The 113,740-nt window shown below is 40.9% G+C and overlaps 2 protein-coding genes across 2 annotated transcripts in view; one reads left to right on the top strand and one right to left on the bottom strand.

Moving 5' to 3' along the window:
* Positions 1–39,738, top strand: part of kif26ba (kinesin family member 26Ba) — a gene marked incomplete at both ends in the record, with an annotated part of 78,961 nt that extends 39,223 nt beyond the window's left edge. Inside the window, 24 exons of the mRNA XM_079166505.1 lie at positions 2,611–2,815; positions 17,010–17,225; positions 18,226–18,319; positions 21,428–21,573; positions 21,943–22,068; positions 23,052–23,238; positions 23,751–23,988; positions 26,592–26,763; positions 27,229–27,567; positions 27,656–27,829; positions 28,206–28,344; positions 28,475–28,721; positions 28,830–28,931; positions 29,152–29,279; positions 29,628–29,807; positions 29,982–30,295; positions 30,737–31,409; positions 31,923–32,845; positions 33,073–33,305; positions 33,719–33,889; positions 33,990–34,204; positions 37,167–37,435; positions 38,773–38,923; positions 39,590–39,738. Of these exons, the coding sequence (XP_079022631.1) occupies positions 2,611–2,815; positions 17,010–17,225; positions 18,226–18,319; positions 21,428–21,573; positions 21,943–22,068; positions 23,052–23,238; positions 23,751–23,988; positions 26,592–26,763; positions 27,229–27,567; positions 27,656–27,829; positions 28,206–28,344; positions 28,475–28,721; positions 28,830–28,931; positions 29,152–29,279; positions 29,628–29,807; positions 29,982–30,295; positions 30,737–31,409; positions 31,923–32,845; positions 33,073–33,305; positions 33,719–33,889; positions 33,990–34,204; positions 37,167–37,435; positions 38,773–38,923; positions 39,590–39,738 (5,791 nt within the window). The remainder of the gene's footprint in view (positions 1–2,610; positions 2,816–17,009; positions 17,226–18,225; positions 18,320–21,427; positions 21,574–21,942; positions 22,069–23,051; positions 23,239–23,750; positions 23,989–26,591; positions 26,764–27,228; positions 27,568–27,655; positions 27,830–28,205; positions 28,345–28,474; positions 28,722–28,829; positions 28,932–29,151; positions 29,280–29,627; positions 29,808–29,981; positions 30,296–30,736; positions 31,410–31,922; positions 32,846–33,072; positions 33,306–33,718; positions 33,890–33,989; positions 34,205–37,166; positions 37,436–38,772; positions 38,924–39,589) is intronic.
* Positions 39,739–46,926: 7,188 nt separating this feature from the next.
* smyd3 (SET and MYND domain containing 3) lies at positions 46,927–112,816 on the bottom strand. Its single transcript, XM_079163462.1, has 12 exons — positions 112,634–112,816; positions 96,839–96,902; positions 96,634–96,741; positions 96,201–96,258; positions 95,739–95,893; positions 62,633–62,700; positions 57,622–57,724; positions 56,938–57,048; positions 54,731–54,818; positions 54,377–54,551; positions 47,999–48,107; positions 46,927–47,778 (listed from the first exon to the last, which is right to left on the bottom strand). The coding sequence occupies exons 1-12, from the start codon at positions 112,792–112,794 to the stop codon at positions 47,662–47,664; spliced, it is 1,317 nt and encodes a 438-aa protein (XP_079019588.1). The 5' UTR covers positions 112,795–112,816; the 3' UTR covers positions 46,927–47,661.
* Positions 112,817–113,740: the final 924 nt, after the last annotated feature.

The raw sequence follows: 113,740 nt of genomic DNA on the forward strand, positions 1-113,740 counted from the left end.
CACAAATCTCCTGGGAGAGCTAGTCAAATGGTGAAGCGCTTCGTCGTTCCCCGGGTCACTGAATCCACATCTCCTCCCTTCTCCTCCTCCCTCCTCTTGCACCGTCCCTCCCTCACTCTCTCTCTCACTCTCTCTCCCCCTCTCGCTGACTCCCCCCTCCCCCACCCCCTCACTTTCATTTCTGTAACCTGGTGCAGTTAATTGAAAGCCAATGGTGTGAGAATATGGCTCTTTGACAGAAAGTGTTTCAGGGCGCAAGGTCTTCTCTCTATCTCACTCTCTTTATAATCAAAGAAATATATGTGAGGATAGATTAAAGCAGAACGGAGCAGAAAATTCCCGCCAGAGCAGTTTTAGAGGTCTTCTATTTCATCATATCGTCAATACTGCTCCTGCGTGTAACTCAGTTTGTCAGCAAATCTGCTTGTTTGAATTGTGGCTTCATAAATAGTAGGAAAGGAATTACATCGACACATACGAATATTTTTGACTAATGACAATAAATCATGCTGAATTACTGCCTGCAGATTTACTGTAACTGGGTTTCCTGCACGATCATTCCCACTTAACCTTTCTTCATCTCTCTGCACAGTCATGGTCAATGTGGACAATGCCTTTGTCAAAAGGAAAATAATGTATTGTTAGCTATGCATCCATAGACCTTATTATCTATATATCATTAACTGCTCAGCCTGTTCTAATCCTTCAAGACTAATGGTCACACTACTAACGTTAAACTTCAAGAGGTTTATCTTTTAAAATGGCTGCCTTTTTTAAACGGTTTGAACAAAACAATCAAGTTCTCCGAAGAAGGTTAAGTGACAGACTCGACCAATTGAGTTTAATGATGCTGCTGAATTTCTTTCATTCCTGAAGTTCTTTCACTTCAGTTGATCCTGTAAAACTGTCTGCCAGGTGTTGCACATGTCCTAACTGTCGTACTTTTGTTTCTTTTATTATTTGGCCCTATTGCTTCATTATTTGGCCAGCAAATCTTTCTCAACGGTGGAGAAATCTGAGTTTCTCTGCCATCATGACTTTTTAGCTAGCGAACAATGTAAACAATAAACTTGATTTACTAAACAGAACATTTTTATTTATGCAACAGAGCTCTGCTTAATTTTAAATCTTTAGTAATGTAAGACCTACTTTTGCAAAATTCTGATTAGAACTAATCTTAGGATAAATGAATCATTGCTGCAGCAACCCAGTCTAAGTTAAAGTAGAGAAGATAATCAATGAAATGTGTTTAAAGTATCAAAAGTAAAAGAACTTGTGAATACTGATGCATCAACTTATAAGTAGCATTTGACTCCAAACTATCAGTTTGAGGTGAAGCTAGTTTAAACTACTTCATATGAAGTTAGTTTAGTCCAGTGGGTCCCAACCCGTGTCAGGCCCTTCAAAGGGTCACATTTTAAGTCTGAGGAGTAGTGAGATGATACACGGGAGACAACAAAAAAAAAAAAAATTATTTTATTACTTTTGTCTAAGCTTTGCTTTTTTGGGGGGAGATATTGGAGTTTTACCATGCTGGGCCTCCACCAATAATTAAAAACAAATATAAAGTTTAGAGAGGAAATGTCTCTTTTGCAGATCTGAAATATAACAGAGGGCTTTGACTAGACGCTGCTTTGCAACAGGTCACAAACCTTAAACATTGTAAACCCCTAATCCTAAACAATCATTGTATTTTGTATTCTATTTTTTTAAATTTTAAATCTTAAACTCAAAGTAACGTAGTAATGTAGAGGAGTAAAACACACAATATTTCCCTCTGAATTGTGTTGAAATAGAAGTATTAAGCAGCATTAAATTGAAATACTCAAGTAAAATACTTGAGTGAATGTACTTAGTTTTTTCCTTCGGTGTTTGGCAATACCTGTCTCATGTTGACTATTTCTTTCATGTAGGTTGAAGCAGAAATTCATTCTGTTATATGGATATGAAGTGTTTCTGCAGGGGAATAAAGAAAGAGAGATAAAAAGAAATTGAGGAGAAAAAGTTATACACTAGAGATGATGTGAAGTACCGTGGTGCGGAGGGAGAAAGGCAGGAGGAAATTGCTGTTGAAGTAGGAAATGAGGAAGGAGACGGAAGCGAGATTTAGAAGTTGAAGTTAAAAGGAAACAGCGAATAAGGAGAATCTGAGGGCAGAATAGATGGAGTATAAATATAATTTCTGGTGGCTCCTTTTGAGCTGAATGCTGCAGGGAATTGAGCAGCAAGAAAGCAAATGAACCACTCCCCATCCAGATGTTGCTACATATGTAAACAGCAGTGTGTGCATGAGTGTGCGTGTGTGTGTATGTGCATCTGTGTGTTAAAGGGTGTGTAATCGAGCTCTATTCTGCAATTAGCATATTTGCATCCAATGGTGGTACTGTGGCAAACTATGGGAGGATGTAATTATAGACCCATGTGTGCATGCAAATGCACCACCATCCACCCTGTCCTTCCTCATCTCCTTTTATTTCTTTATTTAAACTACTGAGTGTGTGCAGTATTTTTTTTTACAGTTATAAAGTGTAGTGTATTGTTTTAACAAATCAATTTGATTGATGGACTGGCTTCTCTCCTTTCCTCTTCCTCTCTGCTTTCCTCTCTCAGAGCTGCACAAAAGTTGAACTTAGCATCCAAGAAGAAGAAGAAGACCGCGGCAGTCATGGCCCCAGTGACATCATCCTCACCGTCATGTGAGCCCCCTCTGTTCCCCACCAACTTTAGCTCCGCCCTGTTGATGGCCCCTCCCCCGGCTCCACCCTGCCTTCTCCGTGCAGCCAACAAAATCAAAGATACCCCTGGGCTTGGAAAGGTAAAGGAAATATACTTCCTCAAAGTCTTCCATAAAAGATTATTAGACTGTCCAAAACATGGTTATTTTACATGGTACTTTTTTCAGAATGACTGGTTTGGAATCGTGTGTTCATAATGGGGAATGAATATTAATTTACTTAATTTTTAAATCTTTGGTAGGTGACATAATGCAGTTTATTTCATATCACAAGATGACAGTTTAATGTTTGCGTATGAATACATTACATACACATTTTTTTTTACTTTTCAGCTAATGTCTCGTCTCAATCAAGTCTGTGTCAAACACATTTAGTTTGTTATAAATAGACTCTTATTCATCTTCCTTGGCTTTTGAAGATGACCCTGTGTCATAGCACCTGAATCCACAAGAAGTCAAGCTAAGAAGAGATCTATTTCGTGGGGTATGGAGGTATTGGTACTATCACAAAAAAGTGTTGATTTAGATTATTCCTTTTATTCAAACTATTTGTAAGTAGCCCGGGTTTCAGTGTCAGTGACCTGTAGTATTTCATCATGACCTTGACTGGTTTGTCTAAATCAGGGGTATTCAATTAAGATTCAGCGAGGTCCATTTAGAGAGAATTTGCTCACGCAAAGGTCCGGAACATCACAATAACGTTTCATTTGCGCTATGACTTAGTCCCATAGATATTGAAGTAGCCAACAGTTGTAATAACATCTGTATGTAGTCAACAACTGACTATCAAATCAAATAAAGAAAGTTGAATTGAATAATATCTAAACAGTATTTATAATTACAGATTTCAAATTGAACTGTATTAATTATAAATAACACATACTATAATAATAAATAAATGTTATAATCGTTTCAAGTCAAATAAGGGCTGCATAAAAAAACAATACACAATAGAAAGCTTTTCAAAAATGCGGTTCTTAAATTAAAGTACTTCATTTTAGAAAAATGAATTGAACTGAATTGTCTTTGCCCTGCAGCTTTAAATTCAGTTTATTCAGGTGTGAAGTGATATTATATTGTTATCTTCTAAAAAGAGAAAATTGTGTGCAGGGACTTTATCTGTGGTTATTAAAACCACTTGTTTCAGCTCTATTCCGTCTCTGTTAACATCAGCGTTGGACAGTGGATTAACATATTGGGATTCTGATCATATTGGGCTCTTAGGTTTATTTTTGTGTCCCTAAATTTGGCTTTGAGTGGGTACGTTTGCTCAAAAGATTTGTGATTTGTCTCGTAGTGGAGCTTTACATCGGCGCTTTTAATAATCGTCACGGTCTCTGAACATATGAGAAATACTGTTTTTGAACTGGTTGTGGGAATAATACACATATAAGAGTCAGTCCATTCTTGGCCAAAGGCTCATGGTTAAACTGTCCACATTTCTCTTTTCTGGGCATGTCAATAGCTTCTCTGACGGTGTAGTCGATGTGTTTCCTGGACCTCTGAACGAGTGCCGTAAAGGCTAGAAAAGCTGCGCCAGTTAAGATAGAAGCGCTTCGTGACAATTTCGGTTTCAACTATCGGTTATAAGTCCAGGGTCCAGATACAACGATGTCTGGGTCCGGACTCGGACCGTGGTCCACCTATTAGTGACCCCTGGTCTAAATGTATGTACTGGTACGTACGTGTGTGTGTGTGTGTGTGTGTGTGTGTGTGTGTGTGTGTCTCACCCCCTCTGTACCATACTGGAATGCAGGCTAATGGTTACCACGGTAACACATCTCAGGCTGACAAAAGTCATCTGTCACCATTGCCAACGGTTGATGGAACGCGCTTGTGTGTGGATGTTGTGGATGTGAGGGGGTTTCATGCTTCTCAAGTGTGTGCAATATTGATCGTCCATGTAATGAGTTTTTAGTGCCCCCTCCTCCACGGTTTGAGTGAGAGGCTCACTGATTCTGTGTTTGTGTGTGTCACTGCTAGGAAAAGAATGACTATGGAGGACAAAATCAAACAGAAATCAAACAGCCATGTGTCCATTACAGCACACAGAGAGGGAAAGGGATTCCACACGTCCTGTTGTGATTACGAGTGTGAGCAAGAAAGAGAAGAGTGCATCACAGCTAGTTGTGCATGTTGTGTCTGTGCGCTCTGGTGTGTCTGTTTGTCTGTACTTACATGCATGTGTGACGATGTTGGACTGTTGACAGAAAGAGAGAGGGGGCATGACATGCAACAAAGGCTTAAAACAACAAGGGAAGTTGCAGTTATTTGGCATGTGCTGTAACCATTCGGTCACCAGGGTCAAAACGAGTACCTTTACTTAAGTAATGTACTTAAGTAAAATGTTGAGGTACTTGTACTAGCCTTCCATTTACTGCTTCTTTATACTTCCACACTTCTACAAGTCAGAGGCAAATATTAGGCTTAATTTATTTGATCATTTAGCTACTACTTTCCAGATTCTGATAAATAGTAGAAAATACAATGAACAAATACATTTTGACATTATTATATCAGTGAGCCTTTATTGATCCCCAGGGGGAAATTCACAAGCTACCCAAAAGTATATCAAGTAGTTTATACAATGAAAGTATTTGAATACTTTGAAATTAACCCCACATGCATCACCTAGTGGACTAACTTTTGATCTAAATCCCACACAGTCACAATGTTGTGGTTTAGGTCTGCCCATAGACTGTATATAAGAAGTGGACGTAGTCACCGTGTCTACACGCATTGTTTTTTTTGACTGCAATTTTAAAACCTTGAGTTCAGCATTTTGCCCGTTGCCATCTTCGCTTTTTGTCCGTCACCAACTTGGCTTTTTGCAACCAGAAGTTACACGAGAAGGTGGAGCTAGGTACAATCGAACGCTGAATAAGACATTTTTAAGCAACTAAAGATGTTACAATTAACTTTCAAGAACAGAAAACACACTTTGAAAGGGTTAAAGTTGTAAGAAGAAAACAAGTTCAACTCCAAAGCAACACCATGGTAGCGACCTGTCAACCACAAGGTATTCTCGCTAAAAGCATATCCTGCTTTATTGTCTATTTTACTCTAAGTGGGACCAACATTTTGGAAATGAACATCATGCTGTACTGAATAAGACTTGAAACTAGCGATTGAGAGCATTAACTCATGTTTACTGAGGTAATCCATCAAGTGAGAAGTAGGGTCATTTTCTCATAGAATTCCATACAATCAGACTTATTTTTGCAACCAGAGGAGTCGCCCCCTGCTGGCCGAAAGAGAGAATGCACGTTTAAGGCACTTCCACATAGGTTTTCACTTTTTCCCTTTTCAGACCCGGAGGTTTCGCATATTTTCTGTCACTCGCCCGTGCCTGTTATCATACAAACCATATTTTAGTTATTAACAAATATTCAAAATGTGTTATTTCTAACAATTGACTTTTGACATTGACAGTCAAATCAATTGTTAAAGTTGCAAAGATAAAGCAGTCATTACTTATAGACATGTGATTATAGCCATGTAGGTAGAAACACGATCTAGTTCTCGTCTAGAAATCTCAGTCATATTTAGTTGAGGCCTTTCATATTTTATTTGTCTTTTTTATGCAACTGATTATTTCATGTGTTGTGTTTTTTTTTGCTGGAGTCTTTATCCCCGTTTCTGTCCATATGGAGGTGACAGATGTCCCCTCAGTTGTCAGGGAGACAGATTCACACTCTCATATTTACAAGCGCACTCACACACACAGCAGCCAAATTATACTGACATTATAGACCCCTACACTACAAGCCCATATACAATATACATTATAAACCACACACACACAAACCGTCTTCACCGTCTGTCTGTCTCTCATTCTGGCTTCTGTTTCATCCCACTATGATCGTCTCGGATCTTGTGATAGCGGTGATTAGCTTGTCTGGCCGGCCGTGCTGTGTACAAATGCCTGCTGCTACTACTGTTTAATTTCAGCTGCCAAACAGCCCCCTTTTCACAGTCATGTGGACATCTCACAGTAATCATTCTGGTGTGATCTGTGTTATGGTGGAGCTTTGATAAAGTCCAGTTGTTTTAGCTACGTACCCACTTTGTCTTCCTGTCTTCCTGCTGGCAGACGGCTCCTTTCTGAAATCAACTGCGACAAATGGAGAATAAAAAAACCTAAAACAACCAGTATCTGAAAAGCAAATCAATAGAAATTGAAATCGCGTGAGCCTCCACAAGAAGTCAAGTATTAAATGCACAACAAAAAAGTGAAATTTGAATACCCTGTAAACAATTAAATGTTAATTTTTAAGAATAGGTTGTCTTTGTAAAATAGTAAGAGTGGTTTTATCAGTGAATTATTTGTTACAGTCATGTCTGAAAAGCTTAAAGCACATGCGCAGAACGCGCCTAATGACACAAATTCATAGGTGCTGGACCAAGCTCCCCAACAATGTGCGGAGACTTTGCGCACAACACGCAAGCCGTGGTGAGGTGATGATGACTTTCTTGCATGTGCACCATATAAACCAAGCTTTAGTTGGGTCTCACTGCTGTGGTTTGGAAAGAAATGGGGAATCAAATAAGGACAGGACATGTACCAAGGCATGAAATTATTCTGGTATTTGGAACATAACAAGCCTCTCCTGTGAAATCAATTGTAGCTTGCCAAGACCTAATCACACACATGCACACACACACACACACACACACACACACACACACACACACACACACACACACACACACACACACACACACACACACGTGCATATGAGAAGAAAATGGCTGTGGTGACATTTCTCAAGCAAAAATGTCACCTGCAGTGGGGGTCGGCTCCCTGCTGAAATGGCATTTGCACACATTCACACTCATACACACATGCACACAGGCACACAGGCACACAGGCCTGCATGCCCACCAATTTATAGGATTATAGTGTACAATGAAAGATGTCAAGGAAGCGGCAAAGCCCCTGGTGGAAGTGTGTACGATACATCCTGCAGAATACATGGGCTTGTCTGCCAGTGTGATGGGGGTTTAGTGTTCTCCCCGATGTTAATATGGCAGAAAACAGATTGAGACATCACATTTAAAGCCAGGGGAAATCAACCTGCACAGGTCAGATGTACTGGCTGTGTGTGTGTGTGTGTGTGTGTGTTAGAGAGAGAGAGAGAAAGAGAGAGATAGAGAATCAGCCTAGGATGTATCCCTCATTGGACCTCTGACTGGCGTCTGTATCTCAAACTCCCCTCCGTTATTTCTATACACAGTGCTTCTCTACATGTGTTGTTGGTAAGCTCTGTTTCACTTTAATGAAATCAGCCAGCTGGGAGCCTTCCATTCAGACTCCTGACTGCTGTGGGAGATTTGTATCAGTCGAGGAAGTTAAGCTGTGTATATATTATCACTTGGAAAACCAAATGCAGAGTTACACACAGCAGAGACTGCAAATGACACATTTTTGAAGCTGTCAGATGAAAACTGAAGAGATGAAAAAATACTGAGGATGTCAACGATTGAATAAAAGCAATCCTTATCTGTAATGACCAAATACATCTTATTTTCTGATTGCTTTCTATGCATCTTTATCAGCTATAGGCTTCAGCAAAGTTTGCAAACCAAATCAGTGAGTGTCATTCAGCAGCAGTTGAGAGAGACTAATGCGTTATTGCATACACGTATATGACTGCTGAACTATGTTGTTATTATTCTTTCTCCCTGTCTGAACTGGATTCACTGTCATTTAACTTTACAGAGAATATGCCTCTATGTCAGTCTGCCTGTCGGTCGGTCCAGACAACTGGTCCAGAATGATTCTCAATCTCAAATTCAATACTGTATCTCTACAAGTTTTCAATTTGTCAAATACTTGGTTTATGACCAAATACCTGCAAAAAGAGTGTCATGGCTCTATGGCAAAGTTGCTGTCAGTCAGTGTGACTAAAATATCTCAACAGCTATTGAATGGATTGCTATTTGATCGCCGATCAGAGATGAAATTTACCGAAGTATCTTTCTCAATGTTAGTCTATGGAGAGAATTATTTTTGGGCCCAATGACATCACATGCACATCCCGTAACCGTAATTCCACAGTTTGGCCACTTTGTATAATTTGCTTCAAAGCCTGGGGCTCTTCCAGGGGGTTGAGTACAGCCTCACAGAGGCGCTAGCATGTCTTGTTCAAAGCTGTATCACAAATACACGAGCCATGTCACAGTTGCCCCGGGGCTTTCAAACTCTTCTGCAAGCCGTCTGCTGCACTTCACCCACAGTTCTGTATCATAACTGATTTACATACAGTTTAATATATCTGAAGAGGGATGAGAAATGGTATCAAAATGTTATAAAAGCTAATATGGCCTCTTCTCTTTTCTCCCCTCTCTAACCTATCTTCACCTCATCTCTGTCTTATCTATGGATAAGTCTTATCTTTTTCCTTGCCAACCCTTTATCTCCACCCGCATGCTCTTCTCCATATCTGAATGACTGTGGGACTTTTTTTCCAGCTCTTTCATTCCTGCAGCTAACATTTTGCACACACACACACACACACACACACACACACACACACACCCTCACAAATTGCGACTTGACCTTGGGGGAAAATGATGCCATGACAGCTAATCAATTTTTAATAGCAGCAACGATCCCTCTCAGGCCACAAGCTGTGTGCGTCTCTGTCATGAGTGAGCATGTGCAAGTGGTTTTTCCACAGGCATGTGTGTGTCTTCATGCCTATCTGGGTGTCTGTGTGTCTTGTATCTAAATGAGGGAGTAAGTCTGTTATGGGTATCCAGTAGCCACTTTGTCCCACCTTGTAGCTGAAATATTAATGCTGTCAGCATTACACACACACACACACACACACACACACACACACACACACACACACACACACACACACACACACACACACACACACACACACACACACACTTCACTCTTTCCTACTATATTCTGAGATTTTTTCATATTAGGCTATACAGGACTGTCTCAGAAAATTAGAATATTGTGATAATCCCCATACGTGTGATTTAGTTTACTGAACCAAGCTGAGTGTTTTTCAAGGCTCAGGAAACCCTTGCAGGTGTTTCGAGTTAATTAGACGATTCAAGTGATTAGTTGAATACCCTACTAGTATACTTTTTCATGATATTCTCTTCTTTAGAGATAGGATATTTGAGTTTTCTTAAGCTGTAAGCCATAATCAGCAATATTAAAAGAATAAAAGGCTTGCAATATTTCAGTTGATTTGTAATGAATCCAGAATGCATGACATTTTTGTTTTTTTAATTGCATTACACAAAATAAAGAACTTTATCACAATATTCTAATTTTCTGAGACAGTCCTGTATACTGTATATTAAATGGGCGTGACATAGATGTGATAGTCATGTGAGCCACGCAATTCCTTTCTTCAATCAAAACAATAATTTGCTATGAAATGCTTTTGCCATTCATCATATTAAATGATTGCAAAGGCTTAAAGTAGGTTTGGTTTCACAATTGGGGGGGGGGGGGGGGGGGGCACAATGTAAAAAAAAACGAGAAAAATAATAGCATATACGGTATAGGATGTAGTTTGTGGTGGTGTTGAACTGTATTGTATTATACAGAGAGATGTTTCTGTTAATTAGCCTACCCTCATTGATACAAATCCAATATGAGAAAAATGTTCATAGAGACTTTATAGTCCAATAATGAGCCTCAGCTTCCTATTAAGTGACTGTAATGTACCACATCGTGTACAATAATTTAAACTATTCAACTATCAGCCCTGGTTATGGTTCTCCCGTGCCCTCCTTCCCTCTGCGGGCCCAGCAATAAGACCTGGCTCTCCAGCAATGTGGTGTCCGTGTTGGCTCCCATGATAAGCGTTAGGAATAACTATATAGAAATAGCCGATCTTCTGGCTGATGGTCTCGTTTACTGATGAAGGTCATATAGAGGCATCAGTATTTCATTTAGACCAGTTAAATGTTCCTCAAAGTAATTTAACATGGACTGGACAAAATAACAAGGCTTTGTTATTTCACCATTTCCGTATAAAAGAGATCTTTTAGGTAATATAGTGGCTCATCTTTGTTGAACTACACACAAATTCAAACCTCAGAGCAGTAAGATATATGCAGTGATTCCATCTGATGATACTGTTTTCTGAGCTGGAAAGAAGACATTGCTTAAAATTAGAATTGATCTGAAGCCTAAACTTGCATTTCCCATATGGTATTTGTACCTATCTCTCTGTACATGTGTTTTCACAAATGTGTGTTTCTGCAGTCTTTTGGAACCAATTAGAGCTCAGTCTCAGTCTCTTATCGATTTTCCAGCCAATAGTAATGAAGCACTGCTGTGAGGGACTATCGAACAATCTTCTCTCAGCTCGGGCTTGTTTGTTGCTGTTTAGCAGAATTCCTTTACTTGAATTGTCTCAAAGACTTCTTGTGACATTGTGTCCGAGGAAGGAAGCTCTCTATCCAAGAGAGTGTATTAAGGGACAAGTTAGTTTCTCAGGGGAAAAAAAGACTCCTTGCCTCAACATCTGTCATAGCATGTAACCTTAGCATAGAAATGAACCCCAAAGCTGTTCCAGGGTGGTTTAGCAGACCTTTATGTTAGACACAGTGGTATTTTAAAACACACACAGCCTCCTTTAATATGTTGAACACATCATACATGCTTAGACACACAGAACACAGATATCAATCGTTTCCCAAAGCAAATGGAAGTTCAATATTTACACAGAGACATGTGGAAAAAGTCAAAGAAGCACTCACTGCTCGAGCATCTCTTCCTCAGTCCTTTAGTTCTGCAGCTCGAGAGGAAAACAGAAGGAGACTGTGATTTGTCTTGTCATTTGTTCTGAAGGGCCGGGCGGAAAAGTGAGAGAAGGAGAGCAGGGAGATGAGACAAAGAGAGAACGGAGGGAGCAGTGGGAATGGAGTTGGTGGACAGTGCTATCGAGCGACACATTGTTTCTCATACATAAAGAGAGGCTGAAGAAGGGAAAGGTGTATAGGTGTTGTGGAAGTGGGAGTCAGGGAGAGCAGAGGGCAGAGACAACAAGAGGGATGAAGGTATCAGGGATCACACACTGCTAGTGTTTTGTTAGTATCTGGAGAGTTATAAGTGACCTGTTTCACATTTTAGTGTCATCTTTAGCTGTGTCCATGTAGCTGTTATTATTGTACTTCATTGTATTTTAATGCAGGCAGGTGCTGTTAGCACCCAGATAGATGTCCAAAGCCAGCAATGCTATTACAGCCAACCCAGGCACACATTAGGTGCTATATGTGTACATGTAGCATACTGAAGGCTATGTATATTTTTCTTAAACCTAACCAAGTAGTTTTGTTGCCTAAACTACAGAAACTGAAAATAATAATAATAATACTGAAAAAAACCCAGAAAATAATAAGTCAACAAAATGTAATAAATAGGGTTCTCACAGGATTCGAACCCCAGTCAGGTGACAGACTCATTTTGACTCATTCATCCACCACAACCTACTCCCTTCAGATTTGTTGTCACTCTTTAAACTGCTACTACTATTACAATACTACTCCTAAATCCTTCTGTCAGAAAGGGATTTCTGTCAGAAAGCTTTTTGGCTATCTATTGTTAGATTAAGTAGCACATTCAACTTGGCCGGGTGCAAATAGACGTTTCGTGTAAGGTATCTGGCTGGAATGAAGATTCAGTCATCTATCCCTCAATGTTGTCCTTTATCTTGCTTTTCTGAAAAAACCCACCACTAACTCCTTCTCTCTCTTCCATCTTTTTCATCAGAAGAACAAAGAGTCCATTAGCTCTGTGTTCTTCCTGCGTAAGTGTGCCCGTACGTCATACTGGCTGCAGCACTTTGCCACATGTATTGATTCACCATTGGATCGAGGCCAAGGATCCTCTAAAAATTACGTAAATGTGGATTTGATCACACTTGCAGACACACAACTGCACCATTGGGCTGAACTCAGGTTTAAACTTCCAGTGTGAATGTCCCAATCAAAAGCTGATTTTTTTTTTGGCTTCTGGAGATCAAAGGAGGTTTTCATAGCCAGAAAAATCTCTTAAAATGGTGGCATAACTGTGTTGATGCATCAGTTTCCCAGATGTTGTTTGGTTGGTCATCACCGCAGAGCTTTGATAGTTTAAAAAACAGAAGAATATAAGTTAACGTACCCTTGACTGACACCTTCAATACTTTGAGAAGTGGACATGTAATCACTATGTAGGCCATAATGTGATTCCATGTCCACATTTATACCTCAAACACATACACACACACACACACACACACACACACACACACACACACACACACACACACACACACACACACACACACACACACACACACACACACACACACACTCTTATCTTTCACACTCTTAGACATGAGGAGGAAATGGGCTCTCAGGGGGGGAAGACTTTATGAGTTACGCCTTGTAAAGTGTGCAACGGTAAAATCCTTCCCCCCAGGCTTATACTGATGTGAAGGGTTCTTTTATTGGGGTCAAGAGAAGGCGTAGCACTGAATCTAAGTGTGAGTGTGTGTGTGGGAGAGAGAGAGAGACAGGGAGTGTTTGTGTGTTATTCATGTGTGTGTTTTGGGGGAAATGCTATAGAACTGTTGACCTGACATTAATACTTAGTATCGTAGGTTTCCCAGGTCACCAAGATTACACATTTATTGTATTCGGGTGGCATCTCAGTTTATCTTACAACTCATACATGGACACACTTTTAAATGTATAATTACATTCATCTTAGAAAGACACAAACACTCTTCCATACACACTCACACAATTTATTGAACCAACTCTCTAAAATGGCCTATGGTCATTTAATGATGCAACCAAAGGAAATCCTGTTAATGTGCCTTATTAGGTGTGTGTGTGTGTGTGTGTGTGTTGCAGAAAGAGAGAGAGAGAAATGTGCATAAAAATCGCAACATAGTCAGAGCTCTTAGAATGTAATTTGCTTTTGTGCTTTACACGGCAGTATATTAGTTACCAGCAGGCTTTTATGCTGACATTTTTTATAAAACACTTATCCTTCTAGGTGACTTTGTTCAGTATAACATGACCTTGTTCTGGTTGCCTTTGTCTCATTGCTCCAGTGCTATTAAATGAATTATAGCAAATCATCATAACAATTTGTAATCTCTTTTGGAGACAATTGCTTTATTTTAGTGATGTTATCTATCATAGTAATGCAGTAGAGGTTAATTAATGAACAGTCCAATTTATTTCAGAAATAAAGTCAAGCACAAACATGAAGATGTACATTTTCCAGCATTTGACAGACATTATATGATCAAAAGACTCAGCTAATGGGTCTGTAAGTAAAATGTATAGTTTAACTCGCTGACAGTCTGTGAATGCTCTAACTCTGAGTGCGGTGGGGTTTGGAGTGTTTTGGGATTACTGTGTGATTCGTATACCCATAGTGGTGTTTAACTGGAAACGCAGTGTAGAGTCACACTTCAGACGATGATTCATCTGTGCTAACAAGCACAAACAGACGAAAGATCTCTCCTCCTCTCTTTCCTGCCCTCTTAGGAGCCACATAAACACAGTAGTCTCTTTTCATCTGCCCTGCACCGCTGAGCCCTGTCGAGAAAACCCTACCTAGTTTAGAAAACACATGGTAAAATAAGATCTGAACTAAATCTCATTTATTTCTTTATTTGTCACAGTGTGCTATTAGATAAGGTTGAGTTAGCACACATTTAGTCATGTAACAATATAATAGAACTGAGAGTATCCTCCTGTGTATTCTTAATCTATGATTAATGTCAGGACTTGCAGACCCTGCAGAGATATTTGAATACTGTTATCCATCCATCCTTTGATTCTCTAAATCCCTTTATCCTTGTCGGGTCTTGAGTCTACCCCACTCTGCACTGAGAAGCAGGTACACACAGATGCTGAATCCTCATTCATAGTTTGGATCTTTGGGATGTAGTCCACAAATGTATGTTCTTTTGTGGTTTCTAGGGGCCAAACTGAACCTGCAATGCTTCAGAAATTTAGGCACTCTGGCCGAAACTAATGATGCATTCATTCAGTTTCACCACATTAAGAGTGTAAGGATGAGAAATTGCATATCTTCTGGCTGTCAGTCTGTGTATATTGTGTACTGTCAGCTGCTTTACTGTTTACAGAATATTCAGCTCTTTGCATCTGTCATGCCTTAAACTGTAAACAATCTTTGTATTTTGTGCCATCATTATTCAAAGCTGGAGCCAATTTAATGTGAACTAACACTGATTCTGATTTCAGTCTGGTCACCGTTCATTTAACACACAGCAAACTGTATAGCTCAGCTTTTTCCACGTTTTTACATTTTTACTTTGCAGATCCTCGTGTCCACAAATTAAGAAAGTTAAAAAAACATTGTACTTAGCTCAACCCTCTCTTATCACTGATGGTTGCATAAAGCTAAATTGGCGATAGTCAAAATTTAGAACCTTGAGGCTTTAAAATGGCAGTCCACAAACCAATGGGTGACGTCACGGTGACCACGTCCACTTCTAACCACAAGGGCTCCCTCAGCACTTACAATGTGAGGAGAGTACAGTGCTGTACAACTGAGCCAGTGGTTGGCACGCCACAATATGCTGTGACATAATCCAATATGCACCCATAAGTCATTTAATTTAGCACAACAGGACAGTTTAAAGGGAGTCATATTATGGCAAGTTGTTCGTTGTTTCACTAACTGTAACTAGCTCTCCCTTTATTTTAGCGAGCTGCCCATATTATTCAGCTTGTTAACAGCGAGAGCGTTACTAAGGAATGTGTCACTGCCCAACACTGGACAGGTGATGACAGAAAGCAATACATTTGTCAAAAAAGTAGAAAGTATAACTCTTAAAAGGTAAACAGACTGACAGACCTTTTCACTTCCCCCCCCACACGCTTCATAATCCATCCACTGTCAGTGTAAATATAACATTTGATGATCATTCTCTGAGACAGTTGGTGTGGTTAAGACTTAATCCATAAAGCTTTCATTGCATCTGGCATCCTGCTCTATTCATCTTCTTTAACCAAGCCTCTCTCCCAATTGTCAGAAGGGAAAATCTGAGGTAAATCTCATGGCTAATCATCAAGTGACAAAAATGTAGTGACAAACATAGAGGGGAAAAAACAGCCGTACTAAATCAAATAGTGATACAGACTGTGAGAGATCAAGAGAGTGAGAGAGAGAGAGACAAAGTATAATTCACCCAGATGAGCCAGAGGAGGATCAAGAGAGCAAAAATAAACTGTTGGAAAGTACCTCAAACTTTTGAAACGTCTTTAACTAACAGAGAAAAGGTTGTTTATATGTTAAAATGTTCCGGAGCTCACTCAGATTCGATGACGCAGCATTTCGCTTCCTCTGATATCAAAGAAAACAACAGCAGCTGTCAGGCGGTAAATTGTGGCTGCTAACAGTTTATGACAGCAGTGGGAGTGAGAGGAGGAGAGAAAGCTAAAATCGGAATCCTGCACTTCAGGCTTTTGATATGTGGCAGCGAGCTGAAGCTAGACAGGAGGGGTGAGGATAAAAAAAGGACAGGAGTTAGGAGAGAGGAAAAAAGTGATAATGGAAGAGTGACAGGTAAAGGAGGGGTAGGAAGAAGAAGAGAGAACATGTACTTACATGAATGTGTACATAAGAAAAAGAAATAAAAAGCTGAATGTTGTGACTTTTTGGGAGTCTTTTGTCGAGGCACAGATGAGTTCTGATGCCTTCTAGCAACAATCCCTCAGTATGATCAAATCTGTTCATAGTTTCCAGTTGCGTAGTTTTTTTTTCTGAAAATCTTTCAGCGCCCTGAAAGTGTTAGTGGGGAAGCACTGCAGTGACGCCAGCGTGGCTGAAGTGACAGACAAAACCATCAGAAACCAAATCTTTATTAACAGAGGAGCTCCAAACACTGAACACATTGATAGATGACTTTTATCTAAAGGCATCACCAAAGTTTTAAAAAGGAAACATTTTGCTTGCAACAACTTTTAGCACTCACTTTTACTTAACTCTTAGTATTTTTTTTATTTTTTATTGATTACAGTCTCATTTCACTGCTTTGTAAATAATCAGACCAGAAATAATTTCATTTTTTTGAGAAAAAAGACAAAACCTACCAGTGCTACAGTGAAGGTTGTGAGAATCCTTTTATTGGGAGGACTTTCTCTTTAAATTCTGCATCCTGGTGTTTGTGAGGGATAACGTTGCGGTTGTCTTTGTCCATTTTTTTTATCTATAATACTCTGTTGTTTCACTCGTATGTTTTCTGTGTCTTACCCTCAGGTGAAAGTGATGGTTCGTGTGTGCCCAGTGTCTCAGTCGGACGCAGCTGAGTCCAGTTCCTTCCTTAAAGTGGATCCCCGGAAGAAACAAATCACCATCATGGACCCCTCAGCCAATCAGACACCAAGCGCTGCCTCCCAGAAAAAGGCGGGAGCCAATCAGGTCCCTCCAAAGATGTTCACCTTTGATGCTGCTTTCCCTCCTGATGCATCACAGGTAAGAGAAAAGATTATGAGTTTTGAAAGCAAAGGATTTTTATATAAAACCTGCCAAAGATAACTTTTTATAAAAATAATTACAAATATACACAAAACGCTGCCACATCAATGCCATAGTGGGTAGCTGAGTGGATTAGCCTTCAGGATGTAGTTCCAAGCAGGAGATAGTTGACATGTCTCATTTTCTGCTAAAAATAGTTACTTGGCTAAAACAATCTACAGAAGTGTCAACAGACTGGTGACAAACTGGCTGCAAAGCCCCCATCGGTGGCACTTCCATCTAAATAAAATCCAATATTAACGGAGCAGTTTGACATTTTGGAGGATAAACTTATTGACTCTCTTGTCGAGAGTTAGATGAGAAGATCGATAGGCTCTCTCAATTCTGTGAGCTAAGTATGAAGTCACAGCCTGCAGCTGATTTGCTTGGCTTTGTAGTTTCAAAGCAGGGGCAAACAGGTAGCCTGGCTCTGTCCAAAGTTTAAAAAAAAATCCAGTTCCCAGCACCAGGAAGTCTCTGCGGCCGGCCAACAAATGTTTCCAGCATGCAACAAAACATTCTATTTGTTTAAAGATTAAACAAACAAGATGTGTATGCTTTACTTGTGCTGGTAGGTGTTTTTTGTTGGATAGAGCCAGGCTAGTGGATGTTTCTCCCTGCTTCCAGTTTTATGTTAAGCTAAGCTAACTGTCAAATAAACATATTTACTACAATGTCAAACTATTCCTTAAAGAGCTGAACACCGTTTGTTTTATTTGGTTTCACTAGTCAACCAAACGCTACAAATGTCAAATGAAAATAGACATTTTAGGATTAATAGTAATGCATGTGGTGGGACTAAAATGCTATCAGTAGGAGTAACGTGTATCTTGGAAAAATGCACAAATGCTCACAAATTGGAATGACAGAATTCTTCCCTTCCACGTCTTCTATACATTCAGGTCTTTATGCTTTTCTTGACCCTCTCCCTTCATCTCTTCTGTCTGCCTGTTGCTAGGCGGAGGTGTGCGCGGGAACGGTTGCAGAGGTGATTCAGTCGGTGGTGAACGGAGCAGATGGCTGTGTCTTCTGCTTTGGACACTCCAAACTTGGTAACTGTCACACACATGCACGCAGACTACAAAATCAGAGCATGTGTGGCTCGTGAGTCATCTTTAGTGTGTGCGTCTGACCGTCAGTGTGTCAGTCTTTCATTTGGCTGTCTCTCCACTGGCTCTCATCTATCAGAGAGAGAAAGAAGAGGATTAGTGTCTGCTGAAGCTGAAAGCATTCTCAGTCTGCTCTGTCTGTGTTTCTGTCTTCTTTTCTCTCTCTCTGTAATCCTTCCGAAGCTGTTTTTTAGAGAAGTTGTCTTAAAAAGGGTCAGGACCCCTCACTGCGTTCTGCAACACGCCTGAACCCACACACATGCCCTGGCACACACACAAACACACACACACACAGATGTTCTTCAACCCTGGGTCCACCCCTTGTTGTGTTTATCCCTGTACATGCAAGCAGCATTACCCTTCTTGGCTTGTGATCTTCATACAGCCAGTTGGAGTCCCTGAGTCCCCTTGAGCTGCTGGCAGTGGACGAAAGCAGAGAATTTAAATTTGGCAGTTCAGCAGGGAACACTTCTGTGTTAACGACCAGCTATTTCCTGAAACAAACAGTAATGCATTTCTACATAAAAACCAACATGCAAGCCGCTGTTTCTCCTAATTGTGCTGCAGGGATTTTATCCATTGTCAGATCAGTTGTAAAAGTAAACTTGTTTGTAAATTAGTCCGGAAGAAGTATTTTGATTGTAAGTTGTAGATATTTACATCGTTAGAGTAATTGCTGAGAAAGGGACCATGCAAACGAGCCCATTGGGGCAAGAAGCATGAGCAGTCAGGCAGGTTGTGAAAAAAAACAGCCAGCAGTTTAGACAGATTAACTAGGGATTAGATAACACCTCAGCTTTGCCTCCAAATACATTATTATTTGAAGCACTTAATCAGGAGTGTCACGAGGTACTGCAATACCAGCAGCAGCCACTATGCCAAAATCACCTCATGGCCCTGCGCTGTTCATTGGAGCATGGTTCACTGTAAAATACATACAAAGACAATAAAAAGGCTTTAACACATTTGTAGTGTGGCCAGCAATGTAAATCAAAGCTTAGCTAGGAATAATAAAGATGGCCACATATGAAAATAAGACCTACATTATAATAAATAGGTGTCCTTTAAATCAGGCTTTTTGTATGTTCAGGTCCTCATACATTTTCATTCAAGAATGCTAAAGAGTGGGCTGAGAGGAGAGCCTGCCCACTTCTCCCTCAAAGAGGAAAGATCAAACAAACAGATGCACACATAACCTCCAGGGTTCTCCCAAGATACCAACCCAACATGGTGTCCACATCACACAGCCTGCCTCGGCCAGTCTTTTGTATCTCACCATTTTTACATGTTGTCATTCAGCTTTCAAATATTGACACATGGAAATGCCTGTCACGATTCACGATGATGACTCATAGTGTGTAATGTGACTGGAACCAATATGCCAAGCACGCCCCCAAAACAGACCTCTTATTGTCAGTGTTTGATCGTGTTGGATGACAGGCATAACTGAATTTCTTGGCTTTAGTACTGGAAGTGCTTTTATATGATCCATCATAGACAGTTTGCTCTTTCAATCAATTTTACTGTTATATTAATGATGCAGAGAGGCTCTGACATTGCTGGTCTCGGATTAAACGGCTGCTGCAGGCTGGTAGCAGCAGAGGAGATCATTCTTGCCATAGATCTTAATGAGGCTGGATTATAATGGCACTACCTTTTTCCTAATTAAAATGGGGAAAGTAACACAACGAGCATTTATCTTCGGCCCTGTGGCCCTTGGCTGTAGACGCATATGGGTACTCAGACGCACGCAAGTGGACTCATCTACACACATGCACACTTTCACAAAGAGTAACCAGGTTTTCATTGAATTGGGAAAATGATGCTGAAATAAATGGATGAACTTCAGGAATGTAATTGAATCCTCTGATGGATTATGGTATTGGTTATGTGATTATTGGCTTTGGATGGATCATCCTTTAGTAATGAAGAGTGTGAGAGTGTGTGTGTGTGTGTGTGTGTGTGTGTGTGAGCTCAAGTGTGCGAGTCTTTGAACTGATGATACAGTGCTGCCTTCTTCTCTCACACGTTCTCACCCTGTTCACTTTCTCTCTGACAGCCTCAGCAGCTCTGTTTGATGATACCAATTGCCACGAATATACATCATCTTCACAGACATGGACACACACACTGCTTCATCCCCCTGTAGCGAAGAGTCACTATGTTGCAGCGTTAGTCAGTGAAACAGTCAGCCAGCTGACCGTGTATTGATAGCCTGTGGTACACAGAACAGAAGGAAACACATATACTCACGTCGATGTGTAATTCATGGCTCTCTCACTTATACACAGTCCTGAAAGGCAAACACGAGAAAGGAGGTGCTTTGTGGTTATGTAGTGGTACTACATTCAGCTGATAGCTGAATTGAATGCATTCTTTAACATTTCATTAACATCATTTTGAGGTTTTATCTAGAGGAGTCTGACATTGTGCTTTAGTGAACTTAAAAAGGATTTCATTCAACACCGTATAAACAATACGATGGTACAAACCTTTTTGTTGATCATGTTTTCTACTTTCTTCACTAGTTCTCCAAACATTTTTGTGACAAATCATGAAATGCATCTTTGTTTTGACAGTAAGTTTAATTGCTCCAGGAGACATTTAGGGTGAACAATGTCAAATTACAATGTAGCGGACAACCGACCCACCACGCTGTCTCTGAACAAATCTGAGCACATTTGTTTCTCTACCCTGCATCACACGATTCAGGCTGTTGATGTCCTCTGTTATGTGTAAATGGTTGTGTCGGTTTGATTGTTAGGTGGGACATATGGCTTTGTTTACGTGTGTGTTTGATCTCCAAATCCTGAGAGTCAGAGCAGGTGTGTGTGTGTGTGTGTGTGGGGGGGGGGGGGGGGTTGCTGCTCAAAGGGACAGATCTGGAGGCCCCGTGTGCACATGCATGTTCAGGCACTCAAACAGACACACATCTATTCGTACAAAGCACCTTTCTCCCTGGAAGTCTCTTTTGATGATGTTCTTTTTGATAAATCCATCTTTTTTCCATTCATCCTTCCCCTATTTCGTTTTTCTGTCCGTCTCTTCCAGGTAAATCCTACACCATGATTGGCCGTGATGACTCTCTCCAGACTCTGGGTATAATCCCCTGTGCCATCTCCTGGTTGTTTAAACTCATCAATGAGAGGAAGGAGAAAACAGGAGCACGCTTCTCTGTCCGTGTCTCTGCAGTCGAGGTCAGTGTTACTGGCGAGACCTCAATTTCCGACATTGCTTGCAGAGTTTCACAGGTGCCATTACTGATACAGACATTTGGGAAAGGAGGTTACTAACAGTTTTTTTTCTAAGTTGTAGTGGCAGTAGCTGGGGTGCTGGCAGTGTCATATCAGACAACAGTTGCCTAAATGTTATATTTATAACTCTTGACTTGCAGTAATGACTTCTCTCTGACAAGGTTTTAATAAAGACTGGACTCTCACTATAAAAATGCTTTGACCACAATTAGTCAAAATCAATTTGGGAAAGGATTTTGTCAGAATATAAAAGACAAAGTGATGTCTTCTTCTAGTCAACTAGTGTGTGTGTGTGTGTGTGTGTGCGTGTAGGTTTGGGGGAAAGAGGAGAACCTTAAAGACTTGCTGTCTGAAGTCGCCACCGGCAGCTTACAGGATGGACAGGATGGACAGTCACCTGGAGTCTACCTTTTTGAGGACCCCATCTGTGGCATGCAGGTAATTTACAGACACACACGCAAAAAAACATGCACGCATTTAAACATACTGCAGCTGACGGTAGCATTCATTTATGCAACGTGTACTCTGTACATTTAATCCTGACACTCACCTTAGAGCAGCAGATACAATATGAGAGCTTTAGTATGCTATTGGTGTCTAAATAAACCAGGCATCTTTTAAAACACCAGGTCCAGAAATAGCTGCGTTACTAAAAATACACTCTGACGGAATCAAAGAAGAACAAGTGCAAAAGACTCAAAAATGGAAAAACTACAAAAGATTTATATCGTTCGATATATTCAAGCTTTTTCTTAAATCAGTTATGCTTTAGGTGACATTTTTGAATTTACTGATTGCGATCAGTAAATTCACTCATCCACTTTGATGAGCGTGACTCAGACAACAAAGGGCTACTTACATGGCACTAAATCTAATTACCATTATGACTAATGTCATTGTCATTCATTTTAGGTTAGTAACTACATAGCAGTCTGAATGTGTGTATGTAGAAGAGCGCCAAAAACAACTGAGTGACAGAAGCTGAACTGTGTGTGTGTGTGTTGAGCTGCAGTTTTATGTTTTATAGGATTATAGGGTCTGATACAAGAACAGCTGTGTAATCCTTAACTAATCTGACATAATCTCATCGGTAATGATATCCGCAGTACCACACACACACACACACACACACACACACACACACACACACACACACACACACACACACACCTACACACACACACACACACACACACACACGTCCGTCTCTCATTCTCACCTCTGCATTCTCTCTATCTCTGTCCCCAATACCTGCAGACAAATTAGAAAATGTTTTATTTGAATATGCCAATCAATCAGTGTATCAGTATTATCTGTGTTTCTTGGAAGGTAAATCGAGCTTTAGCTAAGATTGAATTGTACCTCTTGTCTGGCTCCTTTTATATATTCACACAACCTTCCTCCTCCCACACATCTTCCAGCTCCAGAACCAGTCTGAACTGCGTGCTCCGACCCCAGAGAAGGCAGCCTGGTTTCTGGATGCAGCCATAGCAGCTCGCCACAGTAGCCAACGCCCCAACACCACCGAAGAAGAACACAGAAACTCACACATGCTGTTTACGTTACACATATACCAGTACCGCATGGAAAAGACAGGCAAAGGAGGAAGTAAGTATAATTTGGTGTGTGTACACAACAATGATTGACAGATCAATGTATTTATTTATAGTCACTATAAATAATGCGCATACCTGTCACAGGCTGTATGATCCTGAAATAGATTATTTCTTCAGATTGATTCACATCACACATGTGTATATATCACATGCAGACAATGAGGATATTTGAGGATGACGTAAACCACTAATGTGGGAACACAACATGTCTTCAGTTATGTTTACATACGTTCTTTTAATTAATTTGTCACTGTATCAATTATATAACTACATAATTCAGGAAACAAACACAAGCTACAACCATTGGTCATGTTAGTACACATTCCTGTGATATATTGAGGGGTACATTCAATAGTTGTACACTTTCAAACTGGTCTACACTCCTAAAAATACCACCACAGACTTTTTTTTTTAATGGTATATATACTTTAGTTTTGTATCCGTACCCCTTACCCTCCTCCGTCTTTCCTCCCCCATTTTTGACACATTTTCTCACTTTGCAAGTGTCAGGAGGACGCAGTCGCCTCCACCTGCTGGACCTGGGCAGTTGTGATCTCAAAGTACTTGGAGGAGGAGGAGGAGGAGGAGGAGGAGGAGGAGGAGGAGCAGGAGGAGGAGCAGGAGGAGGTGTGAAAAGCAGGGAGAATTCTTTGCCCAGTTCGGCCCCTCTGTGCCTTTCTCTATCTGCCCTCGGCAACGTGATCCTGGCCCTGGTCAACGGGAGCAAGCACATCCCATACAAGTAAGGTGGTGTGTGCACGTGTATGTGTGAGGAAAGGAGAGGAGAGGAGCGGAGAGGAGAGGAGAGAGGAAATGAGCAAAGTTGCTTTTAATAAAGTAAGGAGAAGAAATTGAGGTAGAAAACAATTTGGAGAAAGAAGTGTGAAGAGGTGAAATGAGGAGGAAAGCAGGATGTTTTGGTGAGGAGAGTAAGAGAGGAAAGTAAACGAGAGATCTCCTAAGTTGCTTCAGGATTTGGGGACTTAATGCTATAAACAACAACAGCTGCTGTTACATATTCATCAAATTCATTTTGCTGGTTAACTGACTGCCAATGAGAGCAGAGGAGAGAGAGCGAGGAAAAATGGAGAGATAGCCCAGTCAGAGACTTTAGCCAGACTAAAACAGTAATAGAATACAAATACATGTAACAGGGAAAAAATATGAATTGCTGTAGCAACATTTGGCATGCTCAGGCAGTGTACAGGTGATGGACCAAACTGTAAATGTCCTCATCTTACCTTTTCTTCCCACCTTCCCTCTTGCTATTCCACTCTCCTTAAGGGCTTCGTAGCTCTGTGCGTCTTGCTGGGTTAATTAAATCACAAGCTTTCGCATTTACATTGCAAAACAACCTGCTACCTAACACTGAAGCTGCAAGCAAAGCTGTGCTGAGTCTGGTTTGGCTCTGATGACTCAGAGTGTTGTCGGATTGTCAGGAGATTTGGACTGGTTTAGCAAATGTATGCAGTGTTACTGCCACTTCTCTAGAACCAAGGATCCTCAACATAACGGTCACCACAGAATCACAAATGACTGAGCAAAGGCTTTGGAGCACAAGCTGACGTGGATGTCAGTGGTGATCGTGGATAACTTCCACTTCAACCATCCAGTAGTCGTTGCTGAGATATTTCAGTCTGGACTAAAGAAATGAGCTAAACAACTGACAAACTGAGCCTCAGTTAAAAACAGTCTTCCTTGTGATGTGAACATATTGGAAGAAATGACAAAACTAAAAATGTGCATAAATCTAGTTTGAGCCCAGGAAATCTGCTCCAATCCTTTCATCACAGTTAAAGGCCGTGACAGTCTCCCAGAGCTTCAAAACCTTTGGGAAAGTGTCCCATCCTGGTCTTATAATCCCAGTCCTGTTCCAGTGCTGTTGCTAGGTAACCGGTGATTCCATCCCAGTTGATTAGTAGACATTGTCATGTGTATATAGCTTCCCAGTTCAATTAAAAAGGGCAGACAGTTGTCTGTGACCACAAAATCAAGATTGTGGCTCTTGTCCAGACATGAATCGAAGCATCTCAGCGTGACAGGCAGACGGACAGCGGTTCCTGCTCATGTAGATTTAAAGGCTCTGCTCACGTTCACTAAACTTAAACCTTCCTCATCAGGGACTGTCTGAAGCTCCTTGTCCAAAATCTAACCACTTCCATCTGATTTGCTGTGTCTCTCTCTGTCTGGAGTCTGTGAGCGTGTTTGCAATGTGGCTTCTTTATTTGTGCTGCTCAATATTAGTGTCTAATAATGGTGAACAATGAATTTAGAAGCTGCTTTCATTATAGGCTAGTTTTAATCAAAGAGAGCATCATGCTACATACAGTAGCCTTCCCTGGTAAAAAATAAAATAAAAGGGTAATGCATTTAGCACAGACTGAGAGGTTAGATCTCATTCAACATCCCCAGCACTTGCATTAACATGCAAATGGTTACTTCATGAGTCATGAATATACTTACATTAATCTCGGGGAGCGATATCGAGGTAGAGAAAGATCTAGGTGGGAGAGAGACGAGGGTTTGTTGAAGCCTGAGGCAGCAAACTGAGAAAGGAGAAAAGAGAGGAGAGAAGCATGAACGAGAAAGAGGAGGTCAAGATAGGAGTGTATACATACGTGTGTGTGTGTGTCTGTGAGGATGTGAGGTTGTGCACATACGTGTGTGAGACATGCCTGCAGGCTGTGTTTTTAGAGAAGGGGGACAGCAGCGTGAGGTATTGGGCCACAGTGGAGCTTTACTCACCATCAGCCTGCAGGCCTCCCTACACACACACACACAGACACACAGACACACAGACACACACACACACACACACACACACACACACACACACACACACACACACACACACACACACACACACACACACACACACACACACACACACAAAAGGCAATGAATGATTGCAGTAGCCCACCCAGGAGAAAGTCGTTTCTTTAACACACAGCCTACTTTTACTTTCCCATCTGCTAGGATAATCTCTCTGGGAGATAGATCATCTCCCAATATTGGGCTACATAATATCCAGAGTGCTTCTTTTAAGACTGTGTTAGCTTTGGCCTTGGATAGCAAACTGTCATGTGTTTAAGCAGCGTTGATCAATAGACATAATCAATAATTACCTTTGCCTTTTGAATCTTCATTTCGCTGATATGAATATGCTAGCCTAGTGTCATTATGACATAGACTGTAACAAAGCCCAGCTATTAATAATCCTTTGTCAAATGTCATACGTGTGTGGTTGTCTGTTAGAAAATCGACCATTTTTGTCACATGTTTGAGAAATGTGTGCATTTCCAAAGTGCATTTAGAGCTCACATCTCGGCGTGTGTCTGTTACTAGGGACAGCAAACTGACCATGTTGCTAAGGGAGTCGCTAGGCAACATGAACTGCCGGACCACCATGATTGCTCACATCTCTGCCTCACCCAGAGATTTCTCAGAAACCCTTTCAACCATCCAGATTGCTTCCCGTGTCCTCCGCATGAAAAAGAAGAAAACTAAAGTCACAGTGGTGAGTTTTAGTCAAACCTTAATGCTTCACAAAACTGAAACTTTCGGTATATTGAGTTCAAGATAAAGTCACTGCATGCACCACATGTGCTGCTGTCACCCTCTCTCATCTTTCACCTTTCATGCTCACTTATTTCAAAATTGTTAGGCTGAAGAAAAAGCGGTGAGGGCTTCAGAGCTCTAAAAATATAAATAAAGTCAGTAGATACATGAAAGTGCCAGTTTGTGATAGAAATAGGAATAAGTAAATTAAATTGAAGTTCTTATCTTACATCTGATACTTGGCTAAGCTGCATGTCCAGGATTCGAGTGAATGTCATCTTTTTCTCTCTCTATTCCATCTCCCTCTGGTGTGAACTGTCAATTAAATGAAAAAAAAAAATCATGCTCTGCAAATCTAAAAAGGGAATAATTCTCTCTCACCACCACCTCTGCCTCTTGCTTGCTTGTCTCTATCCCTCCTCAGCAATACACTTCCAGCTCCTCTGGAGGAGAGAGCTCCTGCGAGGAGGGTCGCATGCGTCGGCCGACCCATCTGCGACCCTTCCATCACCGAGGTGACACTGACTCTGACCTTCCGTTGCTGCGACTGTCCAGCGACCCTGACGAATATTCCAGCAGCGAGCAGTCATGTGACACGGTGATCTACGTGGGTCCGAATGGGGCTGCAGTGTCGGATAAAGAGCTTACGGACAACGAGGGACCACCGGAATTTGTACCAATTATTCCTGCTTTGCTTCGAGGTAAAACGTCAGAACAGCATCAAACACAAAGTCAAAGTCAGGCGGCTGGAGCCCAGAACAAGGTAATTTAAATATTTTGTTGAGACAATCTGCAGTAATCTGAATAATATTTGATGCAAAGCAACTCACTCATGATTTCTGTCCCAACAGGTGCAGTCTGCAGAAGACCAACCCAGTGTCCTCTCTCAGCCTCTGTCTCTGCCCTCTCAGTCACTGCTTGGGCAGCCGTTGGCCCCTGTCCCAGAGGAAAGAGCCGAGTGCCTGAAATGCAACACCTTTGCTGAGCTGCAGGAGAGACTGGACTGCATTGATGGCAGCGAGGAGGTGATTTGAGTTTTCTGTCATTTCTTTTTTTTATTATTATTAAAAGAAAAACAACTAAATATAGCAGAGAAGAGAAGGAGATGCTGTATTTAAATGTGATGGGTTGTTTCACAGGTTAAACATTATCTATTCAAATGGGAAAAGGGTTTTGTTTGTATCTGTTTAGTATTGTCTGCATGTACAGTATCTGCATAACCTTTTTCTTGCTGTCACAGCTTGCGTTAGTGGGGTCCATTTTCTGTGCCTTTCAATAAGCATGTGCTTCCAACTGTGTTTCAAAAACGCATTTGAAAAGGCATTACCTTTTCATTGTTAAAGTATTTTGTACAGGACTCTGTTCTATTTCTCGTTTTCATCCATTCTGTCCTTTGTTCAGGTGGCAAAGTTCCCCTTTGAAGAAGTTCCAGCAAGCAAACAAGGTGCCAAACAAGAGCCATGTCCATCTTCAGCCGTCCCAACCTCAGCTCCTTCTGCTCCTGGCTCTGCTGCTGTGCTGGATACAGAAAGTAAAACAGGTTAATTCATTGAATAAATATGCTGTATATAAGTGTTTTACAATTGTAGTTCTGTAACTCCGCATCAAGTCAAGTCCCATTTTATAGTGTCTGGGATTTAAAAAACATTGTTCTGTCCAACATCCCACAGGCTCTGAATGTGCTGTAGGAGGTGCAGTGCAGTCCTCCTCCTCAGCAGCAGCAACCTCCAGGAGGAGAACCAATGACCAGCAGCTACAGGAGATCAAGGAGGTGGTGGAAGAGGCAGAGCTGGCTCAGACAATGATCCACAACCTGGCTCAGAGTTCTGGTTCCCCCATAGTTACCAGGAGTGTTACAGGAAGCAGCAGCATCACCTCCAACGCCCTGCACAGGGCTAGGAGCTGCCTGCATGACAGGTGAGGACAGGAGGAGTTATGTATGATTGGTGTGATTTTTTTTTTTAGCCATTTGAAAGGATCTGACTGTAATTGAGAATATGTCTCCTTCACTGTCTCTCTAAACAGCCGTGAGAGTCTGAATGTGGGCAGTAACACTGAGGGAAAGGCCCGCACTTTAGGATCACCACGCCTCGGCATCGCCAGCCTGACCAAAACCTCAGACTACAGGTAAGGTGTAAGGTGTTGTGTGTGGACAATAATGTTGACTTTGGACTTCAGTTTGAATGAAAACAACATTTGGAAGATGTCTAAAAAACACCAAGACAAAAATAATTTGTATTTTTACTATATTAACCGTAATCAGCAAGGAAGGACAGTCTAAATGTGTAAGAAGGCAGCAGCGCCAAAGACCGGCTCCATAATGTTTGATCCTTGTATTCCTCTGCAGGCCTCCGTCGTCCCCCTCCCAGCGGTGTAAAGTGTACACCCAGAAGTGCGTGATGCTGGCAACGCCCCCCATGTCGTCACACACTCTGGCTCAAGACGGACAGGCCACAGACGCGTTGACCTCAGACAGTATGCTTCTTTCTACATGTTTATGCTTTAGAATGGAGTACTGTATTGCTGCTGCTTAGTATGTCTTAATGTTGTATGAACAACCTGTTATTGGGAGTCCTTACACGCATCTCCCTCTGGCAGATAATGTTGCTGTTGTATGCCAAAAGTCGATAACAGAGTCTACATGAATGTCTTCAGGCATTTAAAATATAGCCACATACTGAGTCACTACAGCGCAGCACAGTTTATCAGTAAAATAGCCAGTGGTTCCAAATTGGCATCATAGTGTGAAGCCAATTTCCTTCTATTATGCACTTGGAAAACAAAATGAGATACGACGCCAAATGTGTCTTTCTGATTCTGCAGACAGTTTGGCTGCAGACAGCGGTCGATCCTCCACAGATTCCGTGCTGTCCAGGACTCCTCCGGTGGGCATGAGCCCACAAGTCCGAGAGCCAGCACAGTCTCTGTCTGCCAGCCTGGGATCAGCAGAGACACTCTGTGACGATGACGTCCCACCGATTCCTCTGGACACGCACAGGGATGGTGAGTTGAACTAAAACATTGATATTTTTATACAAGGAAAGGAGGTTGAGATGCAAAAATAGGTCATATGAGTCATACACAAAGAAAGAGAATTATGAGGATGAATATGAACAGCTAGGAAACTAACAACATTTCCACAAATGTTGTAACCTGGTTCTTACACTCCACTTGCAGCCTCAGGACCAGCAGCTTCTGTAGGAGCAGTTGGACCTATCTCACTTGGGGAGGATGAACCGGTGTACACTGTAGCTTCTGGAGGGGAGGAGACCCTTGATGTTACAGCTCTTATGGAGAGTCAGGGCCTCACCTGTCGTCCAACGAGCATCGTCAGCTTCAAAAGTCATTGTTGCTCCGTCACTGCCCTTGCTTCAGGCTCTCAAGCATCCTGCTTCATTAGTACTGCCGAGGATGGAGCTGTGGAGGATTATCACATGCCTGCAGGTCCTGCAACAACCTCAGGCGTTACAGATGTTGCTGCCATGGCAGAGGTTAGTGTGACTGACTCGCGTTGCATTTACGGTGACTAAGATCATTTGGCATGTGCAAATGTGTCCCAAACTAAAGCAAATGTTCACACATATGGCTGATATGATCATATTCGAGCCAGAACCAAATACAGAACAACACGGCTTGTCACCTGCGAGAAATTCTGTCTCATCTGATTGGATGATGGACTCAGTGAGTCCATCAACCAATCACATGTATACCTTCGATTAAAAGTTTGGATTAAAATCACCATATGATTTACAGTATTTAATATCTTCAATAATACTTAATTTGACAAAATAATCTTTAGCTGTCATAATTTGAATACAGTCTTTTACTACTTGACCAGTGCCTAGATCTTATGTAATTCAATGTTCATTGTGTAAATCATTGTTTTTTTAATTTTAAGATGTCATACCCAATTGAATTGTGTCCTGTTATAGGTTGCCATGGCCAAGCTGCGGATAGAAGGTGAAGCCTTTTCCACAGTGATGTCTAACTGTGGTTCACCCATCTCCTCCTGGATGAGTGATCTGAGCATGGGCAGTGAAGCTGACCAGTCTCTCCACAGCTTCAGTCAGTCCCAGAGCCAGCAAGGGGAGGCCCTGGCTGAACCTGAACCCAACCAGAGCCTTTCGTTCGGATTGGAGGGTCTGGGTGCTTATGAGAACGGTGGCAGCCCGAGAAGGGGGAGTCTAGAAGGAGAGGTGGTGCTGTCAGAAAACGGGGGTAATAAGGCGACTGCAACCAAAGACAAGCTGAGGAAACTGCCTCCATCCATGGCTAAAACTAACATCCAAATTCTGGCAAGACCTGGTAACCTCTCTCCCTTCAAGACCACCATCAGTGTCAAACCCATGGTTATACAGGAACCAACCATCCTCTCTTCACCTACCAAGACCAGCTTGATGAAAGACCCAGGCAAATATAATGCACCGGTTCTAGCTTCTATTTCAAGTGAGATGAGTTTTGAAGACCCATGGTTGAAGCGCGTTGTGGAGGAGGGGAGGTCCAGGGAGCTTGTGTGTGAAGTGAAGCCAGAGAAGAGGGACGTGGAGCATTCAAAAAGTCCGGTGGGAGCTGCGACCGGAGACCATCGGAGCTTCTGCAGGGATTGTAAGTGGGGTTGGACTGGGATAATAAATCAGACTGTGAATCTTACCACCAGGCCAGGCCATGCCAATCTCCACGCAGTCACAACAGACCAAGTATACTGTAACCGCTTTGTTGAAATATTTTTAATGTTTACCGTTTCTGCCAGTAATATATCTTTTACCACCCAACAATGGTGCCTTAAAAAACATTCTAATGTCTGCGGTTTCAAGAGGTAGGTTTTCTGACTGGACTTCTGTTGATCATCATGACACTCTGGTAGCTCTGAGTAAGAGGGGGTATATCCACCTGACAGAACAGAGCAGGTCTTTATTTTCAATATCTAAAAACATAAGACTCAACCTCGGAAAGCTACAGCTGCTTTTAAAACACTGACACTTCAGGTCAATCAGCTGGCCAGTAGACAGTCCGGGCCTGATGGTAAGAAACAGGGAAATGTTGTTTAAAAGTAAAAGATAGTCAGGATTCTTAAAATGAGTCAATGTTCTTTATCATTTGCTATTCTTCCATCACCAGGTGGGGATCATGGCAGCTCTAGTTCGGGTGGTGAGATTGTGTCGTCTCCAGATTCCTTTAAGAAAGTGGTGGATGGCTGTGAGATGGTGGCCATTGTTGCCCAGGGAGAATATCTGACGAGTATCTACAGCCCAGATATCCACCGTACTGCCAGTCTTCCCCGCGGCTGGCACCGTCTCAACCGCCACGATGGCTTAGACAATGGAAACGAGTATCGCAATCTCGGTGTCACCACTTCAACTCCCTGCAGTCCTCGAGCCACACTTGACCGCCGAGGATCAACTGTAAAACTAGGCTTTTTCTCCCACAAGAAGGGGGGAATCCCACCTCTGCCACCGATACGGAAGTCCAGCCTTGACCAGCGGAACAGGGCAGCCAGCCTTCTCCACCAACCCAGCCACGGAGTGTCATTGCTGGGCATCTCGGCAGATGATGCAGAGATCACCAGACAACGAGGCTCGAGCATAGACAGCAGCAGACTCTTCAGCGCCAAGTTGGAACAGCTTGCAAACAGGACCAATTCTCTGGGTCGGGTCCACAGCTCCCACAGTGGTTCCCACCATTACGACTGCTTCTCTCTGGAGAGAGGGGGTAGCCTGAGAGGGGGAGGAGGAGGAGAAGTGAGGGGGGACAGCACCATGCCTCGTACTGGGCGCAGCCTCACCCGTGCTGGATCAGTATCTTCTCCAACTGGAAACATCAGCAGCCCCAGTTTCAGTGCCAGTCCCGGTCCAAGCAGCGCTCCACAGTCACCTGCCAAAACCAGCACCCAGTCAAAGATCTCAGCAGTCAGTAAGCTGCTGATGACCAGCAGTCCCAAGGCCAGGAGTCTGTCTGCATCCAGCACCAAGACTCTGAGCTTCTCCACCAAGTCTTTGAGCCAAGCTTCCAGCCGCAGCTCCAGCCTTCCTCCTAATGGAAAGGTAGGAACAAATATTTCTTTACTGTAAATGAACACACTTTTAACAGCAATAAACTACATGATTCAGCTCATCAGACTAAACTAGATGAACCACACAGTTTAAACAATGACTGCGTCCTCCGTTTTACACAAGAAACACATTGGTCAATGACTTAATGCAAGTAATTCAAGTCATCATGGCCTCCGTTTCTCCTTACATCCACCTAAGCAATTGATCTGTTTCCTCAGCCCCAGAGCTCAGTCCAGGGCCCTCTGCAGCAGCAGGGACCTTCCCCTGGATCCTGGTCTACCCAGTCTTTGAGCCGCAGTCGAGGGGGAAGCCTGGCTGCCAAGCTGCCTCTCCGGGCTGTCAACGGTCGAATCTCAGAGCTCCTCCAGGGAAGTGCAGGCCCCCGTTCCAGGAGTCATTCCCAGGGAGGAGGCACAGATCCAGCTGAGGAAAGAGGAGTTGGAGGGGCAAGGTTAGTCAGTTTTACTTTATTTCATTTTACATTTCAAGCATTTAGTAGGACATACTAAACAAAGAAAATTCAGAAAATACATATGATATATGAATTGAGTTCATTATATGGCAATAAATATGACGCACCAGTGGCAGTAGTAGTGCAGAGACCATTCATGTGTAAGAATATCATCAATAACAGCATGCATAACTAAATCCTGAAGGTTCATGGTGCATGTCGCGAAATTTGCCTCCATCGGGGTCTTCATTCCCTCTGCTTAATTGTGCATTATTAACTAACACAGACAAAGTGGCATTAAAACTAATTCCAAAATGAATCTGTAATAATTTATCCTATTTTCCTGTTCTCAGTGGAGGAGGAACTGGAGCAGGAACTGGAGCAGGAACCGGATCAGGAAGTGGTGGTGGTAGTGGTGGTGGTAATGGTGGTGGTAATGGAGGTGGTAGTGGTGGTGGTGGTAGTGGAGGTGGTCCGGGTGAGGAGAAGACAGCAGTGGTCCAAACGCTGCCCTCACCCTACAGCAAGATCACAGCTCCCAGAAAATCACACCGCTGCAGCAGCGGCCATGCTAGTGACAACAGGTATGATCTCACTTTCCCTCAGAAATGTCAAAATCTAAATTTGTGCTGGTTAAAACATTTGATTTTACCTTCAACTGTGATCTCATTCTGCGTCAAACAGCAGCGTACTGAGTGGCGAGCTCCCCCCAGCCATGGGGAAAACAGCCCTGTTTTACCACAGTGGAGGCAGCAGTGGCTATGAGAGCATGCTGAGAGACAGCAGCGAGAACACAGGAAGTACCTCCTCCGCCCAGGACTCCCTCAGTGAGCACAGCTCAGCCACCACCTCCTCCAGACGGAGCTCCAAGAGCAGCAAGAAGAGCAGGAGCAACACAGGTCACAATCAAACCTATTTTCTAACTATTGCCGATATGACGTTGTCATTTAATTGGATTTTAGAGTATCATGGAAGATGACAAGACAGGCATTTATCATTTTGGGGATCAGCTTACTTTTTAATTAACTTCTCAATCAGTGAACACATTCCCAATGCCACATGCAAAGAGGACCACTCTTATTGAGTTTATTCTGTTCTCAATATGTATTAATTTCTTGCCCACTTTCAGCATGCACACGTACTGTAGCTTTTAGAGCTGAAAAGCAGCATACATAATTTTTGTATTATGAAATCTATAGAGGTGAAAGCTTTGATAAAATGTGATCATAAGACTGCCAAGGCTTTTTAAAACCAAAATAAAATGCGAAGAAATTAAGAATTGACAGAAACAACAAGAACTACCTTTATAAGGAGAATCCATCTGTAAAAAAGCAAAATGAGAACGGGTCAGGGAAAAGTGAACGAAGCTGTGGCTGCAGAAGGAGTTAGCAGGTAGGAAAGGTGACCCTGACCACCCATCTGTGAAATGGTAAAGGGAATCTGCTGGTGTGGGCTGTAATGAATATATATTCACCAGAACAGCACACAGAGAGGCTGCTAATGTGCCCGCCACATTACACTCTACTGGTTAACCACGAGGATGGATATGTGCATAAAATCAGATTGGACAGAGGCAGCTCTTCCTGGTGTGTCTCTGATTAATAATTGAAATTGGAGTAACCCTTTCCATACATGCGCATGCAGTCTCGCCTTCTGCCATGCAGCATAAAGTCTGGATTTAATCTAATTTTGCTTAAAACCACAAACTTTTAAGCATTCACTGTCAAACCATCACAAGAAGACAGAGAGGATTATCTGTGTTTGTTGCACATGTTCAAGATGGATACAACAATTCAGTCCAAATTCAGGCAAACAGAAAACAAATAGTAACAACAGACAGATGTGCAACAGACTGAAGCAATGTGTGAAGATGTTAGTGCGATCGAAATTGTAATCACATCTCCAGTTGACTCTCCCTTCATGTTTGATTTCCATTAGATTGGATTCAATAATGATCTAAAAAAATAATATTCCATGTCTCTACCTCTCCTCATCTTTTTTCATCTATTCCTCTCCCACATTTGTCCAACTCTCTCCCCCTGCACCTTCACCCCCCTGCGGACCCTTATTCTGTCTCTGTCCTCTGATAATCCGTTGCCTACTACGTAATGAAAAGCTAATGTCTCTGCTTGACCTTCATGTGCCACAATGAGATCAAAAGACAGCTGCAACCTTATTAAAATCACCACTCTCTCCCTCCTCCGTCACACTTTATCTCTCAGTTCCTAGTGAATCAGATAACTCTCATTCCTACATGGCTGGCAATTTCTATGCAAAGCATGTGTGCATGTATGAAAGTGTGTGTTCATTCTAGCGTTGTGGGCAGATTAGAGTGACCTGCTGCGCTTATCTGTGAGATTCATGAACAGAGACTAAACTTTTTATCTGGCTTCACACTTCATTATCCGTTTCTAGTTCCCTTTCTGCTTTTTCAATCAGTCAATACTTTTCCTTTGTCCTTTCCTTTCTGCCTCTCTCCAGTTGTTCATCCATATCCCTCTCTTTCCTCTACCACCCATGATCTCTTTCCTCAGCTTACACTATTATGCTTTTATATCGATGCCCTATCTTCCCGTTTTCCTCTGTGAGTGACTCACTCTGATGCAAAGCAAATGGTAAAGAGTGAACAAATAGGGGTTCCCTGTTGAGCGCAAGGACACTTAAGTTGTGCTCTATCTACTGTATGGCTGTAGATAGATATATTAACACATACACGGCTTGTCTGTTTACGTGTTCATCTTGAAAGGTCCTCTGTAACCCCATAAACCATGTAATCCTCATGTTAAATTAAAGGCATAGTTTGATATTTTGCAAAATGCGCTTCCTTGCAGAGTTAGATGTCAATGTCAAAATCCACGAGCACCAATGAGATCAACGCGCACATGTATGTAGAGGTCCCGTGCGTGCAACTCAAACAGTGCTTTCACATCACTCTGCGCAGAATATCTCTGCTCGCGCGAGCAAAATTGAAAGAAGAAAACCATGCTTTGAGGGCGAGGAGCGTCTGCTGGTGCACGACTTCTATCACTGCTCTTCTGCTCGTAAAGCTTTCACCGTGTTTTTTCTTTTTGACAGTAAGTGGGCGGACCCACTCACCATTGTGTCACTAAATTGAATTGGTTACAATCCTCGTCTTTGGATTGGCCGGACATCCTTCCCGACATGGTCGTTAGGTGGCAGTATAAAGATGGTTTTCAATCTGCCACTAAAAAAACACCGTTTGAGTTGCAGGCGCGGGACCTTCACACACACACAAACACACACGTATGTGCGTGCGTGTGTGTCGATCTCATTTGTGTTTGCGGATTTTGACATTGATTTGCCGTCATATAAATAAGAGGATCAATACCTCTCTTATATCTGTCCGTTCAATATATATATAGCCGTTAGCTTAGCTTAGCATAAAGACTGGAAACAGGTAGCCTGGCTCTGTCCAAAGACTACAGCCTACCAACAGTTTCAAAGGTTATTGATTAAGACGTTATATCCCATTTGTTTAATTAGAACTGAAAAGTAAAAATGTCAATTTGTTGATTTACGGTAGGCTAGTTGACTATTTTTTGGTTGGGCGCAGTAAATTCAGTGTGGTTCAGTATCAAGCTAAGCCATGCTAAAGCAGTGTGAGTGGTGTAGCGCACTGGTTTATGGTTGAAATGGCTATCAGGTCCGTTGAAGGATAGAGTTTCCCTTTAAATTTGATGAAATCCACCACTTTTTCCAATGCATCACTTATAGAAACATTTAAGAAAGACAGATTTACAATAAGCATTGAACAATACTCAATAAATGGATAAGGAACTTTATAATAAACTGGCGGTGTGTAACACTCTTTTTTTGTCCTGATCTTATTTTTTCTCTCAGGCCTGCAGAGACGTCGTCTGATCCCAGCACTGACCTTGGACTCTTCCTCCTCCTCCTCACCTTCTCACCGCTCCTCCAAACAGGCCATCACCTCCTCTTCCTCCTCCTCCTCCAGCCCAGGTGCATGCTGGGTAGATGGTCCACTGGGTCCCCCAACGCCCTCAAACCTCCGTGGCGCGACTGCAACGACAGAAACCTTTGAGATCAAGGTGTATGAGATAGATGATGTCGAGCGACTGCAGAAGAGGAGAGACAAAGGAGGGGGCAAGGTGAGCGAGAGAAGGGAGGCGGCTGAGTCACGGCTGAAGGAAAAGGAAGGAGAAACAAACCTGATCCACATGATGCTTCATTGATAATGATGCAATTTAACAAGTTCCAACTGGAACACAATTAGGATTTTAATCTTCAGTTGGTAAAGTGCTTCAAGTGCATTCATCCTAAATAAAATACAGGTAGAATGTGAACATTCTTAAAATATATTTTACACCACAGCTTTCCCCACAATATTGTGGATGTCAATATTCAGATGGGTCTAGATTAACCTCAGGTTGTTTTCACCGGCTGCACAGGTAAAGGAGGATTTGATATGAGAATTACAAATATGGCAGCTACAGAAAAAAAGGAAAAAGAAAAATTCCCCAATCTCCACGGGTAAAAGAATCTCATTCACATACAGTGGGGAAAGAGGGAGAAAGAGAGGGTGACAGTGTGGAAGTGTATTTGGAAACAAAAAAGGATCAAACAAAGCATGTAATGGTTAAAGAAAGAGAAAGTGTGTGAGGAGAATGTACTGTATGGTGGTAGGCTGAAGGAGAATGAGGGATGGATGTGTGGAGATAATTAAAGAACGTGGAGAGCCAAAGAGCAGAGAAAGAGGCCCAGAGGGCAGGAGCCATATTGCCCTTGATGTCAAAGAAATTGATTTGATGAATAATACTTGTGGGACACACTAAAAAGCAAAAAGTGTTCTTCTGTTGGATACTGCTGCTGGAGGAGAACGAGAGGAAATAGACATGAGTTACTGTACGTGTGTGGAAAGAGACTAGAAAAAACAAGTAAGGATTTTCACAAAATGAATGAATCAACATTAGCACTACGTTCTGTATGAATAGTGAGCTTTTCTTTTAAATAAATCTACCGTTTCTCTCTGTGTTACTTAATTTAAGAATTTATTAAAAATTACCCAGATTTAGCAGAATACAGAGTTTTTCTGTGAAACTCATGAACTCGTTAATAATTAATGCATGGCGCAGGTTTTTAGGTTTCCACTCTTCAACCTTTATGCATTCAGAGGAAGGAGCAATGTGAGCTTTGGGAGCGAGGGTGGGAGAGAAAACCATGAAATATAGATTTCCCCTACAGCAGGCCTTAAGAAAGCCACTTAACCCCCGACTGCTCCAGTGAAGCAGCTCAGTGTCCGAAAGCACTCGGCTGTGTTCACACTGAAGGGTCGATGAGGTGTAAATGTATGCAACTGTGTGAATGTTAAGCAGGCTGCTGCTGAAAGAGAGCCACATGTGTTTCACAACAGAGTCCTCCAGATAAATAAAAGGTGAATAAAATCCATATCTGCCTCTCTCTCTCTCTCTCTCTCTCCGTGTGTCAGGAGGTGGTGTATGTCAGCGGTAAGCTCCGTCTGTTGGAACACCGTCAGCAGAGAATCAGTGAAGTCAGAGCCAAGTACCAGTGTCTGAAGAAGGAGCTGGAACAAACCAAACAGCACCTGATGCTGGAGCCGCACAAATGGACGACCGAGTGTAAGTAGGAGTCTGACACATCAGGGAGTGTGTATTTGTTTGTGTGTGTGTGCCTGATCATGTAATCTACACTAAATGTTCTCAACAAGTTAGACAATTATTTTTACGAGAGTATTGACTGGATATGCTATATCATAAGTTATCAAGCATATTAGCTGTAAGGTTTCTTGCCTGTTGTAATTCAAGAGCACTAACATATTCAGATTGTGTAGGTAATACTCATCCAAAGGCTTTGTTTTTGTTTGTTAAGAGAACAATTGTGCACATCCATTCCTTAAATATATGATTTGCTGTCTAAAAGAAGGTATTTAAAGGTGGAGTGTGTAGGATTTGCCAAATGTGTACAGGAGAACTACGGTGGCCGAAGCTAAAACATGAAAACGCAAATGGCCCTATCTAGAGCCAGTGTTTAGTTTGACTGTTCTGGGCTACTGCAGAAACATGGCGGCCGGCTCATTCTAATTCTTATTTTTAAATTGATTATACACTAAAGAAGACTTCAATGAATCACTGTTTTTTTGTCTTTTCATGTCATTTGTTGATAATAAGAAAAAGATAGAATACCATCAGACTTTAAAATGGGTTTTATACTCAAAAACAAATTACGTAGAGCATTGTTAGAGCAAAGTGTGTCATCTCTATATCTGCTCGTATGTCCATTTTCAGTTGAGCTACAACAGGCCTACGAAGTAGACTCACTGGAGTATCTGGAGGCTCTGGAGACAGTGACGGACAAACTGGAGAACCGAGTGAACTTCTGCAAATCCCACCTCATGATGATCACCTGCTTCGACGTGTCCTCGAGACATCGGTAGACAGATGGAGAGCTGGAGGACGGAGAGGCCGACGCACAGCTGGACTCAATTAGATGACGCCCTTTGGACCATATGCCCACCGATTAATCAAACACTTTTACAAAATATCTCCTACACAGATACATCTCATCAGATGACTGGATAATTGCAAGGAGGGATGACTGACCACTCGCTCCTGCATGTCATCCTCCAGATGAAAGTAGGCAGAAGGACAGGTGGACGAAAAGCTGGAGGGATGAAATAGAGATAGATATTTAACAGGCCAACAGACAGATGAGTCCTTGTTTTTTTTCTCGGGGCTTGGAAACAACCTCAGACACAGATATTGAACAGCATCTAATGAACGGGCCACTTTGAATCAGATGAATATGGCTGCTCAAAGAGGCAGACAGATGATTCTGAGAAGAAACATCAAACATAACCAAGAGAATGTGGGTTTCCAGAGATTCAGAATAATTACACTCTTTTAGATATTTAGGAATGTCGAGAGGAAAGGAGCGGAAAGCAAAAACTGCCCATTTTTTAAACAAAGAAGGATAAAGAAGAGGTGCAGGAGAGGAGATGAACAATTTCTCATCTCCCATCATTTTAGAAGAGCACCTTTTAGAGTTCAAACACAGAGTGCTGACTACAGAATGGCCTGGTATTGTTGTGCAGTTATTAAAAGAGACTGACCAAGAGAAAGGCAGGTCTACAAAAGAAAAATGATTTAGATAAGTGCCTTGTGAACATTTCAACAATACCAAGACCAATTCTCTTTCTCTCTGAATTTGTGTACATGCAGTAAGTATGGTGCTAGCATAGAAAAACCCCACAAAAGATCCGTGTCCTTGGGAAATCTTTCAATTTATAGCCATTTCTGACTGTGATGTTTTACTGTCGGTCAATGTTTCACTATATCATAAACAAACTAATACTGTATGTTTGAATGGTCTTTGGTACAATGATGAGAGATGAGACTAGATTTAAACGAAATAAAAAGAGTTAAAGAAGACCAACAAAACATAGAACAAGTCCTCGGTAAGGACCAAATATCCAATTTGAAAAACGTACATGATTTTTCAAGAACACAAGAGTAACGTGTGTTTAAACAAAGAAAAAAAAAAAAACGCCATTTTTTTGTGACGATGTTTTAGACTTTACCTACAAACAGAGCACCTGAATCTGAGCCTCTGAATTCTGACCCTCTGGGGCACATACGGCATGTTTCTCCTGATACAGATGTGATGGCTTTTTCATGTTCACAAAGCAATGAAGCGTCTGAGTCACATAGGAGTGGAAATGAAAACGTGTTTTCTCTGATCCATCGATTGACTTGACAGCCAGACTGTCTGTTATTTGTATCCGTGTTGTTCTGCTTTATTCTAAAAGAAACTGAATGATTTGTCAATGTGTGCGTTTTATATTAAGGTATCCTTTTTTTATTTGAGTGCAATGGGACCATGTAGAGACTATGTATGATCGTAAGAGAATGGAAGTAGGTTAAAGAGATGTTTCAGAGTAAATTGTAAGGAACACACAATACACAAGCACGAGACAAGCCCATTGATATACAGTGTTAAAGGCCTGTGTTATTGGAACAAAGTAGTGAATTTAGACTGGAAATACTTACATGGGACTACAATTATAGTTATTTTATTAAAAGGACACGTACATGATAAAGGAACAATTAAAAAAAAGATATATAAAGGAATGAAGGAGAACTAAAGAAAGAAAAGGATAATGGCCAAATTAAGAGGCATAGATCTCTGCCTGGTTCCATTTTTGTTTTGGACGGATAACAACTCTTAAGATTTGTTAATATTATCATCTATGGTTCTTGAGATGTTTATGATCTAAATGTTTGTACAAATATAAATATATGAAAGAGCCCGTTTCCTTCTGAAATACAGAACAATACCCTTTGAATGCTTCTTCTACATCGCTGTCATCACGTCTGTTGTTCCCCCCCCCCCCCCTCCCCTCTGAATGTCTTCTGCCCAGCAAGCAGAGAGCATGATGGGAGATTCTGTTTGTTGTTTGAGAGTTAAAAGGAGGAATAGACACCGACTGTAATGATAGTGGTATGATTTGTCAAAGTGATAAATGTATCTTTATCCTAATAGAGCAAACTCAGTTTTGATCCTTTCCACTGGACTGACACAGAAACAGCAAATTACTTTTAGTGTTTGGATCTTCTCATGGCTGTGTAAAGAGGTAACACTCATTAATTCCATGTGGTGTACACTTGCAGTGACAGTAACAAGATAATCTAGAGGGAAATTAGCCCAGAAACTGAGATGCTTTTGACAGACTGGACCTAAGAAGTGTTTTCAAAGCAGCCCTGCGACACCTCTGAACGCTTCCTGTTCTTATCTCCCAGTTCACCGTGCCAGTCACGAATGAAGGTTTATTTATTTGAGCTCAGGAGAGCAGAGTCAATTATTAACGTTCTTATTTATTTACAACTTATGATATTAAAAGGTTACTATGCATTTAAGGAAAAGAAAAAAAATAACTGTACATACTTTGCTGAGCCCATGTCATATATAAATATATATACTGTACACATATCATATATACGCTCATTTTTATTTTATATATTTTCTGTTGGTTTGGTTTGCACCTGTTGTTCCTGTTGGAGATTTTAATGGGCTTTGGGTTTCCTAAAGCATTCACTTTCAGGGTAGTTATGTGGCTCCAGATCAAAACTTAAAAATAATGGCAAATGTTTTACACGTGAGGAAGAAAACTGTTTTAAGTGAAATGTCCTTTTATTCTACAGTACTAACTACAGCCTAGTGTCATTAGCAGTGGATGTTTTGGGAACCCCAACCTCTGGATGAGCTAAATGGCCTGTACTTTTTTCCAGATGTAAGATGCTATGTGTGAGATTTTGTCCTTAATGTGTCACTGCCAAATCTACCGTGGTAGCGCTTTATAATTCTAGCAATAATTATGACAAACACGTGAGGTTTTGATGGCCCCTATTGTTTATAACTAACATCATAGTCCATGTAAGCTTAATAAAGGTGCCTTTTTCATCAGAGGCAGCTATGCTGAAAGAGATGCACTCATTGTCAGGTGCTTTAAATAAAATGACTCACAAAAGGTTGGAGGGCAACGGAACAAACAGTCTAACAAACAAATTGACGAATGTGCTGTGTGTTTTAGTGGAGCGTTCAAGAATTATAACGTGTTATCTGGAAATCTGACGCATAGCATCTTTAGGTTCTTAAGCAGTATTGTGTGTTAAAAGTCTGTCTCAGACCACATTTTCCAGAAACTGATTTTATCTGTAGCAGTAAGACAATTTGAATTCTTATCAGTTTTAAGACAGCGGGGAAAATCTCTACACAACTGATTAAAACCAGTTTGTGTGTCAGTTTAAAGTGCCAATAATTTCCTATTAGAATAACCCGTTAAGAGACATGCTCAGTGTTGTTTCCACGATTCAAAACTGAGATCATAATGTCTTCTGCAGATTAACTGTTTTTGAGAAATGTGATCTGACACATTGTGTTAATGGAAGAGCAAGATGGAGGGATGTAAATAAAGAAATGTATCGAAAGATTTTCACATCTGAGTCTTCATTCTTTGAACATATAGTCAATGGCCAAACCCATGACATGCCCACATTTTGCATTATGACTCTAACACATTGTGCATTTAAAAGAGGCAGCTAATGGGCGATGTTACATTGCTCCTAATAAACAAAGATGAACCAGGTAACTGCAGAATATGGAGGCTCTTTGCTCAGTGAAATTATTGCCAATTTAACAACTTCTGCTGGAATATACATCATGAGGTTTTACTACACATTTTAGTAATCTCATCAAAATGTGTTTGATGTATGATGTTTTCTACATCATATATTTGTTTTCGGTTCCTCTGTGCATGTGCGGCATTTAAATAGGTATGAGACTGTCAAGTAGCTTTGTGTTGATTACAAGAACTTTAATGGTTCATTGTTGAATCAGGGATTTTCTTTTAAATTTGTGATGATCTCGTTATTTCTGCTAGATCAAGCTGAACCCTGTTGCTTCTGTGTTTTCGACAGAATTGTAAAAAAGACTGATCAGCTCAGAGAAACTATTTCCACTGCAGCCTGTCAGCTGACTTTGATTGGTAACTATAATCCTGTGATGCAGGCTAACAAGTGTGTGTGTGTGTGTGTGGTGTGTGTGAGAGTGAGAGAGAGAGTGTGTGCGTTCCTTCACTAGCCTGTAGGCAGCTTCCTAGGCGACATATTGCCCCGTTGCGCCTGCTTTGATCACCCACGCACAGCAGGGAACAGGAAGGAGGTGAAGGAAGGAATGGGGGAGAGCGGGAGAGAATAGAAGAGAAGAAAGGAGAAGAAAGGTAGCAAAAGGAAATGCAGTGTAAGAGGGAGACGTGAGAAAGATTTGGAGTAAAGGATTACATTTTAGAAGAGTGGGAGAGGAGAGAGATGGTGAAGAAGAGCTGACACGGTGCAGGGGAATTAAGATGGGTGAGGTTGGGGAGGACAAAGTGGATTCATTTCAGGAAAAAACAACAACAGACAACTTAGAAAATAGTAAGAGACTGATTTCATGGGTAAATTTGGACAAATACTATTACAATCATCGATCACCAAATGGTCTATTACTCTCTTTTCTGGCAAGAGTTAAAAGTATAACTTCCTGCCCAAGATAGCGAGACAAATTTTCATGCTAAATTGTTCAATGTTGTTGTTGCTGAGATTGGTGATAATTGTTAGGCCCACTTAGCCTTTGTCTCTAGGTAATCTTGTTTTGTACAAGTGAATCTTCTTGGTATGGATTTAGACCACTTCAATGTGCTCGGACAAGAAAAATGACTTGACTTTCAGTACGGATACAGACTGAAAGCAGGGCCTCGTGATCCTTCTGACTTTTGGGGTTTTAAGCAGGACGTGTCAGAAAAGTTACCCAACTCTATTTAATGAAAAAAGTCTCATCCAATAGTTGATGAGACATTTTACTCAAAACCACAAATGTCAACCACATTGTGGCACTAGATTTAAAGTTTGGTAGTCATCAAAGTCAGTAGGAGTCATTATCTGAGAACCAGGAATGTCTGCACCATTTCATGGTAATCATCCAGTCTGGAGAAAAGTGGTGGACCGACTGACCGACCAACATCCCTCGAGACATGCCGCTGTCATGGCTAAAATCACTACAAAAGAAACGAGCGACTTTCAGTCCAACAAGGACACATAGTAAACTTTAAATGTGTCCAGGAAGCTGCAATAGAGGCCCTTCAGCTCAACGGTCCTCTGGTTTTAAGAGCCTGCTCTGATTATGAAGAAGCCCAATCAAAGATGAAAGAAAGATGGAGAGGTGATGAGGACATGGTGAAGATGTGGGGGTTTACGTGGAGCTTTTTCATGTCATTCTAAGGTGAGATTACTCGTGAATATATGGCAATATCCTTCAACTCCTTATCACAGAACGCTGAAACATAGGAAGGCAATCGAGAAGTGATACCGGGGATAAAATCTACCGTCTCTGGCTGTTAATATAACTTGAAACAGCGGCATCTCTTTGGAACAGGCAGCTGAGAGGGGAGAGGAAAAAGTCGACTGTCAAACAGAGATTTTGACCTATTAATGGCTCAATGTATTATTTTATGACGTTTTCATACGTAAAGTGATACAATTTGACATGCAGACATTTTACAAAACCGCAAACAGAATTAGACAGATTTCGCTGTCATCCAATGTAGATCCTTTATGAGACCTGACAATCAATTTGGGAGTGACGGCAGGTTCCAATCACGTGTCCTGAATTTAGCTGGTTGGTTTACATTTGGATTTAAGATTGTGGAAAATAAGAATGGACAGAGAAGTCTTGAAGATACAGAAAGAGTGGGAGAGTTAAGAGAGTGCAAAGGTGAGGTGGCGCAGGGGGAGACACAGTGAGAGGGGGGGTCTCCAAAATGAGAATGGAAATAGAAAATGGGGGCGAGCAAATGGCAGGAGGGTGAGTGACTGAAGATGGGTTAAAACCACTAGGTGTCCTTTTTGTGATTGGCTCCGGCTGCCTGCAGAGATGTGCAGCAAAAGAGAGAGAAAGATGCCAATGAATAGTGAATTTCATTTGAAAGCCTTTGGGGAGTGAGAGAGAGAGAGAGAAAAACGGGGGAGAGAGACAGTGAGGGACAGAGAGGGAGAGACAGAGGGTTATGGTTAAGCAATAGTAAATCTAATTTAATGGCTGTTAAGATGTGCAGGAGGAGAAAGGGAGAGGGTGAGAGACAGAAAGCAACAGAGCCAGTGAAGTGAGTAATGGAGGTAGGAACAGCAGTATTGTACAGCAGGACTGACTCTTCCACAGACTATTCAGTCCACTAGTTTCATTACGACTCCATTCAATCTTCACATTCATTTCATTTAGTCTCTTCAAGATACCGTTGATGAAAGCCTTTCCTCTTTTCTTCCACACATATCAGCAGGGGGAAATTAAAAGAACATGTTACTGCCATAACTTTTGTAATTCTGTAATTATTGTCAATAATTAAAAAAACATAAATACAATATTGTTTTATGCTGAATACTAATGACCAGAGAATAGTTTACTGCTGACTTGAAGGATGAAGGATTTGGGGTTTGTTACGTCTCGGCTATTCTAGTGCTGAGAGAGCAAGTTTCAGAAAACCAAAACCTTTTTAGAAACCTAAATATCAAACGAATTTCTAGTCCCCCATAACCCATGGAAACACACACACACACACACACACACACACACACACACACACACACACACACACACACACACACACACACACACACACACACACACACACACACACACACACACACACACACACACACACACAGGGTTTCCCTCTCAGCGGAAATACGGTCATCAGTTAGCGAACGGTAGACTTTTGGGATTAACATGGGAAGTGTATGAGTGTGTGTATGTGTGTGTGTGTGTGTGAGAGAGAGAGAGAAACCCATCACCACATTCCATCACAGACACACAGGGCTTAACGTTTAACACACAAAAACAGGGATTAACATGGGAAGTGTGTGCGATGGCTATATATATATATATATATATATATATATAGAGGAAATGTTTATAAAACTTGACAAAAACCACACAAACACACACACACACACACTGTATGTGAAGATTAAATGCAGGAGACAGAGGCCTACAGGACTCCATGTTTTTTTATGCATCTTTAGGTGCAGAATAATTCATTAGTGAGTGCTAGCCGCAGTTTTCAACCTTGAACAGAGATGTTTCCCCCTACTGCCAGCTGTTACAGCATGCTAAGCTTGGCTAATCACCTTCCAAGTATAACTCTGTATTTACTCATCTCACTCCTCAAAAGAAAACAAATTAAAATCATTCAGAAAATGTTGAACTATTCCTTTAAAAGGAATTCATATTGGATGACAAATACAATTCTCTCTGTTAATGTGATCATAATAGTTCAATCCATGGAACTGAAGACATTCCCGTCAGCCTCAGCTTTCCTCTGTTTAGTGCTAATCACCACATATTAGCATGCTAAACTAGCTTATAGTTCAAAGCACCGCTGTGCTCGAGTACAGCCTCACTTCGCTGCATTGCTGCAGACATTTGTGTTTTTAATCTGGGTATAACAAATCTTAACTATTTTCCTTCAGTTTCGACAAAATGAGGGGTCAAAGTATTTTAACAAGACAACTTCTGATAAACAATATAAGATAATAAAAGATCTGACTGTAAACACACCGATTTCAATGTATGACAGATATAATTTACAGAAGGCAAAATGTATATTTCTCTACTTTCTGTTTATCTCGTAACTCTGATGATTGGGATTGTTTGATACACTAAGAACATTGAGACTTTAAGAAATTAAGACAGAAAGTGCAGTTAGTCCACTAAATGAAATGAACATGAGTCCAGTCCTCTTTATTTTTCTTTATTTTGTAGCTGCGTCTCAGTGACTGCTTGACGATCGTTGAACCATCTCAGTGCGACATTCCTCCATCTTCATCAGTAGATCGGTGGTCATTGGGTGTTCGTCCCCGTGGGTGAGCTTTATGATCCGATAGGCCTGGGAAAGGAGAATTAAACACTCTTAATGAGCGTCTTAGCTGTCATTTCTGCTCTTGCTAGAACGATGTGGGATAGTAATGTGCTGTCGTTGGAAGTTGAACCGTGATGCTATTCTCTGCAAAATCTAATAGATGTTTATTAACTCAGTGAGGAAAATCAAAAGAGCACTCTGCTTTCACTTTGGCAATTGGTGTTTGTCAGTATTTCATCCCTCGCACCTGTTTGAATGTGTCCAAAGCGTCCTCAATATGTTCCAGGTAATGTTGCAGCTTTCCGACTCTCATCAGCTGGACCCCGTGGACCGGATGAGGATCGGGGTAGTATTGGCTTCAGAGAGAAGAGAGAAAGGGAAGACGGTGAGACATCGGTGAAAGAGGTTTTCTGTTGGCTTGGTGCAACTTTTGCACAGATCTCTCAATTTAAGGGGAGACACCCGAGGCAAAAACGTTGTTTTTCACTCAGACTATTTTGATTCCATAACACGTCTTCTTTCAGAAACATCCAAAATACACATTTAAGTGTTTATTTTACTTCTGTTATGTCTATTTGCATCTAAACTTCTTCTAAATTCACCAAAAATTAGCATTAGATAATGCCTCATTTGCATACTTAAACATACATTTTCAGAAAAATAATTGTCTGAATGTGAGTCATCAAATGGGGAAGCGTCATGGCAATATCTATTAGTTACATTACATAAACTCTATTCATATGTGGTGACATCCCTTCATTTGAATAAATAATACTGTATTTACTCCTTTTGTTCTTCTGGCATCCGCTTTGTTATTGCAATTCTAATTCCCCTTTGCTTTTTGCCTCAACATTCTACATACTGTTAAGAAAATCATACTTTTTTTTTTTAGCTCATTCAAGAGCTGTTAATTCTACTTGTAAAAAATAGAATTATGAATAACAAACTATTACATTACATCTTATTTTAGGGGCTGTACTGTATTATCCATCAATTGTGCCATTCATTGTCTGACACTTATCCAGGCCCAGGTCATGGGCTGTCAGCAGGCATCCTTTCCTCGAGCCCCATCGTCCAGCTCTTCCTGGAAGATCCATCATGATTTACTGCCAAAATGCAGAAACAGCCTCTGGTTCTACGCCGCTGGAAGGCTTCTCCACACAAGACACCCAGAGGGACATGATTAAAAAACATGTGGGCTTGATGGCGAAACTCCCGTGACCCCTCAAGTATCCTCACAAGAGTAAAGAGCCGGCTCGATGTCGCATGACCAGGACATGAATTCCACAATACTCCAACCGTCCTCAATCTCGTATCCAACACCTCGGCATAAGCTTTCCAGAGGAAGCTGAGCAGTGCGATGCCCCAATAATTGGAGCACACTCTCTGGTCCTATTTTTAAAAATCGGGAATCACCACAGGCACCGTCCTTGAACTCCACATGCCGTGGAAATATGGAGATCTTTAAACCTTTCTAGGCAGCGATAGAAAGCCAGTAAAAGCAAGGTACAGCATGCCTTATATGATGGAGTTTGATCAAGTCCACTTTTAAATGAAAGTGTGTCGGCTACGCTCGAGGTGGCACGACTTTAAAACATACGCTCTTCAACATTCGCTCTGTCAGTGCCAGTCAGTGTCTGTAGACAGGTGTGGTGTGTGACAAGGAAATGGTCTTAATAACAACAAGGGAAAAAAAAAGCGAAGTGTTGCTTTTGGGATGCGTCTCCATTGTGATCAGCCTGATCAATGACTTTGACACCAAGACACTCCCACAACCATCATAGACGACACCCACACACACACACACACACACACACACACACACACACACACACACACACACACACACACACACACACACACACACACACACACACACAGACAAAGACATTTCTATCTTCCAGTCTTTAATATATTTAGCCAGTTTGAAATGAGTTAATTAAAAATGATAATAAATATGAGATAACTGAATTTGTAACCATTTGTATGCACACATGAATGCAAATGGAGACGCATTGAGGCTTAGTGATACAGACTGATGCTTAATGACCTTTGTTACGCACAGTGCACCCCACATGAATGTAGAAACACACATGTTTTTCAGACAGTTCACACACTAAGAGCTGGGCCCGTCTTAGTCCGACAGAGATAAATACATAGCGGGGACTTTTAGGAAGCAGCTTTGTTGTTGGTAAACACTGGAGTTCTCAAAACACTCATTTACCTGACTCCACTTGTCATTTATCCTCTTTTCTTCCCCCATCCTTCTGCCTTAATCTCTCCTTCCTTTTCCTATTTCACATCTCCTTTGCTCTGCTCCTACTTGTTTATATTTGTGCTTTGTGCTCCGCTAGCTGCAGGGATAAAAGTTGGTGTCATCGCTTGCTCGGTTGCTTGCTTCCTTCTCTCCTCTGCTGCGCTCCAGTCATTGCTCTCCCCCACTCTACCTCTGCTGCCCCCTTAAGTCGTCCCTCTGTTTCCTGTTCCCTCTCTCTCTGTTTTCTCTTGATTGCACAAACAAAATGTTTTTTTTAATCTTATATAACCGCTGTAAGGTGGCATTTAAAAGCTCGCTGACAAAGCACATTGAAACAAATTTACATTTCTTGTCTGGCTCATTCTCTGACGTTCACTCTCACACACACACAAGCAAACAAATAAGACAAAGAGACCTGTAAGTAAACACAGACACATGAGTACACACACACAAGCCCAGCATTAATGTATGAGCATGCATGCACACTAAGACTGGGTCAATTTGAATCCGTTTCACTGTGTATAACCTGGTGTATTTCCCAGATTTCACTTCTCTCCAGAGTAAACACACCACAACAGGGATCAGTACGCTTTCAATTAATCTACATTTAAATACAAATAGCACTGCATCGGTTTTTAAAAGAGCATTAATCTTAATTATTTCGTTATGAACTTAAAAGAGCAACTTTCTGACACTTAAAGTTTTTTAACTCTTTGATTTAAAAAGAAAAAAATCTGTTTTCTGAAGCGGGCGAAATCAAAGTGAATTAACATGTAGTGGCCACAGCCAGAATCATTTAAAACTCTATGGCTTCTTTGATAATGTTCCAGCAGAGTTTTTACTCGCAATGCTAATTGCCCGTTTGTTCATACCTTCAAGCCTAACGTAACTACTAACTGGCAAGCCAACCAATTACAAAGATGGTTCCCGTTTCTGTGGTTAGAATTGAATCATTAAATAAGAAGTTCAAACACTAAACCAACAACATTAGTCCTCCATGAATAACAGCAAGTTACAATATTGATTTAATTACAAAGCCAGTGATTCAAACTGCCATGACATGCAAACACACACATCAACACCAAACTCCAATTATATTTCCTCTTTGCATATAGAACCACACAGCAATTAAAATAATTTCATTAACTTGCTGTATCTTGAATTTTCCCCTCCTTTTTTCCTCCCGGGAGGGTAAATTGAAGGGAAAAACGGTCTTGCCGTATGCAGCTAGTTAGAAAGCCATAGCTCTCGGCTATGAGTAAGAGAAAGGGCAAGAAGGAGAAATTAATAGTTGTGGAAAAGTGTAGCATTTCCATGCAAATGCAGTGGAACTAATGAGGCTCTCGTTTGGAACAAAAGATCCACGGCCTGCTGTTCGTGAGAGGGAAACATGGATTATCTTACTAAGTAGAAAACTGAAGGAGAACGAAAACAGGGAGGAAAGATTAGCTGTGAGTATTCTCCTTAATTGTATTTTGTTTTCTGTCCAATGCAACAGTAATTTCAGTCCTACATTTCCACAGTTTAGCAAACTTGCATCTGCTGCTAAAACAAAGAGCACTTACATAAGCTTTAAATCACAGTTGATGCAGTAATTAGCCGACCTTTCTTTCTAGAGACATGCAGTCACATTAACTGTTCCTGAAATCCAGATAAAACCTTTATGCTGCAGGAAAGTCTCTCGAGGCACTGGGCAACCGTAACACAGTAATCTACAACAGTGGCTCTTAAACCTTCTGGCTCATGCAAGGTTGCATATGTCTGTGAGCTGTGAGCACTTCAACCATTCAAAGGATTTAAGAGTAAATCTATCAAGATTTGAGAAAAGTAAGATTTACATTTTCAATGCCGATTTTGAAATCCAGACATAAACAGATCATACATCTCGGGGGCATTCTGCTACCAGACCCCTGACATTTACATGAGTGAACAAAAAAACTGCCATTACTTAAACGCTTACATTATCAGTCTGTGCTTTTCAAAGTAAGTAGCAGATCGACTTCAGGCAGTAATTTGCCCAAAATACTTTGGTCTTCCCCAGAGGATGGTGTATGGGGCTTAATTATGGGCAATTACTCAAAGAAATAAAAATAAAAACACTCAAACAACAAAATGCTTCCAGAGAGACAAGATCAATCAAAATATCGGTTTTAGAGCTCAACTTTATGTGTGTAAGCGGCCCCAGAATACACGTATTGATGTGCAGACATGAACACATGAACGTTCATGCATTCACGTATGTGTGTGTATCAGTAAAACATGTGCCGCATGGAGACATTCAACAAGCTGTCGTGTACAGCCTGCAGCAGGAGGTGTGCATTATACGCACACAGGCGCAGAGAAAACCCCTCTCTATACATCACAAACTGAATAGAGAAACTGAAAAAAAGACCTGCAGAGAGAGAGAGAGAAATACAGAATGAGGGGAAGGACAGCAGCAGCAGCAGCAGCAGCAAGCGAGCGAGCGAGAGAGAGAGAGAGCTCCTGCAGCTATCTTTCTTCTCTGCCATCTGAAGAGCCCAGAGGTAGATAGGAGATGAATATGGACGATCTTCCTCCTACTGTCTCTCTCTCTCTCTAACTATTTTCTTCTGAATGCTTTTCTCTCCTTCCCTTTCATTCTCTCTCTTTCATTGTTGTCTCCCTTCCTTGCCAAGTTAATGCTCACTGCATTCCTCTACTCCTCTTTTGTACCACTTTCTTCATTTTATACATCACGGTTTCCAGTTTTTTCTATTTCACACCACTTTTTTCTCCCTCTCCCTTGTGATTCTGTCCCCTGTTTCACTTCCCCCCACACCCCTCTCCCCCTCTCTCATTTGTCATTTATCACCTGCTTACATCCCCTCTCTCACTTCCATCCTCAGTAACATGTCACCACTCTCTCATCCCCTTCTCCTCATCACCATCTCTCTCTTTGTGCAGCTCTGTGTTTGGTTATTTATTGATAGACTGTATTACTGGTTTTCTCCTGCAGGTATTTTGTTTTGTGTGTGTGTGTGTGTGTGAGCGAGAGAGAGAGACAGAGCACGGCTATGCCACTAGAGCTCTGCCCTTCACACAAGATCAATTAGTCTTACGCAAACACACACACAAAAGTTGACGGGAAAAATGTTGAGTTTGAGAGAGATAGAAAAACAAACTGCAGAGAAGAGGAGGTAAGGATGTGTGAGGGCTGCAGGACCTCATCCAGATGACAATTAAAACAGTTGATGCAATTCATTGTAATCTGACAAGTAGATCAAACTAAAACTTTGCATTTAGGTCTAGATTAATCTGCTTTCAGTAATTTCCCCTTTTATTAGGGCAAGAGATTTTTCACGTCTGCTAATTACAAGAGCAGACTGTTTGCAGCACATTTTCTTCTCTCTATCAATACGTCTGCTCCCTGTGTAACGTCACCACTTTGAACACTTTCTCGCCATGTCTTCATCAAGTTCTTTTACCTTTAAATATAAAATATTCAGGTCCTGACTTAATTAAGGCAAACCAAATGATGTTGGCATTCAAGCCCAGATATCACATTGCATCTGGAGATTTGAAGCTTAAGAACAAAGCTCAATTTAAAGATTGTGTTTTCCAAATACCACTCTATGGATTCTATTTCGTAATTTTGTTTCCAGGATATACAACATGATTCCATAAAAAACTATGTTAAACACATCACTCTGATGCTTGTCCACAAAACACAATGATCATGTATTTCCCCTCCCAAGGGATAACAGAAGGACATTTCTGCCTCCTTCATCAAGTCAAAGAGCCAAATCCAGCACACGAGTCTTTCAACACTCAGTCGCTGCTTTCAGTTCTTAATCTCCAGTTCAAACTCAAAAACAAGCAAAGGATACATTTATCTTAACAGATCGGTATTTTCACATTATACTCTACCCTTGCAGTGCATCTCTCCAATGCATCGGTCTGAGTGGTAAGAACGATGGAGCTTGGTCTAAAAAAACATAAAAGGCTGTGTGGAAGCCTTGTGATGGCTATGAAGGCGTCAGGATTGAGAAGCAGCCCAAATCTTTGAAGTAATCATTTTGAAGTAATCTACATTAGTTGTGCAGGTGAGCCTTTACTAAGGGAGTTGTTCATCAGATGCACATGAGTCACTCTTGTCCTTTTCCTCACATTGCTGTTCATACTGGAATCAGGAAGGAAAAGACCCTCAATCCATGGAGTGGATATCCAGAATTAAAAGCAGAGGAAGTTGTTTTTTTTTCCCCTTTAAATCTTTAGAATAATAAAGCGATCAGTGACGAACACACACACACACACACACACACACACACACACACACACACACACACACACACACACACACACACACACACACACACACACACACACACACACTATATTCCGACTCACCTGTATACTGGAAGTGTTTTTTCTCCGTATCCTGCAGCCTCCTCCCAGTGTCCCAGGTGAATGGAAGCATATACAGCCATGTCTGTCATTCTGAGTTTATACAGATTCTCATCGGGCACGTCACCGCCAACAGTCGATAAGAGATGACTACAGCCCTCCAGTAACGCTTGCCAATCTGGAGGGTCATTTAAGGAAAAGCAACACTTGTTTCTCCTAAGAAAACTAATGTATTTATAAAGACAACTTTATAAGGCCTCGAGTTATCTAATCATAATCCCACGTTACAGTAGATGATGGATTCTGTTCAGTGTTCAGTGTGCATTGGCTGTAGTGGATCTTGAAGGTAAAGGATACCCGACTCTGCTTTCAGTCCTTCCAGTCTGGGTAGATCCTCCTTCAGCAGGCGCCATGTTGATTCCTGCCCTGGCAGCATGAGTCTGTCCTGGGAAAGAGAGGAGGGGGACCACCTGAACATCCGCACTGACAAAGTACACATTAATGTTTAAAAAAAAAAAAAACACACACACACACACACACACACAGCACCATTATGAAGAGTGGATGGAGTAAGCATCAAAAACAGATAGAATGGAGTGACTTTATTAAAATGAATACTTGAGTGTTGAAGTTACACATTTCCTGCCTGTTCTTTGTATATCTCACCCCAGCGGACTGACAGCTGATGGCAAGAAGACACTGATTATGGCACAGTCTGCTGCATGTGTGAGAGCATTTGTGTGACAGATTCACAGAGTATCGCTGCGTAGCTGTTGCTTAAGTTTGATTTAAAAAAACTCCTATCACGCAATGTGTTTTAAGTGTCCATCATTGTGAGAAAAAGGTTTAAAATAGAGATAAAGAGGTAGAGACAAATGAAATGTGTGCAGTGATGCACAAAAAGAAAAACTGCACCAGATCAATATATTTTTTGTTCATGAAAACCTTGTTTTATGTACATCTTAACACATGCACAACCCACACGTATGCACAGGGGGAGAAAAACAACACACAATTTCCTGTGTTTGATGTCAACAGTCATTTGCCAGCAGCCTGCCATCACCATCTGAAGATTAAAAAGAAAGTGTGTGTGCGTGTTGCTTGCAGAACAAAGGTGGATTGAATAAAATGAATGCAATTGTCCCAGAGAATCAACTGAGTGCTCTCTCTTACCTTATCTCAAACACACACACACACACTTATGAGAGCTGCTGTGTTGTGGTAGAGTACGAGCAAAGTGTCATATATGGAAAACAAAGCTATAGAGGCAGAAGTGACGGTAGAAAAAAAGAGAAGGAGAGAGAGAGAGAAATGAAAACGTATGGAGCGAGACAGTGAGATACTGGAAAAGAGCGATCGAGAGAATTAAGATGGATGGAAAAGAAAACTGCAGCTGAAAGACAAGATAATATTTCTCATTTTTCAGTAGGTGGTCAGTGAGAGGGAGAGAGGCAGTGAAAGAGACAGAGACAGAGAGACAGAGAGAGACAGAGAGGGTGAAAGACAGAGAGAGAGAGAGGGAGAGAGAGAGGGAGAGAGAGATGTGTGAAGAGGTGAAGCGTAACAGAGTGATGGAGAGGAAGAGGAGATAAGAGAGAGAGAGAGAGAGAAGGAGAGAAAAGGAGGAGAGGACATGGAAGGGTACACTGAAACACGTTATGCACGGACATACAGCCTACAGCGGCATGGCGGAGTATGTGTGTGGGCGTGCTTTACCTGTCTTGTGGGGACATAAATGTGATTACACAGTGTGGGGACTCGCCTTCTTTTTGGGGACAAAAGGCTCGTCACCATAACATAAATCCTTACATTTTAGGGTGAAGACTTGGTTTAAGGTTATGTAAGGTTAGGGGTTGAAGTTAAAGTTACGGTTTTGGGTAAGTCTCCAGAACATTAATGAAAGTCAATGTAATGTCCCTAAAAGTCATGAAAACAACACTGTGTGTGTGTATTTATATATATATATATATATATATATATATATATATATATATATATATATATAAATAAGAGAGAGAGAGAGAGAGAGAGAGAGAGAGAGAGAGAGAGAGAGAGAGAGAGACTGTGTTTGAACTTAAACATTTCAAGAACCGCTTTAACAGTTGATAAGTAAAAATATTGAGAAATTTGGGTACGGTTTGGATTAGGGAAGAACTAAATGTGCATGAGTGTGTGTGAGTATTTGTGTTTTTGTGTAACCTGAGAATTGCCTTAAAGGCAACAATGGCTACGTTAACTTGAACACAAACAATCCAATCCCAGGTCCAGGCAGTAATGCAGGAGAATCAGTTTAGATACTCTCCTTCCTAAGTCTTTTACTGATGGACATTTCAGTGTATTCAGACATTCCTGGACCGTGCTCCACAACAGTAAGAAGATTAAGCAACATTTATGGGGTGCTTTAAAATCGGATAAATGCCTTACTCTGAATATAGGATTATTAGTTTGAAGTAAATGTAGAGATTGGCATAGTTTGTGTTTGGAAATGAATGACAATTATGTAAATATTTGAAACCCAGAAAAATCAGCAGTGAATGCGACGATGTAATTTGTGTTCACGTTACTTTGTCTTGAGAGTCACAATGCTGGCAGCTGCATGTAAAATGGTATTGGTCCTCCAGCTGTCTCTGTCGATCTTCAGTCAACGACAACGTCTCAATGTAACTTATAGTCAGCTGAAAACAGAGAGAACAGTTTAGTTGGCCTTTTTGCTGTACTATAGATCATAGTTAAATGCAGTTCAGTGCAGGAGGATAAATCATTTTAAATCTAAATTGTGTCGATTGCTTTTGGTGGAAAGAGATACTGGAGTAAAGTGTGCGTGTATATCTTCCAGATGGCATGGACGCATCTCATTACATAGTCAGGAAGGATGGTGAAGGATGGAAAATGAGGGGAGACACTGCCAAGTCCCAGTGATATTTCACTTGGCTACAAATTTTAGGAATACTCTAATAACATTAGGTTTATTGTTCTTCCCTCAATACGTATTATTACTTCGACAATAAAAATTCACACAATAACAATAGAGTGATTTTATGTCAATGTAAAATATGGTTCCCATTATGTACCATTGAAAACAGCCTTAGGCATCGTCTCCCCCATCAATAACAGCAGCAAATAAAAACATTCAATAAACATTGCTCAGGAAGAACATGAACATAAAAGCAGAGGCAACATCACAGTCGCTAAAATCAGAGTCATATTCCATGTTGTTAATGTTTTGAGCAGTTTCTTTAATGCAGTACCTCCTCTTCAGGGTTGATATCCCGAACAGCTCTGAGCTGCAGTTTTGTTCCCACAAACACCATCACACAGTTTGGCCTACAGTCGTGGTTCAGCAGAGATAAACTGGGAGAGAGCAAACAAGATGATGAGGGAGAGAGAGAGAGAGAATGGGAGGAAGAAAAGAGAGAGAGAATTATATCTGTGATTCAATTCTTAACTTTCAAAACCCTTCCTGGCAGATAAAAAGAGAACATGATAAAGGTTGAGATGCAACCTACAGCCCCATCCTGCTGAGCCACCAACTGCCACATGTCCAACTGTTTAGGGGTTTCTCAAATCATTGAGACCGATGTGGACTGAAATGCTAATTTGTTCCAACATATTCATGAGCGAAAACACACATGCTGAGTGACATCTCCCTCAACATCACCATCCATCCATCGACAGTATCAGCCAGTCAGTTTAGTGTGACAGCTGCAGGATACCATATGTCTTTCATCCCTGTATCCAAGGTGCTGTTAGGGGGTTAAATATCATCTGGCAGCTTCTCATAATGGGAATCCTGCGCATAGAAGTAAAGACTGAGTTGCACAAATGAACCTCAGACAGAAAAGTTACAAACACGTGGACACACACAGACACAGATAATTCCCTGCACAGTGTGAGAAAATGAGTACTCTGCTTCTGTCATAACAAATGTCACTCTTCATTTCTTTCTGCCGCTCTATCGGCCTCAGACACATATCCACAAATAAATCAGGAAACGATGGGTACTCCACTTCTGTCACAACAAAGACTCATTTCCTAATTTTCAAAATAGATACAGCCAATCCTCCGACTCACCCACACGCACACTAACCGACAGTGTCGGCATCCTAATACTGATGCCACATATTATTGTTTTTATTTACACTTTGATTTAAGGCATGAAGAGCTTTTCCCTTGCACTTAATATTACCAGGAATATCTTCCTGGATTTTTTATTACAATCCACATGAAACAGCGTTTTAGACAATATTAGGAAACATGTGTACGCAGTGGTTAAACTGGGATTTGTTATAAACAAGCTGTATTTTGATACTTTTTCATGCATCTTATTTACATTGAAATGTCTCAATCATGAATTCTGATGTATTATTATAGATGAAACTACCCAACAGCATATAAAGTAATGAACATTAGTTCCACCATTACCAGCTGCAACATTAAAGTGATGAATACATTAATGCATCAATAATTATAATCCCATCACATCATTTATATTATTCTGAATCTTTAAGTAAATGTTGATGCTAATACTTACTTTTGTACTTTTACTTGAGTAATATTTTGAATACAGGATTTTTATATATAGAGTATTTTACACTGTAGTACTGCTACTTGTACTTAAGTAGAGGTACTTCTTCCCCCACTAAATGTCAACATTAGTTTATTGAAATGTTAAAAGGCTTTTAGAAGAATGGTGTAAGCATGATTCCCAAATAATAATGACACATTAACATTGTTGGGGCAGGATGTACTGCAACACACGGAGGAATTATGTGTCTGTAAAGGAGATTTAATGGGAGAGAGGTTGGATTCATCCAAAACTGATTTTGTTGACCTAACAAGTAATACACATTAATCATGTGATATTCAACGAATGATGTCTTTGACTTATAGTACTGTAAAAACACATGTAGTTCCCATGTATTAGACTAAATATTAGAAACACTTCTTAGCTTAACAGCACCACAAACCACAGCCTCCATGAATTGAATCAACACCCCTGAGCATTATAACCTCCATGAAAGTAATATTTATGCAAACTGTTGTATTAGACTGCATTAGCTTTAGCGAGGTGTACCTAATAGATGGGTGAGTAATTGTCATAAAATTGTCGTATATCTGCTCTTCACTTCATCAATTGAAAAAAACGAACAAGGCTTAAAAACTAAAATAATGTAACTCTATTGAATAGTGGTGATTTGACTTGATTGTAAAGTATGTGCTTGATGTCCATCTTTCCCATGCTGAGACTGTAATTGTTATGAATGTTGATGATTCTTTATTTAAATTAAGTACTTCAAAACCTCCCTGACCCATAAAAAGACATTAACTGTCACTGCGCACATGGCCGGGAAAAAATACTGAAGAGGTTTGTCTGTTTTTATGAGACCCTCCATTACTGCTGTTCCTGTTTATCATATTCATAGAAGAAAACAATGGATGCAAGAGATAAAGAGAGAGTGTGTGTGTGTGTGTGTGTGTGTGTGTGTGTGTGTGTGTGTGTGTGCGTGCGCGCGTGTGTGTGTTGAGCCTTTGTAAAACAGTAGACCCCTGGCTTTGTTCTACAGTAGAGAAGTTACGGGTTGAATATCAACTAGAAATCAAGCCCTCCAAACGATGCTTTTATCTGATGGAGAGCAGCTCATTAGCATACTAATTAGATGAATTAACTAAACCATATCTCACATTGACAATACCTGCTCCCACTAACAGAAACTGTAGCTGAGTGCAGCAGGATAGATGGTAGAGACAGTAGAGGAGCAATCATTGATTATATTTAATAAAAGAAAGGGTTAAATACTCTCTTCTCTTTGTTACCGTTTCCTGAATATTCATTTTTCAGTCCTTGTTGAGATGAAGTGGTTCAGTACTTTACTACATTAAATGGCACTAAAAATAAGAAATGAATGTAGTGCAAAGCCTTTACATGATAATTACAGAAATGTCAGGACTTAAATAACAAGTTGAGGCCCAACTGTGTGCAATTAACAACTGATATTCTGTATAACACCAGTAACACCAGACTTTAGACAAGGTAGGCAACTGCCTGGGGCACCCAAATAAAAGGGCCCCAAACAGCTCTACATTTATTATTATGTCTAGATATGAAAAGTATTACATTTTGTTACTAATGTAAGTCATTGTACCCCGAAATAAATTACAAAAGGCCCCGAAACACTGCAACTCAACTGTACTTACTTTGTACTTCTACATCAGAGGAAGACAACATTTTACAGATTCAGATTTGACTCACAATATATAACAATTTCAAATATGATGCATTATTATTCATTAAACTATCCAGGATCATACTGGAATTGAAAGCTCCAGTTTAAACCGACCGTAAGTACATTTAAGTAACGTCACATAGTGCTGATGATGCTTCTCGTTCACTCTTCAATGGAAGTAAACATTTGAATGCGGGACTTTTACTCTGCTGTATTAATAGTTTTATTATTAATAGTCAATAGTTTTACTTTTGAAATAAAGTTTCAAGTAAGCTTAGTTCTTCTTCAACTGCCAATATCAACATTCAACATATTAGCAGGAGGGTGAAGAGTAAAGCTAGACGACGTTTCACTGGGGCTCCCAAAGCTGCCCCTGAAAAACACAACCACGTCACAACCATCAGTGAAATACACTAATCGGAGGTAAAGTAATTTCCAAATAGGTGTATTAATCGCTTGCTTTAAAATAACCACCATGAAAGTAGAGCATGGAGGTATTTTGCTGGTGGTAACGTCATTAGTGCCACCCAAGTCGTGGCTTCTCGCGGTATTAATATTGAACGTGTTTACATGTCATAATTGCACCAAATTCTACATGGGACTCCCTTGGTTCCTATAAAACACCTACCAAGTGTGAAGTAGCCTGGATGAGCAGTTCTCAAGATAATGCAGGGAACACACAGAGACAGAGACACAGACAGAGATTACTGGCTTTAGAGTAAGATACTGTCAGCTCATCTCTTCTTCCTGTTGTCATCTCAGTGCACATCTGTGAGGATTCGGCTGTGGCTACACATGGGTTTGAGCTACTCTGAGTTGATATGAAGTGTGGCTGTCATCAATCCCACTGTGAATCAGTTTGCTCCCGATAGAGGATGGGATTTGACATCATATTTTCAACAGGCTGATTAGCAGAGAGGGAGACAGACAGAGAGAAAGATGAGCTTAGAAGAGAGGGACGAAAAAGTCACCAAATGAGGAAAAAAAACAGTGACATACAGTAGAGAGAGAAAATTAACAAAGGTGAACAGAGGTGTAGCCTCAGCAGAGCAAGCCCCCTCTCCTCAGCAAACCCAAGTTGTTGCTAGGCAACCCAAAATATGAATAGGCAGGGGACCATCCTGCGAACGGGGCCCATCATTTATGGATGAGTTACGGAACAAATCGCAGACACACACTGATACAGGCACACGCTGTTTGGCTGAGCTTTGGTAAAGCCACTGTGACCATCTGACATTTCAACACCAGCCAGATAAACCGGCTGAGATACCTGGTGTGTGTGTGTGTGTGTGTGTGTGTGTGTGTGTGTGTGTGTGTGTGTGTGTGTGTGTGTGTGTGTGTGTGTGTGTGCGTGTGTGTGCGTGTAGCTCTAACTCTAACAACATGTGCAACGACAGGCCAAATCCCACCCTATTCACCCAGGACTCAATACAGTGATTACAGTGCATACCGCCTAGCTCTGTGTCTGTATTTGTGTGTGTGTGTGTGTGTGTGTGTGTGTGTGTGTGTGTGTGTGTGTGTGTGTGTGTGTGTGTGTGTGTGTGTGTGTGTGTTTCACTCCCACATGCCAGACAAGAATCACAACATCCCTCCCCCCTTTCATCGAACAGCTTTATAATATTCTGTCAGCATTCATTTTCAAGTTTTCGGCCTCACAACAAAAAAATGACTTCCCTTCCTCCTTTCCTCCTCGTACTTCAAAGAACTGTCGTGAAAATAGCGATGAGGGTGGGGAGGGCTTTGGAAGTGAGCGGTTCAAGGGCGGGTGGGGTCGGTTGGGGCGCGGTGAGCTGGCAGGTAACTCAAGAGCTACATTTAAATGTTCTGGCATTTATAGTGTACAAGTGAGAGAGATAGAGGAACTATCTAACAATGATTATGAGCTAGATTGAGATTAATGACGCTTTTTAGAGGTGTATGCTTAACACACTGCCCTTTGTGTGTGTGTGTGTGTGTGTGTGTGTGTGTGTGTGTGTGTGTGTGTGTGTGTGTGTGTGTGTGTGTGTGTGTGTGTGTGTGTGTGTGTGTGTGTTACCTAGGATACAGCCCAACTCCAATCTCTTGCAGCTCTCCGTCACTGATGGTGAAACAATTACATGTCACCTAAAGGAGAGGAAGAGGATAAAAAAAGTGGAGACGAGAGAGATGATTTGTTAAATTGCCTCAGGGAACCAACAACACCTTTCATCATATGCTCTGAACTTTTTTTCATATCTTTGGCACCTGCAAAACCCCACCGGCACTGCAACTGAAACACGACATACAAGGCTTATGCTTTGAGATGCAAAGGATTTGAATGTGTTAAATTACCACCTGGTTATGTTAGAGCCAGGGGAATTATTTCTTTCAAAGGATAATAAAAGATTTTTTTAAATAAAATACATATCTGTAATATCTTTCATCAACCGAGTCAACAGAATGTTGTATCGTGTCTCTATTTGAAATAGAGAACAAGTGGAATATTTTTGTTTCCTTCAGGGCCTGTGAAAATGAGAAAGTGAAAACATTTAAGAGTAAACGTTTAAAGACGGTATTCCTGGAAAGCTACACTGAAGAGACAGATAAAAGAACAAAAAACAACTAGCAGTTCCTATGGAATAGAGCTGATGGAACACTGTAGACTGTAAAGCTAGTGACTGTTTAGATAAACTATTATATATATACTGTTAGCGTGATTTAAAGACTTTTAAGAGGCCTTCTACAAACTGCAACACTGTATGTATGTACGTATTATGTATGAGTGAGTGTATCTTGTGTGCACTGTCCACTTTGCTGCTGTGATCCTGTGAATTTACTGCGGGACTAAGAAAGGATTATCTTATCTTATGTATTTATGAGTGAATGAATGAACGAATGTAGTTGAATGTCATTACATCTTATATACAGGTATCACGTATTCCCGCTTATACTTCTTTTTAGCTGTAGAATGATGATGATGATGATGATATATTGGAAAATAATGGTACACCAAATGGTACAAATGGTGCCAAAATTATCACAACGTGCCCAATCAAACACTGAATTTAACTTTATCCTAAATCTAAATACTGATCATCCTTTAACGCGTATGTGTATGAACCTCCCACAATGCACCTGGGTGGTCTGCAGGATTTAAAGGACACATTTCAGAAACAAATGAATGAAAGAGTCCCAGCTTTCAGGAGACAAAGGAGAGAATTCAAGTGAGCGATGGTTTGTTTTAACTAACAGATTTGGCGCAGAGAAGGTTTGAATAACAAAATGCTTGAAGAAGTTGTTTCAAAGTTAGAGACAGAGAGTGATGATGAAAGGGAAAAGCAATAAACACTAAAACATAAAATAAGTGAAAGATAATAGAAAAAAAAAGAATAGAAAAAAGGTCTTTGATGTGTCAATTACTGAGCTAGTGCTGGTAAACAAGTGTGTTTTAGTGTGCATGTCTGCATGGGGTCGAAGAAAGTAGATGAATAATTGTAGTAACATTAGTATTCAGAATAAAGATAAAGAGGCAGGCAGAGGTACGCAGAGACGGAGCGTGAGATTTAAAGTGAGCCACAAACAGATGTTCTCCATCCTGCTGAAATTCACACGGATCAGAACTCAGCAAGATAGATTTAAATATGCAGTTTTATTAAACAAGATATGAGTCGGGTCTCATGAGAAATGAGGCTTTTTACTCAACCTATTAATTATAAAGCCGACAGGAGAAAACATGATTACGTAGAAAAACACTGAAACACACAAATCGTTCTTTATCGTTATTCAGTTGTTCTCACAATCATCCATCATCTGTACCATAAAGCATGTATTAAAGTGGGAGAGAAAGACACATCATACAATATGGCAATATGTTATATATGAATTACTATACATTAAGGTATAAAAGCACTTAAAGTGTAACTTCTGCATTCTTCAACCAGGACCCTATTTTCCCATGTTTATGTGTCTTAACTAATGAGGACAACATTTCTTGAAGTTGGTCCAATATTTGGAGGCTGCAACGTAATCGCTCGGGGCAACTCCTCACCGTCGATGCAAGTCCACTAAAAGTGGTATGTTTATTTTTTTGTCATTTCTTAATTCATTTTGCCCACGTCATACACCGATCTCCTGTCAAGGAGTCCCCCACAGTTTTCACCTCATTAGGAAAAGGCAGCATTGGTTAGTGACAGCGGGGATGAAGGGACGGCCGTGCAGAGAGAACAGAAAGGACGGTTTTGAGAAGAGGGAGGGGGTGATGAGGTGTAGAGGAAATTTAAACAAACAGTGGTAGGGCACTCAGCTGGGCATAGATCTCTCTCTCTCTCTCTCTCTCTCTCTCTCTCTCTCTCTCTCTCTCTCAGAATCTGTGCAGAACATCCACATCTGAATCTCATTCCTGTATGTTTCTATTTGTCTCGTACAGCTTCCTCTCCTCCCTCACTGACTCCTAAGCTCTCTTCCTGTCTTCTTTCTCTGCCTCTTCCCGTCTGCACGAAAGTAAAATTAAATTAAAAAAATTCTACAGACGCAGGACGGATCACATCATCGGACTTAAAACGTGATCCATTGCAGCTGGTGTCCCCCACATTGTCAACAGACACATTAAACTGGTCTTTAATCTCATCAACCACGGCTTTACTGTTTGTTGACAACTGATGTCACATGAAGCTAAACTGTGACAAACATGGGGTCAATCTGACTCCATTCACTAGAGAGCTTTTTCGAGATGACTGGAAATGGTGGACCACCAAGTTCTTCAACAGAAAATGTGGAAAATGTGACAGATGCTCCATTACAGAGAAGCATTGCTGCTGCACAAATGAGAGTCACATGTCGGTCTTGTTGCTTCTTCAATCCTGAAGCGTTGCTACTTTTAACCTCCACATTGCTTTTTACGGTGGCTTTAAACTAGAAATAAACTGATGAGTCGATCAATCGATCAACAGAAAATGAATACATGCCACGTGCAATCCTTCGCAGTACTAGTCTATATGGCTGGTGTGCTCGAGAGGCACATGCACCAGGCTGCAGAATTATAAATCAAGCATTACTGTGCTACAAACCAGTCCCCCCAACACTCTATACAAACAATCATTCAGTATTATTGTTAACTTTTGATATTTGTTTCCATTTCACAGAAATGTGCCTGATGTATAAAATAACTCATGGTCTTGTGCCACCACCACTTCAACAATGTTAGGGAGACCAGGGGATCAGCCAGAGGTGACTGCTTTTTTTTTTTTTTTAACCCTATATGCAAATTAGCTATAACACTGAATCTGGCCTATAAACATGTGCAAAAAGTATTTTTGGAAGTATTTTTTTGCAAAACATATCTGGTTCCAGATTCTCAAATGTGTTCAATATGTCACCTTCAGATCTGGGAAATTACAAACGGGCATTTTTCACTCTTCTATGATATCGTAAAGATTGATAGAGAACATTTTTGGCAGATTATTTGTAAACATAATCAAAAATCACTTATTTTCCCTATAGATTAAGCTCACAGGTTTCGAGGTGTTATATGCATTTGAGAAGCGTATTATAACAGTAATAGTAATAGCAGTATAACACCATATCTGGGCGACACCGACCATGTCATCCATCAGTAACCATGGTGACGGCTGTTCTCTACTTTGATGAGAGATGTTGAGAGTCTCCCACAGTTGACCTGTTTATTTATAACCTCCCCATTAATAAAGAGAGCCCTCCACAGCAGCGAGTTTGGGTTCAGATGAGGCGGTGAAGTGCCAGAAAGGAGGGAGCAGTTTGAGAGAAAGCCAGAGAGTTGCAGTGTCTGGAGGGCTACTTTCTATCCATCTTCAGTGAATGAGCTCCAGCAAATAAAGCAGATATTCTTAACAGCAGGCTCTTAATGGGGATTACAGGCCTGATATGATTCAGCTACTGCCGTTCCCACTGTGGAGAATTAAACAATTACTGCATCTGTACAAAAGATATCAAAGCGTGCAGTTTGTCCCGAAGGCTTTTCTTCAAGATGGTGCAGAAAATGTCAGTCCACAGAGCCATTCATTTGTTTGCTCATTTATTTTTCTGCCTGTCACACACAATATTTCTGCTGATTAGATTTGGATGAAATGTGTAGAAATGATGAATGTGAGATAGAGGAGCAGAGGCTAAGACAGGCGAATGAGTGAAGGGTGTGGAGAGCCTGTGATGTGGAAAATAAAAAATAAAAAGATCAAAAACACTCACACAAAATGTCATCTTCTGAGGGGGAATAAAAAACGAAAAATGTAACTTTTTCACACTCATGATATATTTTGGACGTCATACTGTCAGTTCTGAAAACACGATTGTAAAAAACAAATAGATGTTATTACAAAGATACAGACATACACAAGTACTTGTACTTCAATACTTGGTGGTTAATTCAATACTTCAATTCTACCAAAAAGATAAATATTTAACTTGTAGTTTTTAGTTAAATGGACAACGTGTACACTGTAATGAATCTGTAAATTCCATAACTTCAACATCAAACCCCCAAAAGCAAATCTCAAAATATTCAAAGTGAGTCTGACATATCCCCCCCCCCCCCCCGTATTTAAACAGATGACCGTCCTCCCAAGAAGAACGACAGCCGCAAAAACGACATGTGTTTATATTCAACTAACGAAGCGCTCTAGTGACCGTAGTAATTGGTTTTCCGTAGCAACTTGGTGTTCTGTGTCGTTTAACCTTCATGCTACAAGCACGCACAAAGGCGCCTCTGCTCAATGGCCTGTTTGTTTTATTATTCTCATAAACGGCAGAGGGCGGACAAACAACATGTACAGTGAAGAAGCAAGAAGTCAACGAGTGTTACCGGCAAAATGTCAAGAACAGGATGTCGTGGACGAATCGTAATTAAGTGTAAACTTGTTGTTTTTGCTCACTGATGATGTCAAAGTTCATATATTATATTGATATATATATACACACTTTATCTTCTGTGATCTCATTGCACTAATGGGGATATTTCTTTTTTAACTTCCCCGGGAAGTGGCACATTCGCCAAAGCGCCAAAGCGGTCGTGATGCTTAATCATGCACCTCTGGATTTTTGTAACTATGAGTGAACAGCGCGCATGATTACAGCTTTTCAGATATGACTGCCATAAATAGTTACACTCCTGGTGTTTTAGCTTCCTCACAGTACATTTAGTTTGTTTGCCCTGTGGTGTTTCAGAGAATAATGCAATAAACGCTCTTGTATGCGCTCAGAGCGCGCACGCCGTCTGTGAAGGCGTGTGTATAAACAAAGCCGACGCGGTGATGTCATTCATGGCCCGTGCAGCTTGCACCGGCTTCACCACGGCGAGTATAAACCTAAAAGTATACAGTATGTACATTGTTGCCTTTGTGCCAAGAACACAGTAGGCAGAACAATGGCAGAGAGAAATAGAACATTACATTTGTTTGACCGTGAGCTACGTACAGGTCCTGACTGACGAGGTCCAGATTTGGGATTTAATATCCCAATCGGTCAGTATCATGCGCTTCAGTTACAGTACCACCAACTCTAACTACAGTAATAATTTCACTGTATGCGTGTGGCTATAAGCGCTGATCTTTGTGGATGGACTGTTTTTGCATTGAGGTTAATTTGCGTAGAAAAGACCAAATTTTGCACCAAATGTACACATACAACCTATTTTAAATATGTACACATAGGACGACCGAGACGCTCGGCAGTGCAGTCAGGATGCATTTCACCCTTCGTGGGTGCTATGAGAATTACATGGTTTCTTTTTGTCTTATTTGTGCCGGTTTAGCGGCAATAAAATCTTCGCAATCCTTTTGTGAATTCACCCCTGAGACGGGTAAACTAACCTTCTAAGTATTCAGCGAGGGTTGGGGCAGATCAAAATGATTTCAGGGACATTTTGGAAACATATACGGGTGGCACGTCTCTAAGTGGATGGATGGGGGTTTGGGACGGTGGGGAGCTGGAGGTCCTGTCATCTCATATCGGAGGAATTGGTTTGCTTTGTCCTGTCAGGTCATGTCAGTTCAAAAAACTTGTGACTGGATGGTTTATGTCTTTAATGTTGCTGGAATTGGTTCAATTACTGCCAATCTGGAAAACACTACAAAGGCCATCAGACACAATCAAAGGATGCATCTGTCTGTGGCGTGTGTGCACTATTAATGCTTTGATAAAGTATTTATGACCGAACCGAGGTTCTTTCATCTCTCTAAGACAAGCAGACAAACAGACAGAATTACTGAGGAAATATAAGGAAAAAAAACAAGGTTAAACGTACAGACACACACACTTTTCTTTCTAGCTTTAATCACTATTACTAATATCGCTCTCTACCATTTTTGTTTACATTACTGTTACTCTAATTGGGCCATATTTACAAAAAGTGCACATGATCACATTTCAGACAAAAGGGAATATTGGACATACATTCATCAACTAGCATTTTATTTGGAGTCATGTTTTCTGGCCAGTGTTGCTCCATATTTCCGGATGGGCAATTGTTTTTGCCAAATACAAAAAAAGAAAATTGGTTCTTGCATGTGTGTATTTTAACTGATTTGTACAAAGATCTCTATATTTTTACCACCATGTTTCCTCAAAATCAATGCATATAAGAGTATAAGAGCGAGCGCAATAAAGAGGACTACAGAGAGATGTATTATACATGAGTCAGCACTGTCTTAAACACACTCTCTGTAATTAAGATGCACACACTGACACTTCATAAATATGACATTTATCTGTAATGTGACTTTAAAAACTACCATACATGTGGTAAACAGGGAGCCATGACCTGCTGGCGCTGTTCTCTTCTCCATTAACTGAGTGGAGCCTAAATAAAAGGCTGCCTCACTTCAGTGCTGAAAACTGGTTCGCCTGTCGGTGACAGAGGTTATTGTCCTAATGAGGTGACCCCTCAGGAGCAGTCAGCTGCCTGTCCTGTGTGCACCTGCTGCCACAGAGTGCACCATGCGTTTGCTGAAAGGCTGTTGGATGTGTGACACTGCAGGCAACAGCGGCAGTAAAAATCCACAACATTATTTCATAGCCGAAAGGTCTGAGCTTGAGCCACAGTACCATCTGAAGGACATACTCAAACTAAATCGGTGTCCAACTGCACTTCTAACTGGACCGCTGACAGTGCAGTTTACCTTACAATCATCCCAGAGCTCCACTATACATCTGTAGCTACTAGCTACATGCACCCATTCAAGATTAGGTCAATGTATTTATTGTTAATGTCATCCAATTTGTGCATTTCTGTTGTCACAGAATTGGCAGCTTCAATATTTCCCTGCCAGGCTTTCCCTTTGCCTAGTAGCTGTCACTGTGGGGTGGGTACCTTTGTTGCATTTCATTGCTCATCTCTCTCTCTCCCCTCATTTGCTGTCGCCTCTCAACTGTTAACTCACTAATAAAGACTCAAAATCCGGCAAAAAATAATTTAAAAGTTAACAAAACTACATTTTTTTGTTTCTTCTGCGTGGACACACTCTTTTCATATTCCAGCTTTCAGGCTCATTTCAACCTTGTCCAACCTTCCCACCTCGAGACTTTGATATACATGTATGAAGTTATTGCTCTTCAAATTAAATGACCTGAAAATAAGCAAATGTCACATGAAAATGACATTCCAAAACCCATGAATGCCAATCTAAGAACTGAAAAAAGAGGGGCAGAAAAGAGCAGAGGGAAGGGACTCCCTGCGATACTGAAGTGTTTTTTATGGTCTATTTGATAAAAAGAACACAAGATACTGTTTTTTTATTTTGTATTTACTCCCTCCCTTCTTTTTCATTGCTCGCCACAGACCCCAAGAGTCCGTCTGTGTTTAAACAAGCGTGAAACAGCCAAACCGTCTCAGGAGGGGTTAAGAGAGAGAGTGTGAGAGATAGACATGATCGGGGGAGGGAAAGGGAAGGAAAAGGTGGGAGAGGTAAGGAAGGGATAAGATGGGAAGACACGGCAAAAGACAAAACAATGAGTGAGGAAAGGCTTGATACAGGAGAGGGAGGGAAGGAGGGAGGAGGGGAGTGGAGCAGAAATGTGTTTAAACTCGTGAGTAAACTTGTTCGTGAAGTTGCTGAGCGTGAACGAGAGCAGGCGGGGCTGAATTAGAGAGGTGCATCCTGGGAAAACATCGAGCAGAATATTGAGTGGAAGGCTACAGCTACAAGCAACCGCTTTGAAAAGTGCTGCCCCGAAGCCAAGAGCTTTTAGACAGAAATCTTTCAGGGATTACACCAAGACCTCGCCATGATGGGCAACCAATCAGTGACGAGAACACGGATATCCAAATCTGTGTCCGTAGAGGACTGTTGGTACGATGCTCCATGCTGACATGTTTCTCATTTCTTTGGTTTTACATGAATCTATGAGGATGACAGACAATACATTCAGAACAGTAGTGTGGTTTACCGGTGTGGTCAAACACACCTCCAAACCTTTCTCACACACACACACACGTACGTATGCAGTGTTTGTGTCTATCCATACCAACACATAGGGGTGTGTGTGTGTGAGAGAGAGCGTGTGTGAGTGTGTACACAATCACAAGCTAATATGTGGTGCATGCACACAGACAGACACACACACACACCATTAGCCCTGGGGTGTGTGTGTGTGTGTGTGTGTGTGTGTGTAATCGAACACAAGATTGCCTCTTACTCGCTAATGACTCATTTCCATGCTGATAACCAACCATCTCAGAGAAATATGAAAAGAAAGTCCACATGTGGTTTTGTCAAGTTGGCACATTTTCAGCTCATGAGCTGCTACACCCATATGTTCTCACACACACACACACACACACACACACACACACACACACACACACACACACACACACACACACACACACACACACACACACACACACACACACACAGTATACTCCTCCCACACAAACTGTACACAAGCAAGCATATATGGAGGCAGATTTATGGAACATACTGTACATCGTTTACTTACACACACACACACACACACACACACACTAGGATGTTTAGTTCTGGTTTTGTTACACTGTATATTAACAGCTGGTGGAGACACTACGTGTGTGTGTGTGTTTTAAATGTGTTTAAATCATGTCTGTCTTGACATTCCCACAGTAAATTGCCTGGTTCAGTAAAGGTTGTATTTTGAATATCATGTGAAGCAGGTCTTTGATCAGTGAGTGGTAAAGGTTACACCCAACATTGATTTGCAACACAACATGCAGGCTTCACATGCAAACTCAAACACATGCAGAGATAGTGGTGTTTATGCAGTAAATCGTAGCGGAGTATGGCCTACAGCTGCAGCACATTCAGTATCACTGCTGCTTACATATACAGACATGACCGGAGAGGTCGATTTAGTTTCTCATCTCTTACTTACTCCGTTTCGCTCACTACTGAGTTTTTGCATATCAACAAGAAACGAAATAAATACAGTTCGATAAAAGACTTAAGCAAGAAATGGGAAAACACGAAAAGAAGAGCAAAGTTTAGCCGAGTGTGGGTGCAGGTTAAACCAGAAGAATAAGGGTGGGTAAAGATAAAAAAGCAGGTTATTGTTTTCAGAACAGTATTCTTTATAGGAAATCGTTTTTTACTGCTTGACTGCTCTGCCGTAGTCTGATTCAAAGGGTCGTTCCCAGGAGAAAAGCTTTTCCTCCGTCCACTCTGAAGGCAGCAGCTCTGAATGTTTTCTTTTTCTTTGTGCATTTTCAGCATCCATAACTTTCATCTCACAACTAAAACATCCGTTTTTGCACGATTCTTTGTAGAGAAACTCAATTTTACAGATGTCGATTAGATCAACTAATCGATTAATCGACAAAATCGTATGAGTGTTAGTCGACTACGGATTTCTTTGGTCGAGGACACACAATGCAAAAAGTATGCGAAAGTGGGAAGAGAGTCCAAAGATCTCTAAAGAACACACATGTCTCTGTTTGATAAATACGACTGTGTATGTAGGTATAAGTATTTTTGCGCTAAAAAGAAAATCTGTATTATATCATATTTCTAAAAACTATTATTTTAATGGCAACACTAAACATAATATCTGGCAGCAAATATTGAAAATCACCATTTTTGTTCAAAGGAACAGGAAAAACAATCCCTGTATTTATGTTGTTTTTGGAAAAATAAGGAGAAGAGACACTAAATCTCTAAGTGATTTATGTTTCATTTAACTCTCGCTCTGTTGAAGCCGGTACATGGAGAGCTACCAGTGCTGTTAGGATGTTTGATGGACATGTGTGGCCCCAGGAGACTCTGACACTCATGACGGGGATGTCAGCAGCGTACTCGGATTCAGATGTTCTACAGAGCAAGCCCCAAGGCATACAAATAGTGAGTTTGGACACGTTTTTGGGGGCAAACGCTCACTCCGGTACTGTGACGGTTGCCAAGTAACTGATGCTCTCCTCTCATACATTTTCAGTACCGCTTATCATTCAAGGTCGCGGGGCACTTAAACAACAGCTGATCTCATCCCAATTAAGTTTAAACTTCTGGCATTTCATCATGACATGGTACGCTGACACACCTGTCTGACTTTACATTCTTTACTTTCTGCACACCGTCACTGTATTGTTGTTGAAAGGTTGTTTGTCGAGGCCTGCTGTTCAATTGTCTCAGCACAGTCGGGTGCCACGGGGCTCATGCTTGTTTTTAACGTGAGAAAATAACAACATGCATCACGTTAATGTTCAGAGCAGACCTTATTTGCATTGTCACAGAGAGCATTACCATGGCAACTCAGCATTCTGGCCTGTGTATATGATGTGTTACCACACAGATTAATGTATGTATTAACATTAATGATTTATAATCTGTTTCCGAATATCTGGGATACAAGATACAAGATACATTTTTACTACAAATTGTACTATTATTGCAATGAATGCATCTTCCTTCCTTCATAAAAGATATAACATACAGGACAGTCTTCTCTCTAGATACCGCTGTATCATTACAGGCACACACCCTGATGAATGTTTGTACACACACACAATCCTCTTCTATCAATGGGTTTTATTCTCTCACACACACACACACACACACACACACACGCACACATAATCCCTGAGGTTGTAAAACTACAATTATCTCCCACTCCAGGAAGACCGTTCGGTTATAGGTCAAATGCTTCATCCAATTCTCTGTGTGCATATACCTGTGTGTGTGTGTGTGTGTGTGTGTGTGTGTGTGTGTGTGTGTATGTATACGAGTGTGTGTTTGTGTGTTCAGGCATGTCTAAATGCTTACACATTACAACCATACCCATAAAAGCTTGTGCATTTATAGGCTACACGTGTGCTCCTGAATGTTTTGAGCGGACCATGTTGTAATGATAATGGTGTTTTTATGGCACAGATACTGTTTAATCAATACTCATACTCCTAATAATGACAACATACCCATTACAGCTGTGTTTAAGAGAGCGAGAGAGAGAGACTTCCAGTTTTCTGAGCGTAGGCAAGGACAACTAGAACCAAAAAACATCAACAAACAACCCGTCTCCTTAGTTTTATTTCTTCTCTGTAGACACTGTTTTGGGCTTCACCTATGAATGAATAAATAAAAGGAAATGGGCTTTCATGCTTTACCTGTGCTTACCACCTCTTTAGATACAGTAAGTCTTTTCAATCTTTGCATTTCATCTGAAAATATCTTTAATCTAGAATCAAATTTCAGTTCACACTATACTTATGCTGAATAAATATGCCATCAACACAGAAATATATTCTGTTTCAACCAAAAGTGAAACGACTTGCACACTGCAGTTGAAAACCTATCATAATTAGTTTACCATTATTTACTTTTACTGCAGAGGCCAAAGCAAAGAGGTAACTCCATACATCATGCAAACAACATGTGAATGCGGTTTAATGGAACAATGTGTAACAATTAGGGGGATTAATTGGCAGCAATGTAATATAATATTCATAACTGTTTTAATCAGTGTATAATCACCCGAAATTAAGTTTTCCTTTGCTTATAAAAAGCCATTTGTATCTACATAGGGAGCGGAGCGCGAGCAGATAGGCTGCTGTGGTGAAGTGAACCAGGTAACGTGAAGGTTACTCGAGTTGACGGCAACTATGCTTGTTACTGTACGTGCTTGTAACACGTTGTTTCCAGTGAGATATTAATGACTTTATATGTTGTAAACATAGCTGTTGCTGCTTTAGAAACAAGATTTAGTTATGTCTAAATTATAAATAACTTCAAATTCTGTTCTGAATGTATTTGTCTATCTATATGTTTTTAAAAACAATGTAGTCATGTAGAAAAGCAGAGTATTGATAAGAGTAGCTCCTAGTTGTACTCAATCCAAACCTGAAGGCCACCGTAGTTCTCCAACAAGCTCGGGAAGGGAGGGGTGAGCTGAGGGGTATTTAGTAACCTGCCACAAACCACTAGATGCCACTAAAACTTACACACTGTTCCTTTAAATTGTACATTTACTGGTTAGTGAGACAGGTTACTTAAATGCAACCATCAGAAGTTGGACACAGAAGCTACTTATATTAACTTTTCAACCATCAATCAATAACTAAAATGAGTTTAAGATACAAGTTCAGCATTCGTTTGGATTACTGTAACTGGAGTTACAGCATTACCTTGACCTTTGTCCTGATTCCTGTGAGCCAGGACTGTGTATACTATGGCTTTTCAATAAATCATATGGCAAACAACAACACAGGTAAGGCTACCCTGTCATCTACAGCTCATTGTGTTGGTATATACTTAAATGCTTCCTACACTCACACATCCATCTGTGTGTCCTTCACAGAACAGAGACTCCTAATGTAGCTCGTGTCATTAGCATAAAGACATGCAATCAGGGAATTAGCATAATAGGGAATAGTGTGGATATGAGAAGGCTTGTCCTAAAGAAAGGACAACAAAATCTCAAAAGTATCATTTAACCACGAATACTCAACTTTTGTACAATACAGTTTTGCTTCAGCTCGGTAATTATTTAAATATAAACTGTGACTTTTTTTATAAAAAAAAGACAATGAGACTGCACTTAAAACATAGCTGGAGAAAAAGAAGTTAAAAGAAAATCGACTGAAACTGGTTTCATCCCTCTCCCCTCTGATGGAGCGTGTGCTCCTGTTTGTTTGTGTGTCCACAAACAGTTGTCTTCACACTGACCTTGTACCCTTGTGTAGGCATCCATAAGTGTCCATGCACCTTTCACATGTAAGAGTGAGCACCTATGTGTACTTGTGCACCAGAGTACGTATTTCTGCATGTGCGTGTGTGTGACATGTCTTGAGGTATAATGCAATCTGCTTTTGATTTAAAACCAAATGTTTGTTTCTTATAGTGATACGATAGTGCCTTGGGCTATATACGTACGTATGTACAGTTTGTGTGTGTGTGTGTGTGTGTGTGTACACTATTGTGATAAAGTAGTGCCTGGGCCAATGGAAATTACTCTCATCCATCTCCTACAGTGAACATGTAATTGCGCGCACACACACACCAAACAACACAGACACACATACATACATACATACACACACACACACACACACACACACACACACAGACAAAAGAATGAGGAGACGATGAGACACTGATATTTCGGGATTCACTGAGCAGAGAAAAGCACTTTGACAGATTACTGGTGGATGAAAAAGCCTCTAAAACAACATTTACAGCATGAATTTAAAGCTATCAACTGAAACACTAATGAAGCTCATCGAGAAAACATTTAACACACATGTCACAGAAGCTCTGCTGTTAAACCAGTGCAGACAAAACTATTGTAAATGTCAAAGCCTGTGTTTGTATTAATTAAGATAGAACAAAAAAACAAAGGATATTCTGTCTGTCTGTCTAGGTGTTCTTCGCATATCTCGAGAACCGCTCCTCTGATTTACTTCATCCTTATGTATTGCAATGATTTTTATTATCAATATGTATATATATTGATTATTTCATCAATTAATCACGTCCAGAAAATAAATATTACTTTTCTTTACTCCTTAGATGAACCACAGGCCTGTTTGTTTGCTATTTTTCAACAAACAACCTTTATGATTGTGTAACTATGGAGCTAAGCAACAGTTCATTATTCATTCACTGTGTGTTTTGTCTATAGAAACACTGTCCCATTTATAATTCATATTATTCAATAATTCATTTATTTATTCCCACTTATTTATTAAACTCCACAGAACAAATACAACAAATAGAACTAACCTCTTACTGATTGCTACTCTGGGAGAGAGCGAGAGAGTCACTTCAGCACAACACGCACACGCACACTTGAAATAGTTCATTAGTGAAACTCCATGGATGATATTTCTGTCTCAGGAACAAACCATGAGCCCCAAAGGCAGAGAAGAAAGTTGGGGTAGACAAAGAATAATAAAAAAGAAAGATGAGGGGAGAGAAGGAAAAACAGGGATTGATGAGAGAGCAGAGAGAGTATGGGAAACTGCATGGGACAATTTATTCATGAAACAAAGTTCTCAACTTTCTGTACCGTTTTCTGAACATTGAAGAGCTCTGCTCACACACACACTGCCCAGAAACCACCAATCTGCACACAGGGCTGGTCACTGTAACCACATTGTAAATCAACATGAACACTAAACTAACCACACATATACGAAACCTTCGTTACATAAATGCACACCCAAAACATGAATCGATCATTATCAGAATACACTGACGGGCACACGCTATAAAACAGTCCCATGAACCTATGCGGTCCTTCAGCCCGATACGGTCTACAATAGAGTTGCCCAGAAAGGAAAGTTGCACGGGGAACAGGAAAGACAAAAAACGCAATCCAAATGAAATACCCCACCTCGTCCTACTTGTTCACTCTACAGGTAGGTATACCATGCTGTCTAAAAGCATCTGATTAAAGAATATCCAACCCATCAACTACACCATAAAGAAATACAGTGTAATCCTTAAAAGGGTCACCAATGCTGGCAAACTTTATCAACTCAAAATACATTCCTGCTCGAGACACGGCCTTGCTATCTCGAACATTGGTTTTATGAGGCCCATCACTCAACAAATGGCTACAGAAACGTGGGCATCGCCAGAGGGAGAGATGAAGGAGACACACAGAAAGAGAAGATAGAGGGACTAGAGAGGGAAACAGGAAGTGAAAGCGGATGAACTGAATGAACACACACACACACACACACACACACACACACACACACACACACACACACACACACACACACACACACACACACACACACACACACACACACACACACACACACACACACACACACACACACACACACACACACACACACACGCCTGGGGTAGAAGTCAACAACAGCAGGTGACTGTCTAGAGGCTAGCTTCTACCAGCAGCTTCAAACAGCATGATGGAAATATGACAAACACACACACACACACACACACACAAAGTCATTCCTGCAGGGTTGGGTCTGCACCTTTCACTCACAGTGGTCAGACATATAACCCTTCAGTCTGCATCACAGAGTCCCAGCTTCCATCCTCTTTTAGAAAATAAGTCCCCCCCCCCCCCCCCCCCCCCCCACAAAGTGCTCATATGATTCTAGCATGGAGAGAGCGGTTTAGAAGTCAATTAAGTCAGAAATTATAGTCAATTGATGATTTATTTATAATTATTAGCCTTCCCACCCCCAACCACTCAACAGCAAAGCCATTAAATGCAGAGCACACACACTATAGCACAAGACTGTCTTCACACTGCTTCCATCTGGTCCTCGATACAGATCCCTGGACTGGAGACCGGCACACTATGGCACGGGTTTTATCCACTCTGCCATGGCATGTAAGATACCATGTGAATGCAACATATCTATGTGTGTCGGTGCTATGTGCATCGGTATACGAGCACAAATGTGGAGGCAAGCTATTGGATGTCTTTCTGGTAGTTATGTTGTGGTCGGTCTGTCTTTAATATGTATATCTATAATGCACTGTTTGCTGTGTTGTTGGTTAAGTTTCACAGTACAGAGTTCCTAGAAATAGAAAACACAGGGGAGCCTGTCGACATTGGAGCAACCAGTGTGTGCGTTAGTGTGTGTGTGTGTGGTGCAATGTACTGGAAGACCATTTTTTCTGCTTAGTGGAGCTCACACACACCAGCTGTACATGACACTGAGGTAGCAGCTCTGGCTAACTCTGTCATCCCCAGTGATGTTGGGAAAGTGCGTGTGTGCATTCTAAAACTTTGGACAATGACATGCAATGATAGAGAGATTAAGAAGATGGAGATAAGCAAGAAAGAAAAAAGAAATGAATGAGCCAGAGAAAGAGAAATGTGGAAAAATAAATCCATGACGGAAAATGATGACAAAATGAGAAAATGTCAATGTCCTCTTTGCAGCACAACTCTACATAGAACTGGCCTCTTTGCTTCACTGTGTGTGTGTGTGTGAGATCTGATTTATTGATTCATAGATCCCCTAAAGGTATAGGGTATTAATGGCGACCTCTACAGAAAGGAGACAGGGAAAGAGAAAAATAGTAGGAATATGTGTGGAGGAGATACAGCTTCGTAGATGAGGTTCAGATAAACAAACCGAATATTTATAAATTAAATGCCAACGCAATTAGTAGAAAGCACCAACTTTTTACCTGCTCCACAACTTCACAATGCAAAACATGCAAGCTTACTACAGGAGGCTGAAATTTGAAAACAGACCATATGGACAGTTAGGAAACAGAAACATAGAAAATGTTAGTTATCATGAAGTGCAGCGTCACAATAACTGTCGGTTTTTCATCACACTTAAATCTAACAAGACACGACAAAATGGAATCATGAAAGATGGAGGGGTAACAAGCGAGAAGACAGTTTTTACATTTACGTTTTATGAATTCCCTGTTTTTCTTATAAACTATAACTCATTTATATAAATTATAAAAGAGAAGGATTTGGGAAATAGGGAGTGAGGGAGCGGTGAAGGAGGGGGCAGTCATATTCATAGTGGTGAATAATAGGTGGAAGAAATAACCATCGGCATTCATATCATCTTGGATTAACAGGGTTACAGGGTTACCTGCTGCATTCTACCTATGTAGCATCTCACATATCAACAGTCTCTGAACAAACTAAAAAGCAGGAAAGGAGAATGCAGGATGTCAAGAGAGAAGAGCAGCAGTGGTAGATAAAGGTTTAGGAGCTACAATTGTAAATGAATTATACAACTGTGGAAAAAATACTTTAGAAACTACTACTTGCTCACCGTTCTAACCTCTCCCCTTCTGTGTCTCCCCCCTCCCTCCTTTCTAAATCTACTCATGTTACATTTGTCTCATCTTCCTCATTCCTCTTCTTCTCCTCCTTCCTTCCTTGTCCTTTATACTCTCCACTCCCCATCCCCCTTTCCTCTGCTTTTCATCAGCTCGTTGCCCATTCCTTCAGAGAGGTGTAGGCCTACAGTAAGTACTATCTGATGGTATAACCATCGGATGATGAAAGGATGAGGGAGTAAAGAGGAGATGGGGGATGGAGGCAGAAAAAAATGGTGTGGTGAGCAGAGATTGGGATGTGGAATCACAGATCAAAAACTTCTAATATCTGAAATGTCAGCTAAATAGGGAGGGGGCGGGGGGGACCCACCCACTGACACGGAGATGGGGAGCGCCTTTTTCTGACGATGAAGGAATTTTATACTGCAGGTTTAGAACCGGTTTTAATGAAGTCCAGTGATACAGATATTTCAACACTGCATTTAAATCAGGAATGAAGTAAGCAAAGACAATACGCCGTTTGTCTGTTTGCAGAATTTGGAGGACTGATGCATCTTAGCACGAGCACGTTAAATTTTCCTTGATTGGCCCAAGCAGGGGTTACTCTGCTTGTTTGCCCATCTGTTACAGCTGAAGATAGGATGCTAATTTCAGCTCAACGGCAAGGTGGTAAATTTGTAAGTGATTGGCCGATAGGGGAATTCATCATTTTATGTTATTTTCTCCTCTTCCTCCTACTCTTTCTTTTCACCTACCACCCTCATCCCCCTCTTCTTCTTCTTCTTCTTCTCCTTGTCCTCTTCGTCTCTGCCCTGCTCTTCTTTTTCATCTCTGGCAGAAATAGTCTGTGTTCCCTCACCTGTGAAACTAGGGGATGTCCTTGACTTACAAGGACAATACTGCACTGTGTGTGTGTGTGTGTGTGTGTGTGTGTGCGTTCTGTACAAATGGAGCACGTTGTATGAAAAACAGTGAAACACACCTTTGTCTCCGTCCATCATGTCACTCACACTCTCTCAGACCAATCAGTCAATATCAGTGTGAATGTCATTACGAGACATCTTTGCCGTGTGTTCAAATTGGATTACAAGTAGCCTGAAGCTAATGACATTTAAACGACTGAGGAAAGCACCTGAACACACACACACACACACACACACACACACACACACACACACACACACACACACACACACACACACACACACACACACACACACACACACACACACACACACACACACACACACACACACACACACACGTTGACCATTTATCAACTTCCACCTTCTTTAATGACAAAGTGAGGACTTGTGCATCAGTGCACATTGTTCACATGATCATTACATGTACCATAATAAAGTTCTAACATAATAAAGAGCTGTCGTTATTTGTCATCTAATGTTTTTTCTGGAGGTTAATGTTTTTTCTCTGGAGGGTAATCTTGCCCATATAGATGGTCACTACCCCTTCAGTTATTCTCAGGTGGCTCTGCATGCCCACACATTGTTCTCCAACTAGTGGCAACTTCATTTCCTTTAATGAGGAAAGCCTCACACTCACGTACCACAAACTGAAACAACTGTAAACAAGTATGAAATCAGAAAAGTTGGGTTAAGAGTTGGATATAATCCAAAATAGACGCGGGCACTGAATTTAGGTGTCAGAATTTACATTGCATGGACCCTTGCAACCTTTAGGTTGGGGGAGACAATGAAAGTCAGGTTGAACTAAATCAAATGAACAGTGTGACCAAATACTAAACCAGGCTTTGCTGTTTCCATGTCAAAATAGAGCCAAAATTAAATACCTTTAAAAGGAGAGGAGAGCTGTATGAAAATGACTTCACAAAATACATTCTCATAGCAATAAACGTGAAGTTGTTTCTCTCTATTACATACATATTGTGTGTACACACACACACACACACACACACACACACACACACACACACACACACACACACACACACACACACACACACACACGGGGTTCGCAGTAGGAGTCAATTAAAGGAGATCTCCATTGTAATTACACTATGTTAGATACACTGGCCTACTGGGACATGAGTGTTTGTGTGTTTGTCCTTCCTCCTTCTGTCATCTTCCCCTCCCACTCTTTTACTCTTTTCAACTCCACCTGGGGTGTTTCCAGGGAGGGGCTCATTAAATCCTCAATCCCCCTTTGGTCTCTCTAACTGAGGGGTGAAATACCGGCATCGTTCTTTGGCTATATGATCCTTTTAAGTGAGCTAAAAAAATAAGATGAATGAATGCAGAACAGAAGACAAAGATCTCTGAAGTAGACTCACTATAAAGGAGACCAAGCAGAGGAAATCATTTTAGTAATTAATAACCAATCATGGTTATTATGTGTGCCCTGAAACATGAAGGAAAAGAAAAAAAAGCAGTTTGCCCTCGGTTTGCCTCTTCTCCTTATTATGCTGTTCAATTTATATATATATATATATATATATATATATATATATATATATAAACATATATATACTGCAGAAACTACAAAACCTGCCAGATTCAATACAAGAGCACTATTTCACACACACCCTGAAACATGTGGAGACTCGGAAAGAGAGTGCTGATTGAGAGACGTTTTTATTTATTAGATTTGGTACCCAAGTAGCAATTCCAATTTGCATCGTTACAGGGTTGTAGTGGAAAGTTAGGACAGTCAAGGAGAACCCAACATGTTAATAGGTGCTGGATAGCAGCGACAGTTTGGTATAGAGGTGCCTCAAAATTATAGAATCAATGTATCACATTCATTACATCTGTCACTGTCCCCTCCACCCTCTGTCTTTATAGCTTTGAGATATATATATATATATACACACACACAGTAGATATAGAGAGATAGATAGATAGAGATAGATAGAGTATATATACATATATATATATACACACAGTAGATATAGATATCTCGGAATAGTCCCTCCCCCGGCTGTTTTTTTTTAACCGACAATGGTCCCAATACACCGTATATTAAAATTAACTAATCTTTGAGTGTAAAATACTTTATTCTTTGTTCCATCTCCATGGAAACACTGGCTACCAGCCAATGGGAGATGAGCCAAGTAGAGGTGTGTGAGAGGAGCACTTGTTCGACCTTCATATAGGGAGTTTTGTGGTATTGTGGAGGTAAACACACACACACACACACTACTACTACACAATACTAGTGTAAACAAACACATACATGCATAGAAGTTATCATTCTTAGAGCAACATTAAACCCACAAATGACAATGGCACATAATAAACATTCTTTCCAGACAATTCTTTAATGAAATGTTGTATTGATGTTTTACTCATCAATCTTCCAAAAAAGCAAGAAACATGCTCGTATCAATAACTTATGAGTATTCTGCTCAAGCTAAATGGGTCTCTAACTCATTATTTCATATCATAACATTCAACTCAATCATATTCAACAACTACAGTTCCCATGAGTCATTGGGACACGAGTCTTCAAATCTCAGAGTTTGTAGTACTTGAACACAAAAAGAAAATGGAAAATCTATATTAAAATGAGTAATAAATCTATTAGCACAGATAAAGCTCTGTACAAACATTAGTTTTGAACATTAAAAAATGCCAGCATCAACGACAGCTTTTCAGTTGAGGGGAGAGGAGAGGCAGAGAGTGAGGATAGTGAGCAGTAAGGATGACAGAGAGTTTGACATTAGAGAAAACAGCAACCGTGCAGATTCCACACAGTGTACGTGCTTCTTCTCTCTCTTGTTCTCCTCACACCACTTTGCTACGTTTCCATCTTTCTGAATTATCCAAAGCTGACATTTTTCATCCATTGTATAAAATGGATGGAAACTATACAATTTCATTAAAAGGAATGCTTTGCTGATTTTCAACCAGCTTTGTAGAATTTCAATGTGGGTAGAATTTGAAATTGAACAATGTTGAAAGTCCCTCCATGTGGCCAAAGGCTCCGCTGTTTGTTCAAACTACAGATTGTACTTCCGCATTTATTGTATGCCCACCCCCACCGCTCCTCAACGCTCTTTAATCAAAACCACCACTGGAAGACCATGGCAGAAGGCAATGTTCCTGTAGATATGGAAGAAAGCGATTATAATATTGTAATGTAGGAATCGGACATTTGGGGCTACTTTGGCTAGATGAGCCAGAATACAGTGCGGAGGAATTACCGTTTCTTTTGGGATGAAGTTGCCGAATCAATTGTTACAGAGGAAGCAGCACAAGTATGTGTAACTTTACACCCAAGCTTTGGGCAACATATGGACAGGGGAGCGCTGGAAACACATCTCAGGATCCCAAAAATAAACAACCAAAGCCAGCGGGGAAAAACGAACGTCTGAGCATAGAGTGAGTGCTGTGTTTTCTGTCGAAATATCCCTGTAAAACAGTAAGTGTAAGCATAACGTTACTGAAAATAGTAGCCACTTTGTCTACTTATTCGCACTAATTAAACATGTGATAAGGTCGCAATGACTTAACCCCCCGTATAAAAATAAAGCCTGTGTTTATACTTCTGTTGTTGTACAAATTAAACAAATGAGATATAACAAGATAATTTGTAACTTTCAGAGGTGTTGGTAGGGGGATTTTTTTATACCACTTATAGGCTAGCTGTTTCCCCTGCTTCCAGTCTCTATGCTAAGCTAAGCTAAGCTAAGCTAAGCTAAGCTAACTACCCTTTGGCTGTATACATTTACCTACAGACAAGACAAGACGGTTATAAATCTTCTCGTCTAACTCTTGGCAAGAAAGCTAATAAGCATATTTCCCAAAATATCAAACTAGTTGTTCAAGAAGTATAATTACACTGTTTCAGTATTATTCAGTATATTTCGTATATGGCTTTTACAAAAGCTTCGCAAGTGCTGCCATGTTACCTTTTAAAAAGAGATAACGGACATTGTTAGTTGATGCTCTCGTTATGTGTTTGGACAGAAATTATAGTAAACTGTACAATTCATTTTTTTAATTAAATGTTGGGGTCTTTACAGGAGGCAAGAAAATGACACAATGGAGAGAATAAAATGTGTGTGTGTGTATATATGCATCCACATTCACACAGTCTTATTTGTGTTCCTGATAAGCTGCTGATGTTTGACAAGAGCAAGCGCAGCATGAATGCCCATTAAGAAGGGGAGGGCTAAAAACCACAACCACGAAACACATCTGAGCTCTTATCTCTGCAGCCACTGCGGGACAATAATTTAATGTACATAGAACTCAAGCAGACACACTAAACTTGTGCTGGTCCCCGACTCTAAAAATAATCCTCTTCATAATGAGGTGCAGCAAATAGGCTCTTTGGGTTTCCAAGTTTTTTTAAGCACTTTAAACGATGGCAAAAACACAAATGCCGCAAACGCACAGAGACAACTTGAAAGTCGGCGAGGTGTGTCTCACTGTCCCTGAATAGAACTGAGAGTTTAGTGTTTGGCTGTGGTTTAAGAAGAGGAGACAGAGAGAGGAAGATGAGAGACAGATGAGAGGGAGAACGAGGGAATGAACCCCGAGGAAACTCATTTATATTCCGGATGGAAATAACAGGATTGATGGTTAAGCATCCCTCAGCAGAATACTTGACAGCCTTCAGTGTCTTTGTTTCAGAAGGCAGCATTCATGGAAGCTTTACATAACTCGTTAATGACCCTCAGAGACAGACAGCAGGACAGGGAGAGGAGATGTGTGGGTGAATGAGTGCACACTTGAACCTGTGATAACATGGACACCTTTTCTGTAGCTCATTGAGGCACCGAGACCGACAGCCAAAGCTAACTCTGTTTCGCACTTGAGGCTGATCCTGTGTCCTGACCTCACTGTGGACGGAAAAAAATTAATAAATAAATCACTTAAGTATCACATTACTGCGACTTGCATTTGTCAAAGATATTTAGTACGTCATTATTGGATGATAATGTTCGGCACAGTGAGGGTGAATTGTGTTCCTCATCAGGCAAATTAGACACTGAAAATAGATCTGTTCTGTAAACTGTGCGTGTACACACGCCAAACTTTGTGTTCTTGTGTTTTTAAGTGGAATGTGCACACACACAAACACACGATCAGGCTCCACTGTAAGATTTTAGGTGATACATATAGCATTTCAGCATGTAATAAAAACAAATGTATCTTGAGACATCTTGGATTTCATGCGTAATATTCTTAAGGATCATGCTTACAAGGCTGATGAAGGCTGGAGCCCAAAATAGGAAAAGGGAGTCTTGTATTTATTCAGGTAATATATAATCATACAGGAAAAAAAGAACAACTCTCCACTTGCTATAAAGGAACACCTGCATCACAGGTATCTAGGTATACTGTCCACAACAAAAAAATAATGGACATCTGCGAATAAACCCATACAACCCATAGAAAGGGTCAAGAAGAATATCATTTAGGGTGACAATAAAATCCTAAAGGCCAAATCCGGTTTCACCCCCAAAAATATATAACTTTGTCTGTATGCCCAAATATGCCAATGCAAAAACAACATTAGCTGGGAAACAATATTTTAGCAAACACCAAATCATGAGCTGTGAGATATAACAAATAAGTGCTGCTATCAGAGGCAGACTGGCCATCTGGAGTAAGTGCACTCATCCCAATGGGCCAGTCTAACTGTTAAAAGATTAAGAAACGTCCCATGCTGTTTGATCTTGCATTAGTCTGTCCAGCCGGCTCCAGACAGGTATGTGTGTGTGTGTGTGTGTGTGTGTGTGTGTGTGTGTGTGTGGCAAGGACACAAACTCATTAAATCTCATGGGTCTCTATCTCTCCACCCGGTGTAGATTTAAAATATGAATGTTGGAAATAATAGAATTACATGTTTAGCAAGCATTATAGAAATAACCCTGTATGAATAAGAGCACAGGCAGAATTTGTATATTGGAAATATGTACATGCTGGAAATCTTCTTTTTTAATGTTCGAAGAAAACATTATATCCTACATACAGGAGCTAGACACTATAATGTAACCAAATATATATGTCCAAATTAGGTAAGAACTATTACAGAGCTGTTTAGATTGTCAAAGTTATTGTTTCCATCTCTCCACCTGTAGTGGTATCCGTATGTTTATATTGTAAGTTGTGTTTATTAGCGTTGGGCCAAAGGACAGAAATACTTTGTCTATCAGCGATAGGCTGAACCTATGTCAAATGTTTTTAACCTTTGGATTACTACCTGATTAAAATTCAAGATGTCAAATGAGAATGAAATAATTACCCTCTGAAAGCACAATTCGTGTGACATCAGTATTTGCAATAGAACAGATAATATGGTCCTTCATTCACTGTTAGCCTTAATTAAATAGCCTTTATTTGTCCTTTGTGAGAAGAGGGATAAAAGGATTATGGGGACAGCAGCTGATAACCCACAGGGCTGAGTAATGATAAACGTGACAGCTAATATGGCAGGTGAGTGACCAACCAATGCAAGCATAAAAAACCTGAAACCAAACACTGGAGATTCAACATGGTGGACGGTGCTGATGAAATGCTGTGACTTAATGGGATTTCTTTACTTTATCTCGGCAACTTGTTAGTAGTTAATGTGAAAACATACACTCCATAATTATGTTTAAATATCTCTAAAGGGTGGACCGTGTAATGTATGACTAAAAAGGCAAAGTCCATCGTCGCTATCTACTATACAGTCACAGTAAATCTCTAATAATCCTGCTGTTGCTACAAGAGCCATGTTTAACCGTTTATCACACAGCTGAGCAGTTTCAGACTCTTGTTCTTGTTCAGGGTCAGGAGAAAGTTCACGATCCGAGGTTGGAATACATGTGCAGACCGTTTCACCCCAACAGCAGAAAGCAAATCTTTTCCCCGGTCACAGTGTTCGGCGTGAAGGAAATTTGTGAGATAAAACTGGTTTACGAATCTCACTTTCTGGAACATCCCTGTGGAGGACATTCAGGAAATTAGAGAAAATACACAAACACTCACACTCTGCTATGTTATCAGCCTCTATCCCGGTTTCCATCCCTCTGAACCACCAAAGAACAGTAATTACTGTAAACGTTGGAGCGAAAGAGGAGAGAGGAGAGAAAGCGCGAGCGTGAGGGAGGATAAAGGAGACGACAGAGATAGTGGCTGTCGCAGCTGGAGCCAAAAGCTGTTCATTAAGCCAACCCCACCCCCAACTCACAAACACACACACACACACCACTACATAACACACATCAGAACATACTAACAACACGCATATAGGCTGTACATGCCTATCTCCTCCAACATATTGCTGCACAAATTATTTTGAAGAATCAAACAACAAATCCAGATTTGTATTTAAAATTATTCAAATTTTCTCTTCTGTGCCGAATCTTTCCGAGCTTTCTTTTTTCCTGCCATCTCTCCATCCCCTTTTCTTTTCTCACTCATGTCAACATTTCCTTCTCTTGTCTTGGTAACCTCCTGTCATTCCTCACCCTCTCCCTTCTTTCTATCTGTGCTCCTCCTCGCTTCTTCCCCCCCTCTCCATTCGTCCCCATGAGCCCACACACATGCAGCCAATATAAGTCAATTAAACAAATGGTTTTTATTCTCTCTTCCCATTATACCGTCTGTGACTGCATTCATGATGGACTTAAAGTCATTACACTAAGCTGTGTGTGTGTGTGTGTGTGAGATTTTGCAAAGCTTAAGCTAATTAGGTAGCGCCCATGGCACTGCCAGCGACAATGGCAGACCAGTGAAATGTTAGAGAGATAAGGCTGAACATACTAACACACACACACACACACACACACACACACACACACACACACACACACACACACACACACACACACACACACACACACACACACACACACACACACACACAAGGATTATTGTAATGACTTAACACACCACTGACAGGCAAACACACATGCACCAAGATGCAGGAACATGCTAATGTGGGAGGGCAAAACATTTGTTGTACTTTTCTTTATCTCATTAAAATCTTTACATTTAAATCCTTTAATTGAAAAACTTGGCCTTTCCTTGACATCTTCCTCCCTTATTCAGAAATAAAGTTATTCGTACTTCTGCATTTGATGTACTTTCTCCCACATAACAAATTTGGAAGTTGATAACTTTTCCATTTGTTAAGGTATGCTAGTTTGACAGTGTCTGCATCTCATTTAGCTGCTCAACAGATGGCCAATAAATATAAAGGAAAGCCATGAGAATAAATTACTCCGACACGCAAACAAGAAGTAACACACACACATCCACAACGCACATCTGTACACACAGAGAATTACACCTACACACAGATATACACAAGTTATATTACAACAAGCCCAACACACACAAAATTATAACAACCACAAAATGAGAGTCAGTACACATACCCGCACAGAAAACTACACCTACACACACTCATTTTTGCTCGTGTAATTGAAGCCAAAACTGTTTTCAGCAGGGGTGGAAATTTATTGGCTGCACACTTACACATGACATCAGGTAGATTTGTGTGTGTGTGTGTGTGTGTGTGTGTAGCCTATCTGTGATAAATTGTCTCTATACATAGGTAATAAACAATACAACATACTTTTCCATGGGGAGTCACCTTGCTTCCAGCATGGTCAGACGAGAGGTGTAAGTGTGTGTGTGTGTGTGTGTGTGCTTGTTTCCCAAGAGCCCCTTACCATACACACAGAACCATAAATACAGCTACTTCAAACCTTTTATTGAGCAGAGTTTGTAGTCCCTGCTCTTATTCTTCATCCACTCGTTTCCTCCTTTTCACTTTCCCCATTTTTCTTCTCTCTTTTTTTATTGCATCCTCTATTTCTCTGGTATTGCCCATTTTCCATCTTTGGCCTTTATTCTTCCCCTAACTCTCTCTTTCTCTGATTTAACCTTCTGTCTTCCGTTGTGAGACTTCTCCCTCTGCACTCGCACATTCATTTTTCTTATCCTCACTCTCCTCTTCCCTCCTGTATTCTGCTTTTCCTACTTTCTGTTACGCCACATCTCATCCTGTTCCTCCCACAACACTTTCTGTCAAGCCATTTCTTCTTACAGAATTCATGCAAAAAAAAGAATTCTGATGCATATCCTCTCATTCTCTCCTTCTTCAGGACATCTCTTCATCCTTCAATCCTGCATTTCCTCTCCACTCCACTCCAAGTTAAATGTTCTGACCTCAAACAACTAAAATAATGAATGGGTTGTGGTCAGGTTGTCATATTTAGATTGACTGATTAAGAACCAACAATTTGCATTCAGCTTGTTTTACATATCAGGCATACGAGCGAGATAAATACAAAAATGTACTGTAATTAAGACTTCAAGAGGTTACCATTAATAAATAAATTGTACAGTGCAATTTTGGGACCTGTCCCAGGCTCAGAAAAACACCGCCATGGACAAAGACAGTCACGTAACAGGAGACTTATTATGCAAAGTCATAGCTTTTATTTTTTCCTGAACTGAACATATTTTCTTTCATCACAGACATTATCTGGAACCATTGTTCATGTCTTGATGAATGCTCACATCGAAAAGTCACAATGAATATCTTCTTGTGCATGTAGTGTAGTGGAGATGAGGCATGCTATGTAGCTCATGTGCATCATGCTGATGCTGCTGGTCATGTTCTTTTTTTCCCCAGAAAATCACACTTTATTACAAGCTTAAACTGTTTATCTACCAACTACTTTTCACAGCATACAAGTATGCAGGCGCTTTCTGCAGTTTGAATTTTATGAAACAGTATATTACCATCTTACAGTACATACTATCTTGTCATTTTTTTTATGTGTTTGAGTGGTCCTACAATTTAAGATTCATAAAATTCAAATGCTGGCATTGGCCTCTCATAAAACTGTGAGGTGTCTCTCAAAAGCTATAAATAACTCTCATATCAAAAGCTGCAGTTTAACAGACTTGAACTCAGAGTGAATGAGAAGAGGGAATGTAAGTGAAGTAGAGAAGTGATAGTCAGGCAGGAGAGAGAAAATGAATGAGGCTGAGAGAGCGAGAACAAGACACAGAGGAGCAGGTTTAGAGCAGATAGAGAGGTGTGTGTGTGTGTGTGTGAGTGTGTCTGTGTCTGTGTGTGTGTGTGTGTGTTTAATTGGGTAACATGACATGTAAGGGCTGTGTGTGAAAAATGGGTCTCAATGCAGCAAGGGCTGATGCAGCATGAAAATAAGTTTTCACACGCACTCACAGGCTGGTAAGTGCAGACAAACACACACACACACACACACACACACACACACACACACACACACACACACACACACACACACACACACACACACACACACACACACACACACACACACACACACACAGTTTACGATAGGAAGGATCCATAAACATAATGCATGTAGGAATACACATACAGCTACTGTTACTGTAAACAAACAACTGAATAATGAGTATGTAATTGGACATACACATGCTAGCTTAAAAGGTGCACTGTGTAAAATCAGGCCACATGCTCCAAATAAATAGTGGGAAGTGTTTCTCCTCCATACAATCTAAATGTATAGTCATCGGTTATTTAAAAAAAAGTCGTACTAACTAACAGCAGGGCAAAAATATGCAAAATTCTACCAAACTGCTGAAACTCTGAGAGCCGGTCAAAATAACACTGCTATCTTATCATTTCCATGTGTGGCGTCGGCCTATAGTTTACGATTGCCATCTTTGTGTTTACTAACCAGGAGCTTTAAGGTCCGCCACTTTAGATTTAATTAAAAAAACAAATATCAAACCACACACAGATCATGGATATGTTATTGACAAGACCACGAGGTAGCTCTACTTCTTCATCCTCTCATGTTGGACTGAGGGCAGACTGGATGATACAGTGACTCACGATCGCCTCTTGAGGAGCAAGTGGTATTACAAGCTGGTTAGCGCGCTCATTGCAGTAGATATCTCCGCAATGCAATACATCAGCGATTATGACATAACGTCAACACTGTAACCTCTTCACATTTGGTTAATAACGTTAGTTCACTTTAACTTTTTCAACAAAAATGCTGACCAGATCTTATGCATTGCATCTTTAAACACATGTACACACCCCCACACACACACACACACACACACACACACACACACACACACACACACACACACACACACACACACACACACACACAGTCACTCCAGAGAGGGGAAGTTGCTTGAGGGAAGCAATAAAATGTGCCGCAGCCAGATCTCATCTGACCGAAACCTGGTGCAGGCACACACCCCACCCCTCCGCAGTCTATCTGCATCACATAGCTGCACAGTGCCACATGCACACACACACAGACAGACAGACAGACACACACACACACACACACACACACACACTGCATGATATACAGCTCATAATACACACAAACATACACACTCCCTCCTTTGTTGCTTCCCTTGGGTATAATAAGAGCAGTAATGATGCTGTGCCATTACTTCATTGTGTGTGTCTGTGTGCATACATGTATGTGCTTGTGTAATACTATTAGTGTTCTGTGAAGGGAATAGATAATAGCATAAAGGATGGCTTTATATAGCACCAAAAACTCCCCCACTGTGAGAGACCCCCAGCACGTGCATGTCACGTACGCACACATTTATAGTAAAATGACCGATTTTGTTAAGCACACTGAACATTCCAAGCATACAACAGTAAACTCCTAATTTGTTATCTACCAGAGACATTTAAAGGAGAGCATAAGGGGGGGGGGGGGGGGGGGGCGAAAGAAAGAGGGAGGAAGAAAAAGAGCTGCATGTGTAGAGAAAAATAATGAGGAAAGAAACATGGAACGAGATTTAAGGACAGAGACGCGTAAGGACAAAGGAGAGAGAGGCTCGTGCACAGTTAAAGCAGATGAGAGAGAAACAGAAAACAGAAACAGTCGAGAGGATAAAGACAGAGAGGACGCATAATGAAGGACTTCTCTCCTCCTTAACGGCCAATACAGGATGCTGTCCATGAAATCACAGTGACCCCTATTGGCTGTCTAGAAAACACCATTCTGGATATTGGCAAAACCAAATGACACACAGGTTAAAGTTCTCTCCATTTTTGTTGCACTATGTCGTGTTTTGGTCTCTACAGTACACTGGCCATGCAAAGTGATTGGAGCTTTTGATGGGAGGGGGAAAACAAGGTCCATGTTCTTGTGTCCAGCTCTGAATTCAGGTGTACTTGTTGACAGGTATCTCTACATACTACTATTTGTGTGTGTGTGTGTGTGTGTGTGTGTGTGTGTGTGTGTGTGTGTGTGTGTGTGTGTGTGTGTGTGTGTGTGTGTGTGTGTGTGTGTGTGTGTGAGAGAGAACAGCACACCATCAGATACATGTAAATATTGCTTTCTGTGTCATCTCTTTGTCCTGTTTGATACACAGTTCATAATGTATAGGTATTAGGAAGGTGGTTGCTATTTCTGAATATAGGAGTTAGACAGTTCATTGCATCTATATGCTCACATCACAACATGTGTGATATGATACACGTGCACGGTGCAATGTTTTAATGCCTCAGATGATAGCCACTCCCTTCACAAACAAGCCGAAAAATGTAAACACACATCCATGCATGAGACAAAAAACAGGGCTTCAGTGTAATACAAGACTGTGTTATGTGGGTGAAATATAAAGCCGGATTTACTCCTTTGTCAAGGTGTTCCTGCAGTCACATTATAGATTCTTCCATTATGGGAGATAATTTATAGCTCACCTATACTGCAGCTGAAGATTTATAAATGCAAAACGTGGTGTAGTGTATATTACAGATAATATTTCACATATTAACATAGTGATTTAATAGCTCTGACCCAGAATCAGAGTTATTAAAGGAATTTCTTTAAAAAAAATTAAATATACTTAGAATGTTGTTGAAACAAGCGTTGTATGTAATCTAGACATCTGATCAACTCTGACTTCTCCACCAAACTTAGCCAGGTTTTAAAGTCTTTTCTCAACCAAATCACCAAATGGATGCTAACTGCAATTTATACCTTCTGAACGTGTCACATGATTATTGTTGAGGGTTCATTTTCTGTCAGAATAGCCCATTTTTTAACTACTATTGAAAGTAAAATCCACCAAGACTCTTCGGCAAAAACAACTGCCGCTGAATAAATCAATGAATAAATAAATCAATGCAGATCATAATAGAACATCTGAAGAATATATATATATAGTTTTTCTTATAGAGAGGTAATGAGAGGGTATAATTGAGAGGTAATGAAACAGGGAACCAGTCACACTTCTTGTCGCCTCAGAGTTTCATTTTCATAGCTGCTGAAGTATATAGTGTGTCATCAGCTTAAACATAATTTCCGAGTCACTACATCGTCTACTATTTTATACACAAACACAGACGTGTTCAAACACAAGTCTAACAGTAGTATATTCAGTATAAACACTGCAGACATTCTGTCACACTAACTGCTGAATTATTAAAGTTGTTTTTGATAGGTATCACCCGGTGACAATTTATGTCAACTGACATATTCATTTTCAGAGCTTCATAAAGTTGCTTACCCAGCCCTCCAATTTCTGTTTACATTTCATGTTCTGATACACTTTGTACATTTCCTGCTCCCTTTAAGTCTCACTATCTGTGTGGCTTCCTCCTCTCTTCTCCCTCTCTCATCTCTCTCTGTTCCCCGCTCGTTTTTCTCTCATAATCTTTGTCCCCCTCTACTTCTCTACGATCCACACGGTGTTGTTTGCTCTTCATCTCCCTCAGATTGGAGCAGAATTCCCATCGGTATCTAGAACCGCATTTAATCAGCAGTTTTCCAGTTTTCCCAGCTTCACAATCCAATCCCTCGCACACAAACACACACATTCATATCTCAGCTAAGGTATTACTCTCTCTCTCACTTACCTTCTCACTCCACCACCTCCATAATTCTTAATAAATTATGCATAAACACACACACAAATATGTTTATGTGTTTGAGAAATTAAATTCTCCAGAACTGCAGAGATTCACATAATAGATTCAACAGAAACACCAGCAGCTCTGTGAGGCTGTAATGTCCACTGTAAAGCAGATTGTAAGTGCCAAAGTTTATGGTTTATCCTCAGCAGTCGTTGTGAAGTGAATGTAAAAATGGTAGTGTTTGAAATTGCAGTGGCTGTCATTCTAACACTCTTGAAATGACTTTGGGGAACATGAATGTCTGTACCAAAGTTCATGGCAATACATCCAGTATTTATGGATGGATCAACGTTTTGGAACGACCAACTGATAACCATTGCTGGCTCTAAAACCTTGTCATCAATGAGGCTATAAAACACATCACATCATGTTGTACATTTTGCTCTGTACAACTATCTTTTGAAATGCCAAAACTACAGTCAAAATTAAATTACATTTTGGATGTTGAAAAATAATTATGAAACAAGTGGATGCTGCTCTGAGTGTAGAACATCCAACGTAGCTGCTTTCAATTAAAACTCACACATACAATGATTGTGAGGTGACGAACAAAATGAACACACACACACACACACACACACACACACACACACACACACGTTGGAATTCAAACACCTTGGAGCCCAAAAATCTCAAAGAGAAGTCACACCAGCTAACAGATAACAGAGGTAGGTTAAAATCCAGACATCCTTGCATACATAATGATTTGCAGTTTAAATTCTAGTGAAGGCAGCTGGTGTGTTTTAAGGGAATTAGACCTGAGGTTGTTCTGGGAATACACACACACACACACACACACGAGGACATAGTCACAGATGTTGGGAAGATCTTAGACATATGTTGGGGTCCATCCAAACGCAGCAGGGGATGCTAGCAGCATCAAACAGTTGCTTGTATTTGTCTTTTTGTGCACTGGTCGAGCAGGCATGTTTGTACTTGTGTGTGTGCGTGAAAGTGCCAAGGGGAATGTGTGTCTACGTACTATATACACAAATGCAAACGTGAGTATACATCATGTATGGTGTTTAAAAGCATTTAGCCCACCTTTGCAATAAGGCTGAAGGGTTCTCGGCAGGAAGGTGGCAGTGCTGACGTCACTTCCGGTGCCAGGTCAGGTACTTCCTGTTGTAGATACAGCTCTAACATGGATGCCAGCTGAGCCAGACCTTGTTTCTTGTGCTCAGACATGGAACTCAGGTCTGTAAAATAATGTTTATAAAAAACAAGAATTAGAGTCGAATACCTCCATCAACCAGTCATGTTGCAGTTTACAACCATGTCTGTCCAAAATGTCTTCACTTCGCCATTTTATCCGATTAGACATTTGTGCTTCAATATGGTGGAGAAGGCAACCTTTGTTTTACTGCACTAGCATTAGACCTGGGCAAAACACATATGTTTTCACACATATACACACACACACACACACACACACACACACACACACACACACACACACACACACACACACACACACACACACACACTTTTGGAGGAGAGACTTACGTGACTCATGCTCCTCCAAAGTGTAGAGCTCCTCACTACTGCTCTTAGATGGACTTAACTAGAAAGAAAAAGAAGAGTCGGTATTAGCATGTTATTATAGTTTGACAGAAGTGTCTTTCTGCAATTGTTACACACTATGTGTGGCACTCACTGAAGCATATTGTTGCTGTTGCATGAAGTCCTTTATAAGCTGAGAAAAGCAGCTTTGTTTTGTTGCACAGATTTGTTTTATCTATGTATTGATTTTCAAAGGGGATCAAGAGCAAATGGAATTTTCCTGAAAACCAACTTTGGTGCGTTTAATACGTCAAATATATACTCAAAATATCTGAAGTTACAACGTTTTCATATATCATCATATATTCCTCCACAACTATAAAGTAAAGGTATGACTAGCCATTTTTGCATCTTTCATCCACAGTGAGAAACATACCAAGGCAAAGATGAGTCTAGCCGCCAGACGGACTGAGTCAGTGGGAATTCTGGGTAGGAGGCTTTGCAGACATTTACACTCTCTCTTATGGCCAGACCATGCTCGTTTCTGAGGGAGAAGGGAAAAAATTCAACAAATTGATCCAAAAAGACACACACACACTTACTCTCATATGTGCACACACACACACACATACACACTATACCTGGCAAGTGGTATTGCAGTAGCGAGCCATCTTGCACTGGGAACACCGCAACAAGGTCTCACGTCTAGACAGAAGGAGAAAGAAAAACATTAGTTAATTCAGCTGCCTGTTAGCTTTTCTCAACAAGTGAACGACTCAGTGAGCTGGAATGGGACCAGCACTTTAGATTTAAAAAATCACTTCTGTTGCACCATGTTAGTGTTTGGATAGAAACCGTTCCACTGCTGAATTTTGTTCATATTTGTGCTGCTACACCACCAAATATAAGCACATATCTGCTCAAGCATCCTTTATGTTCCTGCCATTGTCTTGACCTTTTCCCAACAACAAAGTCTTATCCTTTTCTATTTGCTGTATCAAGTTGACCGTGTGCATCCATTATCTAGTTTTATCTACCCGCCCATCTTGTCTGAGAGCAACTCTCCTCACTGTCGCAGCCTGTTAGTATCACAGCACTTGCATGTGTCTGAGCGCCCGTGTGTGTGTTTCCTGCCTCCGAGCTCTGCTGTGTTTCTCAGTGTGTGACACCGCTGTCCTTTCCAGTTTGCCTGTCAGTCTGATAACAAGCCACTGCACAGCAGTGACTGTCTGCTTCACACAGCCAATTACAGCCAGTAGTGAGAGCAGCACAAAGAAAACACACACACACAAAGTGAGTCATAGGAACTCTGTAGTGAGTTTGTGAGTGTCTGTTTGCACATAGGTTGATCCATATAATAAATAAAGACACGTGTTATTTTACGTGTTATAACAATATCGAACTCTGATGAAGAGGAGAGTTTGCTGCAGCAGTTGAGGAATCGCTCTTTATCGTTCATCTCCAGCGTGATACTTTCAGCAAATGCTGTGTGTTTGTTCTGGAAGAGTCTTTCAACTTTACATTTTTTGTTGTTTGCAAATTTCTCGCCACATATCAAGCATACAGGTAAGCCAGCATCGTTGGCAGTGAAAGCAAATGAATACGTCCACGCAGAATAGTCACGTGATATTCTTTTTCAGGCGTTTTACGGAGATCATCTCGAAAACAATGCTGAAACGCCGTGTGGACGGAGATAGATTTTGTTTGTTAAAACTTGTATTAAACGTATTAGTGTGGATGTAGCCTCAGGGAGCCGCATGCGGCTCCGGAGCTGCGGGTTGCCGACCCCTGATATAGATAATATACTTAAGTGCTGTGCTCACAAAATATAACACTATAGCAGAGGGTTTTTGACAAGTTTTGCCTAAATTGATGGAGGCGTAGAGAGAGAGAGAGAGAGCGAGAGAGAGAGCGAGAGATTCAAAATCCCTTTGACATTTGTAAGAACACTAACAATATGACAGAAACGAGACAGGCATGAAAAACATGCAGACAATAAAAGCCCTTGCTGAAAACAAACCAGGAACTTTGCGATTGCATGGTCTGCAACCACTAGATGAAGAGGACGCCCCATAGAGCAGGTTTTTCCTCTAATCTCACCTCTGTAACAACTGATTTTTGGACCGTGTGTGTCTGCACAGCTTGACAATCTCATTTTACATCGTCTTTCTGGGCTTCAGTTCAGGTATAGTACATCTGCTCGGTCTCACAACTACGATTTCATCTCATTAAACATGGTCATTTTGAAAGTCTCTGCAATTTACACATACAAGTACTGACAACTGGCAACTCCAACATGCCTGGCTGGCATCTTGCATTCAATTTTGTGAGTGTGAAGGATTTCTCTGCCTTTCTCGTGTCATTCCAACATTGGAGCATAAGTGCAGAGGAGTCAGGCTGAGCAGAGGAGCCTGAGGCTCGTTTGGCATGAGCTCATATACGGTAAGAAGTCGCTCTGTGTGGTTTATCATATGATGAGAGAGAGGGAGAGAAAATGATAAAATACTGCTAATTAGATCCGACAATGGAGGGAATTATGAGCTTACACACACAAAATGAGGTAATGGAGAACATGCTTTGATGGATGATAATACATCAGCCCAGGGCTTATCGTACTGAATATGGGACATTTGATTAGATTGGACATACTTATGAATGCTGTAGATGACATTATGAGGACCGAAAAGGCAAAGTCAGACGTATAATATGAACACACACACACTCACTCACACAGCGTTGGTCTGACAGAAGGCTGTTGCCTGTTAATATTAGTGTCAAAAGTTAAGTGTTTCCTCTGACCGTTTATCAGTGCGCCACCAGATTAGACTGTTGCATTTGGCTTGAGGCCCCCCACAGGCTTCAACAAGTTTCCAAAACACACTCCTTTTATTTTGTTCTCTCCTCCTCGCCCTCTTAGTTTCTGTGATTTACAGCTTTCCTCTCCATCCGTCTCCTCCTTTACCTCCTCTTACCCAGCTCTTGTTGTGCTGCTCTGTCTTATTTGGGACGACCTTTCCAGCCTGGAACCCAATGGTTAAAATAATAGTCTCACCCTGGTACAGAGGTTCAAGAAAACACTGCTATTCTTGTCACGTTGAGGCCTACCAACCTACCAGAAACAGGGAAGCCACCCACGGTTTCAGAAGCACATGCCTGCAGTCTGGGACACAATGCAATAACAAGAGATAGGGGCAGGCCAGACCTAAACACAGCCAGGTTCTGTGCAGCTTCAACAGATGAACTGAGAACATAAGTCAGACACTCAGAGTTTGGTCACATCACAAGCTGCCAGCCACAGGGAAGTCCATCCATCTTCCAGGAGCCCAGACAGCACGGCTGATGCAGACCATGCCACCGTTCTTAGTTCTGAACGTGTTCCCTGCAGCTGAACTTTGTGGGAAAGGTTGCCCTTCAGAAGGCAATCTCATGAAAGAGCTATACTGTGTTCACGTATAGGTCGTTTTGATATCAGATACAGTAGATTCCCAGAACTAAACCTGTCAAAATGTGTTTATATCTTTGGATGTATCAAGGAGCTAAAATTCTCCCCTACTGTAATGCGTCTTGATTTTAACATTCATAAACATATAGGTGGGGCTTTAACATCAAGGGGCAGCTTACATCCATGTCTATCCAAAATGGGCACCTGATGATATAAACCACAAGACGATAGAAATTTGATTCTGCCATACTGTTTATACTGGGAACTCAACTACAGGCCGTTGTAGGCAATGTTGAACGTTGAAATCAATGAGCAGGACAGTTTTATGGCAACACTGAGTGTACACGACTGCTGCGTTAATGTGATGAAGTAACTTGATTTGACAGGTATCCAATTCATTAGATCGGCCAAAAACAGGCTTTCCCGTATGGTTATTATATTTGTACAGTTTCTCAAATTGAGTTACCAGAAAATGTACTAGATCAAGATATATAATACCACTGTCCGTTCTGATAGTAACGAAATACAGATGCAACAACTGAGTCACTGAGAGGAGAGAGAGAGAGAGATATAGACAGAAACCCAGACGGAACATCAGTCCAATACTGTATAATATACATTATTGTATTAGTAACTACATATTATGTCGTTACTAAGCCACATTAATGCACAGCTGCACCTCAGCAACTGTTGTTATGGTGACCGCCTCCAGGCTGATAAGCTCTCAGCGTTTTCAAGATTTCCACTAAAGACACACACACACACACACACACGCACGCACACACACACACACACACACACACACAATAGATATCGGTCACATGATTCAGGTATATCAGCAGGACTACAAAGGTTGTATCATGGCTAAACATAATTGAATATTTCCCCTGGGGTTGTATGACACTCATAAAAACAAATATTTTTGCTTTTTTCTCATTTCAAGTGGGAGCGTGGGACAGTAGAAATATGACACACTAATGTTTACTGTTACTTGCTCTCTCTCTCTCTCTCTCTCTCTCTCTCTCTCTCTCTCTCTCTCTCTCTCTCTCTCTCTCTCTCTCTCTCTCTCTCTCTCTCTCTCTCTCTCTCTCTCTCTCTCTCTCTCTCTCTCTCTCTCTCTCTCTCTCATTCTCTCCAATTGCCAACGTGATTTCATGACCATCTGAAATCTTGAATTTTAGCTCCATCATAAGTATGCAAGACGATATCGGCTCGTCTTTTCCGCAGTAGTGTTGGGCAGATCGACAAACAACTCGTCGGGTCGGGCGAGTTCGAGTAAGCTTACTATAAAATACCACAGGTTTGGGCAGGCGGGTTTATTGGCAAAAATCCAATACCGCGCATCCCCAGACCATAACGACAATAGAAACACATATTTTATAGTAACGTCTTTTAGTTCAACAGTTCAGCCAAATGTTCTTCGGAACGACTGTTTCTTCCTGAATCCCAAATGACAAACACCCACATACATTCTGTACAATTCACACACATTACTCCTTCATTCAAATACACAGAGACGACTCTGTTCTGGCCTCCAGGCGATAGCCAACATACGCTGCTACATACAGTACATACAGTATGATACGCACACTGATTCCACGTAGTCCAAATATAGATGTGGATAACAACAGAAAAAGACGGCAAGAAATATACAAACATCCGTATATAGTTTTTGGCAGTTCATTAGCATTCAACGGAGCCATACTTAAGAATAGGAATAATCATTTTCAAACAGAGATTATTATGATTTCTCCCATGAAGCACATCTGCCTCATCTTCAGCCATGTTCTATTATTATGTTCCCTCTTTTCCTCCATCATCTCCCACCCTCTCTTCACCCCTTTCTTTCCCTCTCACTTTCATCCCGATGCCTATTTTCTGCCCTTCTTCTCCCTCCGAGTCAGATGTTGTGTGAAGTGATGGTCTTGTGGATGGCAGGTCCATGGTCGGACTGCAGGCACAGTAGGAAAACTCATGAATAACATTAGATGGGTTTCATTAGGAACATGTAGAAGACTGAATTAAAAAATAGACACTCTCTCTCTGCAGCCCCTCCTCTTCCTCTCAATGTAATACTCTCTTATTTGGTTTCTTTTTCCCCCTTAACATAGTAATTGGGTCGTTCTCTCCGCCATGCCTCATTTTATCGCTCATATACTACACACTAGGGGTGGGATAATAACAAACTTATCAAAATATCTTGATTACAAAACTTAGCAGTTATCACACCACCACAAAGGACTCTAATTATTAACGGCTTCAGTTGCGTACTTAGCAAAAATGGACCTGCTACTTTACTCTGTTTGATATGATTTTCAAAGGAATATCTTTGGATCGTTCACTGTTTGAACACAATAATCAATGTGAAATGTCACCTTGGGTTCTAGAAAGATGACATGCTATATATATGTAATCCACAAATTAATCTATAGTGAGAATGACTTGGAGCGCTTTATTCTCTCAGAAACAGAGACAAAGACTCAAGAGGATGTCACCAATTGTAAAGAACACAAATCTCTTTTCTGCTGTAGAGAAACCTGCTTGCTTTAACTTTGTGTTATTTTGCTCAAATTAAACATTATCTATCTCTAAATAACTTAATTTGTATTTTGTAAAAAAAATATATATAAATTGGCAAAAAGTTTTAAAAAGACAACAACTTAGATAGGCAAGTCACTGAAGTAATGAGACAGTTGATATCTATTTCCATATAATATAGTATGTATATTGTGCCTACTTTATTCTTGTGTTCCTCCTCTAAACAACAGCACTATATTCGTTTGACCATGCAAATGAGCCAATTCTGAAGTTGTGCAAAATGTCAAACATGCAGTCATCATCAACTCCTGAAAAGAAGATTGTTTTCAAAGATAAGGGTCTTGTGCAGGGACAGACAGGAAAGACACAAACAAGAAGAAAAAAAGGACAGAAAACTGTCACCAGACAGTAGAGGAAGTGACTGAACGACGCTGGTTTTCCTCATTGATATGCAAGAGCATAAATGTGTGCACTCAGATGTGTGTACATGTGGTCAATTTTGTTAAATCTATGCTATCAGACACCTAATTAGGCCTACCTCAGCATGTCTCTGTTGGTGTGTGTGTGTGTGTGTGTGTGTGTGTGTGTGTGTGTGTGTGTGTGTGTGTGTGTGTGTGTAGCGTGGTAATTAATTTCCCGTGAGTATTGGTTGCTGTGCTGCAGTCATGAGAGAGATTTAGTTCTGTGTTGTGTGTTGTGTGTGTGTGTGTGTGTGTGTGTGTGTGTGTGTGTGTGTGTGTGTGTGTGTGTGTGTGTGTGTGTGTGTGTGTGTGTGTGTGTGTGTGTGTGTACGCCTGCTTGTGTATGTTAATAATTAGTGGGGTCCTCTTTTCTGGGCTGTCCCGCCGTGCCTGAGTGAATTTTCTCATTTCCAGGCTGAGTGGCCAACACAGCATGGTACGACTCACTCCCCCACATCACAACTAGTGGTGTGCGAGTGTATCTATGTATGTATGAACATAAATTCCTGACAAATACGAAACATAATTCAGCAACATTCCAGATGCCTTCAAGGTGGTTGAAGAATACTAGAAAACTACAACAGCACTTGATGTTTCACATACAGAGCCACACAGTCTGCACGAGACACTTCTTGTATATTTTATCGTGAAGATGACTGTTAAACAAATGAGCTCTTCCTCATGCAGCAAAGCCAATCCTCTCTTTGCCAGCACTTCTACTGCCGTGTGTTACAAAGCAAATGTGAGAGAATGTAAGCATGAGAATTCAACAAATGAGCTTCCTGAAGGGACACTACTGCCATCCAGTGTTGCCTCTGTGCTACGATAGTCCAGCCGACGCAGATCTGAACCACTCGGTACACCGCAGGCATCCGCAGCTCAGCTACACATCAACATGTGAGTTTAGTGTAGACTGGTGACTGGCATGTAAAGCACTGCTGCCAGTGTGTGAGTGTTTGAGAGAGAGAGAGACGCCAGCTGTGCTGCATCACCAGCATCCTGGAGCCCTTGCTGGGTTTTTAATGCTGGTTGAGAGGATGATTCATTGACACCGGAGGGGACTCTTATGGGACGAGTCTCCTCGTGGCCTAATTATCATGATGATGAGAGTGCATATATGCATACACACACATGCACATGTCCACAAAATATGACCTGAAGGGAACATCTATCCTTTTGTAAAAGTACTTTTTGTGTTTCCGTACTGCCTAAAGACCTTTTCAGAACGCGTTGGTCTCTTTAGTGTAGGTGGGGTCATTTCTATGGTAGTTAACTAATCCTTAACAATTCTATGTACGAAGTAGAACATTCAAACATAAAAAAGATCAGATAAAACATAATCTGGTAAATCCAGGTTGATGCAAAAGCTAAAAATCTGATATACACAAAATACAAAAAACTGAGAAAAGATAAAGGGTTTTGATTTAGCATTCTGACATATTGATGTGACATGTACAGTAACTTCATTTTAGTGTGAATAGTTTAAGTATTGGAGCTCTTCCATGCAATGTACTCAAGGTGATACCAAGAAATGTAAAAGCTATTCTAAAACAGACTAGAAGCCGGAGTAAAGAAAGACAATAAACCAGCAGAAATGTGAGCACTGATGTGGTTTGATCCCAGTTAAAAGCCTGACAGTAGGATTTTGAACAACCAGAATTGAAATTCAACGGAGTTATGCAAGTAAAAAGGGGATTAATCATCTGAGTTGGCTGTGACAAAGGCATGAATAACTTTCTTGGTGTGCTAGAATGAAATAATAGATCTGAACTTTGCTGTATTTCTGAGATGAAAGGAGCGTGGCTGAGCCAGTTTTGTGATATGCCGATTGAAATTCAAACAAGAAGCCACAAAAAACACTAAACTCAGAAATACAGGCGCTTATCAATATTTAACTGAAAAGGAAATCCTCCAGATTGGTCATGGACAACTGCAATTCATACCTTCTCAAAATGAGTAACGACAGAAATCACGTTAATACTTTTATCTCAGACGTCATTCAAAAAACTATTCCTGTCCACGCAGGGCTTAAATTATGTTTTCTTTTTAGCTTTTTTTGCATTTGGGTTTGAGACATAAGAATATCCAAGTATCAGATGCGCTGTCTGTGTATAAGATCAGTGCAATAATGTGCATCCACAGGGAGCCCTTTCATTTTATTCAAATTTCTACTGGCAACTGGGAAGTGCAGAACACACGGTTCTTCACGGCACTTCCTGGAAAAACACTATATATATATATATATATATATATATATATAACAACTATGTTGCACTAAGCTGAACCACCCCAGAACAAATAAATGTTCATCCTCGTTAGGGCCAACATAAAAAAAACTCTGTTAAGACGTGTAGTCCTCACAAGTACAGTTAAGACGAAGCAAGCAGGTGATTTACTTGATGAATACTGAGCATTTACACACATGGGGAGGCGTGTTCCCAGTTTACAGAAAATCACTTGGTTTGCAAATTATACAGCTGTGTGTGTGTGTGTGTGTGTGTGTGTGTGTGTGTGTGTGTGTGTGTGTGTGTTTTGCCAACACCAAGATGTTTTGAGACACCTGGGTATCTAACTGCAGGAGGCTGGGAAAACTAGAAGGAGATGGAGAACATGGGGGGGAGCAGGTGCAAGCAATATAATCTACATCAGGAATGAGGCAGAGGCTCTCTCCCCTTATCTGAGGGATGAGAAGATGGTGGAAGAGAAGGGTGAGGAAAAAAAAGAGGTGAATGAGGGGAGAAGTAAAGCAGGTGGGAAGAAAGGAGGAGAGGAAGATATAGCTGTCGGAAGTAGCAGATGGGAGGATAAATCGAGGGGAGGATACAGGGGGAAAGAGGAGGAAGAGGAGTGCTGACTCGCCTTTTGAACCTTTTCTCTCCTCTCATCTGCTCGAGCTCTTTCTGTCGGCTCGTCTAACTGCATCTAAAGTAGTAATCTGTATGCTTCACATACCGCTGCATCCATACACTCCTATCAGTTACTGTGTGTGTGTGTGTGTGTGTGTGTGTGCACAAGCGACATGGGGAAGAGGGGGGAAAAAAGAGGGTGTATGCATAAGCAAGAGATAAAAATGTATGAAAAAGTGGGCGTGAGTAAGAGAGACGGGGTGGATGTTTGACAAAGAGACAGTTTGTGCCAGAAGATAGAATGAAGACAGACAATGAACTGAGACAAGAACATAATGCAGTGTGAGCGTGAAACACGGAATAGAAAATATTCACCCAAGTGTGTGACGTACAGAGCTGTCTAAAGGTGCGTTCAGACAAAACGTGAAGCAAATATTAAATGCAAAATCAGTGAAAAGATGAGCAAATGAGAAGACGTTTCAAATCAAGAAAAGAATATGATCCCTGTGTTTTATGAATCTGCTTCATAAGCATTATGGCCGTCATTAATGGTAAACGTTGATGATTGAAATCCGTCAGGAAGCCCCGGAGACGACGTCAGTTGAATCCCTGCGCATTCTCCTGAGCTGCATTATTGTACGCAGAGCAACGCAGGATAACAGCGCGACACGATATATAAACGTGTGCATGTGAAGTTGGCTAAACTACTTTTGGACCAGCTGCTGGTAGCACCTCCTCTGGTGCTATCCAATGTGACCGACTCTTCGTCTGACAGCCTGCAGCAGCAGAGATGCTCCGTGGTGAGCTGGGACTTTATGACCAGGACCATAGAATGTAAAGATGGACTACATGACAGACAGAGCAGCCAGATGTCTCTCGCCAACAAACTGTAACCGTGCTCGGCCTGTGATTAGCTGCGTGTGGGCGGGACCTCGATACCGCAGCTACTTCGGAGAAATTTGTAGAGTGGGAGGAAGTGGAGACGTGTCGTTCATCTTTTTATACACAGTCTATTACCAGGACACACTCTTTTTTTATTCCTCTGACTGCTTAGAATCTGATGTTTTCATATGACAGAAGATGAACAAAGTCATTAAAACACGTTAAAAATGAGACTCGTGTAGGCTACCGGAGTGGCATGTGATGCTTTGAGGAAAACACATCAGTAATGAATAAGATTGAGTATCTACGTCGTCAGTGTGTGTTTGCTGCATCAACACTTTGCTGCAATTTGCTGCATCAACAATTCAGTAGTCAAATGCACACGAAACACGTTCAGTCCGGACCAGTTTGACACATCACTGCTTATTTACCATGAACACACTTGGATCAGTTTTGGGTTGACACTGGAGGGAAAGACTGACATAATCTTAGGTTTGTTGATCTCAATTACTGACGAGGACTTTTTGTGCTTTTCGTATTAGTTCAGCTTCCAACAGGCATTTACATGCAGCTGAAATTAGAACAAAACTCTCGAGTCAACCGCCTGTCAATATTTCTTATGTTCTTTTGAAGAATGAAGACCCTTTGGAAGATGGTTTATCCAACTTTCAATCAAAAGTTTCTCGCACTAAATAAGACAAAACTTCTAGATGTTTTGTTTTTGTTGTCTGCACTGTTCGGCAGTGTGTGTGTGTGTGTGTGTGTGTGTGTGTGTGTGTGTGTGTGTGTGTGTGTGTGTTTCTTTGTGGTCCAAAGAGACGGTGAGTGAGAGATTGGTGTCAAATAAAAAGACTTCATCTGACAGAAATAATGTCGCCCTGCTCCCCTCGCCTTACACAAACTAACCCGACAGCTGAGAGTAACACATCTAAGCTCTTCTTTGGTCTGTCAAAACCAGAGAAAAACCCATCAAAGACTGTGTGTGTGTGTGTGTGTGTGTGTGTGATATCTGTCCAACAGAGACTGTGTGTCGTCTCTCGTCTACCTCCATCTTGCTCTGGAACGTCTTCCTCTCACAGTTTCGATGCACATATTTAATTGTCACCGTGACTGGATTTCAGTCTCTGTTTATATATGCAAAACATTTTCTAGCTGAAACAGTTTGCAAGTTAATCACTCAAATGAATTGTTAAAACAAACACATGGCTCAGTGTTTTCTGCTTAATTGTGTTGCAGCGATGCAACTTACCATTCATGAACAGGAAGTAATAGATGATGATGGAATCGGGGCTAGAATACAATCCTCCAACCACCTTCATCTGGTTCACAGCTCTGACAGTGGACATGCAGCTTTTTTCTTTTCCCCTCCAGATGCTTAGTTTACAACATGTTTGGGCCATTAATGAAGCTCAAACCTTGAAGTCACCTCGTTATGTTTTCATAGGAACGTCATGAGCCGACGCCTTACTGGCCACAAAACAAATTCACAACAGTAACATAAAACACAAGTGGCATGTGAGATCATCTGACAGGTGGGCAACACAACCAGATTAACAAGGCAGGTTACATATTGATATGAATACATTCATAACACAGAGCTCCATTCACCACTGAATAACTTCAAACAGACTTCAGGGAAACACAATTAACACACTGACGCCAAAGAGATTGCTACACCACGTTTCAAATTAATTAGCAAACAATGCAGAAGGATTTCAAAAACATCTTGACTTTATGTTTGTGCCTTTTGAAATGTTAAGGAAATGTTAAGTTTTTTTCTTTGTTCGTCTATTATCTCTCCCCCCTCTCCGAGTCTGAGAACCTCTAATAGTTGTTTGTTGACCTCTGGCGATTTGAATCCAGCTGAGGCGTGTATGTGTTGGTGTGAGGGTGCGCATGTGTGTGTGTGTGCATACTCCCTCAGCGTTTATCAGTCATTACTTACATACAGCCTTCAAGGCCTGTAATTAACTTCAGCTTTGATCCCCCCCATCCCCACCTGCTCATTTCCTGTACACACACACACACACACACACACACACACACACACACACATACATACACGCACATACATACACGCACACACACACACTAAATCTCTCTGTTGTTCTTGCAATGAGATACAGCCACACCAAAAGAATGCACGCTCACAGATCAGCACACATTCTTCATCCCTCAGTCACTGTGAGACTAATTGTGTTTTAGTGACAACAGGGAAATACACTTAACATCTCTTAGACCAATCTCTGCCTTGGGCTGCTTATGTATATCTGTGTGTGTGTGTGTGTGTGTGTGTGTGTGTGTGTGTGTGTGTGTGTGTGTGTGTGTGTGTGTGTGTGTGTGTGTGTGTGTGTGTGTGTGTGTGTGTGTGTGTGTTTACACAAATGCAATGTTCTACAACTGTTTTTGTGACACCAATACAACTCACGGATCTCTCACTGATATCAAATCAATAAAAGATGGGCAAAAGACATTCTGACACTGAGGTTGATTAGTGTCGGCCACAAGGCAAGCAGATGTAGCCATGACACATATTCAATACCCCAAAAACATGATCATACTCTGCACAACATGGCCTCCGTCTCGTTCCACACTTCCCTCTGTTTACCCCAAGCACAAAGAAAAATAATGGTATTCAGTGGACGCTCAAACACTTTAATTTATTATTGATTCCTGTTGTTATAACTTGATCCTCCTGTGTGAGAGGGTGAACATGTTCTTTGAGATATTGAATAAATGTCAAGTTATGATGTTAGGGCTGGTAGCCAGCAGTCATAAAACTGGTGTGTGTGTGTGTGTGTGTGTGTGTGTGTGTGTGTGTGTGTGTGTGTGTGTGTGTGTGTGTGTGTGTGTGTGTGTGTGTGTGTGTGTGTGTGTGTGTGTGTGTGTGTACGTTAGATTGGCTGGACATGTTAACGTAATAATCGGATCGACTGAGGCAGCTCAACAATCAAACCACAGCTTGTGTTTTTATCAGTGAACAAAAGGCATGTGCATCAGTGCATGTTAATAATGTGGGAGCTACTTTAACAAACCATATCACCATAATAAAGAGCATTATTACGACTATGCATCATAGTAATAGTGACAACATCAGTCTAAACAGAGTAGCCGATACTAGGAGTGTTTGAACAATTTTTGCTCTCGTACAAATAACATTGAAGACTTGAGACACACAGATCGGTAACGTCATAAAAATGTATAGATGCAAACCCAAGTCTGCTGACTGATACATGTTCATGTTGCCTCACACTATAGTTTTAAATGATCTGCGAAGGGAGCAGCTGGAGGAATAAACTCAAAGTACACAGAATAAACAATACTGCCCTGCTGTTACTTCATGTAGCAGCAATTATCCACATTTACATCCCTGCAGGGCATTTGTTAGCTATTCTTTAGCCAGTAAAAATGACTAAGCTTACGTTCCTGTGATTGAGAGAGGAAACGCATTCAAACGTCTTCTACTACTGTCCACACAGCGGCTGAGGGGGAAGCATCTTTCTTAGTGGACAGTTGAGGATAAATAATGAATAACTTTGTTACCAGAGGATGAAGTTGATGTTCCTCAGAGCTATATGTAAATACAAACTGTACTTTGGCAGCTGAAACATGTTTTTTACCCAGTGACACAGCGATGTAATAGAAACCCAGTGAGGGGATACTGTGTGCAGTGTGCCAAATAATGAGAGAAGTGTGTCGATGTGCGCTTGTTTTTTTCTATTTACCCAGAACACAATCCGCTCCGACATAATGTATATATTAACGCCCAACAGAACGCATGCAGTAAAGAATCAATATGAGCCGTCCTCAGGCAACATCCACGAAGCTAACAGATATTTGCTATCGAGTCCTACAGCCGAGCCCAGAAGAGAAACTATCGATCATTTTCATTTCTTCTATTTAAATCATCAAGTGGCGAATTGTTGAGTCCATTTAAAAAACAAAACAAATTTAGGCCCAAATCATATATTACCTTAAACCCAATTATACAATATCTAAAACAATGGAATACTTGTGATTGAGAAGCTGCAACCAGGACATGTTCAGTATATTTACTCAATAAATGACTTTCCAGCTCTGAAACACACAACTATACATGTGTGTGTGAGACAACACATGTACAGTTCAAGTATATATATATATATATACACACACACACACACACACACACACACACACACACACACACACACACACACACACACACACACACACACACACACACACACACACACACACACACACACACACACACACACACAATTATCTGCATTCTGACTGCAAGTCCATTTTTCAGCATCCTCACCTTCACGCTCATCAAACATCCATCATCTTAAACGTTCTTGTTTCTGTCATGTCTCAACGTAAAGACCAGAAAAACAGCTGAAAACATACTGAGACTATCTGATATGTGACAGTACACACCATCAGAGATTGTACTGATACATCTTAACTTTTGAGCTCAACCACAATGATCTTTTAATGCTCACAGAAGGCCCGCCACACTGCAAAGAGCACCACCGCGTAAGAAGTGAAAGGATGCTCCTTTTCAAACGGAGTACATGGAGAAAGTACAGAGCGAGCAGTTGCTGCTGAAGTGATCGTGCTCTCGAATACACGTTACCCTCATGTGGAAATCTAAATTGGACATGCGCTTCATCTTTAAATTCTCCCAGGAGGTTATCTGCATTAACTGCTCTCGTTAATCATCTTCCATTTTCCACAAAGGCTCTTATATACTGTGTGTAACCCACAGTAACTTGCCCTTCATTCACCTTGCAGTTTCTGCCCCAGAAATCAGCTGTGTACTCTGTACAACTCTGATTACCAGTCTCATTAACTTCACATACATCTATTTAGCTTGACGGAGTTGGTTTGGCTACAGTAGAGAAAGCAGCAGTGCTGCTATTAAGCATCCAGATGGACAAAGATCTCAAGCAAATGAGACGAAACGGAGGACGAATCTTCACATCAGGCAGAAAACGGCTACACTGGACATCTGTGCTACATTCAGAGAGTCTATACTGAGAAAGAATAGGCGATCATTTTATATTTCATTTGATATTAAATCTAAATAGTGATGTTGTAAACTTTTATGAAAACCAATTAGCATAATGTTTATCAATACAAATAACCACACAAGAACATCTGGGTAATCCAACAAAATAAACACCTGACAAATAGAGTTTCTTCATCACAATGAAGATGGGTCGAAGAAATATATGAAACTTCATATAAAAATCAAATATTTCCAGAATTAAGTCCAAAAATGTATTAAGCCCACAACGGCTTCGCCTAATACAACCAGATATGTTGAAGTGATAACACAGTTTCATGGTATAAATAGTATTGTAAAATCTCTTACAGCAGACAAATCTACATCCTCAGTACATGGCACCCAGTCATGGTCACATTACCTGCTACAGGGCACCAGGGCCACTATCAATCTATAGCAATATGCACTATGTAAGTAAAATATTAGCAGAAATATTAAAGTTTCTGAAACCAGATTTTGTCTTTCAGACAAAACATCAAACTCTGGTAATAAAGCAGCACTCAACTGAAGACATGTATCAGTTGATAGATGGTTTCAATAAATAGATAACATAATCTAAAACAATATAAGAATTAATGACATTACTAAACTACAGCAGCCACGCAGTGAACTTGATCGTTTTGGCCTTGCACCCATTCCTTCTACATATAATCACCTAAATTGAGAAGCATTTTTTTCCCCCCCAAGCCATCTCCACATTAATATTGAGAAACAGTTCACGTCTGCAGGTTGTCATCTGCAATAATCATATTCACGTTTTACTGTTGGATTTATAGAATTGCAATAGTGTGTCAGCTCTCTCTTTTGCCTTCCTGCCGCCTCCGAATCCATGAAAGAGCACTGGTGCCATCTAGTGACCAGTTTAATAACGCGGCTGCATCTACCAATGTATAAACGATGTGTGTCAATGTAGCTACAGATTCAAACACGTATCTCCATGAACGCCTCCGCTGCTCATCCCGTACAGACTGTATAATATACAGACTGCATAATAATATACTATATAATATAATACTGCACATATGAACTGTCAGAAAAGGAGAGCGAAAATATCAAACGACTTTATCTAACGTCACTCAGACGTCCTGATTCCCCACGCTGCCTTCAGACACGCTCCCCTAACTGCTGCAGCCGACGCAGAATATTAAACTACCACGCTTTACTTTTTTTTAAAACAGGACGCTCGTGCGTCCGAGGACCGCCTGTCTCACCGTGAGAAGCAGTGGTGGCAGACATCTCGGGACAGTTTGTTGGACACGCAGCACGCCAGCGGCTCGGCGGAGTACACCAGCTCTCCTCTCTTGATCCGCACGGTCGCCCGCAGACCGTTACCTTTTCCCGGACTAACGAAACGCTCCAGCTTCGGTGGCATGGTCGGGCTTCCCGGTTTTCCCTCCACGTGAACCGAGCAGTGTTTACATCCGTAACGTAACAGACGCACACGGTGCGTCATGGCGTCACAGATACTTGCGCACCTTCGTCATTTTGATACTTTTGCTGATACCACTTACATACTTTTACATATGTAATGCTTTTAGGACCTTTACTTGTACTGCAGTCATTTCATTTGAGTTATTGCTGCTTTTAATTGCCTATACTTCTTCCACCACTAAAGGTACAATTAATTAATGTTATTCTTAATTAAATGAAATCAGGTTCTCTTACACCTTAGTATTTAGTCATGAATATTGAATACAAAAATCCTCGTTCATCTGATCTCAATGAATACTAATCACATTTCAATGTTTTCATCAAACTGATATTTGATACCACAATAAATAAATCCCCGGACCCTCACACTTTATTTCAGTCAATGCGAACAGTATTCTTTTGAAGGTTGAAGAAAATTATCGCTATCAATATCCATACCCTAAATGGCCAAAGAATAAACATTTATAATTAGTTTTAAGTAGGTAACTGGCAAAAATAAACCGAAGACTGAACAGTTTGTTTACAGTTGATTCAATATCATCTAATGGTATATCTAAATATATGTCAGCTCAGACTTATACGGTGGATTTATTTTCCAGCAAATGTAAACATACATCCCGTGTCAGAGAAGACTTATTATACTATTGATAAATGGAAATGAACAGCAGGACGTTTTATTATATTCACAATATAAGTGTGTGACCACAGTCCTTCAAAGCTTTAATCTATTCATCATGTCCTCCATGTTGCTTTGGATTAGCACACCGCCTGTACATAAAAGGGGATTGTTCTCTGAAGATTAAACTTGAAAACAATGAAAGTGGTCCCAGATAATCCACTCGGCTACTGTTCGTAAGGCATGAGTCTTTTCTGCGAAATGATGTCAT

Source organism: Pholis gunnellus (genome assembly GCF_910591455.1).
Source record: "Pholis gunnellus genome assembly, chromosome: 1".
In the NCBI taxonomy this organism is placed as follows: domain Eukaryota; kingdom Metazoa; phylum Chordata; class Actinopteri; order Perciformes; family Pholidae; genus Pholis; species Pholis gunnellus.

What these genes read in the sequence shown, in the direction of transcription:
- smyd3 (XM_079163462.1), bottom strand. Translation starts at nt 112,794, where the DNA reads ATGCCACCGAAGCTGGAGCGTTTCGTTAGTCCGGGAAAAGGTAACGGT. An exon ending in GGAGTTGGGCTGTATCCTAG is followed by an intron (nt 57,725 to 62,632) that starts GTAACACACACA and finishes GCTCTCTCCCAG; the next exon opens with TTTATCTCTGCTGAACCACG. An exon ending in ATATCAACCCTGAAGAGGAG is followed by an intron (nt 57,049 to 57,621) that starts GTACTGCATTAA and finishes CTCTGTTTTCAG; the next exon opens with CTGACTATAAGTTACATTGA.